Source organism: Cupressus sempervirens, chromosome 1 (assembly GCF_028749045.1).
Source record: "Cupressus sempervirens isolate cs-2001-9-10 chromosome 1, ASM2874904v1, whole genome shotgun sequence".
In the NCBI taxonomy this organism is placed as follows: Eukaryota; Viridiplantae; Streptophyta; class Pinopsida; order Cupressales; family Cupressaceae; genus Cupressus; species Cupressus sempervirens.
In genome coordinates, this window is record NC_143118.1 from 730540894 (window position 1) to 730685072 (window position 144179).

General features: G+C 35.9%; 1 protein-coding gene across 1 annotated transcript; it reads left to right on the forward strand.

Moving 5' to 3' along the window:
* The first annotated feature begins 1713 nt into the window (after positions 1 to 1713).
* On the forward strand, positions 1714 to 118627 carry LOC149580004 (tagatose-6-phosphate ketose/aldose isomerase, putative (Mog1/PsbP/DUF1795-like photosystem II reaction center PsbP family protein)). Its single transcript, XM_089788327.1, has 7 exons — positions 1714 to 2619; positions 16067 to 16146; positions 16559 to 16619; positions 56396 to 56453; positions 113186 to 113243; positions 117643 to 117715; positions 117850 to 118627. The coding sequence occupies exons 1-7, from the start codon at positions 2056 to 2058 to the stop codon at positions 117940 to 117942; spliced, it is 987 nt and encodes a 328-aa protein (XP_089644453.1). The 5' UTR covers positions 1714 to 2055; the 3' UTR covers positions 117943 to 118627.
* The last annotated feature ends 25552 nt before the right edge of the window (positions 118628 to 144179 follow it).

Sequence of the window (144179 nt, forward strand, 5' to 3'; positions counted from 1 at the left end):
AGTTGTACTCAATCATATCAAGTTCACTGTTGTTTTGTTACCATTATAGGATTGTAGACCTATCAATCTATTTGTAAATCTCTTGACCAATTGCATACTTTGTATTAGTGTTACAAAATCCTTGAGAAAGGTGAATCCTTATAGATTCTATTGTATTACTCCTAACAAAGTAAGTCATCAAAAGTGACTAGCATTTGTAGCCCTAACAAGGTAGCCTCTTGCTACAATAGTGAAGGATATGTGGGTGTCATCCCCACTGCAGGTTTCCCTCTAGCCAAGGGTTTGTCTTTGACCAAAATCTACGTGTCATGTGTGTTATGATGTTATAGTTCATGTTTACATGTTTATGATGAAGTAGATTAGTTATGTTTACTTTCATTTCAAGTATTAAAGTTATGAATATGCATGTCTATTGAGTTGATAAGTCATAAGGGAAAATTAGATTTGAATGAGTGCAAATGTTCAAAGGATACTAATTCACCCCCCCACTCTCAGCATCCTACCTTTCCTAAATATTCTAACAACTATTATTGCAGTAAGATTGGACATAATTCAAACGTATGTTGGCTCAAACAAGTATCACTTGATATTCAATGTACCTTTAATGTGTATTGTCACAATTGTCACTAGCACAAATACACAACACGAAATTGCCAATCTCACTCTAATGAGAAAAAGATTTATGGATATTGCTACTACTGTAACAAATATGAGCATAAGGCTAAGGATTGCATATCAAGAGCAAAATCAAACCAGTCATCCCCAAATTCGACAACCTTCACTAGAAGGAATAAGTTCCTCACATGAATGTGCTCAACATGTGGAAATCAAGGCCATCTTACATCCTACTACAAGATGAGGACAAGTCGAAGAGACAACATTGAACGTTGGAAATGTACTAGAGTGACATGCTTCAAGTGTCACAAGATTGGATATCTCGTAAGAGATTGGAGGAGAAGAGGAAGTCTAGACAACTATTTCCTTGATAGGAAAGGGAAGAGCAAGGTTGTAAACAAAGAAGAAGTAAAGGACTTTGCCAAAATTTGGACCAAGCAAAGTGAGGAGGCAGAGGAAGTCAAACTTGCAAAGGTTGTGAGCTCACCTATTAGTAGTGATACCTCTAAGATGAATTAAGCCAACTCTTAGCTTAAAAGGGGTTATGCTGAGTCTAAACTAGTAAAACCTACAATGTGATGCAAAAGGTTGCTGAGTGCTGGATGCATCGGTAAATGTGCACCACCTATAGCAGGTAAGAGAATGGGTGAGAAACATGATCATTGCTCAATGGACTGTAGGCATTAATAAAATAGGTTATGTGGTCAACGTATGATGACATCATGGCTCAATATGAAATTAGTTCAAGGGTGGACAACATGCACAACTTGTTCTGAGAGGTAAAATTAATGAAACTACTAGTTTAATCGTCAAGTTACATAGTAGGAGGTAAGACTTGGAAATAAAAATTAGAGTTAGTGCAAAGGCTGTAATCCTCTAATCCTGGAGTCCCTTAGAATGTTTGATTTCATAAATATCATTAAAATTCTTCATTTGTTCATTCTAAATATAAAAACAAAATAAAAATTAATTATAAAAATTATGAATGTTAATAATTGTGTAAATTTTACTTAATTAGAACAGCTACGTAATTTGTCCTTTCTAACACTTAAGCTTTTCACCAGCTACACTACGGTGAAGAAAATGATGGCTCGGATTGCTTGATTCTGGCAACGCTTAACAATGCCCCCGATGTTTCAAGCCTATCGGATAAATAATTAGCATTTGAAAAATATAAACCACAATCAGCACAATGATTATAACTTACAAAATTAAGCTCACAAATTTATTATCAGCACAAACAGAAAGAAAATACAGTTTCTTTGTTTTGCAATCCTCTCCCGTATCCAATATGTGACACTCGGGGCAAGGAAAAAGAGACGAACTATGATACTCTTGGCTATCGCAGCAGAATATGCAAATAATATTCAACAATAATTCTGGAGAAAAGAGTCGACTGCGTGCCCTTATCTCCTCCTTTTATTTGCAGAAGAAAACAAAATGGCGGCTGCATTAATTTTGAGCCCACCCACATTGACCCCGAGCTTAAATTCTCCTATTCCGTTTTTCAACAATCTTGTTGGGAAATACAGAAATGGGTTTTCAATTTGGGTGTACAACACCTCCAATTTAGGCGTAATGGGAAATACAAATCCAAAAAGGCCACGAACAGCCAAATACGCAATCATAAAAGCATTGCAAAACAGAGGTTGTATAGATGCATCGGAAGGAACATCAATACGGCAATCATTGCTAGCTAAATCCTCTGATCTTGAGGAGATGTGTAGTTTCTTGTGTTCAAAGAGACAGTTGCTAACATTAGCTGTGATTATTGCACTGTGTTTAAGAAGCAAACATTCAATTGCTGTTGAAACTGCAGAACAGAGCAATGCCAGTTTATCACATGAACCTGAGAACTCCAGTACTGTGGATTCTACAGACAAATCTGTGCCCAAGAAAAGCATTTTTTCTAGGCTTGTCAATACACAGTCATGGTATCGGTTCAGAGGAAATGGTTTTTCATTGCGCATTCCTCCTGATTTTGACGATATCATGGAGCCCGAGGTAGCAGCATCTTTACCGATCCTAAATTGCCATTTTTCCTTGTAGATTTTAATCTTAGGTGAAATTATGGGTTGCCTTAATGTGGTGAAATTATGGTTGTCCAATTGAGAATATGCCCTTTTACGGTTAACCACAATCCGTTGGATATAACTTGCCATGTTCTGAACTTTTGTGTTTACATTCCTTTAGCTTATAGCTCTGTGTGTGTTCTTATGTATCTCTTCTACCTACTTTTAGCTCCGTGTATGTTACTAGGTATCTATTCTTAAAGGTAGAATCTGAGATGCTCGTTTAATTAATACTTTTGAGAGTTTCAGAGCCAAAATGCAATGCCTCTCTGCTCAGTAATGTTTTTCACCTTTTTTTAATGTGAACTGTAATAGATCAAGGTTTTTTCTGGGTTGGATGACTTTTTGCTAACTGACAGGGTCTAAGTTTCTAACTCCTCCCCTCACACTCACAGACATGGGACTCTATGCCCGTTTAGGTTTGAACGCGGTCCCAACCACTATACCACAGCCCTGTTTTTTAACATATAAAAGACTGCACCTCGTTATATTTTTAATAATCTTCATCTTGGCATAGTTACTTCTCAGCTTAAGGATTCAATACAAGCCATATCCTCAGCCACATCAACCAAGCCACATTCACATAAAGATCACTTACCACCACGGGCACACCTCTTGATTTTTGAACCTTGGTTGTTGCTAATCAGTGCATCTTAACCAGAACCCCAATTACAGGTCCATTACACCATATTATATTGAGGTTATGCTGTAAATGGAAATGCATGTTGAATATTCTTAGTAAAAAACAGAGAAATTATGTAGTGTGTCACCTCTAAGCAATCCTGTTCCTACACTCATACCTTGAATTTTGTTTAATACTATAATGAAGTTTAATAGATAATGTTGTTGCTTCTCTTCCTAACAACATCAAAATCCAAAATAGATAATAGATAAAGTGCACTTGATCTGGTGGAAAACAAAATCTACCTATCTTATTGGGCATAGCCAATGTTCCATCTGCTTGGTGTCATTACAGATCCTTGTGCTACAGGTAGTGCATGCATTTATTTAGGGAAGCGGGACCTTATTACCAAGATGCACTATAGGACAACTTTATTATTCAATGAGTTTGGTAGCATGTATTTAAAATTAAATGACGTAAGTGCGTGTGCCATAAGTGCATTTTGCCCACATTATATAAAATGCAGGGTTAGAGCTTCAGGAGAGATTTTTTTTATAGGTAGTAGGCCTAAGCCAATTAAATTTAATTAATTTTTAATAATTTACAAATGCTGAAGTGCAGGCACTGTCGGAAAAAGAATGGGTTTGAAAAACCTCAGGGTAGCCCAGGATATATTGTCCTGCTACCAAGAAAAAATACATTTTCCCCATTTTCAAATGAGGGCTTGTCAAAGGCATACCTTCTAAATAGATGCAATCAATATCCCAAGGGGGTTTACATAGCGTACATTTGCCCCATTTTCGAATAAGGCTTGTAGAAGGTATACCTACTATTACACAAGTTCAAATAGATACAGCAGATTACCTGACTATAAAGTTTTACATTTGCCCTGTTTTCAATCCTAGGGACTAGAAGAAGGCATCCCTTCTATTACTAACTTTATAAAAGATTGAAGGCATGTCAGCCACATGCTGGCCCTATCTTCTAGGCTTATTACCTGTACTCAATAATTCATCACCTTTCATCTGAACCTGCAAAACTTAATCATATTTCTTCCATGATTGTTAAAGAAAATCAATCGAAACTAATCAAATGTTTAACTACCCTCACCATGTTTTTTAGGACTAATGAAGTACTCCCCTTTTAATTATACTTCTCCATGCTACTATTCTGTCAGCAATATCATAAGTAAATCAACATAAATAATAGAACAATCCCTACCCCTTTAGTTATGTTGCCCACCTTATTTACCAGAGAAAAGTCTATTAACAGAATTACAGAAATCAGAGTAATACTGACAAGCGTGCTGCCATCAGCAGATTACTACTGAAAATTGAGTGCACTACCTTCCTAAAGACATTTTTCAAAATAGAACAACCTAGGAAGAGATATTCAATTTGGAGTAAAACAGAAGCAGCCATAAATGGAATATCCTATATCTGATTTGCATGAATAAACTTAAGAAGAGTCGTTAATCCCTTCTACCCAAATGTCACGGTGAGCAAATAAAACCAAATAGACATATAAAGTAATGCATATGAATAGATGTGATGGCAAGTCCATAGGAAGCATCTGAGTAAAACATGAAAGCTCAAAGAAATCCCCTAGAGATATAAAATTATAAATATATATACATCTATGTTTATATACCTGAACGAGTCTATAAAAACAAGGATAAAAGAAACTCATACAGCAAAGGAAACCATAATGAAAATAAGCATATATATATATATATATATATATATATATATATATATATATATATATATATATATATATATATATATATATGCATCTCAATACATATACCAAGAGATGCATCTCTCTCTCTCTCTCTATATATATATATATGTATATATATATATATAAAAGAATATATATTGATTTATATATGGATAAATTGAAACCAGATAATACATGTTTGAGGTATAATCCTGTTTGAAAATTACACTTAACCTATAAGCACTCGACATTTTAAGATAATAGCTTCATCAAGGTTTCTTAAAATAGTTTAAGAGTAAGGAAGTTCAGAGTATTACGATATTCTTCTATAGGTCCACTTGACGACCTTAATGTTTAGAGTACAACCTTAATGTTTAGAGTACTGAGAAAACCTGTAGCTATCTACAAGATAACGTCTAATCATACTAGTAGCCATCTTAAACACCCAAAATTGATGAACTCTAAAACTTTATGCTAGCCAAAAAGATCTAGCTAGTATGTATTAATGGAGCCAAATGCCTACCCTAGACTTCCTCCTCCGACTCATCATCATTGTGGTCAACCTTATCTGCCTTTAGGAACCACTCTATTACTTTCCATGCTGGGCATACCCGGACATGCATGATACCAAGTAGGAAGTACTAGTTTTCCTTTATAGAGGGAAGCCTTTTAGCAAATCTTTGCAAATTGGGAATAACAAGAATGGGAAAAACATCGACCGCTTGGTTCCTAACACCATATTTAGTCTTTTTTGGAATACACAAGTTGTTCTCAATATTTTCCAAGACCAAATTTAATTCTGCTAGGAGTGACCTCTTAAAAAGGCTATAGAATAAATCCACTATCGCCTTCTTATCTCTGTCTACATGAAGAATTGTGGCTGCGAAGACCGCTCTGATAGCTGTATATGTCTTCGTCTTATCAATCAGCTGTGAGAATTATTCACCCACAATTTTCATCACCACCCTAACTATCAAGCTATGTTTCGCACTCAACATCATCTTCAACCTAGTTTTGAGATTTCTCCCTAGAATGACATCTACCTAGTGCCAGGTTTCATACAAATAGAGGTATCCATCGCAGGGCTAAAAAGAAGCAATTCACTAGGATGGCTGCTATGGAAAAACATGAAACAATACCGAAATTGGTAGCTGTGGAATGGCAGATTGAGCAAGGAAAGCTACATAGAAACTATTTATGCATAATCCGTGCAAGGAATCTAAATGATGATGCCTTCTGCTTTTTAGGTTTGAAATGGCTTATGGTACATGTAACATGCTAAAGTTTCAAACTAAATTAATGAATTGGAAACAACCAATTTAACAATGCTTTTCAAGGTAACATGAAAGACTGTTATAACCACCTTAGTATCATCTATGCATGATTATCATTTCATTTCAATGTAAACATATTCAAGTAAGGAAATAACTGATTTAATTTACTCCTTAATCCAATAAAAGAGAAACTAATCTTAACCTTATCATCCAAGTACAATATATAACTGAAAATGCAGAACATAAATATAAAGTACAGTACCTGAATTCTAGATGTCTTGCATATAGACTTTAAACTTGAGTTGTGCAAGCCTTGGCTACTGGAGGAGAGGAGAAGCATTGCCAAGGGCTTAACCTCCCAACCACGGACCCTTAAGTATCCCCACACAATCTTTGCTAAGAAAGGCCCTCCCTACCTTGGGAATAGGCTTGGGACAACATTGTTCAACCACTGAGCATTCTGGTGTTAGAGTGTTAGCCAAACAACAAGCTAGGTTTAGCATACCTTCCATGCACCTATCTACCAACTGTTAGCAACCCTGACCTCTAGCGATCACAACAACAAGCATGTCACTAACCTACCTTGGCCAAGGATTTGTGAGGGCACTATGTACTTGATCGCCGACCGCTCGATTTGACAACAAGACTATATCATGGACTATCATGAGTTGACATGGACTTTAATCATCTCTTATTACTTTCTTAAGTTACTAATTGTTCTTTTCTTTTATCATGCATGAATAAATCATGGTTCAATGATTGCCATTTCACACCCTTCATCTCAACCATGCTAGTATTCCTAGATGAATCACTGGGTGGATGATTAAGCATTTGTAATCACAGCCAATGCATCTGCCCGACTTGGGCCCTGGCATTATAAAAGATTATTAAATTCTAGAAAATCTATCCTTGATTCACAATGGTGCTGTCTCTTATCTCAGGGAATATATTTTAGATATCCCTGTATAAGCTTACACTCCAGGAAAGGAGAATCTCTTATATGGGAAATGCTATAGTTCTGATGCATGCTTACAATATTATACATAAAGAAAGAAGACATTGGATCATATCTTGATCGGTTCTAACAACATTATTATAACTTTCCAAAACAAGCTTGAGCTACACCTCACTATATCGTTTTAAAAGAAATAAAACATAAAGTTTAGCAATGGTGATTTCATGACATGACTAGAAGTCATCCTTTGCAAATCTCTGATAAAATACTAAACAAAAGATCAGAAGAGGAATTTAAAAAACCTTTCACTATAATTGGGGTTCATACTTCCAACATGAAATCATGATTTAAACTCCTCCAAAGCTCTTTGTTCCTCACACTGATCAATCTGTGTGCTTGAATAATGAAGAATGATTATATTTAATAAAATTTATCCTTCAATATTTCAATCTTCTTATGCATTCAATGTGTTAGGTTGCATTAATTAAAAAGGTGATAAATAACCGATAACCATAATTTTGGTGGAATTCAATGCTCCACAACACATCAAGATCTAAGATTAGAGACATCAAGAATCACAAACTTGAATTACTATTTACCTTTATCGCATTATATAACTCTATGGCTCGAATGATTCTTCAGCAATGCTGGAATGCACGATCACTGATTGCTATGAAAAAGAAGGATGGTATCAATCGGCTATTTCCGATTTGGTGCAGGAAGCTCGGCACCGAAATACTGAATATGGTCTTGGCCTAAGAAGGCAAAAGTATTATCTAAAAAATAGAATGGAGATAGCAGATGGTGTGCCTATTGGATAAGTGTATGGAACTTGCAGAGAAGAATGTGAAGCAAGAATGAGAAGACATAATTCTGATTGCAGGTGGTGGTATTACTCTGCTAGAGGTAAGAATGTTGCATTCTAAATGAACTATCACTCCATAATCTTTGCCTTCTTGATTGCATGCTTAGTTGCATGCAAGTTTGTGAAGGTGGCAAGGAGTTACAAGATAAAAGGCCATCAACTCAATGTGGCAAATTTATTTTAAAATGGCCACCGAAATATTATAAGGCCTAATGCAATGATATATGGCCGCTCAAGTTGAAATAATAAAACTATTGCGAAAGAATAAAATTAACTCATGCTAATATCTTAATATAATAATATCATGTTATACCTACAGATGCTCATGTATGTATGTACATACGTATATATATGCATCTATATTGTCTTAAAATGGAAGCACTTCATGTTAAGAACGTTTAGCCCTCCGAGTAAGTGGTCTGGGGTCATGTCAAGTGCCTTGATTAGGTCTTTGCATGAATTTAGCTAGTTCCCCCCTGTTCTGCTTTTCTCCCCCTGTTTCCTGCCTCTTTTCCACTTTCTTTTTGTATTTTTCTAGCATTCTGGACTGAGATCCTGAGATGTGTGACCTCAAGGTCAAGGTTGACCTCGACCCTGACCCAATGTCTAGATTTCAAGGTTCCATGATTTTTGGATATTGGGTTTTGGAAAGAATTGTTTTCCCACTTCCGGGTCAGTTGTTTTGGTCTCCGAAACGGTAAACTCTTAAATTGCATTTAATCTAGGTTCATTTCTAGGGGTTGAGGTTAATTGGGATTTAATTCTCCAGTGTCGGCCTCTCTAGAAGTTTGTGCCCTAGATCACTATATAAGGAAGCTTCCTCCTTTCATTTTCTCTAAGACACATTATGATATCAGGACAATCCATTATTTCCGCAATCAAGCAAGATCAAGCAAGCATTCCATCAAGCATTTTCAAGGAAGCATCCAAGCCATTGTCTCCATTAAAGTTCTCTATTGAAGATCAAGGATTCAAGCATTCAAGCCTTCAAAGGGATTTGGTTCAAGCATTCAAGATTCATCATTCAAAACCCTAGATCTAACCATCACAGTGGTGTGATCTTCCTTCAAGATTCTTTGTTCATTTTCAAGATCCATTCATTCATCCCTCAAGGTGGATTCCAAGCATACAATCATGGAGGTTTTGATTTCTATTTGCTAATGTTATGTTCAAGCTTTCATATCAACATACTTGTTTACATTTCACATATTATTGCATATCTATTGAATATCATAGTTTCGTTGCCAAATCTACTTCTACTACTTGCTAACATTCTCTATTTCAATTTCATTATTAAGGTTGATTCCAAACTGGGGTTTGATCAAGTTAAACCCCTCATCCAAACAACAAAACCATTTTTCTTACATGTATAGGTACAAGATAGCGAATTGAAGTTCAGATCTGGATACCCTTTTCGGTGAACTTTCGAAATCTTTGAACAAAATTTCTGTTAAGAGTAGTGCAGGTCAAGGTCGAAAATAAAGGGGTAAGATTGTGCCTCACTATCTGGGTCAAGGTCAACCTACCCTCAAAAAGACAAATTTTCTGGGTTTTCTCTGTCTCAGCATTTCCAATCCGGAGCAGGTTGTAGAATTTCTCGAGACTGTACACATGCATCAGAAAACAAGTATTTCTAGATTAATTCCATCATGAGGCATGTATCTTATCTTATCTAATTTCAAGCATTTCTAGATTTACATTACTTATTCAATTTCAACTCTAAATACAAATGAATAGTGGGAATGTTAGAGCAAAGTAACATGACTCGGACCCGGCTCAAACTCGACAAGGGTAACTTGAATCGTGACCTAGCTTGGACTTGCTAGTGACTTGACAAAGTGAAAAAATCTCAAAATTTTGAGATTTTTTAGGATTTAAAGAACATTCCATGCACCCATTATTGAATAAAGCTTAAATACACAACAACATCATGAAATAGAAGGTAATTTGATCACAATGCACGTGCTTAAAAGCTAAACATGCATTGATTACATAAGTACAAAGGTAAATTGCAAAATACTAAAATTTAAATAGTAGCTGAAGGAAATAAAAAAGTAAAACATAGAATCATAGATATATAAAATGATAAATCCACGAAACCTATCAAAATGTATATCAAATCCATTGAATCCAACACATCAATAGTCATCATCAAATGTTCCAAATTCCGATCATGTGTTAAGTTAAACAAAAAGTTAAAACAAGACTGTAGCTATGGCTCCTAGTCCTCACCCTCATCCTCGTTGTCATCCTCACCCTCACCCTCATCCTCATCCCCAACCTCAACCTCAGGCGCAGTATAATCTATAAAAAGCCTCTTAGTAAGGTGTCTAAGGTAGGTCCTCCATAGCATCAGCCTATGAGGTACCTCTAGGATCAACTGTAGTCTCTGCCAGTGCTTGTGAGGTGCCACTAGGAACAACTGCATCTCTCTGGTCCTCTGCTGCCATAGCCATGACCTCAGCCTCTCTGTCTGCCTCGTCAACCCACTCTAGGTCCTCATCATCAAAGACAGGGTGAATAGCCCCAGTGATCCACTCAGACTCTGGATCAACCTCCTCTAGAGTAATCGGAGTGGTGTCACTATCCAAAATCTCCACGGTCTTAGTGCGTAGGTTGTAATGCACAAAGACTAGTTTATTCATTTTCTCCACAAACAACTTGTTACGCCTCTTTGAGTGGATGTGCTCGAACATGCTCTAGTTGTGCTCACATCCAAAAGCGCTACTTAGCTGACTCATTATGCGGTTGGCGATTTGTTGAAGGTTTTTGGTTGAATGCCCAAATATTTGCCACCATCTATTTGAATTTTGAAAAAAAGGAAAAAAAAAAATATTAGTCTCATTTCAAAATTTGAACTTTAAAGCTAGAAATTTAGAAACTAGAATGTATAAGGCTTAAGCTACAAATTTTACCTGGCTGCAATTTTGTATGACCTTTGCAAATTTGACTTGAAAAAATGGGCCTTGTTGCATTATTATAGGCATCCATCTCAAGCAATATATTTGTGGCATTAGTGGCCATCTTCGATATCACAGTGTATAGGCCACTAAGAACCTCCTCATCTACCTTGAAATCTTCACGGAAACGGTATGCCGGATTGAGGTAATAGGCTGCTGCATGGATGAGTTTATGAAGCTGATTTTGCCATCTCTTATCAAGCCATACTTGTCCTCAACTCCTACATATTTGGCCTTAATAGCCTCCTTGGCCCCATCCATGTCCTCATATATGTAGCTCATAGCGGGCTTCTCCCCATTAGCAACTCGTAGGAGGGCTACAAGGGGCTCAGTGATCTACATAACAATTAAACAAAAAAATAATTTAGTGAATGATGAAACTTTGCAAAGTTGCACAATGAAAATAAAACAAAAATATGTATGAGATAAATTAATTTATAAAATTTTGAGACTTAAGCTTTTAAAATTTAAATTACCTCCACAATCTCCTTACATGGCTCCCAAAAACCTTCTTCATCATAAATGCATTTTGTTGCATCTATCCTTGCAGGGGTGGTGGCAAAGGAGGAGGAACTCCATTGTGGACCAACAAATATGCACCTCAAAGCTAACCTTGAACTCAACAAGGATTTTAGTGTGATAAAATTAGAGGCAAATCTTGTGATATTGGGACGAGCCAACTCGTTTCCCTTCGTGTATTCCCTCATAATGCTGAGGACTAAGGCATGATTATAGATGAACTTGCAAAGATTTTTGGCCTTAACAACACATGATTTCACCCATTCAAGCTTGCCAATATCTGCTAACATGAGGTCGAGGCAATGGGCCGCACATGGAGTCCAAAAGATTCTTGGGTGTCTCTCCATCTTAAGATTGTATTGTGTGTTCTCTATCCACAATCTTGCTCCTACTTATATATTAACCAAGGGTCTTGTCTTTTCATAAGACACAACCCCTTCTGGGTTGGTCCTCCATGAAACAACCTACTCTTCTACAAATCGGTGCCCTTGTCCCTTAACTAATAGTTAATTATTAATTAACTACAATAGTCCTCCCGTTCGCTGTTCGTGTCTCCGTATGCCTCTAATCCTTAGAATACCTTCTTTTGCCCCGCTGCTGTTCCACCCGTGTCCAAATGTCTCCAATAGAATATTGGAGGCTCTCTTGGTGCCAACTTTCCCCTCGTTGGAACCTCAAAATCATCAAGTGGTACCTAATTAATGGCTGCCTTCAGAAACAAGCCAATGGCATGGTGTGGCATAAAGAACGTCCGCTGCTAGAGTGTCATGAACTCCTCCATCCTGTCGGCGAAGATTGTAGCCCAATCATACACTGTGCCATTCATGAATACAATTTGTGACAAAGTTATATCTGAAGCTTGACTTGCCCTTGTCAACTTGCTTTTGATGACATCCATGATGCATCTCCAGTGGCCCTCCCGAATAAAATCTTGCCGAAGCCCTCTACATTTGGCACCCTTGACCACTGATTCCATTTCTTCTGGTGTAAAATTGCGGCCTACTAATTTCACCCAATATTCTTTTCGTTCTTGTGACAGCTTGTGATTCTTGATTTCCACTTTTTGTCCTCCTTGGCCAGGGATGCCAAAAACAATAGTGAAATCCTTTGGTTTGAAAGAAACTGTCATGCAGTGCTTCTTGTACAAAAATGTACTGGTTCTACTGTGCATATTGTATGATTCTATCATGGTTCGCAAAATCGATTCAAACAATCGAATGGAGAATACTCGAAGCTGTATGGCCCAATGCACTTGTACTCGTACTAGAATTTTTTTGATTACCTCTGTGTCCGGAGTTTCTTGCCACCATTTCCGACATTCGCTGCCATTGAGTCCTTCAAACTGAACCGTAGGTGTGAGAGTTCAGCCCTTACTTTTTGCTTCTTACTGGTGGATGCTGATGTACAGTTTCGTGCAAAATGGCCCCACAAATTGCATGCTCTGCATTGAACTATCAGTCGGCCATTCGCATCGTACTGAATTCTGTTGCGGCCCCCATTATTGTTGTTGGCATTGTTTTTTTGTCCTCTTCTATTATCTTTGTACCCTCCCAATGTGGCACCCTCATTGCTAGTGTTTCCGCTCCCTCCTGACGCGGAAGCCTCCTGTGTTAGAAGTACTTGCCGTGGTCCTCTTGTTTTCTATCTCACAGAACTGGTTTTTCGGACAGAATCCTTTCGTGTGTCCTTCTATCTTACATTCTGTGCACCATAGCTTGTTTCCCTTTGTCTCTTGTTGCATATTCTTGAATTCCTTCATCATTCTAATCATATCCTTCTGAAGAGCTTGGACCTTCTTGCTGCCTTTTTCTTCATCACTGCTATCCTCTTCGGAAGACACGTCGTCTGAGTCGGATGAGCTACTTTTCTTCTTTTTCGTTTTCTGTTCACTCTCTAAGTCCATCGCCCGATTGTATACTTAGGTGTATGATGATGGTGACACAATTTTCATTTTTTTCCTTAACTTCGGCTGTAGTCCTTCAATGAACCATCTCTTCTTTAGCCCATCTGCTGGCTTACTTTCCTTTTTATTTATTAATTCTTTTAACTTTTTGGCATATACACGAACGGTTTCATTTTTCCCTTGTTTTGTGGTGTAGATTTCTGTTACAATTTCATTGTCATCGCGCAACAATTGAAACTTGGTGATAAATTCCTTTTTAACATTCGCCCATGTAGTTAATTTCTGAGGGTCCGCGTCGGCAAACCAATCAACTGCTAGACCCCTTAGGGTTGCTGAAAATTGTCGCACCCATTCATTTGTGTCAGTTACACCATTTGCCGTCCAAATTGTTTCGCATGTCTTACAGTGTTTGATTGGATCGGCCGTTCCATCACCATCAAACTTTGCCAACTTCTCCTTTGGTCTTGCCATTATTACTTGATTTTGTGTACGGGTGCTGTTCGGTACTGCAACACTGGCGTTGTTTTGGACTCCGACCCCAGTGCTTTGCACTCCCACACTGGCGCTCTGCACTCCCACACTGGTGCTCTGTACTCCTACACTGTCGCTTTGCACTCCCACATTGACATTTCAGACAGTTGTCTTATTTCCACCAACTGTGTTCTTTGGTGAAGAAGGGTCTTTGTTAAGCGAAGTTGTTCGTTCCGGAAGTGTATCATAGACGAAGAGTTCACTCCACGCGCATGCTCTCTCGGCACTCCGAGCCGTGTGAGTTAATTCCCTTCCGTTTGGATTCTCTTCCCTCGGCGTGTATAGGTTCAGAAATTCCTCTCTTGCTTCTTCCACCAAATCTAACCGCAGCCGAGTCTCTTCTAACAATTCCTCAGTGCTTCGGTGTCCGTTGACAATCTGCTGAAACCTTCGTCTGCGCTCCGCCTGTTGTGCCAAAATTAAATTTTCTTGTGCAGTGCATATTCCATCTTTTCCCTTTGTCTTATTCCTATCCTTGTTAAGCTGATTTGGCATTAGACTTCATTCGTCTGCCTTCGTTCCAGGTCCATTAGGCAGCGGCGCCAAATATTTATCGTATGGGTAAATAGAGTAATGCACACAGACAATGAAACAAGAACATGTAATAGTAGTACTCCTTTTATTCGCATATATACCGAAGACATTACATTATGCTTATGATGATGATTACAATGATCTCGGATGGGGTACATATACTACCCGCTGAACCTTCCCGAAGGGGTCCATTGGCTACATGACAATGCTAATCTACCCGTCTGCTACACAGTATTTACCGACGACATCAATTTGTTGGCTACACATTATTTACCAACAACATCAACCCGTTGGCTACACAATATCTACCAACAACAAGACATAATGTCAACACTTGACTTGCAACAGAAAACCATGCTCACATACTCAATACTGCTAACATTGTCTGTACTGTACTGATCAATAGCCTGCAGCAAACAAAATTTGAGGCTGACATCAATGACAAAACCTGTCATCAATTCAACGTGTTTGGCACCTCGACAATCTCCCACATTGCTAACAATCTTCTCCAATCCTAACATCCTCGACTATCCGACTTAAAATCTTTACCATGTATTGCCATTGCCAGAGCCATCCATTCATCATTATCCCTAGATTGCTTAGATGTGGGATTGCTGTTTGGATGCCCTCGGAGGTGAACCTCCATTAATAGGGAACCATATTGCCTTTGATCCTCGCAAGAAGATCAAATGAATTTTTGCATATCAGGGTGGATGCCTTTGCGCATCTAGTCTTGCTGAAGAAATTCTTCTGCAGAATGAATTTTACCAAAGAGAAAATAGGGTTCGCATTGCCTGCTGTTGCCTGCCGAATTTGCGTATTGCTAAGCCATTTTTTTTTGATGTGTGCCTCAGGAGAGATTTTCATGAATCTTTTCAGCTTCATTTTTTATTTATTGGTAAAGGACACAATATTTTAACTGCAAAAGATATCAGATTCATTCTTTCTTGCTGTAAAGATATATTAATTTGTGAATAAGCTCTGCTAATCTTGTAATTACGTTTCATTCTAAATACAAGAAAATTCTTTGGCCGTCCTCTAGTTTTGACCAGATTTTGGTTTGCATTCAACTTTCTTGCAGTTGGATGAGATTATTTTGAATTTGATGGTTGGTCATTGCTCTCTCAAATTCACAGGAAATGTAAATTGTGCACAATTAGAACAAGTACAGAGTACATGCACTACTAGTTTACAACAAATCACCTCATATTGCTTACTGATTCAATTCCCAGGGTGTAACCATGCTAATTAATTATGTTGTCATAGTCCGCTTCTTCAGCAGTGTAGCTTGTGTGAAACCTTGATCTAGATTACAATCTAGTATATGGGATATATTTGGCTTTTCCTTAGTGATTGGTAATCCTTTGCATCTTTCAGTGGCATTGCCTTCAATGCAAGTGTAAGTAACAAATGATAGACCACTAATGCAGGATGTAGTTGAACACTTTTAGTAGTTTTAAAACAAGATGTGCTTATCTATGATTATGCTGCCAGGATTATACCACAGGTTCATCCTTATATGGTGAAAGGGCAAAGCCCAAGACTTTTGCTGCTCGTTTTGCATCGCCGGATAGGTAATCTAAATATTCTCTAGAATGATCATTACATAAAGTAAAATGTTTAACTCTTTCCAGTAATGAATCATTGATGGTTCAGTTACTATTTTTGGTATTTAATGGTTTTAATTTTTTTCTGTGATTGATGCATTTTAATTCATGCGAACAATGTGGAAAATTTATCGAATTTTTTTTAAGATCTCTAAATTATTTATTTGTCCTCTCTCAGCCATTGTTTTTGCCAAGTCCTGCATGGGCATCAAAAAGTTCTTTTCATTTCACAGAAATTTAAGAATAATATTAAGAACTGACAATACTTTTAAGTTTTAGCATAAAAAGGCAGGTTTTATATGCTTGATTCACGCTTATAGTATCTTATTTTGAAGACTATCTTATGATCACTTTCCTGTCATCTGCTGGTTGATTCCAGATCAGAAGTATTAAGTGTGGTGGTCAAACCAACAAATGAACTCAAGCTTTCTTTCTTGGAGGTTTGTAAAGATCTGTACTGTTTTTTTTTGAAACATCTATTTGTTTATAAAAAATAAATTCCAATATTGTTCAGTCTCAACCCAAATTTTGTAAATGTCAAAATCTGGCTTGCAGCATGGCTACATTAATCTCTGATTAACATTTTAAAATCTGGTATAACAGAAACAATTCATTGAGCCTCTATGATAATTTTATCCTACTGCAGGATTTACATGTGACTGACTGTATTTAATATCTGCAGAAGGATAAAAGAGCAATAATATATCCAAATGTTAATGTGGCAAATTATTACAGAAAAGGGCTAATTGATCTCAGCCGTCCTTGACTTACAATGGAACTGACATAAGATGGACACCTATCTTAATGGGGTTATTCAATTGAATGTTTTGTGTTTTAATATTTGTTGAATGATTTTAATGACTACTTAGCTTTGGTGAGAAGAGCATGCATCCCTGAATACAATGCTTAATCATTTCGTAGGACCAATTTTTCTGCCAGCCTTGAATTGTCCTTTGTGATTTGACCATGGATATTTTTATTTACAACTATCCTTGAACTTCTTGTATGGTTACTGAATTTCAGCTCCTAGTTGGAGACAACTGAAAATTTGAATACAGAAATTACCAAAGTTCATTTATGATTGTTGAGATGGCTGCTTTTGTTTTTTTAGAACCTGGGTTCATTGCAATGTACCATTAGAAGGCTTCAGTGTCAGGGAAAAGAATCAAGGCCATACTAGTCACCCTTTGATTTATTTATCAATGCACATTTTCTTTCCTTGTTCTAGGTACGCTGCAACTTGAATATAGTGCATATATGATTTTGAATCAAATCAAGCTTTTCCAATGTCATGAACGGCTAGAGCTGTGTATATTCATGGTGGACACACATATATACTATTTTGCTTGTGATGTATTCTACTTCAGCCTTAGGGTAAAATACATGAAGGTCTTATTAAACTACCAAGTCGAGAACTGGGTTATGATCATTAAGAAATGTATCATGGATAAACATCATTTGACTGACAATCAATGGAAATTTTGCACATTGATTCATCTCCCTAATCATATCCATCCTACTTGTATTATTTTCTAATTGAGGAAGCTTTTACACCAGTACGAAGTTAAAACCATAGGTTACACTCCTTGTACTATGTGGGTGCTGGGCAATTATCAAGGCTGGTGGACTCTTTGAAGGGCACATCACCAAGGTTTATAGCAAACACAAGTTTCTAGGGGGCACTAGACAGCTACCAAGACTACAAATGAACTCATTTAGGGGGCGCTTGACAGCCACCATGACTACAAATGAACTCATTTGAATGATACTTCTAGAAGTTTCATATGGGGGAATTGCTAATGTATGGTTACCCCAAATTTGTAGAATTATATATAGAGGCATTTCCAGCTTTGATATGGATGTACCATTTCAACTTCATGCCTTGTAGGGTTTGTATGGATAACATTCAAGATATACAGTTACATTCATTCATAACATTTTTTAATAATAACTTTATCCAGTAAATTTACTCATTTGCAATGGTCAGACTTTGAGATGAATTGAAGATCATCATCTTCCATACTTCTAGTTTTTAAATAAATTTTTAACAGATGTCAAATATTTTGATCAAATAGAGTAGAAAGTACAAGAGTTCTGATAGATACATGGTCAGACAGTTCCTATGGATGAGGAACTGAGGTGTCACCGGTATCTCCATATTGGCAGGTTTCTCTACTTGTTGATAAACAAAGTGAACACAATTAAGTGAGCCAATGCTATTCTGAATATTGTTAGTGCCAAAATTATCTTTGTGTTGGAATGTGTAATTTCCCCCTCAAATGAAATGTAAAAGCATAATAGAGGATTTTAGAAATTCCTGGATTGACGAATAGGGTTAGGTAAAGTTCTAGAAGTCATTTATGTTTAGATAGTTCTAGAATTGTCTATTTGTTCGATAATTTAGATGTTTCCTGAAATAATCTAAGACCTCTATAAATAGAGGCATCTTGTAATGTTATTGATATGGACAAAATGTAATTGATATGGGCAAAATGTAATTGATATGCGAAAGTTAATGAAATATATTAGTTCCACAGCACATTGAGTATTTCTCAGTTTTAGTTTATTTTGTCCATCCACCTTCCACAAGGTGTATTAGAGTTGTCATGGGTTTCTACAAGTGCTGTCAGAGCCAGCTTAGAAAATCCTGTCACCATCGGTGACAGACAAATCGGAAAAAAGTTAATTGGGTTATTTGGAAAACCCTGCCACCATTTGTGACAGATGAAGCTATCAAGGGGTAGCTGAAAAAAGACGTGAATTTGATCAAGGTTATTAGTGAATCCTGTCACCGGCATTTGTGACAGATGAGGCAAGATTATCAGTGGATCCTATAAAAAGAGGAAATCGTTGGTAAAAGATTCAGCCAATTGCTGACAAAATGTTTGTAGAAATTAAAGACTGCAGCCTTGGAAGACAAAAGGAGTCACACATCCTGGGACTGCAGTCATCTATTCACAAAGGCATTAACAGATATGAAGATTACATGGCACATTGGAATTTATATGCAACAACATTTGAGGTTGAAATTAGGGGGGAGTGTTGGAATGTGTAATTTCCCTCTCAAATGAAATGTAAAAGCATAATAGAGGATTTTAGAAATTCCTGGATTGACGAATAGAGTTAGGTAAAGTTCTAGATGTCATTTATGTTTAGATAGTTCTAGAATTGTCTATTTGTCCGATAATTTAGATGTTTCCAGAAATAATCTAATACCTCTATAGAGGCATCTTGTAATGCTATTGATATGGACAAAATGTAATATGGGCAAAATCTAATTGATATGCGAAAGTTAATGAAATATATTAGTGCTGCAACACATTGAGTATTTTTCAGTTTTAGTTTATTTTGTCCATCCACCTTCCACAAGGTGTATTAGAGCTGTCATGGGTTTCTACACACTGCTACAAAACTCTTCCTTTAGTGAAAATTGAGTCAATAATTACGTCATTTTCACCATCCTTCCCATCAAATTGCCAAGTTGTCAGTCTTGGTCTATTTGGTCAAGCTAATACTTATTGTGGATAGCTCAAGGGAGGGAAGATGATTAATAAAGGCGACCAAGCTCTTAAAGTGTTAGCATTTAAGGAAAATGGACAAAGAATGGTAAAACTTGATGAATCAAGCTTTTGGTGTTGAGTGTTCTACAATGAAATTGAAGATGATCAGTCGATGAAGGCTGTAAGGTGAGAACAAGGGGATGTGATAGTTTACAAAGTCTCTTCAAATCTCTATTCATGCAAAACAAATGAGAGTGGCAATGCTATAGGAGGCAAGATGGCAATGAGAAGAAAATTTGTTCTAAGGCTAAAGTTCCCATACTTTTCCAATGGCTTAGCCAGTCGAAAAGTGTGGTTTAAGTGGCTAAAAGAGGAAAAGTGCGACAAGCTGTAATTTCCTCATTTTTTAGCAGAAGCGATTTCTGAACAATTAGTCTATATCCAAGCTCTTTTGGAGACTAAATGGTGAACAAGTCCTAGGTATCTCCAAAGTTCTTGGAGAGCACAAGTTCAGTCTTGAAATTTTTTTTTTTGTCGACAGAAAACTTAGTAGGCCTTGGTAAACCTAGTGATGCTTCCGAAATCAATTTCCAACCTTCTGAGAGCTTTTAAACTTCTTGGAGAGCAATTTGTTTCTAATAAGTCTCAGTTGCCTTCAATCTGTATGATTACAATTTGATTTGTATGTCATTCCAATGCTTCCCACAAATTGGGCTAAGTCTTGATCTATTAATTATTTATTCCCTTAAAGTTGTCTAGATTTAAAAATAATGAAGGGACAACTTAGTGTAAGAGCTCATTAGAAAGGTGTTATGTTTTAAGTTGGATGCCCTTGACTTTGGGATTTTGCACATGAAAAATAACATTATTCTCTTAAAAGGTCATTGTGAAGAAAAAGCAAATTATATAAAAAATTGGTTATTTCCCTCCAAAAAAGTTATTAAAGGAGGTTGAGGGCTCAATTGAGAGTTTAGACTTGTGTATAATATTGTTATGCTGCTGGAATGAACCAGAGTTCTTCCAAAGCTTCTTGAAGACAAAAATCCTTTTAGAGTTTCTGGTGTTGGGGATGTAAATTGCCCTATTTAGTTGAATGATAACAGAGATTACCATTGTTCTTCAGTTTAAACTTTTTGATATTGGGTTGCTGAGATGAAATACTTTTGCAGTATTTTGAATTCCAAATTTATGTTTCAAATGGTTTTAATTTCTAGAGTTTTTATTAATTAGCTTCTAGGCATTTTGAAGTGGAGATTTTGCTGGCCATACAAATCCATTGCAGGTATATGGGTTTGTTTGAGTAATATTTACAGTTTATGTGAAGGCCTTAATGCTCCATGATGGGTACTGCTGAATGCCGAAGTGAAATACCCTAGAGATTCTGTCCAAACAACATATTACATGCTGTACAATGTTGTAGACAAGATGTAGGAAATGATAGGGTGGAGCACCTAGTTATTGGGCATTTTGTTTGCTGTTTGGGAAGGGCCAAGACCTCACTAATCTTATCCAAAATCTCAGGCACAGAATTTTGCTTTTTGGCAAGGTTATAATACTGTAATGGGATTGTACCTGCTGTATCAGCATCACTTTCAGATTTGTAATTGACTGAAAATAATTTTAAAGTTTGACAGTGATATATTCTCTTTTCACCATGATTCAACGAAGTTTGCATATGTTTTGAAAAGAAATTTCTCCCTATGTTCATATTGGGTGTGTTGGCAAGTTTCCTGGGGTGTTTGCGTGCTGTACCTGTTATAGTGTGCCAATATGGTGCAGTCACAGTCAGCCAGACCTCAGAGAGATCGGTCAAATCGGCAGCAAGAGTCGCACAATGGAAACAACAATGAACAACTGAGAGATATGCAAAATAATCCTTCGTATTATTAGAATTCATTTACAATGAGCCTGCAACATGCAGTTATACATTCCAGACAAACAGGGTTGATTACACTCCAAAATCGTACTGCTACCCTTTGGTCTGAGACCTACTTGATTGTCCAATAACCACTGCTACCTAGAGAGATCGATTACAAGCCTTATAAAGACTTTATCACATACAGGTCGGCCAAGAAACTATTGCATTCTCTAAGAATTAGGAAAATGTATTACAATATAGAGCAGGACTTAATCACATAGGTTTCATCACATAAGTTGTGAAATTCATACAAGTCCACACATGATCTAAGAACATTGAGATATGTGCCAACATGATTTATTAATCAGGAAATAACTTTGCAAGATAGGAAAACATGAACTAGTTGAGCAAATGTGAAGAACATCAATGACTGGTAAGAATCCATCATGTCTTGAATATGACACATCCAAATGCAGTGCAAACCTGGGAAATGATCCAAGACCATGTGCATAACACATTCCTAGCCATGCAACAATAACTCAAAGACTTAAAGGATCATTGCAAGAAATACTGCGACTGTACAAACAAAAACCTAAAGGAAAAACATAGTTTTGGTTGATGCAAGATTGTGAAGAACCTGAGATGCTCCAACATCAGACACCTGAGGTTACTGAAAAGTGAGTCTCTCACTTTGGTGCTAGAGGAAAATTAAAACGATTCACCTAAGCCTGAGAAATCCATGAAGAATCTTCGACTAGTATGTCTTTCCACTTCGCCAGATACTCCTTATATTGTTTACCTCTTTTCCTTTTACAAACTTTGCTAACCAAAATCTTTTCTATCCTTTAGGGTACTGCTCTTCAACATCTGATTCATCATTTGAACTCAAATCAGCTTTATGATACTCATATGAATCTGCAACATTTAATATGGGCGGTCTATCCATATTATCGGGAAACTCAAGTTCATAAGCATTCCTTGAATCAAACTTCTTCAAGATCCTACAAGGTCCAAACTTCCTCATCCTCAACTTGCCATAATTGCCAACAAGAATTCTCTCCTTCTTCAAATACACCATTACTTCATCTCCCACTTGATATTCCTTATGCCTCCTTTTCTTATATGCCTTCTCCTTGTAAAGTTTCTGCAAATTATGAAGTGAATCAAACTTAGATTGTACCTTTCTTGATCTGCTGTAGATAATCTTCAATAGACAGTCTTGTTGAATGAAGAAATATAATTTTGGGAATGCTTATAATTCCTGCAAGTTGTCTTAGGGCAGTATTGATTAAGGAGCAGACGTCTATGTGTTGTGTGTCCTTAAACTTCAATCACACCCACCTCTTATACCATAACCATAGGGCATGTCCCCTAAAGGGACATGACCCTCTCTAGGTCGGCCCACACTACTTTCTAGAAATCGGCGCTCAAAGGAGATGACTAATGGTTAACTAACATAACTAAATAGTTATAGTTAGTGCATAACAAAAATCATTGCCAAGGATCGTCGCTCTTTCTTTAGCCAAGTGTAATGTATTTAAATGCCTTTAGAATGGTATTCTAAGAGAGAAGATTAATGTGTGGTCTACACACTCAGACCAGTATGAGTATTGATCTTAGAAGTTTAACACTCCCTCTTAACTTGATAATCATACTAAGAGATAACATATCTAGCATCATCAATTACGATGAATAAGCATGGACTAATACTCTATATCTATCTGAAACCTCTGAGCAAGTGGTATCATGGAACAAAAGATACTACATCATATAACCATCTTGCGATATGACGTATCACTTATACTAGTGATGTCAATATTGCAACACAGAGGATAAAATCCAAAGAATGATTAAATTCTTCATTTATCCAGGTTGTGACTCATAGGTGCTGGCAATCCTATATCACAACTTGATCCTGAGTTAAGATCTACCAAAACACAGGATAAAGTCTGAAGAATAAATTCTTCCTTTATCCAAGTTGCGTGATTCATAGGTATAGAAATGTCTATGTCACAAATGATCTTGAACTCATCTAGATCTAACAGTAGTTCTCTACTGTTCAACACATTATCTAAGAGATCGTCATCTCTCATAATGTCTTTTATACAAGTATTCATTATCTCAAAGATCGTCACCTCTTAAATAATGAATACAGATGGTGAAGCCCATAACAATCAATAGCCTAACAATAAAGTCATTTTATTAATAATATAAAGAATACAAAATTTTATAATTCAATCATACCAAGCCTTTTCCTGAAGTGATCTATCTTCACTCAAGAGAGAGGTTTGGTAAGAATATTTGCTGTTTGATTTGCAGTACAAACGTATTCTAATTTCATAGTATTCTTGTCTACCATATCTTGTACATAATGGTAAGGAATTTGGACCTATCATGAAAAATTGGATTCACAGAAAGCTTGATGGAACTCTAATTATCACAATGAATAATCGTAGGATTCATCGCTTGACCAAATAGTCCCACAAGTAACTTCCCAAGCCAAACTGCTTCTCGAGAGGCCATCGCTACTACAATGTATTTGGCTTCTGCGGAACTTTGTGCGATTGAAGATTGTTTTTTGCATATCCATGATATCATTGTTGATCCTAAATCGAAACAACATCTGGAAGTACTTTTTCTATCCTTAACACTACATGTTACAGGACCATTGCAATTGAATTTTGATATTAAGAAGGCTGATTTTACATACCTCCTGATTGTTCGTTGTTGTTCCCATGGTGTGACTCTTGTTGTACAATTGGATAGATATCTTTGAGGTCTCTCTGACCACGACTGCACCAAACAGTATCAGAGATAGATTTTGTTCCTTGTGGAGGTTAAATCATTATTTTGGAGTTGCAAAACCCTAGTTTTGTTGTGGGGTGGTAGAGTTGAGATTTGGCCCACAATTGTAGAGGACTTGTAAAAAGACGGTTTGTGGTAGTAGAGATGCAAATGCAACCCTGATGGATTTGTTATGATAAATTGCAGTCAGAACTAAAGTTGTGGAAACTACCCAAAGGAGAGGTAGACATATTGATGATGTAACTAAAGACGAAGTCAAGGAAGTTGTTACCAAGGAAGAACCTATACTTGAACAACGAGATGAAAGATGTTGTCAGTAAAAACTATATTGTAGCTGATGGGTTGAGTTGGTATCTAGAAGGTCGCGTGACGGTTGAGTCATCCCTTCGAGAAGTATATGTACATTGTCTGAATGGATTTATTGATCATCATTGTATTTGGAATTGCATAAGTGCTTATATGAATAAAGTACTTGTTCTATGTTACGTTCTAATCTATTAATGCAATAAGTATTTGTTTACCCTATCTGATAAACATTTGGCATCGTTGGCAGTAGAACTTGGTATAAAAGAGGTGTTATGAAGATTAATGCCGAATTTTCTCAATAAGGATAGGAATAAAATAAAAGACAATGATGAGATACGCATAGCACGAAAAGCATTAATACTCACACAACAAGTAGAACGCAGGGAAAAGTTTCAGCAGCTCATTGACGGGCATCAAAGTGGTGTAGGAGCACAAACAGAGGGAGTGCATTCACCTAGCAGATAGAGGACTTGCTTGAAGAAACACATCAGAGATTGAATTTGGTAGAAGAGACAAGGGAGGAGTTCCTAAACTTGTATATGCCAAGGGTAGAGAATCTGAATAGAAGGGAAGGAACCCGCATGGCTTGAGGTGCCAAAGGAGCACAAGTGTGGGGTGAACTCTTTGTTCCCAATACACCTGACAAACAGATACAAGTAGAGAATCGAACAACTTCGTTTGAAGAAGATCTCTTCACACCGAATAACACAGTTGTCCAAAGTAAGGCAGTTGTCTGAAGTAGCGTGGTTGTGCATCGCAATGTAGGTACTTAGAACAATGTAGTTACGCAAAACAATGCAAGTGTGCAACAAGTACCACAGATTCAGGAGAAAAATTAACAATAAACCAAAGAAATTAAGTCGAGAAGTGAAGGCACAACTGGTAGAAATGGTGTGTGAAAAACGGCCTCAGGCAAAAAACAAAGCCAAAATGGATACTTCGAAGGGAAGAGGATTGAAGAAATCCAATTTACAAGGAAACTGGCAGTGCCTAATGGACCTCGTAAAAAGTAGACTCATTGGATCGAGTAGGGCATTCGATATTTCATTCCCACAGGTGAGCATGATGAACGACATCATGATTGGTAGAGTATATGATTGGGCATCTTTATTGGCTAAGCGCATGCATGAGTTCATGACACTACAACATAAAACATTCTATATGCCACACACGCCATCGACCTATTTCTCAACGCCACAGCATGGATGATACTTGCTGATAGACTGGAGATCAAGCTGGGTCTAATAGAACTAGGGGAGCCTCCGATCATGCAATGGAAGCACCTTGATACTTCAGGAGGGCAAAAGACCATCGGACAAAAGAGGATGCTATAGGAGGTAGAAAGCTCAGAGCACGAGAACATTGATAGTGTGAGACAGGACACATCCTTTGAAGACACTGACGACTTAAAGGAGGAAGTGGAGGACGAGGAGGATGATGAGGACATCGAGGTTATCACAGCACCAAACCTATTATTTCTGAGGTCTCTCACAGCTACATCTCACTCTCACTTAGTCCTTGCAGGGGTTCACATTCTTGGATTTGGATAGTTTAGGTAGCCTATGGTTATGATTCTGGTCATTGTAGTAGCCAGACTAGCAGTATGGCCAACACCTCGGCCATCATTTTGACCAACATTAGCACCTTCAGGGATTGCTGAACCTTCATTGAACTGAGAGGCTTTGCTAGCTAAAACCACAGTTCTACTAGAGATAGGGGTTCAGACACATGCATACACAATTATACCCGATGATGAGGTAGAGAAATAGGAAGGAGTGATGGAGGTACATATATAGGCAGAATAGGAGGAAGTGATGGAGGTACCTATACAGGTAGAAACAGGTGAGGGTTTGAGGACACCTAGTGTTCACTTAGATTTTAGTGGGCTCGGACGCAGTGGTCATGGTAGACGCAACGTTGTTAGCAACGCCAGTAGCAGAAGAGCCGAGCAGGACAAACAAATCTTAGAAATTGAGCACATACTTGAGTACGAGGTTTAATTGCACACCAACACCACGGGCATTAGGCATTCTTTCACCTGCACGAGAAGTAGCCCCGAAAGGAGACTCTACTGGCAGAGCAGATAATAAAAGTAGTGAAGATGGCTATGGGTACCCAACAACCTACAATGGGGCCGAAGACATCGATGGGAGAGGATGTTGAGACATTTCTGGTTGATGTGGTGACTCAGGCTCGCCAAGTGGTGATCTCTATGTAGAAACATGCTTTGTATTTAGTGGTACAGGAGCTAGAGCACGCCATATCCTTCATGAGAGTAGGGTGCTTAACTGCCTTTTCAATTTGCTTTGAGGAATGCGGGTGGTCTAGAGTAGAGACTTCGGATGCGCTAGGATTGGGCCACTGCCAAAGAGCCGGTTGTGGAGAGCCACATAGAGACTCTAATTCGCGAGGTAGTCCAGATATATTGTGATGCTTATTATGCTCTTTGAAGGAGCCAGGTTGACTAGGTAGCGGCAGAGAGGGCTCGGGAGGAGTTAGCTACCAGGTTAATAGTAGTGAAGGTTACCTAATTGGTAAGAATTTGGTATAGCTCTGATACCATGTAAGAATTTGCATTAGCCTAAGTAAACTTAAGTAAAGTGTAAATAGTAATTAATTATTTACACTAACACCCCCCCCTTAAGTGCAACTTAGGGGAATGCACTTATGCTCACAAAAGCTATGATGGGTCCTAGCTACTAGGCCATGTTGGGTACCCAAGTACAAATGCAATGCTGTACATACAATGCAATGTAATGAACGCAATGCAATCTCTCTGAAAACGGAGAAAGAGGGAAAACCACATGTGAAAACCCTCCCCCAAAAAGAGAGATAAGTACAATAAAAAAGATGCATGTATGGATGGAGTAATCAAGATCCCCATTATGACATACATCATGCATACACAATAGAGAATCCCTCCATGAAACCCCCCCCTTAGTGAAGGATCTCGTAATGATGAGTGCTTGAAGACAAAAGAGAATCCAATGCCAACAAACAAAATTTCTTTCTTTGGGAAGAAGATACACCAAGTATAGGTGCAAGTATGCTTCCCACTATGGATAGGAAGATGGAAGAGTGATCCATATGTAGTATGCTGTGGATGCTGCCTTTGAAGTCTGCTCATATGTTGACAAGTCCTTGATGAATGTAGATGCCACGAACCAATCTGGTGGATGCCCAAAAGAAGGTGGCAAACAAGGTAACATGTCCATGCATGAAACTGAATCAACCTCCAAGGACAAGGAATCATCCATATAGGAAGATATGAGAAGAGAAGCAATGCAGCCTCCCCTCAATGATGAATTCACACCCATGAAAGAAGCTCCTTGATGACTGAAGAAGCTGCACCATGAAAGCTGAATGAAGTTCCTTCTTGTAGGAATAAGTGTTGCGATAGGTGTAGTAGAGAATGCTCCCCAACTAGTAGGAAGAATCCTCAAAAGATATGATGTCTGAGGAAACTAGAATACAGTCTCCAAAGACTGATATGTCTCCTCTGAAGTAAAAGAGTCCTTCTCCAACTGCTGTAAAGAGGTGTCCAGAATCATGTCAGTCTCGAAAGAAAGCTCAAGTGGTTGAGGGTCAAAGTGTTCCCTCGCAACAAGTGAAGAAGAAGTCTCCTCAACAAAGAGAAGATGGATGTCATCTATAATGTCTCCCACATCTTCAATGTAAGACTCCACAAACAACACTGCAATGTCTGGAAGGAAGTCATCCCATGAAGCTAAAATAGGAAGACATTGTGTTTCCTGTTGCACTGAATTAGGAGCATCTGTGGGTGGAATTGGATCAATAGAAGCAATAGGAGCATCAGGAGGTAGGATCTCAACTGGAGATGGAATAACTGGAGTGACTGGAGGTAGAATGTCCTCTGGGAATGGAGGGACTGTTGGATCTCCATATGCTTTCCAAAGGGCCATCCAAAGATCATAAGGTTCACTAATCTTTCCAAGGACATAAAAGCAATCATAATTGATATTGAAAAAAATGACTGGCACAATTATTCTAATAGGTGACGGATCAGTATAAGAGGGCAGTTCTTTGGAACATAGAAAAGGAGATACTTCCTTATGCTCTCTTAGATGATCAATCATCAAAGCACTCCAGTTGTGATAGTTCCATTTTGTCAACTTCAATTTTAAACCAAACTAACATTTGTGACAAGACTCTATGAGATCAATGAATGTATGCACCCCCAAAATGCAAAAAAGAAATCAAAGAACCCCCCCCTAATGTATGATTTGGCACTTTATATTTAGTGCGATTACAATGGACCACTTGTCCAAATGAACCAAAGTGGACTTCTGATTTTGATGATTACAACAGACTCAACAAGATAAGACACAGAACCTCTCAAGGATCTAATTAATTACAAGTGCCAATAAGCCAAAATGATACCAAAATTTGAAAGGACTATGTCTACTCAAAATTACTCCAAACTGATACAAGATTTGGAAAGTAGATAAAAAATCATGCACTTTCAAAAATAAAAATAGCACCTGAATATGTGTCTAGATGAGCCCAAACTAAGCCTTTGAAGTTGCAAAAATTGGAATTTGCGATTTGCAGAAAAATTTAGGACCAGAGTTCTCAAACATCCTACACCAATGTGTAGATCACGAAATTCTACTTCAAAACAAAAAAAATTGCTTTAAAAAAGGAGTCTGTATGAGGATCACCTCTGTAATTATTTTTCCTGAATCGCCGCTGTCGCACCTCCAAAAATCAAATGACTCTAGATTTCACCTCAGAAGTCCGATTTTGATGAAACAAAAGTCGATTTGGGGTTTTTTTGACCTTTTGAATGTGATGCCAATATCTGATTTGCACCAGCAAGCTCCAATCTTCACCTACAAAAAATCTCTCCTACTGGCCTAAAAGGTCAATTTTTTTTTTCAGAATTTCGGAAATAAACAATTTCGCAAATCGAGCCTTCGAGTTTTGGTTTGCAAAAATTTTTTGCCTCAGATTTGACTATGGTCTAGGTTAGGCAAATTTATAGTCAAAATTCACCGAATTGATGCTCCAGACATAGTGGTGAGGTCCACTTTGGCTCTAGATGCTCCCAATAATTGCAGATACTCCGGATCTGAATCGTGGTCCTCGGAGAGGTGAAGCAAAAAATGGTCTCCAATGGTTATGAAATGACGCTCCTATGGCTCTGATACCGTGTAAGAATTTGGTATAGCTCTGATACCATGTAAGAATTTGCATTAACCTAAGTGAACTTAAGTAAAGTGTAAATAGTAATTAATTATTTACACTAACACTAACTGCATAGAGAGCAACTCAGGAGTTAGAAAGAGCAGCTTGGGAGTTTGAGAGTATAGCATTTATTGCTCAGCTAGATGAGGCTAGGTAGGAGAAGAGTTAGCTATAGCAGGAGTAATCAGAAAAGGAGACAGAGCTTGGAGAGATTGCCAAGATGATGCAATCAGCCTTGGAAATTCAGATGTAGGTCGAGGCAGACTTGAAGATACAGATCAAGCAAGTGCGTGAGCTATGAGCACAATTGAACAAGCTTAGAGCACAGGGGACGTCTACCACACTAGGGATGCGTCCCTCTTCTTCTTAGTTGTTTGAATCTTTATGTAATTAGTGGTTGAGTCATATTTTGAGTTTTGATGTATAAGTTGTCTCTATTTTGTCGTTTGGAGACAACTTTACTTTTGTGGGGGGGGGGGGGGGGGGATGATGTTGTTGGTAAAAAGTATATTGTAGTTGACGGGTTGAGTTGGTATCCGAAAGGTTGCGTGACGGTTGAGGCACCCTTTCGGGAAGTATATTTACATCGTCTGAATGGATTTATGGATCATCATTGTATTTGGAATTGCATATGTGCTTATATGAATAAAGTATCTGTTTTGTGTTACATTCTAATCTATTTATGCGATAAGTATCCCTTTACCCTGTACAGTAAACAAAAGATTTCTCTGAGCCCTAACCAGAGTAAATGCAAAACCTCATTTTAAGCCATCTGATTATGATGGAAAGATTTAGATGAATTGCTTGATTGATCATGGAGATGGAGAAGTATTTCGAGTGTGAAAGCACCAATGCAAATAAGAAAGTGAAGTATGCCATTACCAAGTTGAAAGGTCGTGCCTCCTTATAGTGGAAACATTTGTAGATGGATAGACAAAGGAGGGGAAAGGAGAAGATTAAGTCACACGATCAGATGGTGAGAAAATTGAAGGCTAAGTTCTTTCTAGGAGATTATCAAGTTAATTTGTTGAGAAAGTTGCAAAACCTAAGGCAAAAGGAATCAAGTGTGAAGGAGTACATCGAGGAATTCTATAAGTCGGACATTAGATCAGGTCATGCCAATGATGATGTTGAAAGAATTGCAAGGTACCTAACGATTTGAGGATCTCAATTCAAGATGGGATTGCTTTGGTTAAAATAAAGAGTAATAAGGAAGCTTATCAGTATGCCCTAAAGGCAGAAGAAAAGTTAAACAAAAGACAAGAACACTGATGGAGAGGAAGAGATGTAATATTTCAAAGAGGAATGCCATTTGCTAGAGGAGGAAGATCTTATCTAGATCCAAACAAAGGCAAGGAAAAATACAAAGAAGAGAGTTCATACCAAAGGAACTCAAGAAGTTACTCTAGAGGTAGTGGATCAAGTAACTATCAAAGGGATGATAGAAGATTGTTTACAGGAACAAGTGTGGAGGACACTGAGCCTTTGAATGCACCGAAGGAATGAAAAATATTAATGTCAATGGAAATGCCTATGTGGAAGAAGAGCCAACTTAGCCTATGAATCAGCCAGAGAAGCCCTAATGGTTAGGAGAGTCCTATGTCATGACAAACTAGATTAGGAATCTGTGACCAAGAAGAGTCTGTTCAAAACAAAATGCAAAGTTGAAGGTAAATGTTGCAAATTAATCATTGACATTGGTAGTTCAGACAACCTACCCTCTAAGAGTTGGTGAACAAGTTGCAGTTACTAAGGTTGAAGCCCCCAAAGCCCTATCAGATTGCATGCATCAAGGATGATCATAAGGTTTTGGTATGTGAACAATGTATTGTGAAATTAAAGATTGGATCTTGTCATGATGAAGTTCTTTGTGATATTATGCCAATGAATGTATGTCATATCTTGTTAGATAGACCGTGGAAGTATGATAGGAAAGCATTACATGATGGTAGAAGGAATAGGTATACCATATTGGCAAATGGGATGAGATAAGTATTGTTACTTGTGGTAGAAAATCCTAGGAATGGGAACTGTATTATTGCTAGAATATGTCTGATTGAAGATAGGAAGTTTTTGGATGGTTTGAAAAGTGAAAGTATGTTTTATGCTTTGTGGTGTAGGGGCACAAAGTAAATCTCAAGCAGATAAAATAGTTATAAGTTTAAATTTGTGTATGTGTGTGTCTCCAAGTTTTCAATAAAAGTCCTTTTCCATGTGGTGGCAATGCCATTGTGGCATCCCATATAAGCCTATTGGACATTAGCCACTTAGGACTTAGGCATTTCTTTTTAATATGTTTTGAGTGTCTAAAGTTTAGTTTTCTTTCCAAAGTGTGTGTAAGGAAAAATCAGAAAGTTTCCAGCTAACTATTAGGTAGGGAAAAAGATGCCAAAGAACATATTCCTATAGTATCATGAGTAATCTATAGTAATAGCTGGTATTCAAAATGTAACTACTAAAAGAAGGTTTTGATGGCTTCTTGGAAGTTACAAAACTGTGATTCTTCACAAAGAAGAATGGATTCATCCTGTAGGACACCGAAGGAAAGAATAGATTAAGTTTTATCTGTTTTTCCTAACATTTTCTGAGTTTTTACATCTTGTATGGCATTGCATGGTTGTTTTTGTGTAGGGTTTTACATGCATGTTCCTGTTTATGTTAAGTTTTCCTTCGACAGTAATTTGAGATTCTAAATCTCTGTAGTTTAGAAGTTGTCTTCAATCTACTCTTCCACAGACCAAAAACTCTTTGTCTTAATAATAATAATAATAATAATAATAATAATAGAATTTAATAATAAGTTATAAAAAAATAATAATAATAATGAATGAATATCATTCAATTTAAAACACTAATTAATATAATATAATATAATATAGTGAACAATATTATAAATGATATAATATGATATTTTTGTTATATGATATCATTTCATGATAACAGTAACAATGTATGGAACAAAGGTTTAATAAATAGATAAAAATTTATCTAATAAATATAATAGATTTTTCTATTTGATTCTTTATCTAATTCATATAAATCAAATATTAAATATTTTGTAAATAATGAATATAATATTAAAATATTATATAATGTCAAACATTAATATTAAGATTGACATATCATAATAAATATTATTATAATATCAAAGAGTGAAAATCATAATAATCATAATTAATCAACTAAATGTCATAGTTGCGATCTTTGGAGAAACCCATCCTTGTCCCTCCCATGCAGATATAAAAGATGATAGTTTTGAGGCATAAAAAAGGGGGATTGGATTGGAAACCATAACCAGAGGTGTGCAAATGTTATACGACAGATCAAAGGACATGTATTGGTTATTCTGTGTAGACAGGGATCTTCAGCACCGAAACTGGACACCAACACATCTGAAATAAACACATTTATGCACATACATCAATTCATATGGGAGTGGTGTTTAAGGAACGGGAATCATTGAAGGAATACTCGAGAGAGGTGTCAACAATATCGACATAAACTGGAGAGTAATAAACATCACTGGTATTGTGGAAATAGAAAATATAATATTGGCAGTCTTGCATTTTATACGTAGAAGTTGACATTTCATACGCATCCATATAAGAAGTATTATTCTATATCGAGCATTCACAGGACATATGCATATGGAACACACATCATAGACAAGCTCAGTCAGCATTGAACGAAGTTGTAAGATATGCAACAAGGCACCCATTTGTGCTTTACGTCAGGAACTTGGAAAATTAGGTCTTAGCATTAATAAGGAAGGATAGGACATGAGACACAGAGAAAAGTAAGTCAGTGATTAAACAGATAACTAGCGCCATTGTACAGATAATTTCAGTCATTGATAAGATCAGAGGAGCATTTGACTCAGCACGAAGACATACATACAGAGTGCCGACCAGAATAGAGCCTCAATGAAAAGAAGGTATTCATCTGAAATAACTTTCATCTATTTGTTAATACTTGAGAATATTAAGAGATGAAGGGACGACAGAGTATCAATTTGGAGAAGAGGAATCTAGTGAACAGGAGTATTAGTTATCATGCACTTTATAACCAAAGTCCAACTTGGTATTGAGTACAAACACATCACATAGAAAGAGACATTGACTTTCATGAGGTCTGTACTATCTGAGATGAGATGTACAGGGCTTCCGCATACCAAAGATCACACATATAGCAGCAGTCAGCAACTAAACCCCAATCATATACAAGATATATGATAGTTGTGCAAGTTACATTATGGATCAAGGCTATATGTGATACAAGCATACAGGGAATAGAGGTTACAGCTAACGTACTACACACAGCCAACAGTGATGTTAAAAAATAAAATCAGAACTAAGGGACAGATCAGGCAGCATACTTGAACATCAAATTAGTTATGAATATATGTCATTTCAGCAAATTTTGTCATCAACATATAATACGAGAATCATTATTTATGAACATTTAATAGACGAAGGAGTTGCTAAAAATCAGTTGACCATTTGCAGACGTAGTATCTCAAAAATGACATACTTATGTCAGTATAGTATACATAATGATTGTCAAGCAGGATCAATTTTATGACTTGAAGGGTTGCATTGGAGACAATGAGTTCAGTTACAATAGGTAGTTTAAAAATCAAATCAAAGCATATTCCCCATTCTTAAATCAGAGAAAGTTATTGGATCATCTTAACCAAGTCATATTAGATATACTAATGATTATATCAGATACAGTAATGGTATTGATAAGAATCCTTATCCTCTAAGAGATCAAAGAAACATCTATTGTCTCTATCTATATTCTATAAATTGCATAAGTGATATCAAAGTTTGTAATTCATAAAGAATCAAGAAGTTAAAGGAATTGTTCCTAATCTCTAAGCCATCTCAAAGGGGGATATTACAGTGTGGTCTTTGCATGGATGTCTTTTGAAGGTCCTCCAATGGTCTCTGTTGGCCATGGAGGACCCTTATTAGAATTAGGTTCTTTCATTCTGTATTGTGTTGGCCAGTTTAGTATGCAGATGTAGAAGGGTGACATCTCTCTGTGTCGACCCACTTTCATTTACACTACTACACATTTGTGTTAGGCAAACCATGTTTTTAAAACAAAGTAGGGCCGAAATCTATACACATGTTTGTAAGACCAAATAATAGGGAGTTGAATCAGCTATTGACTGATTTGGATCATTTATTTGTGTTAGTGTTGTAGCTTCAGTCGGATTGAATTGATCAAGAGTTAATTCCCTATAGTTGTTGGTTTTTGATTAATCATCAATTGGACACACACACACACACACACACACATTATTGTTAATAATGTCTAATGAAATTAAGTTACCATAACTGATATTGTTTAAAACAGAGACATGTCTCTTCCATTCCTATTTATATGCATTCAGGTCTGCACTTGGAAAACACTTAACATATATTAGTGCCATTACATTTGCAGTGATCCTGAAATCAACATGGTATCAGAGCCAGACTACAAATGTATCTCACACATAATAATCTGCTATTCTGACTTTATGCTTTGCAGAGCTTTATGTTGCCACGTGGGCTCTGTGTTCTCCAGATACTACAGCGAGGACTTCCATTTCTGATTACAGTGGATGAGTTTAAATGGCTCTATGTGCTACTGTGTGGTGGGCGACACCCACAATTTATGGGTCCTTGTTTCATATGCACTCAATGCAAATTTAAGTTGCAAACTCACTGCATGGTGGATGTTGTGAATTCACTGCTCTCTGATTTCGAGGCACCAAGATCAGGAACTTGGGCTCACAATAACTGACAACAGATAGAACAGTGATAATCAACAATGATATGAAGTAGATGGCAACATGTCCATATTAATAAAGCGACAAGTATCTAAATTATAAAGCAATGTTAGAATCAAATATGTTAATTGGTACAAAAGATGGTAGCTTCAGTTTCTGATTTTCTTGTATTGCAAACTTTATGTGTCGTGTCTGAAGCATTTGAGAACCTGTGTGCAAATGTATACTACAAAACCATAAGCAAAGGATTTTTCAAGAGTTATACGAACAAGAATTCAAATGGCAGAATAGATTAAGAAGAAAAAGAGAAATAAGAGATAAATGCCTTCATAATTTGTTGTCTTCAGTTTGATGTTCATATAAAGTTCTTTTAACTTTATTATCCAGATATATTTGTCTTCATTAATCACAAGTCAAAGAGAACAGTAATAGTTTCACACCGAGATCGTAATCAGAGCATGAAAAAGAGGATAGATAAATCTTTCTGAATGTGGCGGAGACCAAGAAAATAAAATAAAACAGTGATAATATGGTGTGCATTGCCGGTCTCATATATTTGTCGTGTCTGAAGAGGTTGAAGAACTCAAGTTTCATATACCACAGGTATCAGGCTTTATGAAAGTAGAGACAGCGAAGGAAGTTTTTTTTTTAAATTATTGATGGCAGCTGGAATATATGCCAGATAAGATCAGAGGAAGATATTATGCGACACAAGCATCTCCGAACACAGCCACACAAAGAGTGACATTAATAGAATGTTGAATGTGTTTAATAATATGTCGTGACCTGCCATCTGGTAATTTAAGTGATGAATGGAAGAAGAGTTTTTTTTTTTTTTTAAATGATAGTAACATACGATCACAATAGATAAATTATATATGATAGCCACTGAAATTTTCTGGAGATAATTTTTTTAGTGTATGAGTGAAGAAAACCGTTACGAAGTATAAACAACCTCCTACAAGTATGAATCCTCATCTCCATACATGAACAGATGGCATTATATTAATAATGATTATGATATGAACGTTGGAAGATGGCAAAGACAAATCACATCTGTACACAACTTATCATTATGTCAAAACCACAATCAATGGTGGCTAGGATATTATCGACTAGATGATATAACTGTCTTAGTTAAAGGATTATGTCAGGTAACAAGGAGATATTGTTTCTAGAATTCTTTTCTAAGTGACTAAGGCATGAATGAAACTATTGAGTCACGAAGACTACTGATGTTGAGACTATTGACACCGTATCGTGCCTAGATCATTTGTCCGGAAGCGGATATTAGCGAGTGAGTCATCAATATCATTGCTGACCAAGACTAGACTTGGAGGAGATTAGTCAAACGATGAATAAGAATATTGATACGATCATAGATTGGCATTGATATTCTTGTAAATTGATAAAAGACTTCTTAATAAGCGGCCAATGTCTATGTCTTCAAGAGATACAATACTATGGATGGAGTATTGCTACATTTCAAGATGGACTAAGAGTTGATAAGGGCAAGATATCGCTAACCAATGTACAGGATGATATTAAATAAATATTATAATTACCTGTGTCGATTAAGGATGGTGAAAGCAATAATTACCATGACCATAATTTAGGAGAGTTATCATTGATATGATCCAGAAAGGGTTGATTAACAAATAGATATGATTAGAAGACCAATTACTATCATCAATTAACAACATATGCACATTGGTTACTCTTAAGGAGAGATGCGATCTTTGGCAGATGTATATAAAGTAATGAGTCGTAACGGTAATTGGGAGGGATCTATAATGGATACCGTAGCGGTAATTGGGAGGGATCTGTAATGGATATCGTAGTGGTCATTGGACCCCTGTGGCTACTAGGTCTCTACCCTATTTATATGACATCATCCCAGAAGCACAATCATTTACAGATATATCACAGATGTCTTAATTGTTAGTGTATAGAGATAAAGTTTGATCAGACACAGCCTGTGCAATATCCAATTATTATTATAGTAAATGATCTCTGCATTAGAGGCAGCTGCCATTATATCAGACAACCTGTACATCAGCATGAATAAATTGCATATATCAAAGACAGCATTTGAGGTTACCAAGCATATATTTCATTGCAATATAAGATACAGCTCATCTGTGATTATTGTAATGTGATCATTCTAATTGATTGAAAGTGTATGCAGAATGTTAATCATTAGACAACACATGGAAAGTACTTAATAAAATGCCAAAATAATAAAGAGAGATAGTCATGATCAAGAAAGAGATATCATGTTGGTTGTTTGACACAAAATCTCAAGGTTGACTTCCATCATTTCCCATTACACATTGGAGACAAAGTTTATAACTTTGCCTTGGGTACTGACAAAGAGCATGATGAAAACTATTTTATATGAGAAATTGAAGATAGAATGCTTGGAAGCCAAGCTAACTGCCATTTATTACTCACATCCCTTGTGTTTAAACAATAACAGGCTTGTTAAATATAGAATCATAGGTAGAGCATATGAATTAATCAACAAATTTATTCAAAGATGAATGCTGATTGGGAAGCTTTCAAAATGATTTTGAATGCAACGGAAGATAGAATTCACAAGACAAACCTACTAAAGGAGTTTCAAAACCTACTACATAGTGTGACAAAATAGTGATGTGTTTGTTGGTCAGAGTTGAAAGCTCAGCCTGATTGCTTCTATTGCATCCTCCCATAATACAAAGGTTCTGAGATCTATTATACAAAAAGAATTTTCCATATTTGATGTGATGCAAAAGTATTCAACGATATAAGAGCGGGAATTTTACATTGTTAGGGGAATAATAACCAATGTTCCATTCCACTGTTTGACAAATGCTTATATAGAGGCATTTTCTAATTTGATGCATATGGATGTTGATGTGCAGATAAGTATTTATTCTTTTTGAGTATTATATTTACTTGTTTATTGTAGTCCCTTACTTATTTGATTAATAAGAGTCATTTTCCTTGATATACTATTGTTCCATTCCTTGATGTGTAGGGATATTCTTCCAGGAAAAGAACAATAGTGCATTAGGAATGGTGCTGAGGCATTTTTTGGGGGTGAAAACATTTGGGACTATGAAATAGAGTAAAGACAAGGGACTATTCAATTGAGAGGGAGCATACTGTGATGAAATTTTGTTCAAATATTCTTGATGATTGGGATTGAGTATTCTTCCATTAAGAGGGAGTTTGGCAATTCTTCAAAGGCAATGTAGGAGCTCAAAAGATTAATATTTAGAGGGAGACTAAAAATACATGTGTGTGACTGCATGATTTTGATGGGCCTACCCATGTATACATCATGAGGAAGAAACGACTTGTCACTAAAAAGTCGAAAAATTGATATTCAATTCAGAGGGAGTCTTACAGTTTATCACAGGCATCCTTGAACGAAGAGAGCCTCTAAGGGAGTAGCTAGAGGATTTGAATTCCAAAGATCTTTCTTTAGAGAGAAAATTTTTAGGTGGAATTCCTTGTTAATGAGTTCTTCTCTATGAAAGAAAAGTTTTAAGTGAAATTCCTTGTAATACATTCTTCTCTGTGAGAGAGAAGTTGAGTTAAAAGCCCTTGTTCCACCCTCTGACTTGGTTCATGGTGGATACTATTTTGCATATGTGGATTATGTCATGAAAGGTGACGATCTTTCATTGATGTATTTGTGAGGTCACTATTGTAAGGTGATGATTTTGACAATAGCTTGACCTGTTATCATGATTGACTACATTAAGTTGCTGTCCCGGAGTGTCGGATATCATGATAACAAATGTATAGTGATAGACTACATTAAGTTGTCCAGAATGTGTTGGAAATCATGATACTAAATTTTTTGTTCTTGAGTTCTTGATCTATTATTATGATAGACTTCATTAACTTGTTGTCCCGGAATGTGCTAGAGATCATGATAACTAATGTATTACGATAGACTACATTAAGCTGATGTCCCAGGGTTTGTCGGAGGTTGTAATACTTGTCATAATGGGAACTACTTTGTTGTCCTTGAGATCAAGGTTGTTATGTGATAGACTACATTCAATATTGTCCTGGAGAATGCCGGAAATCAGATAACTCATATCTTTCTAGTATATGATATTCTTGTTCATAGGCATCTTCACTTTGATGCTAGTTCTCATATCACAAGAATGTCAGATTGATAAGATTCTTCAAAATCGGATTACCATTTTGTGAGATGGTTATGTTGTTTAAATTCTCCCTTGTTAAGAGGGAGAGTTGATGAAATAGCATTAGTCGGATTATATCTGATTTGATGGATATATGTTGATATCCTTAAATATGTCATTCCAAGAATATCATATTGAGATGATATCTTTCTATAAGCTTGAGAGCATAATGTGTTTCTATAACAATCCTCCCTAGCTAAGAGGAAGTGTTAATGTTGTAGCATCAGTCCAATTGAATTAATCTAGAGTTAATTCCATATAGTTATTGGTTTTTGATTAATCATCAATTAGACACACACACAAATATATATATATATATATATATATATATATATATATATATATATATATATATATATATATATATATATATATATATATATATATATATATATATATATATATATATAATTATTGTTAACAACGTCTAATGAAATTAACTTACCATAACCAAGATTAATTAAAATAGAGACATGTCTCTTCTACTCCTATTTATATGCATCCAGGTCTGCACTTGGAAAACACGTAACATATAGATAGTACCATTACATTTGTACTGATCTTGAATAATCAACAATTTAGACAAACCAAATGATATATATAGGTCGTTGTTATTGATATTGGAATTCGACTTGAACCCATATTGGGAGTAAGAAAAGAGGTTGATGCACGCATGTTGTCAAACTTGGAATTAAAATCGATTTCCAAACTGTTGAAATCCCTCCCTTTCATTTGTTCTTGGCGTCAGGTTTTGACTATTTTCTTCATTGGGATGTTGAAAAGATGGGTATCAAGTTGGAACTTACATATAGATTCTTGTCCATGGGAATTAAGATAACTATGTATGTTTCGAATGTGGTCTGCTTTATGTTGGAGCCAATTCATCTGATAACAATTTTAACTGATTTTATATCATTTCCTTAGTTTGATGATTCTGCAAGTTAATTAAGAGTTTAGCCTATTGGGCTGAGTAGAGGGTAAATTCGTCATTCTTGGGTCTGATCACACCTTTTTAATCAAGAGATGAGTGTTTTTCATAATTCCTGTCTCTGTGAAGACTATAAGTGGAAGAGCACGACTATAGATTTGTGAGAAGAATATTTCCCCTTTTAATGTTTTATGTTCCTGTAATAGATAATGTTACTATAGCATAGAGTAGTCAGGAAAGATAGGTTGTAAAGTCCCCCAAATTGATGAATGTGAACCTTTGATGAGACCATTCGAGTTGAATCTGTCCATGAAAGGTTTTCCAAAGAGCACCTTTGCATCACTTTGATTCCTAGAAAGCCTGATTTAGGATTGCTAGAGGAGCAACCACGGGATGTAAGATAATTATTGATAGAGTATGAAGACAATATTTGATAATGTACATGGTGGATTACCACCTATAAATAGTATTAGTCATTGCATGGATCTAATTCCAAGAGCAAGTTTACCAAATAAATAAGCACACCATATGACACGTGTAGAGAATGAAGAATTGAATAGACAAGTGCATGATTTTTTTAGGAGTCTAATCAGAGAGTGTTTGAGTCCTTATGTAGTGTTAGCACCTAAGAAGGATGGAGAATGAAGAATGTGTATTGATTCTAGATCAATCAACAAGATCATGGTGAAGTATAGATTTCTTTTACAAAAGATGGATGATATTATGGATTGTTGAAGTAGAGCTAAGCGTTTTACCGAAATTTATTTGAAGAGTGTGTATCGTCAAATCAGAATTAGAGAAGGTGATGAATGGAAAATTGCAGTGAAGACAAGTGAAGGTTTGTATGAGTGGTTAGTGATATCATTTGGTTTGATCGATGCACCAAGTACTTTCATGAGGTTAATAAATGATGTATTGAAGTTCTTAGGCAAGTATGTGATTGTGTACCCAGATGACATTCTGATTTTCAATAAGGTAAGAGAGGATCATTTGTTGCATTTGAGACAAGTGTTTCAGAGATTAAGGGAGGAGTTGTTGATCAATATCAAGAAATGTTCCTTCATGAAAGAAGAGATAGTGTACTTAGAATTTGTGATTTCACTTGAAGGTTTGAATATGCATCTTGAGAAGGCAAAAACAATTGTTGAGTGGCCTACACTAGAGAATGTTGGAGTGGTTATATCATTTCATGCATTGGCTAGTTTCTATAGGAAGTTTACCTAGAATTTCAATTCAATTAGTAGTCCTATGATAGCAACCATTAGAGGTAATAGAAAGGAGTTCAAGTGGGCAAATGGAGCACAAAGGAGTAGTTAAAGCAAAAGGTGACAGAACAACCATTGTTAGCCCTACCTAATTTCGGAAAAGAATTTCAAGTGGATTGTGACGCAAGTGGAACTGCAATTGGAGCAGTATTGAGTCAAGGTAGACTCGTTGCTTATTTCAGTGAGAACTTGAATGATGTAAAGAAAAGGTGTTCAATTTATGGTCAACAGTTCTATGTCATAGTTCAAGCTTTGAAGAAATGGAGACATTACTTGTTACCTAAGGAATTTGTGTTGTACACCGATCAAAAAGCCTTAGAATATTTGAGTGATCAAGGGAAGTTGAATTAGAGATTTATGAGATGGGTTGAGTTCTTGCAGAGTTACATATTTGTGTTAAAGGATAGGTGTGGTCAATCAAATAAGATGGTTGATGCATTGAGTAGAAGGAATTTGTTGACAAAGATGAGAGTGGAAGTGCTTGGACTTGATAACTTAAAGACTTTTTATGAGGATGACACTAATTTTGCAAGACCAAGGAAAGCTTGCAAAGAGCCTATTGTAACTGATTTGAGTAGATGGTTAGATTGTTTCATTCAAGATGATATATTGTTCATGTTGAATAATATGGATCATTTTCTGCAAATGTACTATCATGGCCATTGTAATTGATGATGTCCAAATGCAGATTTGGTTCTCATATAAATATGAGAGGAGACATGTCTCTATGGTGTAATCATCATTTAAATAATATTATATTAACATGAATAATAATAATATGTATAACAATATATAATATAATATATATGTTAAATACTATGATATATAAATTATATACAATAATATATATGTATTATATAATATATTATATATTATTAACGTGGATAAGTATATATAGTAAATGATGATTGCCAATAAAAATAATGTATATCAAACTAAATCAATCCGGCTGAAGCTACAACTTTAACACTCCCTCTTAGTCAGAGAGAACTGATATAGAACACATTATGCTCTCTAGTATATGAAGAGATATCATCTCACCTTTTATAACACACAATTCAAATAAATTCCATAACTTTAATATAAGCTTAAACACCACCTTAGTTGTGGTCTATAATAGTAACTATGTCGTGGTGTCTGACAAGATCCGGCCCAAAGAACCATAACAAGTTGGTTATCATGGTGTCTGGCAAAATCCAACCCAAAGAACCATGATGAGTTAGTTATCATAGTGTCTGGAAAAATCTGGTCCAAAGAACCATGATAATAGGTCTACCATTTATAAGATAGCCACCTTACAATGGTTATTTTTGTCTGTACGTTATCACGACTTTCAACACTTTGGGACAACAATTTAATGAAGTCTGTCATGATAACAAGCTTGCCATTTATAAGATCGTCACCTTACAATGGTTACCTTTTGTTTATATATGTCAATGAAAGATCGTCACCTTTGATTACATATCATATGTGAAATAGTAACCACCATGAACATAGTTAGAGGGTGGTACAAAGGCGTTCACCTTAATTTTCTCTCACAAAGAAGAATGCATAGGCATTCACCTTAATTTTCTCTCGCAGAGAAGAATGCATTATAAGGAGTTTCACTTAGAACTTCTCCTTAGGTCCCGATCTGGAGAATGAATTGCTTCTGTTGAATCCATATCCGCTATTGACTAACTCTGCTGCTAGTGGTGCTGGCGGATAAAGGGCTGAGATAGGAAAGGAAGGTACACTTGCAAGGTGAGCTGATGGGTCTCGATGTCACCAAGGTGATGGTTAAATAGGTGGTGGGGTCGACTATCTCCACCCTAGGGACGCCCTCCCCCTCTCCCATTGGTCGAGAGGGCTCACAAAAGAAAGGTAGGATAGGGGCAAGGCAAGAAAGAAATGAGAGCAGATGGGTCAATGAACTAAGGAGGAACAGTAGAAAACGACCCTTGTTTTGGATTTATAGCAAACCCAACTAGAGTTTATGAATGTACACTTCCATTATGCCTACCTAAAATTTTATGGGCTATGGAGCATAGGGTGGCCCCATGTGAATGCATAGGGTGGGCCCCTATAGAATATTATGGCCCTATCAAATTGTGGGGACGAATAGAATCACCCCTTCTTGGCCCCTATTATAGCAGTTGAGTCAGCAAGAAAACTTGGTTTTTGATTTAGCCGATGCATGCAGAGGGCGAATGGCTATGTAATTTGAGGGGCTCGGCCCTACTATTCTAGTATCGCCTATAGAATGGTAGGGGGACCTAACTCACTAGCATGCCATTTTCTTACCCAAGGCTTGACCCTGGCGCCCCACTCATTTGCCTAAAAATTATAGGGCCGTTGTACCTTTTGATTATGGTATTGTATTGTCAGATCTGAACATAGGTATACTTCATCCATCTGCAATATCTTTGCTAGGTGTTTATGGAATTATCATAGCAGGTTGCTCTAGTAATTAGTGGGTGGTTGTTCGGTCGCCTATGATACTAGGGCTGATGGGTTCCTATAGAGTCCTTCCCCTTCCCCTTAAAATATAGGGTAGGGTAGGTAGGGATAGGGATAGGGACATCTTCGCTTCTCTCTATATGTAATTTAGTGAAATGGTGGTGGTGATGCAGGATGCTTGCTGGGTCACCTGGGTAAAAACTACTAGGGGTGCTTTGTAGGGTCATTTGCTGATTTTGGCACGGGTGGAGAACGAACTCGATCACCCAATTCTCAGATTGTGGTTAGACACCAATAGTTGGATGCTAGTGCCAATAGTGATAATCCTGCCTTGTAGCCCATACAATTGTAGGTAGGGGACTATAGAATGGTAGGGGCCAACACCTCATAGCCCATAAAATTATAGGGATCTACATTAGAATGGTAGGGCCCATACCAATTCATACCTACCTAAAAAGATAGTGGTGGAGATGCAAGCTAGGACGGGAAGGGATTCAGGGGCTATGGGACTGGTATCATTCCTGTTCAGTTAATTTGGAAGTTAACGAATTCAAATCCCTAACTCTACCCTTGCATCGACACTGCTCCTTTGCACCAATTAATTTCTTTCAAATTATTAATAAACTAACAAATACATATGATGGAATCAATAATTATGTGGTAATATATTTTTAATAAGATAGTGAACAAGCTCTATTATATATGTGACATTAAATGATTATATATAACGAAATCAATAATCAAAATTATTAAATAAAGAATAAGAATAATATCTTGATCCAAACTATGTTTGGTGGAGGGCAGTCATTTCGAATGTCATAATACGATCCAAACTATGTTTGGTGGAGGGCATTCATTTCAAATGTCATAATACAATCCAAGGTATGCTTGGTGGAGAATATTCATTATGAATGTTAAACTAGATATTTTATAAATGATATATGTTTGCATGCCATTAAGGGTGAAACATTTAGTTAGATTTATGTTGATCTTACCAATTCTCTTACAATTATTACTATCCCAATTTAATCCTAATGGCGGGGACATTACATTGTAACTTTTCGCCCCATAGACCCTTTTGGTGGTGTCTAGTTGGACATTAATAAATCATCTTATCTTATATATGTATGGATTTATATATTTGTATGAACATGCCCAACTCCTCCAAAACAATTCCGTCGTAGTAGCATTTTGTACCCACATACCTATACTTGTACTCGTTCCCGATTCAGCAATTTAGTTTATTTGTGTTGTGACTAGGTAGACATGAAATAGCAGTCTATGTTGCTCTGCGTAGGTTGATGCAATTTCAATGATAATATTAGTGTCATCTTACAATATGCCTTTGCAATTGTGACTATTGAAGCATGCTCTGCCTAATATTGTAATCCAAACTACTTTTAGAGCTTGCATCCTTTTCTGTTTGGTGTCGTGCTTCTTGTTGGTCCTTGAGGGTGACATCTCAAAAGACATCTAGTAAGGTATTCACAATAGATCAGAAAAACATTGTTGTAGCAGGGTTTTTCTTCCACTATAGGTGCCTCTCAGGTCATCTAAGAGAGTGATTTGCATTCGTTTAGTGCAGGGAATAAATCCCAAATGCACGATGCTCCAAAAGCATATAGAATATCAATTGAGGTCAACTTTGTGCTAAAATCAGCCAAAATTTAAAATATGTCGGCCTAATATGAAGTGCAACTTCCAATAATATTTATTTATGAATTATTATCATTATATGATAATCTTCAACGTCGGGCCCAAGTAAATCTATTTGTTTCTCATTTATGAAATTAGTATTGGCTGACCTTGCAAAATCAGAGACATCACAATAAATGGGTTCTTATGCAAGTAACTGATCTGCAGTGGCAATAAATTATGAGACATTGGTTGTTTATGCTCCCACAAGAAAGATGTCGATCTAAACAAAGAATTGCTTGTATAAATGAAATCTTGTAGATCGCAAGACATGACATCTTGACAATTTTTGAAAATTTGTCAATCCAATATGGTTTCAAAGAGACTTCACCAAATTGGGATAGATGGTAGAATGAGGGGGATATCTCAGCTCTGAAATTGCAATATCCCAGTGAATTCCAATATGGAATTATAAGACAAATGGATTCAAAAGTTGATCAATCTTGATGTTGCTCTATTAATGTAGATATATGTATGATGTTTAAGCTAATCAAGACAAACTAGTTAGCTAGCTTAGAATAGCATTTTAAAGGATTAATTAAAAACAAGACTTTATCCAGGAAGGGTGGCACCACAAGTTTGCCACCCAAAATGGTCCCCCCATTGCAAGGCTAACAAGCTCACGAGGGACTGTATGAACTAATATTGAAACTTGTGAATAGGTCTAGCTTAAGGAGGAGACATGACAGTCTCCCCTTCCCATAACTGCTTGCCCACAAGCTATGTCAGAGTAGGATGTTGTCATGTCCCCATTTAAAAATATAATTTAAATAATAATTAAATAAATGATGATAAGAAAATCATATTCAAATATAGAAATAAGAAATAAAAATTACAGCCAATAGTGGCATGTTCTGATGGTTAAGTTGTTGAGTTGTTATCCTTGCCATCAAGGTTCAAATCTAATGGGGATGAGGTCCCTTGCTTGTGCCCTCACTGGTTCATAGCTCCAGGTCAAAGTGTTTACCCCTCTTAAAAAAGAAAAAAAATTACAGATATAATATTATCAGTAAAATAATATTTAGTATAATATTTAAAACAATTAAATAATAATAAATTTAACATGAATAAATAAATAAATAAAATTAAATAGAAGAGAATATTGTAGAAAGTATGTTATCTTTGTAAATAAGATTTTAATAGTAAATACAAAATTGATAAATAAGAAATAATATAATATAAATTAACTAAATCTAATAAAAAGTCAAGAGATGTAATAAAAAGATGCGACTCTTTAAAATTAAGGTATAAAAAGGAAGAGAGTTCATTTTAAAGAGTAAGGAAGAAGAGAAGAAGAGAGGAGTTAAAGAAGGATTATTAGAAGAGGAGTGAGAAGAAAACAAGTGAACTTTTCAAATATTTTCAATTATGAAAGGATGTGAATCTTAGAAAGGGTTGTGATTATGAGTGGTTGTGACTCTTCTAAAATCCTTGGCCTTGGCCGCTCTCATGTCTCCTAAATTGCTAGATCCACAAATGAAGTGGCCTCATAGTTGTTGAGTGCCTTAAAGAGTGACATCACAATGGACATGTGATAGGTGTTGTTGTAGTATTACTTCGAAGATGTAATTAATGAATCCATGTCTTTTACTTCATTACCTCGTAGTATCCCTCCAACCACTTGTTCAAAACCTTAATTTGTCCATTCATCTAGGGGTAGTAACTCGTACTTGGAGTTAGCCCAATACTTGACAATCCGTGATGTCCCCTTCTAGTTGACATCAGTTAGAAGAATAGATTGGCCTATCATAGACCCTCGTAGGCCAATTAGGTTGGATAGAGGGCCCCTTTGAGGGATGCAGCTTCTTTAGTGGTTAGCATTTTGCAGGATGGGTGTTCGTTTGAGGGATGGGACTTCTTATGCAATAATTGCTATTTATAGTAAGTTTTGAGATGCTTAGAGAGGGACACCTACTATTTTTACAAATTGGGGATGGTCATATGCAGCTTGATCAGGTCAGCTCCCAATCTAGATCACATTCATAATTGTTGTGTATTCATGGAGATATTAATGTTTATTTGACTTATATAAACATTATTGTTTAAAGCTTATATCTTAAAGCTATAATATAACTTTATAATTTCACTCAACTTTGAGGGTCTATTCATCATTGGAAGGGAGCCAATTGAGCAATTGGTTATAAATGAAAAACTTAATGAATTATTAAAGGATTTCCTAAGTTTGAAATAAAATAACATTTTAAATGTTATTTAAAATGCTTTTAGGGGAAATTGTACTTCTTGAGGAAATATAAGTATTTGCAAGAGAAATCAAACTTCATCATGTGGATTGTTTGGTTTGATATGTCTTTTCTAGAGCATTGGAGTTTGTGAGAAACCAAGGGTTTCTGTAGGTTCTGAGCTTATCAACATTGGAGAGCATTGCTTCTTCTCTATAGCAGCAGTTAGAGGGTGTGAAATATTCGCCCGATATTGCTTATTGGTTGGCTTCATACAAAGGTCATGATTGTGCTGATTGGAGGAATAAATTGTAGAATTATCTGTCAGATTGAGGGCAGTTGATTGAGCAGGTTGGGTGCAACTGTTGAAGGAGTTATTGGCTGGTTATTGAGGGTTGTGTGACCCGCTGTTTGGTGCACATGTGACAGCCCCAGCAAGGTACAATTTTGATGAAGGGTCCCCAAAATTCTATTAAATTATAAGGATGCTTAGGTCTAAAGAAGGATTTGGCATCATCTCTTGTAGATTCTGTTACTGATTGGTGGGGATATTTTTTAGCATTCTTGTCTTGCTTTTTCAACCAGCACTTATCGAAAGGGTTTCTTTCAATATGCTGCGTATGCTATTTGATTGTAATGAATTTTCCTTCTGAAATAATGAAGAAAAACTTTTGAAATCCTCTATTACATTCCTTAGTTGTTTATTTTTCAATTTCCAGAAGTTTATTTTAGCATATGTATTGCTTTTTATTAAAACCCCTCTCAAAGCACACAAAAAAAATTGCAAACAAAACACCAGAAACAGTTCAGCAGTTAGAACCTTGAAGGGTTCTTACACAAGGTTGAAAGATCCATCTAAAAAACGTTGAGGAACCTACTATCTCTATCATTGAATATATCTCTTGCAAAGTGATGCATCCTGAAAATTTCTCGAAAGAACTCCACAACCTAAGCTGCTTGAAACTATTGAAATGGCCAAGAAGCAAGCATACTTGGTCAAACAATCAGCTTCCATGTAAATGCAATCCTTGCCCTGCACCTTGGGAAATCCTGTGATGAAAGTATCATGAAACTCACCAAGATGCACTCCCACTCCTTATTTGAAATGGGTAAAGGTTGAAGGAATCCCATTGGAAAGGAATGCTCAAACTTGTTCTACTAGCATGTAACATACTCCTTGAAAAATAACAGAACAACATCCTTGAGGCCCTTCTGTGACAACCTTGCACGATTCTGCCCATATTCCTTGAGGTATTTAGGATGCCCTTCTATTGGTGACTTATGAACCTCCCTCAAGATGTTCTCTTTCAATTTTGACTTTGGAAACAAGAAAATCTTATCCTTGTAGTAGATGACATAATCCACTACTTTTTAACAGGCATCATTAATTTTCCTATCTATTATTTGGCAAGCGAAGGTATCATTGAAGTACTCTAACAAATAAGCCCTCCATTCACTTGAAACTTGGGACAAAGAGCACATGGCAGGTCTCTTAGAATATGCATCAATAACCACATGCTTCTTCCCCTTTATATTCTTGGTGTTGAATTCATAGGCTTGAATCTTGGTCACCCACTTCTGCTGGCTCTCATTTAAATCCTTCTACTCCAAGATGTATCAAAAGGCTATTGTGGTCAGTCCTCATCACAACTTTTACTCCAATACCTTGTCCTGGTCGTAGATGAAGTGCAATCTCTCTATTTGCTTGAGTTTTTGGCTCTCAAATGTAATGGGGTGATACTCTAATGTCTTCCCTTGATGCATCACACTCGAGGAAAAATGGTTGAGAGAAGTAAAGAAATGCCAAAATCAGGCATGTCCTCATAGTTCCCTTTAACTTGTTGAAAGCCCATTGTGCCTCTTGTATCCAACAGAAAGCACCCCTCTTTGTGGGGTCGATCAATGGGGCTCCAAGCTATGAGAATCCCCTCATGAATCTCTTGTAGTAGCTGCGTGGATCAAAATATCCACACAACTTCATGAGTGTCCTCAAGGGTGACCAATCAAGAATCAACTGTATTTTCTCCTAGTGCACTTGTACTCCACGTGCATTGACGATGTGGCCCAAGTATAAAATCTTTGTCATGCTGGACGCACACTTGGATTTCTTTGCAAACAACTGTGACTCCATGATTCCCAAAGCTTTGCCCAAGTGCCTCAAATATTCTTCCCAGGTCTTATTGTATATGAGTTTGCCATCAAAGTATACCAATAGAACCCTGTACAATTGCTTGTTGAAGATGTGGTTCATGGAAGACTAGAAAGTAGCAAGGACATTGGTCAATCCAAAAGGCATGACCGAAAAACTCATAATGACCATAGTGGCATTAGAAAGCTATCTTGTGAACATATTGCTTTCCCTCACTTAAATCTTGTGGTAGCTGCAACGAAGATCAATTTTTGAGTGGTAGATTACCCCACGAAGCTTGTCCAACAACTCATCTATCTGTGGATGGGATACTAGTTCTTGATTGTCTTTTTGTTTGGCTAGATAGTCGCACATCTTGAGAATTTCATCCTTCTTCACCAACACCACTAAAGGTTTAAAAGGGCTCAACCTAGGCCTAATGTGGCCTATAGTAAGAAGCCCCTGAAGTGCCTTCTTGTAACAAACAAATATTCTAGTCTAGAAAAGAAGAACTATATTCTGAAATAAAGTAGATATGAAAGCAATACTTGAAACCAAAGTATTGAAGTGAACATCTTTAATCCATTTCATTTGAAATTAACTGAAAAAAAAAACCAACTAAATAACTGATTTTTATAGCAATTACAAAAGAACTTAAATCATTACCATCAGTTCTATGATATTTAACAATTACAAGACAAAGTAATGCATAGTAAAGAATTGAAGAGGAACATACATAATCTAATCTGAGGGGTCTCATAATGTTGTGCAAGCCTCAGATTTCGGATAAGAGGAGAAGCATTAGCTTAGGCTTAACCTCCCAACCACGGACCTTATCAATCTTCACACAATCTTTTAACAAGAAAGGCCCTCCCTACTCTGGGGCTAGGCTTGGGGCACTACTAGTCCAGGCATCCGAGCAATACTGGTGTTTAGAATGTACACTTAGTAATAGACGGGCATGCCTGATTAATTGGTGCCACTGACATCATGCAATCTATAGAAGGAAAACATGCCTTTAATGACCTTGGCCAAGGTTTTAGATGGGTTTATGATACCCGATCACCACCGCTTGACTTGACAATAGGGTATATGAATTGGACAAACATGAGCTTACTAGGAAGTTCATTATTTTTAAGTAAATAAGTTATCATGATAGTTCTGATTTTTGTTCTTTCTTTTTGCAAGAATCCCTTTCACCTCTTCACTGCTTTTCATTGGCCATCTAGCCTGGGCAAGTCCTTGGTATTTGATCATTAATGGAATCCATCCATTAGCAGTTCATTGCTGATACTCAGCTGATGCAAAGATGATAATTCATTATTGGCGTTAAGTCATCTTTGACTCAAAGACCTCACTCTTGTTTAATCGAAAATTTGTATCATCAGAAGTAAAGGACAAACTATTCAAAGATAAGAGACAAACATTGCATATTTGTCCGATTCTGATATGAAATAATTCGCCATAGATATTGAATAAAATAAGAAAGTTTGGTTGTAATGAATTGAACATTATTAATTGATTTGTATCATAGATTTAAACCAATACTTGCATCAATTTCTGACATATATATATATATATATATATATATATATATATATATATAAAAGATAAGAGCAGAGGTATCTACGTAACCCGATCAATGATAATATGATTCAGGTAGTCCCAACTGGTCGGCACACAATGTTCTGAACAACAGAAGGCGAAAGCGAATGTCTGATACAGAGAACCCGTACAAAAATAATGCTCGGCTTCACATGCAGTGATGGGAGCCGAGTGAAAAGAATAAAAACGAATAGAAAGGATTCGGATGGAAAGAAGGAATGGAGTTGTATATATTTCTTGGCAAAGAGATACAACTTAAACTTAAGCCATGGCCCAAGGTGGCAGTTAAAACAAGATCATTGGTTTCTTGGTTTACCGATTAAAAAATATGAAAAGGGGCGCCAATTGTACTCAACGTCTCTCATAGAGACTTATAATTTAAAAACAAATATCAAAGGGCTCCTTAGAAGAGTTATTAAAAAGAAGAAATCTATATATATATATATATATATAATTTTCAAAATGATGTCACCTTACTTTTATTATGTCCAAGGTCATACCTATTAAAATACACATATCTATATATGTATATAATTCGGAGAATTATGATTTATCGTCACTTCATATCCTCCTGATGTGTATCTATATGCATGTATATATTTATACATATGTTAATAGAGACGAGCTTGGAGATTTAATGTCATGGTGGCATCATACCTTTATACATATGTGCATATATATAAAAATGTAAATGATGAAGATGCCAACATAGAACAATAAAGATATGAATTTTGATTAAGTTTAAATATATAAAAGGTTTATATGTTGCCCAAGTAGCTCATGTGTGTCCAATGTAGGTAATCTGTTATAAAGTCGCTAGGTCCTTACCAAGGTAGTTAAGAGGCCATACCTGTCGATCAGATCAATGGACTAAAGTAGTGCCCCATTCCATATATCCCGTTTAGCAATGCTTTCTCTCCTTTGTTTGCTCGTGCAACCACCTGTGCAACATTTCCACAATAATAAGTTCTCCGATAATAAATTAGTACCAGAATATAACACAGATAGTTGTAACAATAGTTAACTACCATCATCCAGTAAACAAGCAACTGATAACTCCATCATCAAACATATGACAAGTAACGGCTAACTACCATCATAAAACATATGACAAGTAACTGCTAACTACCATCATCATTAAGCAATTATGCCTAATAATTGTTAACAACCAAGTTGATATGAAACAACGGTTATTATAACTACCCTTTTCACATGATCAAGGAAAACAATAGTTTTTAACTAATCATCTCAACGACTATAATTTATTTTTAATTAGGTCAAAATTTTGGGATGTAACACTTCTCTACCTTGTCCTTGAACTTGTTGTGATGATAGTAAGGAGTCGTGATAACTAGTTTGGATCCCTCTCGTTGATGTGCGTTTTATTGCCTACCAACAACAGAATAAAATATTGAAATATCCTATCCTCTCTTGATCAAAATTCTGTGTATGATAAGATTGCAAGTAAGATCACACAGGTAATTTTCAAGGGTCCTTCTAGGTTGGATAGGCTCAATGGTGAATGTGATATGCTAGTATCACGAGGGGCCTTATCTTATGTTCCTCACGTTAAACAATACTAGTAACCGGAGCTTTCAAATGATACTTCAATAAGAGTACTTTTTATGGGTTTTTCACGAATGTGCATAAAATAAATGAGACTAGGGTCTATACTAATCCTTAGAACTTGTAAGATGAATATTGCTACAATGAAATCTACCAAAATTTTCTTCTCCAAATTCAAAACCTATACAAAATTGGTGTAATCTTCAAGGGTTGTGAAAATAGTTTTCATATCCCAGTGAAGCACCATCAGAACAAACAATGTGCATTAAAGATATAAGTAAAGCATGCACATAATGGCTCATTGCCAACCTTGCACCACTCTCAGGAATCACTTAAGAACAAAATGTATGAGAAAGATAATTCCATTATAACACTATTATGAATCACATTCATCTAAGTACTTGAAAACAAATCTACTCTAAGTGAGGGAACAAAGAGAACATGCAAGGACTAAGATACATTAAGAAATCACCAAATTTCAATTACAACTTTATTATCTTAGTAGCTCAAAAGCAATAATCTCTGAATTCCGTCCTTACAGATGAAAGGTGAGGTCTTTATATAGGTCTCCAATTACAGTGAGTGGTTTGGACTATAACAAAACTGATGGCCTAGATTGTGCCACCTCATCCATAATTAGCGTTAGGGCAAAGAAAGAGAATCTACATTGAATGCAGATGTCCACACAAACCAATCAAGAGAAAACCACTTCCTTAATGAGGTAATGAATGCCCACTACACTAGCCCATTTAATAGGAGAGTGGGGTGAATGATAGCCCACTATACATTAAATCCTCCTTTGCCAAGAATAGCATATGCTTGATCTTATTCCTTGAATGCATGAAATCTTGACAACACTGTCTCCAACTTATCTCCACTGACAATTGGCTTTGGTTCCCGCTTGAACTCTAGGATGGTCAAATGGTACAACCTTCTTATAGGGTACAAAAAGCTCCAATAAAGTACAACCCAACCAAGAAAGATTTCAACCCAACCCATGAACATCAACAACATTACACTCCCTTTGAAATCTCCTTCAATCACCCCTCCAAAACGAAATACGCAATGGTAAAGTCCAACATGTTTGAACTTTGAAACTCCAAAGAGCCTAGTTGTGTTTCCTATATGGAAACACCATGAAATTCTCTAGATTATGTCTCTCAATAACATGGAGAATGTTGCCTACAAGGGGTTTCATCCTCACAAACTAGAGAATTACAATCTCCTCCAAAAATAATGACTATTGAAAATATCAAACTCAACATATCAAATGATCTACACAAAATTGCTCTTAGAGATCTCCCAAAAAGTTCAACTTTTTTCACTTTTCCGTTTTTAATTTTGTAAAAGTCAATTTTATTTTCCCACTGTTGCATCCAAGTGCAAAAAGGCTTCGTACTTTTAATATAAAACATTATCACTTTATAATTGGTGCCATATAGTCCTGTTTATTTAGCGAATTTCAACAATGATAAAGTTAAATATTTAATATAAATTTATAAAATAATAACTTATCATTGTTTTATTTAAAATCATTGGACTCTATAAAATTGTGAGATAACATAAAATTGAATCTGTTGACAATACTAAAAATGGTATTACTACTAGCCAGTTTAGTCAATGTCTGCAACCGACTTACTAAGAAATAGTAAGTATTGGAAACGTTTCTCAAAATCATTCCAAAAAGAGCAGCATGCTCAAAATAATGGTTGAAGCTCAATGAAACATCAAATGTTGCCAAATGGCTGGACAAATCACCTCCAAAGTTTCCTAACCTTAACTCATTAGCCTACGAGAACCAGATTGAATAGGATAATAATCCACCATACCAACTAGTTACGAAGGGGACATTGCACATACATTGTAGGTAGTGGTGTGGTCAAAGCTTTGTATGCTCTCACCTTGATCACTCTAGGATTTAGATGATCATAAAGTGTGGAGGCATTGCACATGCATTTGTTATTCAGAAAATTCAAAATTTCACAAGAATAAAAATGTAGAGTGGTTTATGACAGGAAACTTGCTGCTTTCCCCTCCAATTTAATCTTCTTCTTTGTCTTTCTCACCTTCTTTGCTTCTAAGTGCAGCCTCTCTCACTCTACTATTATTTTTACCTTTTTGCTAATCCCAACATTTTTGCCATTTGTTCCAGATCCCTTTCATGATAATATAGATTTAATGATATAATGTTATAATCTATTAATGATATATTTTATTAAATATTTAAATAGATAAATATAATTTTATAATAAATTATAAATTATACAACGTAGATGTAATAATATACAAATAGCGACTGTTAGTATTTGCGGCCGTCTGTTGCAGCAATTCGTATCACATATCTGGTTCAAACAGGACTTGTATCAGGCTACATAAGCTACATATCTGGTAACATTGCTTATAATGCATGAGTATGCCTATTATTCTTTGACACGTTTTCCAGGTTGCTCAAACACTTTTGTTTCCTATTCTATGGTCCTTTCATGCTTCATGTGGAATGCACACCTTTTTACCACTATTTGTTGTTCAAGCTCACCCTTTTATCTAAATCCCAGATATAACAAAACAACACTGAGAAGACACAAAAAGGAGAAAATAGTAACTTTGAGTTGTACTTAATTGATGATTTGGAGGGACAACGCTGCTTTAGGAATCACATTAGTATCAAAGAAACAATAAGCCTACTGGGAAATTATTAAAAAATGTCAATTTCTTCCTGGTTTCTTATGGCCTTTTTTAATTCAAACAGGCAAAGGATATCTCAGATTTGGGTTCTTTGAGAGAGGCTGCTAGTCTGTTTGTTCCAGGTACTTCTAATTCTCATGTAAATATATTACAAATGGTAAGATTATAATTTATGGTTCTTAGGGTTGTGTGTAAATGCTTGTCCTCCTCTGCAATGATTTTTATAGTAGTCGATTGCATATTAGTCTTTATTTGTCAATGAATTTTTTGTATGCATGACTAGAAATGCACATGATGGAGGACTTCATACATTAAATGTATAAAAGTGTAACCTTTTGGGCAGGACAAAGAATTCTACAAAACCTTAGTTTTAGCCAAAGTGGAGCTAGTGGATGTGTAGGATATTAAACATTGAAATGCTTATGTGCATACCATTCTTCTCATACTCAAAGCAGAAAATGATCATTAGGATTTCAATCATGAAAATCAGCTTGCACGGGTGTAGAATCATCTATTTGAACCTACTTAAGTTATTATCTGTTTTTTGTAATGCTATCTCTATCTTCAATGAAACAAGAGCAAGATTATTTCCAATGTTTTTAAACTGGTACTAACTGTGCTTTTCGTAGATCAAGATTGATGCTAACCAATCAAAATGTGATTTATTGCTAAAAGAAGTTGATGATGGACATGTATCCATGTATCCATAAAAGGAGATAAAGTTAGACCCTTGAAAGGATACACATCATAGGAGAATACATGAGACAATCAGCATCTATCTTCTGAGAGAGTGCTGACTTGGCTAGATCAGAATTGCACTGGGTAGTGGTAGATTTCAGTAATTTATTAAGGAAGAGGTCTGTGTGGACATAGAGGAAGCAGGATAATTTTGAACGGCTTAATATGATTGTAGGAGAGACACAATTTTTAACTCTTTCAGATGATTCAAAATGCTTTTCTGTCTATTATAAGTTTTATAAAGCTAGCAGTATATGGTACCTAGTAGTGTTGTATGAACACAAAAAGGAAGAGCAATGACCCATGAGAGTTGTAAATAGAACCATAAAATAAAGATTTTGTTATGATTGCATACAATTGAATAAATGAATGATTAAAACATTAGTCTATTTCCTTAGTTGGACTTTTTGGATTCGGTGAAAATAATTGCCAGGTCCACAAAACATGGCTTGGAAAATATTCAGCAAAGCCTTCACAAAGAACTCTGCAAAATTTATGCATAGAACTTGACCAATTAAAAAGTTGCTTTTTATTAGAAACACATTTCCTTTTATTTTTTGTGAAATTCAATGAGAAGATGTATACAACGAGACCATAAATGAGTACAAAAGTGTTTTCTATTATATCTGATTGATTCAAATGCAAATTGAAAACAAAATGACATTCTCATGCAGATCGTTGATGGCTGATAGATTGTTCAAAATAAAAATAGTAAACTGTTAATTGTAAATCTAAAGGTAAATACAACATCTAATATCTTCCTATATCCCAATCTGCTGAAAACCTAAGTTGTTGATTTTGTTTTTGGTTCAGGTTTTGTTGATGCGTGTGTTTTGACCCACCAAACAACAGAGAAAAATACTGAAGTATCTTATCCTCTCTTGAACAAAATCTTGTGTATGCTAAGGTTGTGATATGATCATACAATGACTCCAAGGTTTCTTCTTGACTGTGGATAAGCTCAGTGCTTGATGTGATTTGCTGATGATCACAAGGGGCCTTACATGTATTTACTAAGATTCATTTCAAGTCATTGGATGTAGGAGATGTCAAAAGGTTTTGCAATGAAGTATTTTTTGGGATTTTCAAAAAATATGCGGAAATGAAAGGGGATAAGGTTCAAGAATTCTATTTTAATTCTAAGGGCAGTGATAACAACAGATGGTACTCTAGTGGAAAACTTCCTCAATTACCAATCTCCGCTTTGCCAAGTTATACCACAACTGGATGTGAACTGGTGCAATCTTCAAGGGTTATGTGAAAGATTTTCATATCATCACAGACACCATCATAAAGAACAACACATATGAATGACAAAATTTAAGCATATGCATGAAAGGGGTTTAGGCTAACTTTGCACAATAATTTATAATCATTGAGACGTCAAAATTATGTACCAAAGGAATTCGTCAATACACCATCATTTTCTCCATTACAATCTCAACACTCTAAATAAACTAAACTTAATCTAAATGAGGGAATTTAAGAGAATGAGCAAGCACTAAAACACATCAAGTATTCACCAAACTTCAATTAAAACTTTATTTTCTTAGTGGCTCATTGCAACAATCTTAGAAAATCCTGCCCTTACAAATGAGAAGTGGGGCCTTTGTATAGGTCCTCGATTACAATAGGTGGCCCGGATGGAAACAATAACCGATGGCCCAAATCGTGCCACATCAGCCCTAATTAGGGTTAGGGAAAAGTAAACGAATCTATATTAATGCAATAAAGAATTCACTACTGTAATGGGTAATTAATGACCACTACGCATGCTTGCTTGGGAAGAGAGTGGGATGCAATAAGTGACCATTAAGCACATACCCACTATGCATTAAATGCACCTATCCTTGACTCCACCGCCTGAAGGCATGGAATCGATTAAATATCATCTCCGATTCTTTTGTGTTGATGCTTGTGCTGATTCTTGCTTGAACTCCAGACCTGCTACTTCTCTTTTCGCCTTTCCTAAATTTTTTTCCCAAGCCGGTAACAAGTCCTGAGTGGTGTGCATGGTATTCTTTAAGATGGAGAGGTTCTTGAAATCATCTCTCTTGAAAACATTCAGGTGAAAGAACTCCTCCAACTTGCCTTTCATGTTGTCCACCGTTTTTTCATCTTCCACCATTCTTTGTGACAGCAAGGATGCAATTGTATTAGAGACCCCTTGTTTGATGTTGTTGATTGTCTTTCTCCATCGAGTAGATTCCTTGGTGAAGCTCTCAAACGTTTCCTTGGCTGTGATCACTACATTGTACCATCAAAGGAAGTCATAAACATCCTAGTCACCGATAACTCCACCATCGATTAGTGCCTTCTTTAGGGTTTCCATCAGATTCTGAATATCAGCGATCACTTCTTAGTAAATGTGTTCATCTTCCCACAATTCCTCCATGTATTGGATCCTGGAGAGTGCAACCAATGCCCTACTATGAACTTGCACCAATTCTTTTACATGCTTGAAGGCTTCTTCTTGAATTCTTCCAAATCTTCACACCTTGATTAATGTCGTTGATCTTGTGAATATTATCTACTGCTTCAGTTGAAACACGCGTTGTAGGGATAAAGGTTGTACCTTTTTCTCTCACTATATGAGGCAAGTTATTTGTGAATGGACATAAGGCCTTGACTTTTCTTTTCTTTTTCTAGCATCCCTCTTTCAACTTCTTTATCCTTTCTTTCGAAAGCTTGGGTGGAATCATCAAATTCCTCTATGATTTGCTTATGGGAAGCATGGCCAAGATTGATTGCCATGACATGGTACTCATTTGGACTAAATTGATCCTTAGTCTTATCAACTATATGAGTTGCAATTTGTAGAATCGTAGACCCTGATTCTCTTTCCTCTTTTCCTGAGATTGGTTAGCTCGATCCAAAATTCCTTCTAATTCAACTATCGGGTCAACCTCCTTTTCTTGACTTTTTTGAATCTGCCGCATTAACTATTCTAGAATAGGTATACTCTGATCTCTTTGTATCACCAATTGTTCTTTTCCTTGGATTGCTTGAATATGATCTCTTTACCTCCTGGACTATCTACTATTATGTCAGGAGCTACAATCCCTATCATTAGAATATCTGTCGTCGCTGTAGGAACTTCTTCCTTTCCTGGATCAACCTCGAGATCCATCATTTCTCGCTCCAAGATCGCAACAAGACTTTTCTTTGTAGCCATATCTTGATCTTTACCTTTCTCTTGTGCAGATTTCTCATAGGCATTTATACTCAATCTATCATGTGTTGGTCTTGCCAAGTTTTCCTCTCACTCAAATCTCCTTATGGTTGTCTCCACTTCCTGCTTGTTGAAAGTTTCTATCTCTTGAACATTGGGAGTGTCACTTGGCGAAGAGGGAACATTTTCAATTTTCTGCTTCTTCGTTTGAGGCTCTTGGATGGCTGGCCTATTCTTGGGCAGCCTTTCTTGAGCTACCTCTTTCCCTTTCTTGTTTTCTGCTATTTTTGATGAAGTTTCCCTTTCTTCAACACTCCCTTCAGATATTTTCCTTGGTCGTTCATCCCTAAGTAGTCCATGGCCAATCAATCGATATGTGAATCCATTTTCTAGCACAACTAGTTTGCTGAGTTTACATTCAATTCACCACTTTGTAAAATCCAAGACTGGCTTTGATAGTATGTTAAGATCTGTGACCTTCCTTTTCCTTTCGCATGGATGAATTGCCTTCTCCAGATGGAACCCCTTTTGCACCACATTTGGGTCCTCCATTTGACCAGGGACTTGGAATATGTTGCATGCTCTAATCATGTTTAACGGTAGTCTTGAGTGCGTCCTTTGTTCTGACTTTGTTCTCATCTACAACATTTGCCCAAAAATCCTCAAGGTGAACTTTATGTTGGTACTTTGATCCCACTATTGATTTTATCTTGCTATGCAGATCAAAGTCAAACAATTTCAGATAGAGTGGAAGATGAAAGAAGTAGAGCTCATCCGATGATCTCTCTGTTGTCTTGAGACATGGGCACATCTCAGTGTTTCCTTCTCCTATGGAAATTGGGAGATGCAATCCCAACTTTTCTTCCCTTTCCAAATCTTGTCATAAACTGTGAGTTGTCGAGTAAGCTCCAACTAAACCATCTTACTTGTTGGGTACTCTGGAAGCTTGTATGCTTCCAAAGAAAGTACTTGAACTTGGATTTATGAAAATGTCAGGAGTTGAATGAACCAGGCTCTAGAATCTTCTATCAACTTCGTCGCTCCAACCAACAATCTCATATGCAACCTCTTTTGTACGATCCTAACAATATGCATGAAAAAAACATCATTAACCCTAACATAGTTATCTGTAAAATACAAATGCAACTGTGGGTAGCATTCATGAACTTGATAGTGTTGGGTTCTACTCCGGATTGACCCTTTGCATCTTAGTCCATCATACTTCATCTTTTGAGCTAGCATATAGATGACATATGAGCTCATATAAAACGTTCTTGTGTGCTCCAAATTTATTGGTTATTCATTAAGGTTATCACTGACGAGTCCAATCCAATCTATCCTCTTGACTTCTCCTGTCACTTGCTTGATGAAGTACCACATCCGAGATTCAAATTTATAGGAATAGGGCATCCCAAAAATACAACTGAGCATCATGACCATGTCACTATACTTTCACTGCAAGTCAAGCCATACTAACTCCTTGGGAATCTTGGAATGAGAGAATCTATTCTTTTTCAACTATTTGTTATTAATGATTTTCTCACAAAATTGAATCCCAACAATGTAGGCTCTGAGTGCCTGCTCTTGTGTTGTTGTCACTATACTCGAGGGTGAAGGAATTCCAAATGCTTCAGATATGGATTTTGGAGAAAAGATTGCGAGAATGTTTCCATCTGGATCCTTGATTGTTTTGTGTAAGGGGCTATAATGTTTGGCACATTCCATGACCAGTTTCGAGTTCCTACATGAAATTTACAGTCTTATCAAAGACTATCTTGCTAAAGGGTTTAAGACACCTTATAGAAAACTGATTAGGGATTCTTACAAGATAACTTGATTTGATATTGCTTCTTTCTAATCTTAATAGATCCGTTCAATCGCTTTGCTGCTCTCCTCAATCCTAGGCTTGATTTCTCCTCCTTTTTTGTTCTTTTCTCCTCGTCTCTCTCTTTTAATCATAATCCTTTATCTTGTTGATCCTTCTTGCAATCTAGACCTTTGATTCTAAGGTTCATCACTTTACTTTCTCATATTGTCAGATGATATGCAAAAATTCCTCTATCTGATACCTGAATCCAATATTCAGATGATTTTCATATAATGCCGATAGTTCCAACTGTATTCTGATTGTAATTCGATGACACTTGCTTTTGACTGATAGTTCCTCTTGTATACTGATAGTGCTTTGCCTTGTATGTTCCTTGTTTATTTGACATTGCAAAAGCAACAAGTACAAAATTGTAATTCTATGAGCTCGAAACATACAATTCTAGAACATGTTTTGATCCTTTTCATAAGATCCCCATAGTTGAAGGAAAAAGGTACAAGCATAGAATTGATACAGAGGACTACGGGGAAAACCTTATTGATGAATTTGGACTTAGAAGGAAGATATGGTCAAGAATGTCCCTAGACTTCATGAGAAAGTGCAATCTTTGTTCAATCCTTGGTCAAGTTAAAGACAATGGGAACCACATACAACCTCAATATGAGCAAGAGAAAAATACCTGTTCCAACACCAAGTTGGTCATAACTTGAAATGACAAAATTAAACATATTGATGAGAGAAGTGATTGATTATTTAAGGGAATGGGTGGACCAGCAAATTAACAAGTTGAAGAAGCAAGGTATGAAGATTAAGATGATGAAATGATGAAAAGTAATGAAGAAGTGAATAGTGATGGGGAAGTGCAATTTTCTAGGAAGAGGAAGGATATGTTTAGAGGTTCACAAAAAAGAGATATGAAGGATAAGAAGGTTGCTAGTATGGAATCAAGGCATATAAAACAGAATTTTATTACTAGGCATTCTACCATGAGCACCTCATCTATTAGAGAAATTGATATGCATGATACATCAGATACGGAGAATGAATTGGGATGAGGATCTGATTCAGAACTTATACCCGCAGGAGTCCATGATGAACGTACATCAACACAATTAGCATGACATGAGGACTAGGATCAAAATTCGGCATTGCCAACCATACATCAAAGTGGAAAAGTAATTGTAGGAGAGGATTAAGGGGGATCCAATGTCCGCAATCCTAATGAGGAAGTAGATAATGATATCATTTCAGCCTTAAGGGGAATTATGATGATGGTCAGCTTGAGGATGGAATTGAACTATCCACTGTGCTTGATTGGTTAAAGAACAACGTGGAGAAGAAGTCAGTAGAGAAAGATCAACCAATTGAGGAATTAGATGATTCTCTAGCATGGATTGGTAAAACTAAAGAGAAAAAGAAGGCTAAGAAATTATCTCAAAACACTACACACAATTTAGGATTACGCATCTTGTATGTAGCAGTTCCAATGGTTTACAAGTCTATAGAGGAAATTGCTCTAATAAAATATGAAATTATAATACTCAATCTTGGTTCATCAATAAAGAAGCAAGAATTTTAGGAGCTTAATGATACAACAAAAGAAGTTGAAATAAGGGTAGACCGAGCTGAAGAGGACAGCTAGAATTGGAAAACATGAGGTTGAAGGAGTACATACAAAGATTGATGAATCCAATAAGGAAGGAGAATGATACATTTTCCTTACCAATTCGCATTCCTATAGAATTGTTCTATAGTTATGAAGAAATGAAGAGTATGAATTAGGAAGTAAATGATAAGCACACACTTATACTGAGAGGGGCGTGAATCATTATAATAACAACTTTTGCAATTTAAACCTTTATCCATAGAAAACTTTTATCCACACAATAGCTTCAAATATTGAAATAAACAATTATGCACATGAACACAATGACAATGATTTACATAGCAACCCAAAGCGGGGAAAACCACGAAAAATAAATGCTTTCTTATATAAATTGTTCTTTTTGCAATGTTTTGTAGGCTATAGCCTACTAGAGGTTCCAACCTCTATGTTTATGAGCACCGACTCACTAGAAGCTCCAACTCTCACACTTCGCAGGCACTGACCTACTAGAAGCACCAACCCCATTGCTTGTCTTTGTGAGCACCGACCCACTGCACATGAACTATTTTCCACCTTCACTATGTTGCTTGCTTTAATTGATGATGGATAATTTGATTGCACACTTTTTCTCTTCTTATGTGCTCTTCTCCCATGATGTCAGCTTCTAATGGAAGTACATATATATAATTTTTATTCTCACCACATACTCATATACATGTATATAAATCAGATTTTCAATTTGACCATATATATATTCGTTTTACCCTTTTTATTACTTTCTATGTAAAATTCCTTATTTTATGCGTTTTACATCCTTATACAATTTTAATATTTATGTATATTAATCAGATTTAAAGTTCTGATTAAATATATATCCTCTGTCCATATCTTACTTATGCTTCTTTCTTGCCGCTGACTTCGTTTCTTTTATTTTTCACTTATTGTCACCTTTTTTAATATCACATATGCTTCATTCTCTTATAAATCTTTAATCAATGATTCATAAGTCTTTTCATTGAATAGTCATAACTTTTCCTAAATACCCGATGACTCTTCATAGATAATCTTCATATTTATTATTCAGATTTCTTTTAATAGTTGCAGCCCTTCCACATATTATGCCTCCTGAGATACTGATTATTAGTTTAAACAAAACATACAAGTATTATCATTTTGGCTACCACTTCTTTCTTTAATAGGGAAATATATATTAATTACTGCCGAGTAATTTGATTGTTTTGCTGCCCAACTCCATCGTTCCTTAACACACGGGCTTACTCATCGTTATTTTTATCTTCCTTGATTAGACATTCATCTGCATAGAATCAAACTTACTGAAGTTATTGTTTCCCAAATAATATTTTATTGAATTTGTCTGTTCAACATATAATAGTGACGAGACATAGGAATTTCGCATGTCTTGTGATTTATCTACATCGCTGCTCATTACTGGTATTTTCTCCTTTTGTTTATCTCCCTAAAATTCCTGGTGACTCCTTTTGTCAATCTCAACTTGACTAATTATCCCTGCCTGCCTTGAATGTTTTGTTGTTCGCACATACTATAGATTCTATTCATTCCTGGCAGCATACACACGATATACTTTTCTCAAATAGAACTTATTTCTCTAACCTGATGGCTCCACTAGTATATCAAAGATGCACCATTTGCTGTAGATTATTAGTCTTCCATATGGTTGATAAGGTCTGTTAAATATGTCCCTAATGAAGTCACTGAAAGTACTGCTAATCTTACCATCACATCATTGAATGCTAAGTCACTATTTCTTTTTTGTGAATATCCAAACATCCTCCATGTCACTTTATCTATCAATCACTGAATATATATTATATATAGCGCATGACTCTCTTTTCACACTCTGCATCTGTGTATGATAGTGTCCAAACTCACAGCGTTTGCCGCTATTGTATATCTGATGTGTCTCATATATTAATATATTCTGCATAGAACTCATGTATAACATCATTTGTTTCATGGCTTGTCCATAATATTTGTTTTTATCTTTTAATAATATATAATGTCCCTGCCAATCATCAGTCATCATTTTACTATAAGTTTGATCCATTTGAAGATGCTGTCCATATGTGAATGATATTATTCACATATTATTTACTTTTTGACTCGGTTATAATTTCTCAATTCATCAATGTTTAAATCTTAGTCTAAATATATCTTCCTTTTTGGCAATCTCTTTTAATGATTTTCTTCTTTATATCAAATATCACTTCTACTATATGTTTACTGTCTAAACTTTTCTGCAAAGTCCTGATGCTTTTTATTCAAATTTTCTTTGTATTTGATGTTTCTTTTCATATTACTAATGCCAAGTCCTTAATTTGGTGAACTTTCAACACAATAAAGTCATGGTGTATATGTGTGCAATCTAATTATATTTTCAACTCCAGTCAGCGCTATTATTGGGACAACAACCATGTCTCAACAATGATTATTATCTCTTTATGAATTGCTCACTAAGTCTTTATTGTGGGATTTTCACACCATCGCCCCATTGCAAATGGGGACTCCTCTTTTTGTCTTGGTCTTGTCTTTTTGGCTTTAGTTCTTGGTAGTTTTGGGCTTGGTCCTCTGAGGTTCCCCTCTTTTGAATGAGAATTGGTAAATTTGACCAAGTATGGAAATTGCTGTCCATGTGGCTCCTAGAATGGAAACTGTTTGTTTGTTTGAGAATTGAATGTCTTGACATTCTTACTATTTTTAGCTTATCTATTTTTAGTAAGTCTATTTATAGTAAATTTCACTGCCTCCTAGATTTACCTTATTTTGATTTTGGAACAACTTACTATTTATAGAAAGTCTATTTCTAGTAAAGTTCACTACCTCCTAGATTGACCTTATTTTGACTTCTAGAAAACTTACTATTTATAGAAAGTCTTTTTTGGTAGGTCTATTTTGGCAACAAGCGAGCTCTAGTTGCTAAAGAGACAAAACGGTATATATTTCTATATCAAAGAACAAGCAAAAAAGGCAGTCAATTAGAAAATGGTTAAGTCTGGAATCACCCTTGAAATATCCAAAAGTGGAAAGGCATGAAAACATTAGGAAAAAATTGTTGACGTAGAGTTCTTCCATCATGGACAAAATCCATGACCACTCAAAAAATCTTGCCTTGGAAAAAATTTGTTGTCGCAGAATTCTTCCATCATGGACAAAATCCAGGACCGCTCAAAAAAATCTCACCTTGGAAAGAAATGGTTGTTTTGGAACTCTTCCATTATGGAAAAAATCCATGACCACTCAAAAATCCTCACCTTGAAGAAAAATGGTTGTCACAGAATTCTTTCATCACGGACACAATCCATGATCACTCAAAAAATATCGCCTTGGAGAAAAATGGTTGTTGCTAAACTCTTCCACAATGGAAAAAATCCATGATCATTCAAAAAATCCTGCTTTAAAGATAAATGGTTGCTGCAGAATTCTTCCGTCATGGACAAAATCTATGACTACTCAAAATATCCCACTTTGGAGCAAAATGGTTGTTGTGGAATTCTTATATTATGGACAAAATCGATGACCACTTAAAAAATCTTGTCTTGGAGAAAAATGGTTGTCGTAGAATTCTCCCATCATGGACAAAATCCATGACCACTCAAAATTCCCGCCGACAAGAAAACTAGAAATCTTGGAAAAAATGGCTGTGTTGGAAATTTGTCCATCATGGGAGAAAAAAAAATTAAGTGTTGGAAAATTTCTCCTTCATGGAAGCAAAAATGACCAAGTGTTGGAAATTTTCTCCTTTATGGAAGAGGAATTGTCTAAGTGTTGGAAAATTTCTCCTCCATATCTCAAATTTCACCCCCTTCAAGTGTGCACCCACAACTAGAGAAATGATTGATGATGATAATCAAAGAAAGGGGAATTCTTCAAAAACATAAAAAATGGGAATTCATTAAAGAGAGAGAAAGAGAGAATATTTGGAGAAAGAAAATATCTTTCTAGGGAGAGAGAATATGTAACATGTCTGTATGTTTCATTTTGAATTTATTGCACGATTCTTATATTGGCTATTTCTATTTTGAAGGAGGAGAAAGCTCCAGTTCTAGAAATTCAAGAAAGATGCTTTAGTCCCAAGTTCTAGTACCAACATCAAAGACATCCGAGTACTGAGTGATCCAGTCCTAGGCATTCAATGTTCAAAGATCAAAAAGTTCAAATACAATCCAAAAATCCAAGAGCATGGCCAAGGAAGTTCTATATGAGGAAATTCTAAACTGACATACTCATCAACAAGGAATTCCAGTCCATTTCAGGGAGATAAAGTTCCAAGTAGATACATGGAACATGAGAATGCTTGAGGAGAGATTTTCAAAAAAGTCAATCAAAGTTGGATCTTAGTTACAAGATGACATTGTTGGAAAGGATTCGAGCTTATGTGGCCTTTGTCATTGATTTTGTGGCACCTAGTTATCTTTACTGATGAGTCTCAGGTCTCCAAGTCAAAGTTCTCTACATTCAAGGAATGGAATCAAGAATAATCTATTCAAGGAAGAGTGAACATTTATCGAGTAATGGGCATGCATAGTGGATATTTATTGCACCCCATTCTCTTCCTTTGCAAGCATGCATAGTGGGCATTTATTACCCACTATAGTAGTGAATTCCTTATTGCATTAATGTAGATTCCTTTTCTTTTCCCTAACCCTTATTAGCTTTGATGTGGCACGTTCTGCACTATTGGTTATTGTGATCATCTGGGCCAGCCGTTGTAATCGAGGACCTATATAAAGGTCTCACTTCTTATTTGTAAATTGTAATGTCCCTACTAATAGGGTTAGCTTGGAATAAGTAATACCTGAAAAAAAAATGTTAGAATTTAACAATAATAAGTTTAATCATATTATTCTACTCTCTAGCTTAACCCTACCCTTAAAGGCGTCTCTATATTGGGTTTCCTAAACCTTAGTTATACCTTTTAAGAATATTAGCATTTATAGTATTGAAACATATGCTCAGTATTTTGTAATATATATATATATATAATGAAATCACTGTTGGTTTAATATTACCACTTCTCATTTTAAATACATTGTCATTATGTACCAATTACTTCAGTACTATCTACTGGCGATTAACATTATATCAAGATAATGATAGGCAGTGATAAACCATATGGATCACACCGCTTGGATTATTTGGTGACATCCCGTATTCATCTTTAGTTTGGTTTGTATTCAGGCCTCCCATCCCGTGAATTATATTAGTTTGTTTTCAACTAACGAATCATGATAAACTGGCGCTAGTTCATATGTATATTGAGGCATGACCATGTAGGGTCATGCCCCTCCTTGTTGATGATTCAATATGTATATATCAACTTATATCTCATATCTGAAGATCATATCAATAATATGGCATACTGATCTCAGATAAGGATAGTATATTATCACAACAAAATATAGAAAGTCTGACATTGCATAAGGGAGTTACCAGTCTGCTATAACCTAGAATATAGACCAAAACACTTTGATAAGTTTACGCCAACCACAATCTATTAAAACTTACAATACCATCGTCTTATCTAAGAGTGCACCCCTTATGGTTTTTCTTGGACAAGACATCCTCTATCCAAGGCCAATCACATATGCATATGTTGCTATGTTACCCCAAGTTTTTGGGACGGGGATGGCGGGACGGGTTTCTGGGATAACAATGTTTTTTTGGTGATTTTGAGGATTGGGGGGGGTACGACTATATATATATCGGAAAATTTTAAAATATACCTTGAAATTTGCAAATATACATGTCATTCATGTGAAACTAAGCACAAAGCATGTCATTTAAACATTATAAAACCTTAACATACAACATTGGAATGCCATCTAGGAAATAATAACCGATTTCAGTACTCAATAGTCAATATACAAATCAATATGTGAACAAAAATATTTAAATATAAGTTTAGCAGTGAACAATATCATAAAAAATTGAAAATCTAAATATGCCCAAAGGCTAGAGGGCTGCCATAAAGTATCAATGTATCATCATCATGTTCAAGTTCAACATAGAACTAAGAAAACAAAGCATAGAAAAATGAAGAAGACTGCTGCTTCTATTCTGCCTCTATCACCATGGCATCAAAATCAGAGTCCTCACTATCATCCTCCACAGGAAGCGTAGTCTCATCTAATGGAACCCCAACCAATCATGGTGCTTTGTCATCCTCATCTATCTAACCCACATCCTCAGGCTCAACATCCTACCGCAAAGCTGTTGTTTGCCTATACTCTAGAGTCTGTCGATCTGCAAGTCGAAGAGCATGATGCACTGTCACTAGCTTCTCCGCTTTTTTAGAGGTAAGTTTGTTCCTTTTGATGGAGTGGATAAATGAATGTGGACCAATTCCGCTCTGCATCTGAGGAACTAGCAACCTGTGCAAGGAGGTGAGTGGCAATTGTTTTTAACTTAGGTGTATCTTTCCCATGACAGGTCCACCATCCAATAGGATCTCTCTATGCCAAAATCACTCTATCCATCCTTGCTTTTGGCTTACCCAAGTTTGGGCCACGGAGGTTGGTGAATGAAGGTTAGTGAAGTCAAGGAATTGTACACGAAGAGTAAAGGCCTCTTGAGCTTAATGCATCTTATCAATAGCTCTTGTGAAGTCATCCAATACCTCGGGATCATCACATGAGAGACCCATTCCACCCAACTGTGCATACCATTTGGGATTTAAAGCAAAGACTGCCATATGAAGTGGGGTATTCATCATGTTCCGCCTCCGCATAACAATAGACCTAATATGCTCCTCATAAAACACCAATGTAGGATCCTTTGGTGCAACAATTCTCTTCATCTTCCCCAACATGCTGTCAATAGTCTCATATATCTCTCCCAAACTAGGAGCTTTAGTATCAACATATCTAATGACATCTACAATGGGTTCTATGACAAAACAAATATATTTGCAAGATGCAAACAAAAATTAGAATTTTAAATTTTTTAAGATTGTAGTATGAAAATCAGCAAGCAAAAGAATAACAATAAATTTAGAAGTTAGCAATAATACCTCATTGTGGACCACCAGCTCTCATCAAGGATCCTTTGCTTCGACGTTTTTCCTTTAGAGGACTTAGAATTGGACCATTGTCCCCAGTCTGGATTCACCACCATCAATTGAAGGGCCTCATACACCTCAATCATCCTCTCCATCAAGATGAAATATGTGCAATACCTATAGTGACAATTATAAATTAAAGTAAAGTTAAACATTAATGATTAAAAACATCACATGTAAGTTTGTAACAATTATAAATAAAAATAAACTTAAAGAAAACTATAATTAAAATTGACATACCTTGTCCCGGTTGGTTTGAGGAACTCCTTCTTAGAGGACTAGAATAGAGCAAGTGAAGTGTGGTGGTTGCATATAAACATTTGCACTTCTCTAGCTTCTATACTACCTGTTTCACCCATTCAATCTTCCCTATGTCCTTCGATGCATTGTTCAAGGCACGAACACAACAAAGGGTCCAAAAGATGTGCCTATAAGCACCGTCTATCATCAAACCGACTGATATGCACATAGGTGCAAAATTTGTGATAACTTGTACTACACTAGCCGACCCAACCTTCTTTATGGCATCTCTCAAAATGATGGGTTGGAATTCTACATCCTTCTTTCTTGAGCAATCTATGGCTTTCAAAAAATAAGAGTCAACAGGGGATGTGACAATGATATTGATGAGTGACCAATGTTTAACATTGGTCCACCCATCCATCATAATAGAGCAGCCTGTCCTTACCCAAGTGCATTTCATATCCTCAAACAACAAAGCAACCCTTGAGTACTTTTCATCTAGGATGGTGGTTTGTAGCTTATGCTCACTAGGGGGTACAAATGAGGGATTCATATTAAATATATCTTTCACCATTTGTTTAAAATAAGTGGAACGGGCTGTATGATATGGGATACCATTAGCAACAAAAATCTACCAATAGATGCCTCACACTTTTCTTTTGCCTGTGCATTAAACATACTTTCCACCGAACCTTTCTCACTAGTACTCGTCTTTCTTTTCCCTCTAGACTTAGTAAGGCTGCCACTAGTACCATTGGCAGATGACATATGCCTAGATGATTGTAACAGAATAGATGGTAATGTTACTGTCAAAATTTTCCTCTCCATTTCAACCTCAAAGTGCAATCTTTGTTCATCAGTCATGTTAGGACAAACTTTGACTCCATGGCATGCAACACCTAGAAAGTGCGACTTCACCTTTGCATAGCTGCCCCTAAAATCATCAAAACAAACATGGCAATCCCACACCCTAGTCCCTCCTGAATTCTTTTTATCTTCTGGCCTAGGTGTGACATATTGGAGAATAAGTTTTTTCCTATTGAAATGACCCTTTGCAGAAAAGTTCATGATGGTGGAAGGGCTTTTAAAAAAATTAGATTTAGGATCAACCCTTTTCCTAGTCCCGCTACTAGCAACATCACCCCCAACCACATTTTCTTTCTCATCACCGCTACTACTTGTATTCCCACTTCTACTCATTGTGTTTTATTTTGAGATTTAAATATGCAATGGAGTTATGAGCTGAAACAATGAATTTAACAAAAAAAAACCCAGACTTTTCAAGTTGCAAATCTATTTAAAAATTGGAAAATGGAAGCATTAAGAGTTTCACACTTGGTGCACAAAATGGAAGCTCAAACCCTTGCTCAAGCTCTTGGAAGCATAAAAATCACCTCCTCTTCTTGCAAAATGAAAACCCTAGCCAACTGCAACACACTCCAACTTCACTAGCAAAACCAAGCAAAAGACAAAACAATCAAAATGTGGTCTCTTTTAACCTTTTAGGGCATTTGGAGGGTTGGGGCCCACTTGGGCAACCAAATAGGAAACATTATTTTTATGTTTTTTGTTGACTTTTTAAGTTTTTTGTATGAAACAAAGAGATGACTGATCGTCCTCGGTACGTTCGAGGGATGTCTGGATGTTCCCTTTTTGTACCGAGGATGACTAGCCGTCCCCCTGTTTTTTCCTGGGAGTCCCTACGTACCGGAAACATCCCTTGGTTTTCATGGCAATTTGGGGACAGTGGGGGGACGTCCCATACCCGTCCCCCCGTCCCAGGAACAAATCCATACATGAATGAAATAAGGAAACTTGGGTTATGTTATTGAAGTTATGTTCCTAAGTTTCAAAGCGGATGAAGATAATGAACACAAGGATCTAGTGCGATTGATGAGGAGTTTTTGAGAATTTACAACATACGTAAAAAGAAAATCAAATACTGCCAGTTATATAGAAGCCATTTGGAAGAAGTCACAAAATCATGAAACATAGGTATTAGCTGGGCACAAGTATCATCTCTGAGTTACCTGATTTGTGAAAGGAATGTCACGTTGAAAGTAAGAAAGGTAAGAGGGCCATGGAAATTGGGAGAATAGCTGGGTGGCCATATTCTGAAATGGATGACAGTCTAGGTAAAGTGTCATGGCTTAAAGGAAAGACAGAAAGTCTCCATCTGCTATGCAGGGCCAGTAGCATTGAAAGCATGGTAAGCATTGATCTTCAGGATGCATATTCAAGATGAGGCTCGCCCATATCTAGCAAGGAGGAGCCAATGGAAAAGACTATTGTTCATTTGCAAAACATTTTGACATATGAAGATTATCGTGTGACAACAAAGGCACGAGTGCAATCACATACATATGCGTGGGTAATCACTGGGTACAAGAGATGAAAGGAATTTGTAAATGGAGGATAGAGAATACTAACGACGGTCATGTTTGTTTGACTGTTGAAATTGTTGAAAATATAATCAAATGAGAAAGCAACAAAAATACCAATGAACATGGCATCAAGTGCAGTGTCTAAAGAAAGAAGACCGGAATAAGAAAGATATCGTGACAAGTTATTCAAAGACAATTATGAATAAATAGAGATGGCAGTCATCAAAGTTCGATGAAGGAAAGACATGATCCTGGAGATGACATATTCTTGTCTAGTGATGAAAGTTAAATAATATGTATGTTTTTTGAAGCCTGCCTAAGTCCGCATATTAGAGACACATCAGTGTTTAAAGTAAAAGAACAACTTCAGTATAAACAGTAGGTTGAAAGAGCCACATAAGACTCAAAGCAGCAGACGAACCATGTGCTGTCAGGCTCGAAAAAAGGAAATGCATTGAACACTAAGTCGCTGAGAGTTTCCAAGTCAGTGTTTGAGAGTCAAGACAGAAGTCAAGGGTTCGATATCATTGCAGGTAATAATTATAATAAGCAATACGAACAAAGGGACCTGTGTGCGTGTGTTAGTCTGTTAGAGATTCAATGGCAGGGAGACATTTAACAAAAGTGGTCACATACCCTTTGGTAAGTAGCAACTGATTCGTGACAATATACAAACAAGAGTGATAAGAATCAATAGCAGATTTTTTTAAAGGGAGCCTGATAAATATAAAGTTTGAATGGCAAAACATTATACACGCTATGACGGCAAGAATGAATTCAGATAAGTTTTAAGCAGCTATAACAAGTATTGATTGGTCTTAATCATAATACACCGATATAGTGGAACATAATACAGGGAAGTGTGTAAATTAAATATTTAGAGGAGCTGGATAACTATAATCTCATCAAATAGTAAAACAATTAATAACCTGAGTTTTGGTGTGATTTCAATTAAGAGAAAGTGTAATCTATTTCTGAAGGGGTATGACTTTGTATTTGAAAAGGCACATTGTTTAATTGATAAGATATAAATAAGATTTGTGTCATTTGTGAGAAAAGAAGTTAGCGGTGGAGAGTGAGAAGAGAGAAAGAAATGAAAATATAAAATAAATAAAAGAATTAGAGTGAAGTGTCTATGAAGAAAAGAATTATGAAATACAAGGGAGAGAGGATTAAAATAATATATTCAAATATATTTGAAGATTAATTTGAAGAAAAGAAAACTATGTGATAAAAAGTGTACTAGTAAAGATTAAAATATCAAATTGAAGAAGGGAAGTTGTGCATTTGAAATGTCCATTAGTAGTTGAAGACAAACAACATTGCAAAGGTGGAAGAAGTTTGTGTGTAGTGGGTTGGTGCTTACAAAGACACTAGTGGGGGTTGGTGCTTCCAATAGGTTGACGCCTACGAAGTGTGGGAGTTGGAGCTTCCAATGAGTTGGTGCTCAAAAACATAGGGGTTGGAGCCTTTAGTAGGTCATAGCCTACAAAACATTGTAAAAGAACAATTTATATAAGAAAACATATAATTGCCGCACTTTTCTCCCGCATTGGGTTTCCGTGTAAAATATTGTGTTATTGTGATCATGTGCATAATTGTTTATTTCACTATTTGAACTTATTGTTTGGATAAAAGTTTTAAATTGACAAAGTTGTTAGTATACTGATTCACCTCCCTTCTTAGCATAATTGTGTGCCCTTCAACTTGTTCTCCTAAATTACCTCATTTAGATTAATTTTAGTTTAGTTAAAGTGTTGTGACTGCAATAGAGAATATGATGGTGTATTGATGGATTCCTTTGGCTCATACTTTTGACATTTTAGTGATTTTAAATCGTTTTGCAAAGTTAGCATGAACGCCTTTTCATGCATATGTTTTTGTTATTCATATACATTGTTCTTTATGATGGTGTATGTGGTGGTATGAAAATATTTCGCATAACCCTTGAAGATTGCACTAGTTCACGTGTAGTTGTAGTATAACTTGGCAAAGTAGAGCTCGGTAAATTATGGAATTTGTCCACCAGAGTACCATCTGTTGTCAATACTTCCCTGAGGAGTAGAATATAACCTCTAAACCCTATCCCATTTCATTTCCAGATATTTCGTGAATATCCAAAAAATTACATCATTGCAAAACCTTTAGATAGCTCCCATATCCAGCATGGCTTGAAGTTTATATGAATAAATAAATGTAAGGCCCCTTGTGATCATCAACAAATCACATCAAACACTGAGCTTATCCATGTTAAATAAAGATCTTTTCTAGAGATAATCGAACCTATATTTGATCAGACCTGAATACTGACTATTGAACTATGCTTTTGATACTTATCAAAATCTCTCAATGTGTAATTCTGAATTGATCGATTTCTCTAAATATATCAATTCTGAATTGTGATGATTGCTGTATCAACTCAATGCCTTGGTTATTGATTCTATTAATGAAACAACCATCGGTCTTAATAAATATGACATCTAAGGGTCATGATCATGAAAGGTTGTGACTTTCCCCGTGGCAAAGGCCACGGCAAGTCACAACCTTTCATGATCGTGACTCTCCTTAGAGTATCGGGCTCATGAATAGTAATTGCCAATTTATACTAATCTGCCAATACCTTATATTCCTTTTTGTATATATAAGAATATATATAAATACTTTGTGACTAATAATAATATATTCAATTATATATATATGAACATATATATATGTAACAATACAGTATATATTTCTATTATCACAAACATATATATATATATATATACATACATATACATATATACATATATGTATATATATATATATGTATGTATATATACATACATACATACATACATACATATATATATATATATATGTATGTATGTATATATATATATACATACATACATACATATATATACATACATTCAACAATATATTAAATCCATAACAAATATAAGAATACTTCAATCTGAATGAAGATATACCCTTAGCACTCCCTCTTAGAAGAAAAGAGGATTGAGAGCATACTACTAGGATGAATTTGTCTAAACCATTATCACTATTTCTGTCTAAATCGGAACCGAATCCAGTGATAAACACCGTATCAAGAAATCAAAACATTCCGGATTATTAATCCAATGTAGTCAATCTTGCTACATTCGTCATCATGTATTTCAACAATTTTAGAGATACATGACAAGTCAAACCCGCATGAAAGATTGTCACCTTACAATAATGACCTCATCCGCATGAAAGATCATCACCTTTCTTGCCACAACATATCGACAATATTGCAATATTAATTTTGTTAGATATTCTATAACAATTTTACATGATATTGAATGACAATTTGGTTATACCAAGTTTGTTCCTGAAGTATTCAAGTTTCAACCTTGCTAGAGGTTTGGTGAAGATGCTTGCATTTTGTTCTTCAGTGCTAATGTACTTTAGTTTGATAACATTTTGTCTACAATATCCCTTATATAGTAGTAAGGAATCTCTATATGTTTAGACCTGTTATGAAAAACTGGATTAACTGAAAGTTTAATACAACTTTGATTGTCATAGTGAATTATGGTGGATTCTAGTGGTTTTCCAAATAATCTGTGTAAAAGTTTCCTTAGCCATATTGCTCCGTGTGCTCCAATTGAAGCTGCCATATATTCTGCTTCCATAGAGCTCTAAGCAACTGCTGACTGTTTTCTATTGAACCAAAATATCATATCTGATCCAAGACTAAAACAACACCCTGTTGTGCAACTTGCCCAGTCAGAATCAGAATACCCTTGAAGTTGTAGCTCAATATCATCATACTTTAATCCAAGTCCAATAGTTCCTCTTAAATATCTTAAAAAATGTTTGGCAGCCATTAGATGAATCTTCTTAGGCTCACACATGAAGTGACTTAATACATTTGTAGCATAGTAGATATCTGGTCGAGTGTTGACTAAGTATGTAAGGGATCCAACAATTTGTCGATAGTGAGTAGGATGTACTGATTCTAATTTAGCTGCTTCACTCTTAAGTTTATGAAGATTAGTTTCCATTGGAGTGAATGGTGGCTTGCAATCCATCATCCCAAATCTAGTCAATATATCTATAGTGTACTTTTCTTGATTTAGGAAGATGCAATTTCTCTTCTGTTGTATTTCTAGACCCAAAAAATAATGTAGAATGCCTAGATCCTTCATGTCAAATTTAGCTATGAGATCCTGTTTACATGTGGCTATAAGATGATGTGCACTTGTTATCAACGAGTCATCAACATAAATAACGAGAATCAACATGTCATTATTAGATATTTTGAAGTATATATTTGGATCAGCTTCATTCTTGGAGTATCCCAATTTGAGAAGATAGTAGTCTATTCTCTCATACCAAGCCTTGGGAGCTTGCTTCAGCCCATAAAGGACTTTCTTTAGTTTACATATGTATAGCTTCTAATCATGTGTAGTGAATCTAGTGAATCCTTCTAGTTGTTCTATATATACTTCTTCTTTAATGACGCTGTTCAAGAAACATGTCTTTACCTCTAGTTGATGTATTTTCCATCCTTTGGATGCAACAATGACATTATCATTCTTACTTAAGTATAACATGCAATTGGAGTGAAAGTTTCTTCATAATCATTTCCGGCCTTTTGAGAAAAACCCCTTGCAACAAATTTGGCTTTGTATTTTTCAATGCTTCCATTAGGTACTTATTTGATTTTAAACAACCATTTTGAGGATACAACTAATTTCTCTTTAGGTCTAGGAACAATATCCCAAACATCATTTTTTAGAATGGACTGATATTCCTCTACCATTGCATCTTTCCATTCTTGACATTTTAAGGCCTCCTCTACATTAGTTGGTTCTATTTTTGTGAGTTCTATCAATAAAACAACATAGCATTTTTATTTCTTGTTTTCTTATTTTCTCTAGAAACCTCATCTGGTTCCACATTGTTCTCGTCAATCATTTTCCTTGCCCATAGTGGTCTTTTCTGGTGATTTAAAACTTAATCATTCTCAACATTATATGTAGGTGTGTCTCTGTCTTTTGAAAGGCTCTCCCTCAGAATTCCAGTTGAATTATCTTCTATAGTGTTCTCCCTTTGATTCTCAGTATTATAATCATCTTCTATGATGAACTCCCTTTGGTTCTCAACTTCCTCATTTCTTTGTTTAAAGATGTTTTGAAATCAATATCTTTGTCAAACTTAACATCCCTACTGATTTCAACAAACTTTTGTCCTGGAACACATACTCTGTATCTCTTAGTTGTTTCATTGTGGCCAAAGAATATGCCTTTCTTTTTGGAAGGTTCTGATTTAAACCTCTTCTCTTTGGGAATGTGAGTGTAGACTGGACAACCGAAAATTCTTAGATGACTAAGATGTGGTTTGTTCCCTGTGAAGGCTTTTTCAGGAGTTATATTTTCTAATGTTACATGTGGGCTTTTGTTTTGAATGTATACTGCTGTACTTGCTGCTTCGGCCCAAAAAGGCAGGGAGATTTTGATCATGAATCATGGCTTTTGCTGCTTGTATAATAGTTTTATTTTTTATTTTTGCAACCCCATTATATTGAGGATTATAAGGTACTATAGTCTCTCTCTTAATCCCTACATAAATACAAAATTCTTTGAAGATGTCAGATGTGCATTAACCTCCATTATCTAATCTTAATGTTTTTGTTTTCTTTCCAGTGTGATTTTCCACTAGGGCTTTAAATTCTTTGAATTCTTGTAAGACTTCATTAGATTCTTTAAGTTTTAGAAAGTGTATCCAAGTTTTCCTAGAGTAATCATCAATGAATGTTACATAGTACAACCACCCCCCTAGTGAACGTGTTGACATGGGTCCACACAAATCAGTGTGGACAAGTTCTAGTACAATTTTTGACTTGTGTTTACTTAAATGAAAGTATCCTTTCTTATTTTTTCCTAGGGCACAACCTTTACAAATACTAATGTGATCAAATCTGAGATTAGGTATGCCTGTAATGATTTTCCTTATATTAGCAAGAGCACTAAAGCCTAGGTGTCCTAATCTTCTATGCCAAAGTTCATTACAATTATGGACTTCATGATTTAGTGCTTGTTATTTTGCTTTAAGATTTAATTTGTACAAGCTTCCCTCTCTTGATCCTGTACTAAAGACATTCTTAATGTTGGAGTTTTTAGTTTATTGAAGGTGACACGGTAGCCTTGGTTGGGTAGGCCTGAAATGGAAATTAGGTTTCTTTTTATGCTTGATACAAAACAACACATCTTTTAGTTGAAGAGTTTCTCTTGTTTTTATTTGTAAGGAGTAGGTCCCAATTCCTTTTACTGAATAACTAGAATTATCTCCAATTGTGACTTCTTCTGTGCAATACTCTTTGAATGTTTCAAACTGATTTCTTAATCCAGTTATATGTCTTGAAGCTTCACTATCTATTATCCAAGTATTATTACTTGTATTTAATTCACTTGACAAAGCTAAATAAAATAGAGGATTTTCCACTTCATGAGATTCAAATATGGTAGCTTGAATTTTCTTCCTTTTAGGACAAAATTTTTGGATGTGACCAAATTTATCACATTGATAGCATTGAACTTTGGATAGATCCTTTCTTTGTGATATAGAGAATTATTTCCTCTCTTTGGTTTGAACTTCCTCTTCTTCCCTTTGTTATTGGTATGTAGGGCTTGAATCTCCCCTTCTTGGTTTGTGCAGATTCCTCTTGAGATTAACTGGGATTCCTCTTGAATGCACTCATTCTTGAGTTGATCAAATTTTGGAAGTGAGGAACGACTTACACATTGAATTAAGGGTTCCCATTATATAGGTAAGCCTCTTAGAGCAATTAGTGTAAGTTCCTCATGATCTGCATTGTTTCCAATGGTGGCAAGTTGGTCTCTTAGCTCCGAGATTCTTAAGAAGTAAGTTGTCATTGACTCTTCTTTGTTTATTTTTATATTCAGGAGTTGATGTTTTATTGTCAGTATTCTTCTTGCATTGTTTATTTCAAATGTATCTTTTATAGTTTTAAATACTTCATAGGTTGTTTTCAATCTTGCTATGGAGGGAAGTATGTGATCCCTTACGACATCAATTATAATCTTCTTAGCTTTACTGTTACGTCTTTTCCAAGTTTTTTTAAATTCTTCTTCAGGCATCTTAATATCTTTTTCTACAAAGGAATCTAGTTCGAGTTCTTCAAGTAAGGTTATAATTCAAATTTTTCATGAAGAGAAGTTTACAACCCGTTCCAATCTGTCTTCTACTTTGATTCCGTTCACCATTTTGATTGCGATTGAGTTTGACTTCTATAAGGAGAGGAATGAATCTGCTTTATGATTTTTCTCTAGTTAGGCTCTGATACCATGTTAAATAAAGATATTTTCTAGAGAATAATCTAACCTGTATTTGATCAGACCTGAATACTGACTATTGAAGTATGCTATTAATGTTTATCAAAATCTTTGAATGTGTAATTCTGAATTTGATCTACTTCTCTGAATATATTAATTCTTAATTGTGATGACTGCTGTATCAACTCAATGTCTTGGTTATTGATCAGATTAATGCAACAGCTATTGGTCTTAATAAATATGACATTCGAGGGTCATGATCATAAAAGGTTTTGACGTTCCCCATGGCAAATGCCACGGGGAGTCACAACCTTTTATGATCGTGACTCTCCTTAGAGTATTGGGCTCATGAATAGTAATTGCCAATTTAGACTAATCTGTCGATACCTTATATTCCTTTTTGTATATATAAGAATATATTTAAATACTTTGTGACTAATAATAATATACACAATTATATATATATATATATATTTGTATTATCACAAACACACACACACACACACACACACACACATATATATATATATATATACATTCACCAATATATTAAATCCATAACAAATATAAGAGTGCTTCAACCCGAATGAAGCTATATTACAATCCGCAGTCAAGACTTGATGTTGAAGCAACCTTGGAGTCATTGTATGATCTTCTTGCAATCTTAGCATTCACAAAACTTTATTCAAGAGAGGATAAGATTTTTCGGTATTTTGTTGTACTGTTTGGTGGGTCATAAAACATGCATCATAAGTCTTCATATATCTTCTCAAGAATGTTTCAACATAATTATCATCCATGGGAACCTTGTCTTAACTCAAAACATCAATGACAAATTTTCTTAAACAGTTTCTACCTTTGACATCAATGACAATACTTTCATTAGTGAAGAGATGGATTGCAAATATTTCAGAGCAAGCATAAGAGTTACTAACAAAATTCGTTGAAATTTATGACAAAGCAATATTAGTTATGAACAAAATTCAAGAGTTTAGAGGAAATGTGGGAAGATCTCCAAACAGCTCAAGAAAAGATGATTTCTCATCTTACTGCATTGAACACAATTCCTATGCCACCTTTGATCCAAAAAGGGGTGATTGAAGGAGACATACAATTTCAATCATTGGTATTGTTTCTTAGTAAGGATGAAATCGACATTTCACTAGGAAAAGAAGGATTGCTTGGAAATGAAGCATTAATCAAAGAAATACAACTTAAGATCTTAATTTCAGTTGAGGAACTATTGGGCCAAGAGGTTGTCTATCTAGTGGTTTAAATTTGGAAGAGTTGAAGAAGTTAAAAGTTACTTATTTTATTTTCCTTACGGTCTTTATGAGGAATCTCCCGAAACATGAAGTTGATTGGGAAAACATCTTTGATGCATGTGCATAAAGTTTGGATGTGATAGAACTTCACCATGATGTCTTGCCAAGTATTACAACTGAGGAGCTTGAGTTAGTGATGACTAGATTCATTAAATACACCATTAGAGAAAGAGATAAGGGAAATTGGATTCTAGAGGTTAGTTTGTTAGATGATTAGGTGTCATTTAATTTTCTCATTGGTTCTATCTCCTCATAATAAGGAGAATATTCCATTGTTTTGCATTATGCTTAGAAAACCCTAATTTTAAAATTTTCTCAATTTGGACCATTGCTTATAATGTGACTCCTATATAAGCCACCCCCTTTTCATTTTGCAAGAGAGATTTTTGGAGAAATTATTGCAAAGATATTGCTCAAGTAATAAACAAAACTCATTGAAGTTTGGTGGATACTTGTTTGCTTTTGCCAGTTAGCATGTATCTTGTTTGAATAGATTTATTTCACAGATTGTTAGTAGATGAATGAAGGATTGATATTATTGCTTATGGTGAATTTGTCAAGTTCATACCTTTTAGGAACTGATGATTTTCAATTGTAGTGTAAGGTTAGCTTAAACTCTTGAATGATAAAATCAACTTTTATTACTTTGTTCGTGTTCAAAATGTCGGTCAACATGAGTAATGTGAAAATCTATTAGGTACCTTAGAAGATTGTGCCGTCTTTGTGAAGTTGTTGAAATTGGGAAAACAAAGATAGGTTTTGTTTCACCTTTGAAATATTGATCTCTTGAATTAATAGGATTAGTTTACGGTTAGAATTATCTTCCTAAAACCATTCAAATTAAACGTGCTATGGAAGTTAAAATTTGGAATTGAGTAAATATCCTATGACAATTACATAAGTTCCCCTCGGGTTACTGACATATATCAAATGTAATGTCCCTGTGAGTTTTCTAATCGATGTCACCTATTATTGGCTAAGTTGTTCTATTAATTCACATACGTATTAGGCACTTGTGTTTATTGTATAATGAACTTGATTGAGATATTCAAGTAAGTTCAAATAGATGTAGATATAATAACTTTTTAAATGTATACAAGAGTGTCAATTCCAATTATATCATTTATTAAAGTATAAATCAGTTCAAGCTTATTATGCCACAAATGCTGTAATTCTAATTAATATCGATTGGTCTGAGTTTTCTGATTTTTATGAACTATTTCCTTATAATCATGTGAACTAATTAAGCTCGTTATATTTACGTGTGCCACTATTCTGCTAAAATATGCAAAATTGTAATGAACAGATCCAAATCTGGATATGGAAGAGCTAAAAGCATTTTTTTTTAATATCTTTCATGAGGTAAGATTGTCTTCTTATATCTAAAAAATAAAGATGTAAATCCTACTGGTATTTGACCCAAAATTTCTTACAACAATTTTCAGAAAACAACATGTATCTTTTGCAAACAAAACCCAGCAATATAAACCAGCAAATGCTCATCAAAATACTCAGTTCAAAACAACTTCAGATTCACTATTGTATTAGAATAACCAGCAATACAATAACATGACCAGATATCCAATCTTAATACAGCAGCAACAGTCAGATTGGAAACTAAGAAAGAACTTGTTAGCTCATCTTGAACTCCGTCTCAAATCTACTGCAATGATGAATTGGGTCTGCCTCCAATCCACCAGAAATGGGCTGCAGGTTTCTGCCCTTGGGTTTGAGTAGAAAGTCGTAAGCTCTCCCAATGTTTCTCCAAGAGAAACTCAAAAACTAGACTTAAAATAATAAACCAATCATGTCCAAAATGAATTAGCTTCCTTCTTTTTATGCTGCGGCGACCCTTCAACTTCCTTCTTCTGTCCTTTTGTCTTTTCTTTTTTTGTCACCTTTTAACCCACTTTATAATATTAAGTTGATCCATTTTATAAATTTGCATTTAGCTCCCATAAGACGAATTTAATATTTTATAGAGTTGACTTTAGAGTTCTAATGTCCCAAAAAGGGGACATTACAATCCTCCCTTCTTGAGATTGCTTGCCTTCAAGCGATTAATACTAGGATCCCATATCAATCTACAAGCTACTCTATATCTCATACTCGTAACTCTAATGTCGGGATATGCTGTATGGTGGAACCAAAAATAAGGATGCAACTCATCCATTAGTAAGATCCCCGGATCCCATGTTAGTCTATGAAACATTGTTGCATTTGTAGGACATCTAACTCTGATCATAACTACATCAAATGTCTAAGTAGTAATTCCTCATAATCCACAAGGTACAAAGCATTCACATTGACAACTACTAGATCCCAAACCAAACTATCAACACGATCGTCAGAATAGTAATAGTGGTCTATCGATTCACTATCCACCTCTATCATTCCACTGCACAAGTGTATTACTGTATCCATACAAACAATTTCTCCAATATGCATGAAAACCAACTTAACGGGTCTCCATATGTCACTGCCATAACTGGGATCGGCAATAAGAATGTAAATAATGTTGTCACTATGCCATTGAACTGGAAAGGTAGACATCTTAGATGAGATACTCCTCGAGTAAATATGACTCCACTGATCTGCATACAACTAAATGCTCCTTGCCGACCGAGCCAAATCTGAAAATGCAACATGTACCAAGAAGGGCAGCTTCAAATTAGTAAAAAAGGGGTAAAGGTAAAATCACCCATCAATAAATTGATAGCCGATAAATCTCTAGGCAAGCTGTAAAAACCAGTGTTACAAGCCTCAAACTCTGCTCAGACTGGGCAAATTATAAAATCCATGAAATTCAAAGATTTTGAAGGATTTTTAATTTTTTTCGTGCATCATTTAGCCAATTAACATCAAATACACAATAATTGAGATAAATAGAAGCTACTTTGCACATATACACAACTTTTCATAGACCACATAAGTGTAAATGCAAAAATTTGAAAGAAATGACTTGCAAAAGTTCAAAACATATATCAAAAAAAAGGTTCATAGTAGCTTGTGTACTCTTATGAGTATGCTTAAGGTAGATCATGGAAGACTGTAGAGCCATCCTCTCTCCCTGTGTCTGAGGTTGAACCTCAGTGACATGATCATCCTCCTCATACTCATACTCATCATCATAATCCCCATCATCAGAGTCAAATCCATCACTCTCGGCCTCAGGGTCCTGCACTGGGTCTCCTCATGCTCTAGCCTCCTCCACTGCCATTGCCATTGCAATTACTTCTCGTTACACCTGATCAACCCACTCCAAGTTATCATCATTGAAGACATGATCATCAACCTCTATGTTCCACCCTGCTTGTATATCAACCTTTTCTAATACAATAGGAGATTGTTAGGATTAAACAATGGACAAAAATAACAATTACATGCAAATATAACCAATATCAAAAAATAATAGATCACACAGAAAAGAACACAAGACACCAAGATTTAACGTGGTTCACCTAATTCTTGGGCTACGTTCACCAAATAGCAAGTCCGATATTATTACAATCTAGTGATTACAACCTAATTACAATCCGTAATCCTTTACAACTCAATATCGCCGCAAGAAGCAATTTTGCATCACAACTATAAAACAATCCCTAACCCTAAGCCCTTTTATAGAAGTATTTTTACCGCTTTAGGGTTACAATCAATAATTACATGTCAGTCCAAAATTTTGATAAAATAGGACCCAATTTTATTTTTTTGGGGCGATGCTCCGAGCCCCAAAGAATTTCTGAAGTATGTACAGTACTTTCCTGATTAGTCACCACAAAGTACCCTGGACTCTGTTGTTCTTTTATTCATGTTTAGTCTAAAAGACCAACCGAAGCTGAAGAGGAGTTCAGCTTCTCCCTTGTTACTACCTTTGTCAACATATTTGCTAGATCGTCATCTGTATGTATCTTGTCCAGCTTTAATTGTCCATCCTCCAAAACTGAGCGAATGAAATGGCATCGCAACTATATGTGTTTGGTCTTGGAATGCAGAGCTGAATTCTTGGCAAGATGAATGACACTCTGACTATCTGTAAACAAATAATTATCCTTCTGAGGGTGTCCCAATTCTTCCAAGAAGATCTGTAGCCATATCATCTCCTTGGCTGCCTCTGTAGTGGATAAAACATTAACCTTTTGTAACCTAGAAATCCAGCTCATGGCTGCCCCACCAATAGTAAAGACATAACATGTAGTACTCCGCCTGGTATCAATATCCCTTGCCAAATATGAGTCAACATAGCCCTGTAAATTAGTAGTAGAGCCCCCAAAGTGTAAACACTTATTGAAAGTTCCTCTCAAATATTTGAGAATCCATTTAACTGCATTCCAATGCTCAATTCCTAGATGACTCATATAGCTGTTAACAACTCCCACTACATGTGCAATATCTGGCCTGATACATACCATAGCATACATCAAACTTCCTACAACTGAAGCATAGGGTACCTTGGACATCTTATCCTCCTCTTCTTGTGTCTTGGGACACATCTTCTTGGTTAACTTCAGATGACCAGGTAAAGGTGTGCTGACAGCTTTAGCATTCTCCATAGAGAAACATTGCAACACCTTCACCACATAATCAGCCTGAGATAGCGTCAATTTTCTGTTCTTCCTATCTTTGCAAATCTTCATACCAACGATTTGTTTTGCTGCCCCCAAATCCTTCATAGCAAATGCATGTGCTATCTGGCATTTTAACCCCTTAATATGATCCATGTCAGATTCAACTACAAGCATATCATCAATATATAAACATAAAATAATGTAGCTGTCATCATCCAACCTCTTAAAATAAACACAATGATCTGAATGACACCTATTGTATCCATGCTCATGCATAAAATTGTCAAATTTCAGATATCATTGCTGAGGTGTTTGTTTCAAGCCATATAAACTTTTCTTCAACTTGCACACTAAGTTCTCCTTACCTTTGACCTCAAAACCCTGTGGCTGAGCCATAAATATCTGTTCATCCAAATCACCATGAAGGAAAGCTGTTTTAATATCAAGTTGCTCTAAATGCAAATCTTTAGTAGCCACAAGACTTAAAACAGTATAGATAGAAGTCATCTTAACAACAGGAGAAAATATCTCATCAAAATCAATGCTCTTTTTCTGTGCAAATCCCTTCACAACTAACCTGGCTTTAAATCTTTTCTTACCTCCATCCTTTTCTTTTAGCCCGTAAACCCACTTATTCTATAAAACTCTTTTACTTGTAGGCAACTTGCATAAATCCCATGTTTTATTCTTCAGCAAAGAGTCCATTCCATCTTTCATTGTAGACTCCCATTGAATCTTACTATCCACTTGCACAACTTCATAATAACATTCAGGTTCACCAGTATCGGTAAGTAAAATTGAATACAAAGAGGGAGAAAATCTTTCTGGAGGTCTAATTTGCCTTGTTGACCGTCTAACATTCATTGGTGTGTGTGGTATTTGTTGTTGCAGTTGTTTCACATCATGAGGAATGACTAGAACATCATCTTTTGGAGTATCATCCAACACTACATAATCATCTTCTTTCTTCTCATATTGCTGCAACAGATCTTTGCACAACACTTTCTTATTGAATATGACATCTCTACTTCTTATAATTTTATGATTTTCAAAATCCCAAAGCCTATAACCAAATTTATTAATGCCATATCCAACAAATACACATTTCTTTGACTTAGTTTCCAGCTTGGTTCTATTTTCAAAATTTATATGAGCAAAAGCTTCACAACTGAAAGTCTTGAGAAAATAATAACTCACCTTCTTACCAGTCCATGCTTCCTCCGAAATACCACAACCCAAAGGAGTAGAGGGACCTTTATTAATCAAATATACAACAGTATTGACAGCCTCTGCCCACATGTGTAAGGGCAACCCAGCATGCAACCTCATGCTCCTTGTACGCTCCATTATAGTTTTGTTCCTGCGTTCAGCCACTCCATTTTCCTGTAGAGTTCTTGGAACAGTTTTTTGTCTATTAATACTATTACTGGAACAATAATCTTCAAATTCATGATTGCAATACTCACCACCATTATCAGATCTAAGACATTTTAATTTCTTACTAGTCTCATTTTCAACCAAGCATTTTCATTTCTTAAAAGTTTGAAATACATCAGATTTCTGTCTAAGGAAATAAACCCATACTTTTCTAGTTGCAGCATCAATAAATGTAACATAATAATGAGAGCCATCAAGGGAAGATACCTGAGCCGGTCCCCATACATCGGTATGCATAAGCTCTAATTTCTCCTTTTTGTTTTCCTTCCTAGTCTTCACAAAACTCACTGTCTTCTGTTTTCCATACAACTTTCATAGAAATCCATATTAACACATTTCAGGCCTGCTAAAACATTCTTTGAATGAAGTACTTTCAGACCTTTCTCACTCATTTGCCCAAGTTTGTTGTGCCACAATGCTGTATCAAAATTTACAACAACTATTTGTTTTCCCTGCTCAACTGCAACAATTGTTCCTAAACATTCATTTTTCTCTGAAACAATTAAAGTATAATGAATAATATGACCTGTACAAAGATATAAGGTGCCTACTTTCATGCCTTTTGCTACTACAAGGGAACCTTTTGAAACCTCCAATTTTTATCATTAAAAGTAATTATACAACCCTCATCACCGAGTTGCCTTGCTGAAATTAATTTCCTACTCAACCTTGGAACATGTCTTATCTCATGTAGTAGCCAATGATTCTCATTCTGCAACTTAATCTTAACTTTTCCCTTTCCAACGATCTGATAGGGTTCATTATCCCCCAAATAAACAAGTCGAAAATCCCCTTGGACATAATCAATGAAATAACCTCTATGAGGTGTAGCATTAAATGAAGCACTAAAATCTAAAACCCATGAATTATCAACACTTTTTAAATACAAAAGCAAAGCATCCTCTTCAGATTTGTTACTTACCACATTTGCGTCCTTGTCTCCATCTGGTTTATCACCTTCATTTTTCTTTCGATTCCAACAATCTTTCTTTTTGTGCCCTGGTTTCCCACAGTACCAACAGTCGTTCGGTCCTCTTGATTGAGACCTCCTCCCCTTTGACTTTCCTCTTGATTTCTCACGATTTTCGGAATTACTTCCTCTCTCAGTCGTTTTGCCCCTACTTTGTGCATTCAAAGCACTTCCTGATGTAGATCCACCTGAGGTTTTCCTACGAGTTTCTTCACTCAAAATAACACCAATCACATCATCATATTTTAGGGTACTAGATCCAAGAACAGAATTACTCACAGTCATTACCGAGCCATTCCAGCTTTTAGGCAAAGAACACAAAATCAAGAGATCCCTAATTTCTTCATCAAAATTGATACCCATAGAAGATAACTGACTAGTAATAGTATTAAACTTATTTAAAAGATCTGCAACAGATCCACCTTCTGCCATTTTCATATTAAATAAATGCTTCATGAGAAATGCCTTGTTTGAAGCGGAGGGCTTTTTATACAGTTTTGCTAAGGTTTGCATCAATTCTTTTGTTGTCTTCGCTTTTGTAATATTAAATGCCACCGATGGTGCTAGGCATAATTGAATGCTTCCAAGTGCCTTTCTGTTCAATAGATCCCATTCATTATTTGACATAGATCCCTGATTCTTGGCTTTGCCTTCTAACGACTTCCAAAAATCCTTTTGATAAAGATAGTTTTCCATTTGCATCTTCCATAACTGGAAGTTCTGCTCATTAAACCTCTCGACCCTCAGCTTACCCTCGTCTGCTATCGCTCCCACTCAACCGTGAGACTTTCCTACAGAGGATAACTGAAAAACAACCTCGCTTTGATACTACTTGTTAGGATTGAATCACGGACAGAAATAACAATTACATGCAAATATAACCAATAGCAAAAAATAATAGATCACACAAAAAAGAACACAAGACACCAAGATTTAATGTGGTTCACCCAATCCCTGGGCTACGTCCACCAAACAAGTAGTTCGATATTATTACAATCTAGTGATTACAACTTGATTACAATCTGTAATCCCTTACAGCTCAATACCACCGCAAGAAGCAATTTTGCATCACAACTATAAAACAATCCCTAACCCTAAGCCCTTTTATACAAGTTATTTTACCGTTTTAGGGTTACAATTAATAATTAAATATCAGCCCAAAATCTGGATAGAATAGGACCCAAATTTTTTTTTTCGGGGCACTGCTTCGAGCCCCAAAGAATTTTTGAAGTATGTACAGTACTTTACTGATTAGTCACCACAAACTACCTTGGACTCTGCTGTTCTTTTATTCATGTTCAGTCTAAAAGACCAACCGAAGTTGAAGAGGAGTTCAGCTTCTCCTTTGTTACTACCTTTGTCAACATATCTGCTGGATTTTCATTTGTATGTATCTTGTCTAACTTTAATTGTCCATCCTCCAAAACTGACCAAATGAAATGGTACCGCAACTGTATGTGTTTGGTCTTGGAATGCAGAGCTAAATTCTTGGCAAGATGAATGACACCCTGACTATCTGTAAACAAATAATTATCCTTTTGAGGGTGTCCCAATTCTTTCAAGAAAAACTATAGCCATATTATCTCCTTGGCTGCCTCTGTAGCATCTACATACTCTGCCTCTGTAGTGGATAAAGCATTAACCTTTTGTAACCTAGAAACCCAACTCATGGCTGCTCCACCAATAGTATGTACAGTACTTTACTGATTAGTCACCACAAACTAACAATCTCCCACTTGGGGATTGATCAGGCTCCACACTAAACAACAGGGATGTGTCGGCGCCCAAAATATGTTTGTGATGAAAGCAAAGGTTGTAGTGAACAAATGCATGATTGTTCGATTTTTTTGCTTCCAACTTGTTGCGCTTCTTCGAGTGTATATGCTCGAACATACTCCAATTATGTTCGCATCTTGAAGCACTAGATGGATGACTCAAGATACGAACTGCAATCGTCTGTATATTTGTCACCTTAGTGTCAAACATCTCCCAACATACATCTAAAACAAGAGAATTTTAAATCGGTTCTATAGCTTTGACTTTATCAAACTAGATTCTAGATGCTAAAGTGGTAATAAAATTAGAAATTTGAATTTGGAATCATAGATTTTTACTAGGCATTAGATCTGTCGAATCTTTCTTACATGTCTCATGCAAATAGGTCTCCTTGTGCTTTCTTGTACATACATATCTGACGAACTATAACTGCTCCAACAGTTTCATCGGGTGGCATCCTCTCTATAACTTCATAGAGGCCACTCCACACCTTGTCATCAGGCTTAAAATTTGGGTTGAATTGGTATGCCGGATTAAGAAAGTGGGTAGCTGCATGTATAGGGCTGTGAAGTAGATTGTGCCATCGCCTATCAATGACATCCCATATGGGACCATATTTATCACAATTCCCCACATAAGAAGCTGAAATGGCCTCTTTCGCCCTATCCATGCCCTCATAAATGGAACCATTGAAGGCTTCTCTCGATCAACAATCCATAGGAAGACAATAAGAGGCTCTATGAACTGCAATTGTTGTGAAAATAAAAATATTAAGCTTTTAGTTTTCCTTTTAAAAATGAACAATGTGAATGTCAATGAACATGAACAAGTGTTTAAAACTTTAACAAAAATGGTGAAATGAAATGGAAATGAGGATAAATTGGAAAATTACCTCCACAATCTCCTTGGTGGGTTGCCAAAAGCCACTCTCATAAAAAACCTGATCAACCACCTTAGCCGCTGCATTGATCTTTGCATATGATGAACTAGTCCAATCGTCACATACAAATATGCCTTTTAAACAAGCCTTTGATTTTAGCAAAGATTGCAACGTGAGAAAATTTATTGCAAATCTAGTGACCCTTGGACGAGAGAACTCTTTTTTATTTGTATGTTGCCTCATAAGGTTGAGAACCAAGCATGATAATATAAATTTAAAAATATTTCTTGCTTTCTCTTCACATTTTTTTATCCAAGGAATTTTACCTAGATCCTCCAACATGAGGTCAATGCAGTGGGTAGCACAAGGGGTTCAAAACAAGTGGCTTTGCCTCTCCATAAGAAGTTTACTAGCAGCCACATAAATTTCTGCATTATCTATCACAACCTACATCACATTCTCCTCGCCCAATTCTTTCAACACTTCATTAGCTCACAAAGACATTGCATTTTTGGTCTTCCTTGGGGCATCAACTGATTTCAAAAATACTGTGGAACTTGAGAAAAGATAAAGAAATTTAGTGCAATCAGAATGATCAATCAATTTACTACTAATTTACTAACTTCTAAGTACAATATTGAATTACCTGACGAGGAGACAAGAAAGTTCAACAATGTTCTATTTCTTTTATTATTCCAACCATCGGTCATGATGGTGTGACCCTTCGCAGCCCATACTTTATGCTGCTCCTCAATTTCAACTTTTACATCAGCCACTCGCGGGCTAAAGTAGGACCTTTTAGCTCCTCATCATTAGGGGCTTTGAACCCTAGACAACAAATAGTAACAACATATATGGCAATTTGCCAATAAAGAGACCTTAAACAAATTAAATAAACAAATAAGTATACTTACTTTATTATTAGTATTAGAAGAAAGACATACAAATTCTTGAGTCTTGGAAGTAAGAGAAGACATACAAATTAAAAATTAAAATAATAAGTACCTTGTTGCATTATGGACGGTTGTTATAGAAGAAAAAATCTCCAAGTGCCAACTTTGCTTGCTCATGCTTCTCCTTATTCCAAGCCACATGCCCTCAATTGATGGTTGTGCACTTGGAGTTGTGTGTGGAACAAAGATGGAATCAAGTGAGGATCTTTTCTTACGAACCCGAGGTCAAATGCTCACACTCATAGATCCAATAGTACTAGGTGGTAGAACTAGAGAGTGACCTTGATAACTTGAATAGCCTTCTACACTTCTAGTTCTAGCTAAGTGTGTCATTTTTTCTTGTTACTTCTTTTTTAATTCTTTCTTCTCTTGAGATGCCTCTAAAAGAGTTTGCATATCGTGCATGACATCTTGGGGTAGTGTCTTGCATGGTTGGGTGTCATGCTTTGATAAATGTACAAGGTGATATCTCAATCTATTAATGCCTCCCCCATTATGTGCTACCATACAAAGCCATCATGTAACAAGTCCTTTTTACAGCCAAGAATGACATGTTTACAAGCCCTATTGCTTGATACTACAATAGGGTCAGCCCCAGGGTTAGTTTTAGGCCTAGTTCCACTACTCTCTGGTTGAGGTTGCTGCAATATATATACCATAAATAAATAAATAAGCATCCAGAACATAGAAAATCAAATTTACAAACATTAGGGCTGCTTAGTTTTCAAGTTTTTTATTAGTGTAAAATGGAACAAATCTAAAGAGTCTAAAATGTCAAACAAATACAAATAAGAAAAAGATTCATGAATGTAAAAAAAATTACAAAATAACACAAAGAACGCGTCTTACCTCTTCAAATTTTCTCTAGAAATAGAAATGCAACTCAAGTTTGAAGAAGCCTCCTCAAAACACTTCTTTTAACTCCTTTTAATGCTTAAATGCAAGCTACAAAGTGGCACAAACAATTGGCAACCGATCAATGAGAGCCAACCGGTTTGCTAATATATCTCCCCACCCCAATACTCTTCTCTCAAGTCTTCTTTCTCTATTGTTTGTGTTTGAAAGTAATAGAATGATCTTTTTAGGTCTTAGACATGCATTATAAACCAAAAAAAGAAAGCATAAGTCATAAAAATTATGATTTTTTTCCACTTTATGAGCATTGACTGATAGCTAAGTCAGACTGACGAGACTTGGTGAGTCTAGAAAGTTAGTTGACTCAGTGAGTCAAGCCAAACTTGGCTAGGACTCGGTCGAGTCCAAGACCAAAGTCACCCAGTCTTGGCTAGACAGTCTTGCCTCAGAACTGGCCGAGTCCTAGGCAGACTTGCCGAGTCTTGTAAGGCTGGTAAAAAACCTTAGGGCACATTAAGAACACCTCTGAACTCTCTACTTGACCATAAGTGTTACCCTTCAAATCTACACCTCTGCCAAGGAAATGATCATCATAGGAAACTTTTAAACTGATATCACTTGAATCAACATTGTCCTCATGATGTTTTGATGGTGTGTAAAAACTGATATAAAAATCAAAATTCATGTGGTTGACATTTTGTTGGTCTTTAAGATCTTCAGCATGGAGTGCCTTACTTGAATAGGCGAAAGTGGAAATACCATGTCCACCTTCATTCTCGCCAAGGGCGCGGATCCCTTCTATCATTGGTATGACCTCCTTGGCCATGGGACTTAGATCTTCTTTGTGAGTGGCTGTCATCGAAGACTGATTTTTAGCCTAATATAAAGAGTAAAGCGTCATACTAAGCTGAAGACAAAGCTCGTCTGCCTCCTTCCCCTTATCTTCCGCAGACTTGACAGTGAGATCCTTATCGAAGAATAACTGTAAATAATATGTCTTCAACCCTTCAAAAGCTTCTTTGATTGTGTCTAATTGAGTACTAGTGATCCCACATGGATTCCCCCTTTGCTGTAATGTCCCCATTTTTAGCAAGTTCGTGCAGTGGGCCAGGTCAGTTTACCAACGTGACCCTCGTGAGCTGACAATAGGATTTGAGGGTCTTAGTTGTGTGGTTATAGGCTTTATAGTAGCCTATGGTGTGTTTTGGCTCCGTTTGAGGGACTTACTATTTATAGTAAGTCAATTTGTTGGTTCCAATGAGTTGAGTTGAGTCAGAGGAGAGGATGCTCTCAGTTTTTATTTCGGGCTTTCGGTTTGGGCTCCAAGAATCTTGGAGGGAGTGTCTATTTATAGTAAGTCACCTCGTCAGGTTCATTCATTGTCTTTCATCATCAAGATCACTTTGGTGTTGCCAGATTTTGATTCTGATGCTTTTTCAACTATTTTCGCAAGATGGGTGAATTATTATTATTATTCATCTAAATAGGCTGAGGTTGCTATTATTGTTAGTGTTGTTGGTTGGTCACCTCAGTATCATAGCTCGTTGGAACCGGGACTAAAAATTTTAAATCATGGGAACAAGAAATAGTGGCCTTACATGTCAAAATTTGAAGTTATGGTGGAAAAGGTCTTTTCCGGAGCTAAAAGCAATTAATAAATTAGTTTATAATGACACTTTATTATGTTTTAATGTTGTGTGGGAAGCTTCTTAAGTGAAGTTTATTTGGGAAACTTTGTGCCATTTGGAGATTATAAATATGAGCCCATTTGATGAGTAAAGCATCCGATTATTTGATTATCTTATATTTCTTTGTCGTCTTTGTGACGTTTTTGAAGTCTGATTTTTCTGTGTCCTTGCTGAAGTATAAAGGTTTGTTCTTAAGAAGTTCATTGTAATTCACACTTGAGGTATTGCGAATTGGTTTTTTGAGAATTGGTCTTTATCTCCATTGTTGTATACACTATGGCATTGAGAATTTGGTATCTGGTATTTTCTTACACTATTATTACTGTTGCTGAGAAGCGGTTGGGTGCTGATTAATTTGGAGTTGGTTGAACACTCATTTATATTTGCTGCTAGGTGTTATTTTCTATTTGCATTTTGGGAGCAGCGTTTTACATATCTGTAGTCGTGTTTGTTTGTTGGAGAATTCTTTTGCTGCTGCTAGACTTCATTTCAAAGGGTTTCAAGGCATGTCTTACCTATAAGTTCATGGATTGTAACTTCTAATTTTTCTGGGTATTGTTTATTTAGATAAGAGGAGATATTTTATCAACTGGGTTGTTGGTATTTTGTGAAAATACTCAGTATCTAAATTGATATTAAAATTTGGAATTTTCAGCCATATATTCCCAATGTAATATCCAAAATTTGAGCTGAAATAATTATTGTAATATCTTCTATTTTTCTGCTATATTGTTGTATCATAAATTGCAAAACCTAAAAAACAAAAAAAAAGAAATCATTTCTTTGGCATAGATTGTTTGAGAGCTAGCAGGGCTCATTATAGTGGTATTAAAGTTTGTTTGCAAAGTGTTTGACGAAATGTCTAACAACTTAATTATAAAAGAATTTGGTGTTTGGTGAAGTTATAACCAATTGGGATTATTACAGTAGTATCAGAACGGTTTCCTGCGAATCTGCAGGAATTGGGCTCAGTTTTTATTTTGTTCGGTATTGACTTTGAAGATTTTCAGATCCTATTTCCCTTGTGACCAACACTTTATTTTCTCCAACTATGGATAGTGTTGGTGTAAATAAGTATTTACTTATTACACTTACTTAAGTTTACTTAGGTTAATGCATTATTTATTTATTTTGCATTATTTTATTTGTGAGACACTTAGGAGTTTGTGCACTCTTGTGAGTTGTCTTGATGACATCACCAGGGTCCACACCTCTTTTAAGCACATGTTGTCTACAACACAGAAATCTTCTACACACATATGACACTTTGTCATTCTTATCTATTCATATAGAATGTTGGATAAGGTGCTTAGTTGTCTTATCTCCTGGTTGTTTCTAGAGACATTCTAGGTGCTTCCTAAGAGGCCTTTATATACAGGCACTCCTAGTGTGTTGAACATCACATTCTAAACAGAGCAATGTATTTGGACATACTCTGATTAATTGATCATATCCATTTTTGGTCTACTGTGTGCTTGTGTTTGAGTTCTTAGTTCCTGGGTGAATTTTGCCCTTAGGCAAATTCTTACATGGTATCAGAGCAACTTGAAGATTTTCTCATCACAAGTCGTTCGAGACCTCTTGCTTGCTTCATCACCTTAGCTCGAATCTGGAGTGCTGCAGAAATTGGGAGTGTCTAGAGTCAAATCTGACCTCGCCATTGCGTCCGGAATGTTGAATCGGTGAAAATCGGCTACAAAGCTACCTACCCTAAGCCAAAGTCAATTGTGAGGCAAATTTTTTTTGCAAACTAGCACTTGAAGGACCGATTTGCAAAATTGGTATGATCATTTCAGATCTGTACATTTAATTTTCAGATCTACACTTTTTTTATCTGCATCTCTGCTATTTTTTCGGATCTGTATCATTTTTCGGAAATTTTTTGGCCATAGGGCCATAGGAGAGATTTTTTGTAAGTGAAGATTGAAGCTTGTAGGTGCAAATCTGATATTTGCATCACATTCAGAAGGTCCAAAAACCCCCAAATCAGATTTTGTTTCATCCAAATCGGACATCTGAGGCAAAATCTAGAGCCATTTGTTTTTTGGAGGTGCGGCGGCGATTCAGAAAAAATAACAGCAGTAGTGATTTTCAAACAGCGATATCTTTCTCATACGGACTCCTTTTTGCGAGCAATTTTTTTTGTTTTGGGGAAGGATTTCGTGATCTACACATTGGTGCAGGTGGTTTGAGATCTCCGTTTCTGAATTTTTCTACAACTCCAAAATTTTGAATTTTGCCACTTAAAATGCTTGGTACGGGCTCATCTGGACTCCAAATCAGGTTCCATTTTTTTTGAAAGTGCATTTTTTTGTCTACTTTACAGATATGTAATCAAATTATAGATTTTGTAGATAGAAATACTACTTTTAGAAATAGGCCCTAAATTGGCAAGTGGCTACCAAGTGCTCAAATCATATATTAGGGGGGGTTCTTTGATTTGTTTTTGGAGGTTTTTTTGATTGATCTCATGGAGTCTTGTCAGATTTGTCAGTTTGGTATTAGACCACAATTGACAACAAGGAACTATTACAAATGGAGGACTTTGATAATTGACCGTCTAAGAGAACATCTAGGATTGCTTCCTTATCTCTATTCAATGCCATATTTTGATTGGACATATATTATCAAGCTTAATCAATTTCTGCGTAAAAGTATGAGTAGCGAATCTTTTGGTCCTCTTAGATTGGCACATTTTCCTTGTGATATTTGGTGGTCTATTTGGGACACATATGGGGATCCATGTGATCCTCCATCTCCAGTGGACTTTCTACATCCAGTCACTCCAGCTATGGTTTCTTCAACCTCAGATGAGATGACACCTCCAGCTCCTGTTGCTCCTACTGATCCTATTTCAGCCACAGATGCTTTGGAATCAGTGCAACAGGATACTTTATGTCTTCCTACTCTACCTTCATGTGAAGACTTCCTTTCGGATATTGCACAGTTGTTTGTGGAGTTTCACATTGAAGATGTGGGAGATATTTTTGATGACATTCATCTTCTTTTTGAGGCGGATACTTCATCCTTTGGCGCAGTGACAGATTCATGTACTTCAGCACTGCAGGGTACTCATGGTCTTCTAGGTGATGATTTCTTGCCAGACATTTCAGTTCTATTCTTGGAGTCACACACAGTAGATATGGGAGACTTTTATGATGATTTCTCGCTTCTCTTTGCTGAGGAGTCTTCTACAGTTGTTGCAAGGGCCCACTCTGACCCTCAACTCCATGCTCTACATGATCAATCCTTCCAGCTTGGCGTGATTGTGGATTCTTCTTTACAGCATCTGCAAGAGGTCTCTTCATCAGTTGAGAAGACTGTTGGTTTCCTGAGACAGGTTCTATCTCCTTCCTTGTTTGATCTACACTTCTCTTCAGCAGTTTTGGAGGAAGCCATCATCAGTATCGACACAGGGACTTTTGAACAAGTTTCAGAGATACCAGTCATCATAGAGATTCCTCCATCTAGGGGGCACATCTCACATGTACCCTTGCCTTTGTTTCTTCCAAAGGGGAGGAACACTATTCTGCATTCATGGACCGGCTTCTTCATTGGAGCAGCTTTCACTTGTTGGCATTCTTCTTTTGGGGGGGGAGCCTATTCTGTCTTTCTTCCTTCTTTTATTCTCTTATGTATATACTGGATGTATGTCGTAATAGGGGGGGTCCTGATTACTCCATCCATCGATGCATCCATATTTATCTCTCTTTTTGGGGGAGGGTTTTTCCCATGAGGTTTTCCCTCTTTCCCCGCTTTATGGGAGATTGCATTTTCGTTATGTACATGGGTACCTAACATGGCTTACAAGCTGGGACCCATTATGCATTTCATCCTTGTTTTGTAAGCTTAAGGGCATTCCCCTAAGTTGCACTTAAGGGGGGGTGTTCGTGTAAATAAGTATTTACTTATTACACTTAAGTTTACTTAGGTTAATGCATTATTTATTTATTTTGCATTATTTTATTTGTGAGACACTTAAGAGTTTGTGCACTCTTGTGAGTTGTCTTGATGACATCACCGGGGTCCACACCTCTTTTAAGCACATGTTGTCTACAACACAGGAATCTTCTACACACATATGACACTTTGTCATTCTTATCCATTCATATAGAATGTTGGATAAGGTGCTTAGTTGTCTTATCTCCTGGTTGTTTCTAGAGACATTCTAGGTGCTTCCTAAGAGGCTTTTATATACAGGCACTCCTAGTGTGTTGAACATCACATTCTGAACAGAGCAATGTATTCAGACATATTCTGATTAATTGATCATATCCATTTTTGGTCTACTATGTGCTTGTGTTTGAGTTCTTAGTTCCTGGGTGAATTTTGCCCTTAGGCAAATTTTTACAGACAGACATAAGATTGGCAGTTCTAGAAGTCAGTGGAGTAATGAGGAAGTTAGCGTAAAAATGAATGCTTTGCAGGATAGTATGGAGAAATTGAAGCTTCATCAACAGAGGTTGGTAGAGAGCTTGTCGGATCCTATGACAGTAGATAGGGCAGCGAAGTATATGGTTTCTGCTTTTAGAAGGCCAATATCGAGGTTGCAGGGAAGGAAGCTTGAGTTTTCCCCGACAGGTGTCCATGATGTTGATATACCTATATTTAGTACGACACCTGCTAGCCCCATCATCATCAACTTCACAGAGTAGTAGATATGTCAATACCTTTGGTGGATAGCGACATTGAGCTTCAGTAGGTTGAGGCTCCCAAAGTTATTGCAGCTAGTGCAAAGACAGTTGATGTAGTTGTTACTATTGACGCTTCTGGCTCTCTCGAGGAGTGGATTATTATTGGAGATTTGTATGTGAGTTATCATAGTGTTACTCCAGTATAGGAGACAGCTGCTTCCTTAGGTGGGACCAATGCATGTATCGAGTCACCTAGCTGTGATGTTGGTGATTTGTATGTTACAGCGGAGTCACTAGATGTGGGTTCATGCTCTACTGTTATTGATTAACAACTTGACCTTGAGTCATGTGTGCAGTATTAGGGGTCAGCAGTTGAGGCTTTATTAGGAAATGTGGATTCAGATAGTATGGACACATCTGATGATACATTTGATGATGCTATGAGTTGCATTGGGTACGATATACCTTGCCAGGTATCAGCTAATGACTCCGAGGAGGTTTTGGATGGGTCCCAGGATCAATGTTTATAGGATCTATCCTTTAAGGTGAAAGTTGAGACATGTGGGGATATTGATATTGTGAGGGTTTCCATTTCTTTAGATGAGGAGTTGATTGAGGTACATAGTAGTTGTATTTCGGATGCAAAGTTGTGCAAGGTTGATAGCACACATGCAATGAGTGATTTTGTGGTGGGTAGTTCTGATTTGGTTTCCTATCACATTGCAATTAGTGAGACAGAGAGCTTGCATAGGAGGCAGGGGTTATAGAGGCATCATGTGACTTGTTAGCTGAAGGTGAGTGATAGTGACATTTCTTCAGCTCTTGAGCATTATGATGCTATTTGTCAGATGCTAGCTACATCTGGTTGGGGTGCTCCTATGTTAGATGAGCACGGTGATAGTAGTATTTCCCTAGCAGAGGTTCATATGCTTTGAGAGGCTGTTAGGATCCTGAAGCATAACTACTCTCAGTTAGTTGTTGATAGGGATTACCTTCTGGAGTGGGGTAGCACCTGTTATGAGATGTTGTTAGGGAAAGAGGAGGAGCTTGAGGTGATTGTGGACTCTCTTCAATATACTCAGTTGGCTCTTCAAGAGTCACAATCACAGTTGGATGAGGTTACCGTGGAGTTAGAGTGGGTACAGTCAACATCAATCCCATACCCTATTTAGTTACATATTGTGGTTGGTGGTGAGTTTGCTTCCACGGTTGGGGATGAGGGACATGATGATGTGGCCGACACATTTGTCCAACATATGGGTGCAGTAGGAACAGAGGAAGCGAGAGCATCAGGGGAGGCACGCTCTCATGGTGATTTGCTTCTTTCTACCGGAAGCAGATCTATTTCTTCATTTCATATGGTTGGTACCATTGAATAGATGGTAGTGCCACATTTTCTAAGGGATCAGTTGTGGGTCGCAGGGGAGAAGGTTGATGCTTCCACATATAATTTCTACTGCACAGAGTACTTCATTGAGTATCTATTGGAGAGTTTAGATGTGAGGGAGGATTCATATAGAGTGTCTGAGGGTACTCTCGTCTAGGGCTCTCGTGCTATTCAGAGGTTGGTGGGAAAGATTGTAGAGACTCTGTCTACTATGCTTCCCCACACGGATTTTGAGGTTGGGTTTGCTGAGAGGGTTGCCCAGGATCCTACCTGACCAATAGTTTAGAGTCAAAGGTTGGAGCCATCTTGTGATTCCCAGTTTGATGATGATGAGCCCTTGACAAAGATTGAGAGTTTTTATCGGCATTACACTGTGAGGAGTGCTTATCATTTTTCTTTTGACCCACAAGTAGAGGATTTGGTTTCACGTCGGTGTGGGTTGGCTCCAATTTCATGCCATCCATTATGGGATGGGTTAGCACCATCTTTTGCAGATGGGATTGATAACTGCAAATTAGACCCCTTGTAGTATCTACACACCCAGGAAAATTTGGCAGAGGTTGGAGTTGGTGGTAGTGTTTCAAGTACCTATGGTTGTTACCATCTCCATAGTGCAGTTGGGTATGAGTATCAGTTTGATGGGGACTCAGGTGTGGACAGAGTTGGTATTTTGGTTGGGTTGAGTTTCGATGATTTGTTGCCTTCATCAGCGCCTTGGGTCAGTTTTTAGATGATTTTGATGTTGATGTCCTTTTTTATGGGTGTTGGTGCTACAGGAGTTGTTTGTACACAGCAGGGATAGTACGCAATTCTACCTTTGGAATTCAGGTGGATTGTAATGTCCATTTTTCTCCAAGATTGCTTGGGGACAAGTGATCTTAGGGAGGGAGGACTGTAATGTCTCCATTTTTAGCAGGTTCCTACAGTTGGTCAGGTCAGTTCACCATCACGACCCTTGTGAGCTGACAGTAGGATTTGAGAGTCTTAGTTGTGTGGTTATAGGCTTTCCAGCAACCTATGGTGTGCTTTGGCTCAGTTTGAGGGACTTACTATTTATAGTAAGTCAATCTGTTGGTTCCGATGAGTTGAGTTGAGTTAGAGGAGTTGGAGGATGCTCTTAGTTTTTATTTTGGGCTCCAAGAATCTTGGAGGGAGCGTCTATTTATAGTAAGTCACCCCGTCAGAATCATTCATCGTCTTTCATCATCAGGATCACTTTGGTGTTGTCAGATTTTGATTTTGATGCTTTTTCATCTATTTTTGGAAGACGGGTGAATTATTATTATTCATCTAAATAGGCCGAGGTTGCTATTTTTGTTAGTGTTGTTGGTTGGTCACCTCAGTATCATAGCTCGTTGGAACTGGTACTAAAAGTTTTAAATCATGGGAACAATAAACAGTGGCCTTACATGTCAGAATTTGAAGTTATGGTGGAAAAAGGTCATTTTCGGAGCTAAAGCAATTAATAACTTAGTTTATAATGACACTTTATTATGTTTTAATATTGTGTGCAAGAAGCTTCTTAATTGAAGTTCATTTGGGAAACTTTGTGCCATTTGGAGATTATAAATATGAGCCCATTTGATGAGTAAAGAATCTGATTATTTGATTATCTTATTTTGCTTTGTCGTCTTTGTGACGTTTCTAAAGTCTGATTTTTCTATGCCCATGCTGAAGTATAAGGGTTTGTTCTTGAGAAGTTCATTGTAATTCACAGTTGAGGTATTGTGAATTGGTTTTCTGAGAATTGGTCTTTATCTCCATTGTTGTATACACTGTGGCATTGGGAATTTGGAATTTGGCATCTTCTTACGCTATTATTACTGTTGCTGAGAAGCGGTTGGGTGTTGGTTAATTTGGAGTTGGTTGAACACTCATTTATATTTGCTACTAGGTGTTATTTTCTATCTGCACATTGGGAGCAGCATTTTACCTATCTGCACTTGTGTTTGTTTGTTGGAGAATTCTTTTGCTGCTGCTAGACTTCATTTCAAAGGATTTCAAGGCATGTCTTACCTGTAAGTTCATGGATTAAAACTTCTAATTTTTCTGATTGTAACTTCTAATTTTTTTGGGTATTGTTGATTTAGATAAGTGGGGATATTTTATCAACTGGGTTGATGGTATTTTGTGAAAATACTCAGTATCTAAGTTGATATTAAAATTTGGAATTTTCAGTTGTATATTCGAAATATCCAAACATTTGAGCTGAAATAATTATTGTAATATCTTCTATTTTTTTGCCATATTGTTGTATCATTAATTGCAAAACCTCAAAAACAAAAAAACAAAAATCATTTATTTGGCACAGATTGTTTGAGAGCCAACAGGGCTCATTATAGTGGTATCAAAGTTTGCTTGCAAAGTGTTTGACAAAATGTCAAACAGGTGAATTATAAAAGAAGTTGGTGTTTGATGAAGTTATAACCAATTGGGGTTATTACATTTGCCTCGCATCCAATTTAGTTTCCCACATAAGGTCTTCAATGTATTTGTGAGACTCATCTGCCCTCGTTGAAACTTGTACGACTCTCTCCTCTGTGAGCAACAATTTGTCCTTCAAATCTTGCAATGATAATGGCTTTAGTTCAAATTCATCTACGGGGAAGGGCTGTCACAAATCAAAATTTTGTTTTGTTTAAATTGCTAAAGCAATATCATTATCATGCTTAATTACTTCTATGGCTAGTGCCTTGCACTTTTCATATTAACAAATGGGAGAACATCATGATTGTCTATGGAATCTTTAAAGGAGTTTCTCTCCTTGCCAATATGGATCTACAAATCACCAATAAAAAGTTTTGAATACTCCTTGCCTTTGCTGATTCATTCTTCCTCCACATTATCCCCCATGGCTAATTGGAAACCATTAACCATTGTGCTTTCATCATGCCTGGTAAGAGATATATTTAGAGTTGTATCTTTAACCTGCTCCTCATAAGTCATGGCACTAACTTCATCTGCAACTTTCTTTTCATTACCCCTCAGCTGGAATTTATCCTCTTTTTAACGATATCACAAATATGTTCAAGTGGTCAGGCCTTTTGACATGAGAAGCAAATCTATCACTGGTATAAAATGATAACCCTCTAGTAGCACAATGCGGAAGTATCAGTTGTCGACAATGCTTACAAATCTATCGATGCCTGCAAATTAGATTTGTTGAAATTGGTAAAGGTCAATGATGCAGATAACAACAAGAAGAAAAGTTTTTTATCATCCAAGTAGCGACATGGATGGCACATATATGGCCCTTCTTAATGGATGTTGTAGTGGTGTAAATTAAGGAAACCTACAGAGATACGGTGATGAGATAGACAAGTTCAGGAGCATGAAGGCATACGTGAGGTATGTTCACTCTGCCACCCGTATTATAAACCCAAACCATTAATGCATTTATCATCTATGCATTGATCTTGAGCTTGGTTACATTTGTGCTACTTATGACCTGTCAAAATTCGGTGAAGTTGAAGAAACTACCACTAGGATAATAACTGTTATAGAACACTTGTCTACATGAAGATGTTTTTAGTCTAGTTAATTGTAATACATGCTAACTAGACCTAGAGTGACTTCGTACCAAAGGTCACCGAGGACAAAGGAGGTACGAAGCGTTACATTGGGGAATACGTGGCACTACATTTGAGGGTAAGGTACAATATCCCATGTAAGTTGCCCATCAATAATTAGTGGATAACAATAAAAAAAGCGATTCTACATCACACGACTGGAGATATCATCCATGAATTAGCAGGTTGAGCAAGGAGCTTTTACCACCTTGAAGGACACATGGCGCAAGTACTTAAGTATGATCGTCTGTAGATTCCTGAACCCAAAGAGGAAGCATGGAACTGCACAAAGCAGTTCATCCTCACCAAAGTTAGGAAATGGCCTAAGTGCAGAGTCAAGACATACAAAGATTTTGATTCAATTAAATGGCTTAGATCATCTTCCGCAGCTTACGGTTATGTTGGCAAGAAAGGAGAAAATGAAAATTATCTTAGAGCCAAACAAACAACCGTCACACTCATTGAAAGGTTAGTGCACGACCCTGGCTATGACCTCGAAGCTATAGAAAACTCTACACCGGATGTTGCTTTCTCTCGAACGCAATTTAGCCAAATTAAGGTGAAGAGTAAAGTACAGAACGTTTGGGGTGAAATATTTCTCTACAATCTCATTGAAGGATTGTTCGTTGATCCCTTGATAGAATATTTTATTAGGCAGGACTCTTTCTATTATATAGGAAAAGATCCCTTGTTATCCGTCCCAACCTTGATTTAAGATGTATTGAGTAAGAAGAAATACACCTATACTTTAGACTGGTCCTCCTTTTATAGCTTAGTGTAGAAGTAGGACTCAAGATTATCTTCCCCACTTATCTTTAAGGTGTATTTTTACTAAATGAGAAAACACAACATAGCCTATGGTTTATTGTGGGTGAAAAGGTTGGAGATACAATAAGAAACACATACCTTATATTCAATCAGCGGATAGTAGAGTCAAAGCGATAAATATTCATGAAGGATGAAAATTGATTCATGTGTTATATTTCCTATATGGGCTCACCTTATGAGAGTAAATATTTGAAACACAAGGACGAAAGCATTTGGAATTGAGATTCAGAGGTAGTCTGGCATCTTCAAAGAGGTCAAATGTCGATGAACTCGAGTTTCAGAGGGAGCAAATGGGTTCAGTCAACTTGTGACAATCTCAATCATAGTGATTGAGAGGGAGTTTCACTATTGAAGGTGAAACACTTATGAGATAAACTTGATTTGATTGATTTTTATACTAATGATATCATTTAAATGCCTTATGGGCCCTGTTAAAATCATGAGGAAGTAATGACTTCCAATTGATTATCGCTTGTATTTGTTGATGTTATTGGAAGATGACAATCTTACAAATAACTTAATCCCCTATCATGATAGACATTGTGTGATGACTAAAAAAAATCAGGATAGATGATTTCTAGCATGGTGGATTCAGTTCCCTAAATAGACCATGACTTTCTAGATTGTGATAGACATCGTGTGATAACTAAAACCAATCACAATAGATTATGAATGTTCCTATGGTAAGTTCACATTACCTTTGAACAATTTTGAGTGATGGTGAATATCATGTGACTTGACGTTCTTGATGAGACCAAATCTCTGATATCATATTGAGATGATATCTAAAACTAGGTATCACATGTTAGGGGATTCTTTATATCACGTGTTAGGTGGTATGTTAAACTAGGTATCACGTGTTAGGTGATATGTAAAACAAGGTTTTATATGTTAGATGATACTTAATATCATGTGTCATATGATCACAAGATATGTAATATGATTATACCATTTATCTTCCCTATCTAAGAGGGAGTGTTGATGTATGTAGCATCGATCAGATGTCAAATGAGTTGACATTCAAATATCAAATGAGTTTATATTCAAGAAAATAGAAAGTCAAATGAGTCGACTTTCAAAAGTCAAATGAGTTGACATTCGCCAAATGAGTTGGCATTGAATAAAACTAGGAAGTCAAATGAGTTGAAATTGTAGAAACCATTATTTATGTTGAGGTAATATGTTATTCATATTGTGTATGAATCTTGTTTATCCTCTCTAAGCTTAAGAGGGAGTGTTAATAATTGGTAGCTTTAGTTGAATAAACTATAGTGCAAATATATATATAGTATTAATATATTAAATATATGTGATATTTATTTGTCATTATATTAATTACATTCTAATGAATAGACATGTCCTGTGAAGAGACATGTCTATCCATACTTTATCCTATATTAGAGAGACGGCTTCCATTTGGAAAGTACATATCAAATACGATGGCAGTACTATTACATTTGCAGCAGATCCGAAAAATGCAACAATGCCCTACATTTATCACCCCCCACCCCCCCCCCCCCCCCCCCCCCCCCACCAACCACCCCAAAAAAGAAAGAAAAACAAATCGTCTTCCAGACGACTACCCAACAAAAAACAAAAGAAAACTATACTACAAGATATAGGGTGGGAGGATGTCCCTGGATTGAATGCTTGTTTGCGGATATGCCATAGATCTCACTCAACAACCATCTGCTTAGCTCAAACTCCTTGGAGCAGTCACAAGGCTTCCATCCTGTTCTTTTCTATTGCTGCCAATTTCTCTCCCAGAGCTTCTTTCTCCACCTTCCATTCTTCTTGTTAACTCCTTTTCTTCTTCCATTTTCTTGTCAACTCCTTTTCTATTGAAGTGTTAGGAATGTTCCTTTAAATGCTTCCTCCATCTGAGCAAGTGACTGCATGAGGGGTGGCTTCTCTAGCACCATGGGTATGGTATGTCCGACCTTCTATATCTCAACTGCCTTTTCATGTTCCACTCTACATAAGTAAACTCCAATCTTTATGACAGTCTCTCTTTTTAAATGCTACTAGTGACTCTATTGCTTTGACTATGGCTTCCAAGTTCTTCCCCCTGAGCCTCTTTTATGGTCTCCTTAGTGCTCTGTTCCATCCCCTATAACTCTTTGAGGAATTTTTAGCTTTTTCCTCAAATGAGAGTGTTTTCATTCCTATCTCTAATGATTCCAAGTGCTCACGTTGTGCTTCCATTCTATCTTCCATCTCCATCTCCAAGAGGGTTGGTGAAGGTGGAGGTATCATTACAAACTCTTCCAACAATCTATCTGCCTCCTCCAACACTGTGCCCTCAACTTGTGTTTCCTCTTTAATTGTACTCATGCCTTCCATGTGCTTCCCACTCCATACTTCCTTCTTTCCTGTGGATTGAACCAACAAGGCAATTAGGTGAGCCACTTCTAAAATTATCTTCTCCTTTGCACTTAAAGAAGCTTGGAGACTGTTTCTTGTATCCAGTTCTTCTCTTCCTTTATCCTTAGTGTTAAGTGCCTGAAATTGGGATCACAATTGCTCCTAATTTCTTGCAAACTATCAAAGTTCCCAATTTGTATATTTCAAATAAGTGACCACAACTCTTTTTTTGGGTGAGCTATGGCTGAATGAAAGCCTGAACACCAAAATTGCTCAAATTAATGCTCACGATAACTATAGCACCCTCGTGCAATGGCATTCACAACTAGGAGAATAACACAACACACCCCCTATTTTGCTTCCACTATCATGCAATATGAAGCCAACTTAGATGCTCTACTTCAAACGAAATCCACAACTATTAAGAGGTATTCTTGTGCCAAGCTGTCAACCTTTAAATTGTGGCTCTATCCCAGACGCCTCACTATATTTGATTGGCGGTAGTTGATTCCTCTTAACACCACTCGGGGTCTTTTTTTTGGTTAATAACATGCTCCTATTCACACCTGTGCCATTCATCTACAGTCCTTCAATTAATGGTCCTTTGCAGTGAATCCTCAAGTACTCTTGCCACTATAGAAACTGCTGGAAATGATCCTTTCAAAAATTAATATGGCTCTTACTCAATTCCCAAATAATTGAAATTTCCAGCAATAGTGGCGGCTTCATAATATATTTGCAAGAGGTAAAAGATAAGTGAAGTTCTTATGCTGCAATAAATGCCAGGACAAACTTCACTGATTTTCACAAAATGTTACAAGAGTCTCAAGCCAAAATGTTTTTTGTTACCAAAAATCTACAGGGACACTGCAAATGGAACAAGTCAATTTTTAAGAGGATTTTGACAAGAGCGTTATCCCCTGACATGGTAATTCCAACCTTATTATTGTCACACTCAAAGAAACTCCATATGCAGCAATTAAATTTTCATCTACGCTCAACAAATACTTTGTTGTCAAGATGCAAAATGTCACTGGGCAGCAGGAATCAATAACTCTTTAATTGCTAAAACTCTTAAGAAATACTGCCACAAAAAATTATTGTTTGACGCCACATAAGCCTATTGGTGTTCATTGGAATAAACTAATTTATATCTGCCATCAAATAAGATATTTCACCACTACTATAGTCCAACAATTAATAAATTAAAATGAGCCCGATATTGATCTTTACGACAAATGGAAACCCTGACCAATAAGGAGGTATTAAATTAGGACTTATTAAACATTGCCAAAACTTGTCAATGAAAAGTTATATCGCCCTGTCTTCTTTAGAATTTTCGAATATGTCAGGCGTACAATACTTAGGCATCGCACCTTCTTGTCTTCCAACCTCCTCAATGTCTGAGATCCTTCATGACATAGTGTAACTCCATACATGACGACGATAAATGCTTTCCCAACTTACAAATAATTAAAATCTTTGTTAACAACAACCCATTTTGATGGTTACCAACATTTCCAAACACAGTGTATCATCCCTAGGAACAATATATTTAATCAAAAATGTCTTCGAAAACATTCACAGCTTTAGTTAATTATATAACTTGTTTGTTCTTTCTGCGTTAACTATAGCCTTCAAAAATTAAAGAACAACTTTGCTTTCGTGGCGAATATTATTTCAAACTTCGAGTGCTGGTAAAAATAAGGCCGGATCATTTCCAGTCAAGTATGGTTTTAGCAAACTATAACACTTCCAATATTTAATTGTTAGGGACCCGTGCAGTAGGAAAAATGGCAGACATATATAAATTTCCATTAACCAGAAATGCTCTATCAATATTCCAACTCCATTTCCAGGGATACACATTTACCTATTATTCCTCATTGTTCCAGCCAATGTATTTAATCACCCAATTTGCAAATTTTTGAGATGAAGTTCTTTTGCAATATTAAAATGTTCACAACTTCTAGCAGAGATACTATTTTTCACCAATAGCCATTAAAAATGTTAAGAAACATTATTCACAATATTAGGAACAATTATTTATTCCCTTATAACCTTCGACCATTTTTTTGATATTAAATTAATATCAAATATCAGATTAAAATTTTGATTTGTTTTCTCTAATTCTGATTAGCAATTTCAAAACTACAAATATGCCATTACTCCATTTGTATATCTGCAACTATGCTCTGATTGAACCTCTGACTATACCCAATATCTGGCAATATAAACCAGCAAATGTTCATCAAAATATTTAGTTCAAACAACTGCAGATTTTTTGTTGTATTATATAACCAGCAATACAATAACATGACCAGATATCCAATTTTATTATAGTGACACCAGTCAGATTGGAAACTAAGAAAGAACTTGTAAGCTCAATGTGAACTCTATCTCAAATCCACTGCAATGTTAAATTGGGTCTGCGTCCAATCCACAAGAAATGCCCTGAAGGTTTCCGTCCTCAGGTCTGAGTAGATAGGTATAAGACATAAGCTCTCCCAATGTTTCTCCAATAGAAACCTTAGTTATCGATTCGTGAAAAGAATCTGAGTCTGACATGTGAATCAGATCCGTGGATTCATGATTTGTTTTTTCCCATTTATGATTCGTGGAGGATTCATTATATACACACACACACTAAAAAATAAGAGAAATATACATAATTCTAAAACTAAATCATTTCATAGTATGAATCTATGATTTCGGTATGAATTTATGAATCAAAGCCATTATGATTATAAGAAAAAAATCGGAAAAAAAACTGGAAGAATACAGACGAATCCGGGCATGAATCCAGATCCGGCCTCTAGGGCATGAATCTGATAACTAGGAGAGAAACTCAAAAACTAGATCCAAACTAATAAACCAGGCACGACCAAAATGAGTTAGCTTCCTTATTATGCTCAAAGTGGTGACTCTTCAGCTTCCTTCTCTTGTCCTTTTGTCTTTTCCTTCTTTGTCACCTTTTAACCTACTTTATAATATTAAGTTGACCCATTTTATAAATTATGTTAAGCTTCCATAAGCCAAATTTAATATTTTATGAAGTTGACTATAGAATTTCTAATGTCCCAGAGGGTGACATTACAAGTGATAAGTCATGTTTCAAGAGATGTCTTGTTTTTACTCGCCACGTTCCCTTCACTAATCACATCATTTCATGATTAGCACTTCACTAATTGTTGCCTTAGTACAGAATTGGTGTTTGATTCATCATTGATAATTTAATTGTCATCGTGCCTTCGTAACCTTGTTATGAACATTGACCATAACATTGTTTTATTATTCATTGATTTGACTATATATCGGCTGCTACCATTTATTGTTTCTTTATCTATTATTGTGCTGCACCATGTATTCTAATGACAATCTTAATGTTCCTATCAGTGTAGATATTGACATTCGTCAAGGTTTCCTTTCTTGAACTCTTTAATATGTTAAAGTGAAGCTCAACATCGTTATTTAGTTCACTTTGACTTATGACCAGTTCTTGCAGTGTGCTACTTATGGCCCTTTGCAACCATTTTACTCTTGGAGTTCACTTAATATGTTCTCTATATATAGTGGTCCCTCCATGTGATACAATTGATTATGGTGAGACATTTTATCGACGCGTGTCTTAGCTATGGTTGTATATGAAGCACTTGATGGAGCCCTTGCATGAGTTTTCAATTTAATTTAATACCAATCATACAAATATCAACAATGAATAATTGATTATCATTAAGTGATGCTAGTTATTGTTTCCTTGTTCTTAGCTCAGGTCATCGCCTTCTTGAAATATGTAATTCAGAGGAAGACACCCGATGCAGAATACGTGGTTATCTCTTTAGTCTAGATGGATTGTGCAAGCGTCTTGCCATAATTAGTTGACATTTATAGCTTTGCTTAGATTTTCCATGAGCCTTATTATATGTACTGATTCTTGTATTTAGTATTTTTTGGTGGAGACTATCTTCGTCGACGAAAGGCCTTCTCATATATTTCTATTCTTTATTCATTTATATATATTCTAATATTATTATTATATTATAATATCATTAAAATGTTGTATTATAATGATTTAAATATTTAATTTTGTTTAATATTATTATATTTAATAATGGATTTTACATTATATTATTATATTACTGTCTTTGTATTATATTATATTGATTATGTTTTTCCAATATATTTTTAATAATAAATAGTATTGATTTATTTTTATTATTTTTTATTAAATTCTATTTTAGTAAGGTCACATTACATCAAACCAATTGACTCTATCCCAAACAACACAATTTCCTACATTTGGAACCTAGGAGTCAACTTAGTGATCACATAATTTAGGACATTGGGGATTTTGTTCAAGAGAGGATAGAGTAACTTTGGTATTTTATTCTATGTTGAATGTGCACAAAAACCACCCCGACACTACTCCTTACTTCCCTATAGCTTTGCAATTCATTGACAAAGCAGTCTGTCACCTCAACCTGGGGTCTCATCTTCTGAATGCATGTAGTGAGGCCCTCCATAACTTCTCCATTGGGATTTTAGTAGAAAAAACAGGGGTTGAGGAAGTACCTTGCTGTTGGTGGAGTTAATCAGGAAAAAGTAATATAATTTTTTTGTGTTTAGAATAATTGCAAAGGATTTTAAAATACTCAGTATACATGCATTTCTTTGTGAAATCATTGCTTGGTAGTATTCTCATTTTCTTCAATCAACCTTTGACAATAAACAATCAGTAGTCATTTTCAGAGTTGCATTGGAACACTATTTTTACCTATAGTGGGTGCTTTGTTGTGCTGCAGTTTTGGGGGTTTGAAGATTGATCTTGTAATAAATTAATAATAATCATGCTTATTTATTTGGGTACGCACAATATATGTTTATGATTATCGCTTGTATGCATCTGACTCATGAGATGTGGAATGTTGAACTTAAGTCTCTCAATTAAATAATATGAACTCTTCTGCTTAGATTTCAAGCAAATTTGCTGGAAAAGGCACTGTGGTAGGTAAGGACAGCATCACATTGCAGAATCCATGTGGCTTGTGATAAAAACATGCTTATGGATTTGCTTTTGTTTGTTCTATTTCCAGAATTCTGAACTGAGATCTAGTATGAAAATAAGTTCAAAGCTTGCTGTTTCAAGTTTACTATGTCAGAATATCTTTGTTTAGGAATAACAATTATGGTTTGTAGTTATTCTAATTTTTGAAATGGAATATCTGCAGGGGGGGCAACATTGTATGCTGCTCGCACAATAAAATTTAAGGCATCTGATGTTCCGAGGTATTCTATCTAAATTTATTTTGTTTGCAAGTTTTTTCACTTTGAAGGAACTTGGAAGTTAGAACTTTACAATAATTGAAGGAGAAGCAATTTATCTAGTGAAATATTAGAAGCAAGAGTTTTATTTGATGGTGTACTAATGAAAATGAAAATGAATAATACGGTTGTAAACTTAGGAAGGAAGGATGAAGATAGAAAATATTTATGATTGCTAAAAAAATGAATTTTGTATAGGCAGATTAAGAATGGAATAAAGTTATAAACAGTGTTTCTAAATCATTCTATACAAACTCTTGGATAAAGTTGTTGACAAATTTGGGATCTTATTCATCCAAGCAACTAAAGGAAACAATATTACCGTATCATCCACATACTGCAATGAGAAACATGAACTGAGTTTGACTGATCTGTTAGTGGATAGGACCTGCCCACAAATGTTAGACACAGTTTCATGGCAAACAGTGATTCAATTCATATTCACAAGTTTGGCTCTATCGCCAGTGGGTAGGACCTGTCTACAAATGTTAGACACAGTTTCATAACAAGGAGTGATTCAATTCGTATTCACAAGTTTGGCTCTAATACCAGTTGGACAAGAAATTCAGCCTCTGCCAGCTTTGGAAGCACTTGGCAATAATTATTGCCTTTTTCCAATACATTAAAAAAATATTTATTCAAGACTAACTTCAAATAAAAAACATGAATTCATAGTTTGCAAACTCTTTGAGTACTCTCCAAGTTGCTGAGCACTCTCTAATTTTTTTCTAGGCAAGTACTAGCATTTTTATAGACAAAAAATATGGATAAAGATATCGATGAAGGTAAAGTGTTGGTTTAAATTAGTGTTCCACGAGGTCACATCCCCCCCAAATCCTAGAGTTTCCGAGACAATGGGATGCCTCGAAAGTGTCACTTCGCCTCACCCCTAGCTCTGCTACGTTTCTTTGCCTTGGGGATGTTTCTCTTGATTTTTCGCCAATAAGAGACGTCTCTTTAGAGGTGATGTTGTTGGGGGGTGGCAGGATATCTTCAAGATGCCCATAAGTCCCTATACACCAAAGAAACTTCTAGGGGTTTCCTCATGCATTTCTTATGAAAAGGCCAAAAAACATTAAAAAGAAAAAAAAAAGAAAAAATCGTGGCTGCTAATGTAACACTAAGTAGTAAGTTATTTTAACATTTAAAGATTATAAAATATTAAAAGAGACTTCTAAAGAAGTCAAACAAGAGGATTCTACCCCCCCAACTCTCGAGCTTCTGGTACATGGATATCTCAAGGACATGGTACCCCTCGTCTTTGCCTTTGCGTCACCCAGGTGTCGCTGAGATGCGAAGATGGGCAAAAGTCCCCTCGACAGTTGGGGGTCGCCTAGGCATCCCTTGATTCTGCAAGGCTCTTCAACACTAAAAAATGATAATGTTATGATGCAGGAGCATCCTAGGTGTAAGGGCAATCTTGCACAACCCAAAAAAAAATATGTTTTGTTTTTTCAGTAAGGGCTATCTCAGTGCTGAGTTTCTATTTTTGGAAGCATATTGTTTTCAGTAAGTTGGTCGTTTGAGCTCAGGATGTTCTGATTTCTTTCCTTGAGGTTCATTTTAGATATATCAGCTTGTTAGTAAAGTTTCATTGCAAGATTAATTCTATTTGTGAAGTTATTGAAAATTGTTGGTATTGGCAGTAGGGTATTAAAACTTTGAACTCAGTTTTGAAGGCTACAAAGGCTCTAAAAAGGGCTCAAACCTCGGCCAATTGGAGTTTGCACAAGTCAAGCTCCATAGAACAAATTGTGGCATTTTCGAAATGAGGTCATATAGCCAATTAGAGCAACTGAGGATGAGTTATGGTCTCCGGAAGTTGTGCTACTTGAAATCAAAGAAAATAAAATTCCTTCAAAATTCCTTCTAAGTTTCAAAAGTTGTTGGGGGCCTACTCTAATGTAATAAAATATGAGTAATAATATCTTAGGGTGGGTCGGCCTTAAAGTTTAGGGCTGAAATTTCTAGAACCCTCTTGGGTGGTGGAAAATTACCTATATAAAGAAGGCTTGTAGGGTTGTCTAGGATAGTTCTTGATATGTATATGGTAGCTCTAGCCTACAAAATATTGTAAGGAAAATGCCCATATGGCTTTGCATGTTCTATTTCTAAATATTGTAATTCCATTTTGTTGGATACAATAAGAAACCCATTTTTTGTTCTTGCAAATTGTTGATATTTCTCTATTCTATTGTGCGCATTGTGTAAATAAGTGGAGTACCCTTCATCAAGTGGTATTAGAGAGGGGGTTCTTGGGTCTGTAGATAGATTGCCGATGTTAGGCAGTTTGCATTAGGTTTGGACTTGTGGGTTTGAGTGATAAGTGCAAAAAATATCTTTGCGAAGAAACCATGGGGAAAGAGTCGGAGGTGTGATAGAAGAGGGTTTCAGAGCATGCCAAAGACAACTTGAGGCATTGCAAGAGAATATTAGTAGATGAATGGATATTGTGGCAAAAGACAAAGGTGAGGAGGAATTTGAAGAAGGGCATATAGAAAAAGAAGCACCAAAAGTAAATCTAGAAGAGGCTAGGATTTTAAGGGCCATTTCTAGGATTGGAAAGAGACCTAAGATTGAAGTCCCCATACTTTCAAGAAATCTTAACCCAAAGGAATTGATTGACTAGATCAATGATTGAGAAGAATACGTTGAGTATGAAGATATCGAAGATCTTGAGAGGGTCAAATTTGCGAAGGCCAAATTGAAGGATCATGCAAAATTTTGGTGTTAGAAGTTTCAATTGAAGTGAAATAGAAGAGAAAAGGAGAAAATCACATGATGGGATTGGATGGTGGAAAAATTGAAGAGACAATTCATTCCTATTGATTATGAGCTTGATTTGCTGAAGAGAATGCAAGGTTTGAAACAAGTGGGAAGATCTGTTCAGGAATATACAAAAGAGTTCTATTGAGTTATCATCAATAGGTCATGCACTAGTAGGTATACAAAGAGGGGAGAGAGAGAGCCATATGTTGGAGGCCCCTTGAGAATTGGAAAATCCTTTGGGGAGATCCATTTATGAGCACTAAGGGCTTAGGAGAATCCAAACCTGTCCAAAACAAGGTCCAATGAGTCACAATTGACTTTGTTGAACGCCTTTGCTATATCCAATTTTCATAATTAACTGTTATTTGAATTTCCACTAGCAAGGTTTGAGTGAAGGAAGTCATGACTGACTATCTTGTCTAGGATCTGACTTCCTTGAACAAAACCTCCTTGTTCTTGGGAGACAATTTATAGTGTAACAGGTTTAACCCAATTGATGAGAAATTTGGAGATGAGTTTGTATGTGTTAGAAAGAGTAAATTGGGCTCCAGTATCTTCTTAAAGAACCAATGTGATTGTATAAGGTTGACTATAGAAATTGAAGGATCCAGTTGCCTTCCAGTTCTTATTTCCTTGTCATTAGTTTCAATGGATTCCTTCCAGACAGTTTACTGAAAGAAAATATGGTCAGATAAGTATCTCCCTGTTCATTTCCCTTATTTTCCATCTCAAAAAGGAGTCTGAAATGAACTCCTGCGTCATGTTAAGGATCAATTTGGTTGTATAAAATTGATCATGGATTCCTTCCATACAGTTTATGAAAAGAAAATACATACTTATAAAACCTCTCAAAAAAGAATCTATCTTAAACACCCCAATGATCAGGACCTTTAGCATTATTGGCAAAGGACATCTGCAAGCTGAGTAGCCCCATCTACTGAAATTCTTCCAAAATAATATTGTGTTCTGCTGCATAAATTAAGGAAACTTATAAGAAAAAACCTAAATTTGAAGATTACCTTTACTTCTAGTAAGAAGCATTCTGCCAAATTCTCTATATCAGATGCACTATTGAAAAAAATAACGGTACTTGTTAATGTGCTTCCACTCCATCTGGTTTTTTTGAGGATACTCTGTTCACTTCCTTTGATTTATATAATTTATCCTCTTGATCCACTATAGCTATTCTGAAAGTATTCTTGATCCACTATAAGTTACTTGATCCTTCTGATCCACTATAAGTAGATTTTATCTGACAAAGACTCCACTAACATAAATAACTATTCTAAACTCACCAAATTATCAGAGAAAATTCATACATTTTCTACAGGCCTCTGCTATTGAGAAATTACAATTTGAAATGCCAGGACTATTGATAGACTACACACACGTTACAAAATCTCTACAACAAAATGTCAACTGTACAAGCCTGATGACAACAAGAAAAATTTTAGTCAAGAAAAAGTCAGCGACAACTACAAGAAAAGTTTAAATAGATTCACAGGATAGCTTCTTCTAGATTTTTTAAGATTATATTGTATGGACTGGAGGCTTTTGTCATGTTATTCTTATCAATATGCACTCCTGGATGTAGGACATACTATTTTTATGAATTTTCTGCACAAGACAGACATGTTGCATTGGAAGCTTCTGTTTCTCAGGGGAAGGTGAGCTTGTATATTCATTATTTAATGCTTTTTAGTTTTTATTGAATTGTCTGCACGCCCCAAATACCGCTCATTATCAAGGAGCAAGTTTTTAAGCTACTTGGCTAAAATTTATTGTTCTCTGCACTTAACAGGTATTTGTTGTAGGGGCAACAGCTCCTCGATCTCAGTGGGAGGATGCTGGTGATAAGCTGCGTTCAGCTACAGTATCATTCACCCTTGTATAACTAGCTTTTGGATCATTGCATGGTACATTACATTACAGAAGCTACAAAGCATGGAGAGAAGGTAAACTGTAAAACATCAAGAGGTATGCACATATCATTTCTGTTGGGCAGAATAGTGCCTTAATTCTTTCCTTGTTTGTTGCTTTGGTCCAAGGCAAAAGTGTGATACACTTGAGAGATATATGGCTGTTGAGATTAGTAAAGGACTGTCTTTCCAGATGTGACTTCCCCTGTAACTGTAAGTGAGGCCTTGGAGAACATTTAATCTCGACCAAGTGATGAAATCATACCCATTGAGAAAAACAAAAATTCACACTATACTATTTTGTGAAGGAAAGTTCCTTGATGTCATTTGAATGTTTGCACTAAATGTACAAATATGAATAACGGTGAAACACCATACCAAGAGAAGAGTGATTATGTTGTTTTAACAATCTCTATTATTTGGCTACATTGTGATTCTGACGAATTTTATGGATTACCAAAGATACACTTTGTTGAAGCAGACTTGCTACTGTGAACCTACATAAGTGATGCATTTTATCTGAAGCCAGCAAGAGGTGTCCATATTCTGGTACAGCAAGTGTCAGTGTTTTGCTAATAGACTTGTCACCTTAAATAACAAAACCCATGAGGTAGAATTAATTATTGGCAGTATGATCTAATAGAGCAAGATTTTGAAGCATTGGAAGTTTTGGTGAATCCATTGAAATTTATTTAATTTATTTGCTTGCAAAAAGCTTGTTATAGGATAATTTTGGGTTAGCCCATAGCTTTAGTCAATAACTTAAAATTCATTCCATTTGCCAAAGATGCATATGCTTAATTCATATTGCATTAATTGACTTGAAAGGCTGTAACAAGAGAACTTTCTGAAATGCTAGTAGATTTTCTGGTACAGTTACAAGTCAAGTGGATGAAGGCTTTAACAGTATTAAATATGTTCATTTTTATCTAGTTTCTATTGGATGGATATGTTAATATATTATGGTTCTGCCTAGAGAGTTTGTGAACCTTATATTAATTCAAAAAGAAATATAAGCTATACTGGGTTTATGGCCCTCTGCCATCATATAACGTAATGGATATAGTGTGTCATTATCGTTTGAGAATTGCATATACTTTAACATTCCAATAAACTAGGGCCAATGGCAATTATAGGAATGTCAAATTGTGACATCACTGCCTGTAAATTCCTTGATGTAAAATTGTGCAAGATGGCTTGTAAATTTTTTGCATAAGGCCAATGACATGCTCAGCATGCTGAAAATATATGTAGAAACTTTCTTCTTATCCATTAAGAGATATAAAGTACCAACAATATCTAACTATTACAATGAATTGACCAAAAATAATACTACACCAGTTTCAAAGGGCCATGCAAATGCTTTATTTGAGTTGCTAAGGTAAGTCATGTCGATTGTAAGCAAGGTGTAATGCCCCGCCAAGGGATCCAAAAGAATTAACCTAAAATTTTACCAAGTTTGCCAAACTTTTTTTTTTTTGAAATAAGAAAGAATAACATACACATCAAACACATAATAGCAGAAGCAATAGTATACAATCAACTAAAAGCATACATGACAGGTTACATTCTTTAAGGATCCCAAGATGTTGAGTCACATTTAAATTTAATTAATTCTAAGTCTAACAACTACCACATCCACATGAAAGAATAATCAGAAAGTCCAATGTCCATAATATACATTTGTTTTGAATGCCTCTTGGCAAATTAATTCGGAATGCTCAATCATCCACTATACATTTCATAGGGTATGAAAGGCTAAAAAAATATACATATGAAGAAATATAAATACAACATCCTCCTTGGATCCATGATACAAGTACAATAAAATAAATGAAAGCATCCACCATACATGATACATTCATACATCATAAAAGATATAACATCCAATATGAAATACAACTATCCATCATAAAACACATCTAACTAAGTGCGCGGTTCCTCCCAACCGTCAATAGCATCATAAGACCATTATGGGCCCTAGCCATCCCCCACGTGCAACATCCCAAGTCACTGATAAGATTGTCGGTACTATAGTAATAGGAACATTACTACTAAACATACTACAGCATAATCATACAGAAATCTAACATACAAGAATACAACATAAGATGATCCTACAAGCAGATAACATCACCTAACACATGCTAATCATCAATATGAAGGAATGCATCAGTAAATAACATCACCTAAACATGATAAACAAGCATCCTAAGAAGCTCCAGCCACGATGACTACGGACGGATCTCAATGGTAAGAGTGTAAAAAGCACTACCACCCGACCGTGTGGAACTTAAATGACCCACTCCCATTGCGCTAAGGAGATAGTCTCAAGTCTCAAACAGGAAATCAGATCACATATCACAAGTACTCTCTAAGTCCAGGAAATCCTAAAAGTATACTAACTCAAAAGTTTCAACATAGATCGACATCTAGACTCAGAGGCACACAAAGACACTTAGGAAGCCTACTATGTAAGTGGGCAAGTGTCATCGCACGAATTATGTAGGAGTTACCCTGGCAGTTAGCTTAGGACTCTAGGGTCCCTAGTGATCCCTATGCGGCCAACAATATCCTCTCTTACTGAAGAGGCATACTACAGAATGCAAGGTCATAACCAAGCATTCTCTCTACTCCCATCCTAGTCTATACTAGCACTCAAGGCATGGGCGAGAATATACAATTAATCTTATTAGGTTCATTTAAGTTAGTATTTAGTGTAATCTTATCACTTATTAAAACAACTTACAATGGGTTATTTCCATAGCCACTTAGGGCCGCAAGCCACTTCCCGACACTACATATAGATAACCTAATCTAGGCTCATGAAATCAAAAATCAATAATCACCTCAGTCCTATACAAGCGACTAAAAAGCATCAAAAGATAATCCACAATATTCACATCAGTTCTCCACGAGCAACTGGAAAGCACCAAAGATGATCATAATAATCACAATAGTTCTTAACGAGCAACTGAAAAGCATCAAAGATAAATCACAATATCCATCAGTTCTCAACAAGCAACTGCAAAGTATCCCAAAGTAAATCACAATATCCATTGGTTCTCGACAAGCAACCAGAAAGCATCCCAAAATAATACTGATCGAAGACTTCAAAATGGTCAAGTCAAACATGTCACAATATGACATCATCAAGAACAAATCATTAAAACACCTCAGTCCTCTCAAAGCGACTGGAAAGCAAATCAAATATAACTAATCGATGACTCAAAAATGGTTAAGTCAGGTATCTCATATACATACACCTCAGCTTCACACAAGAAGACTAGAAAGCAATAACAATCAGTAAATACATCTATCGTAGAGCATACTAAACACATCACCATGGTTGGGTTTAAAAGATCAAGATCAAAACAACATAACATCACATTCACAAAACCCCCAAGCCTCTAGTAACAACCTAGGATTGGTCAATGCTAGGACAACCCGAGACCCCAAAGCATAGACATCACATAGAAGATAGAATAATCCTATAGTTTGGTTTGAGTTTGAAAACATGCAGTTGAGATAAACAGTAAGGATTAAGTTTCCAGTTTTCGTTTCAGTGTAAGTTTTCGAGTAGATAGCTTTCACAGTTTCATCCTTACAATTAACCCACTCTTGTTTTTAAATAACCTACAAAGTTATCCCTATTTGGTTTTAGGTCGGTTTCCTAAATAATCCCAAGATAAATATTTATTTAAATTAATAAAATAATGCTTGTTGATTTCCAAAGAAAATATCTACGATCTTAATTAAATTCGTATTATAGTGATTTAATAAATTTAAAACTTAAGTTAAACAACTTCCCATATTAATTAATCCTAATTAAATTACATTTAATTAAATTAATTAATAAGATATATAATTCGCATCTACTATTCCAAAACATTCAAAGGTAATAATTTATTTAATTTATTAAATAACAATTAAATAAATTAAAAACTTCATTCTACAACATTCGTTATTAATTAACCTAATTAAACTAAATTTAATTAAGTTAATTATTAAATATAAAACTATATCGATATTAATTAATTAATTATTAATATGTATTAATAAAACTTATTAACAATATTAATAATTTAAATTCATTATAACTTAAATTTAATAACATTAATAATGAATTATTTAAATTAAATACAATTTAAATAGTATTAACATTTAACAAATTATATTAAATATAAATTATTTTTAATAAATTAATAATTAAAAATCAAAATAAAATATTAATTAAATTTTAAAAAATGCATTATATCATAAGCGTTTAAGCCTTGCACAGCCGACCCCAAGGGCTGCTGCCACGACAGCGCAACTGTTGCAGTAGCAGCAACGTACTGCCATAAAAGCAGTGCCTGCTGCTACGGTAGCAGACGTGGCTGCCATGCAACACTATTAAAAGCGCCACAGGGAAGAATGAGGTAAGGGGGTAGGGAGTGGGTAAAACCCGCCCCTCCCCAATTAATTTTATATATTTTAAATTTTTTTTTTTTTAAATTAAAAATTTCACAACGAACTCCCCCCCTCCAATATTATTAATTAATTTTAAAAATATTTATTTATTATTATATTATATATATATATATATATATATATATATATATATATATATATATTGCAAATATAGTCTGATAGAAGAATTTCTATCAACCATATTTTTTTAAATTTAGAATGTCCAATTTCAATTTCAAATCTTTCCCAAATCATCTGATAAAAAGGTTCGTTTAACACTCAAATTTCTAAATAAAATTTTCTTTTAAATCTCAAACCCTCCCTATTTTAAAACTAATTTCTTTCAAACTTAGCATACAGATGAGATCAATACGAATATCATAAGATTTAGACAAGAGAACGAAAGAATCATACCATGAAATCCAGAGAATTCGATCTCAACAATCACAGGCACGAAGAAGATAGGAAAGGAAAATTGCGTAATTAATCAGTGATAAAAACACAAGGCCCTACCTAAACCTGATGCTAATATGCAACCACCTGAAGATTGTGAGGGAATTTGCTTCTATCCAAAATTTCTCTCTGAAACTTTCCCAAAATTTCTTCCCAAAATTTGCTTTCAAAACTCGCATCCAAAATTCCTCTCTCAAAAATGAACCCTCTAATTGTGATAAAGAGCCCTCTCCTTAAATCGGGGCACTGATTGTGCATTTACCCAGGAGAACTCCTTGCTCACAACCCTTAACTCCATATTAACTTTTATTAATCTTCCTATATCTCTTCTCATGCACATTAAAATGGATTATTAAATAACTTTATTTAATTTTCTACTTGACTCCTTTAAAATAATTTATTAATTTTAATCCCATGCACACTTTATGCAATTAAAATAACATTATTAAATTCACATGTTTAATCTTTTTAATTAATTTCTTCTATTTTAATCTCATGCACAAATCATGCAAACTTAAAACTTTTAATAATTAATACTTTTTCACTTTTTATTTTTATTTTCGAATGTTAAATTTGATAAATATTTATTAATTTAAATAACAATAATATTTAGCATTTATTTAAAAATAAACTCTAAATATATTATTATTAAATTAAATAAATGTTATCACGTTCTAAATTTATTCTTATAACTTTTATATCCAAATTTAATTCTTCTCATTTAATTAATTTCTCAATTAATTAAATACAATTAAATATTAAAGTGTCATAATAATTTCCATTAAATTAAATCATTAATTTAATCTTTTAATTAAACTTAATTAATAGAAAATTCACTAAAGACTCATAAAATAAAATACGAAAACCCATCATAGAAAAATATATACTAAATCAAACTAAAGGGTTATAATCACGAATTAACGTTATTTGACGCATTCAGAGGGTACTCAACTCGGATACTTGTCTTAATTGAAATTAGGACAAATGGCTCAAAAGTTTAGAATTTGGACTTAAGAATTTATCTCCTCTCTCTTACCATTGAGATGATGCAATAGGGTATGCTCATCCTGGCAATTCAAGGAAGTCGATACTCGATATCTGCAACCTACATAAAATTCACACATGTACAAAAACAATATTCTAAGCTAAATAGGCAATGACAGGAAGTGGTGCATCGTGTAGATCTCGACTAGCAGGTGACTTCAACTCCCTTCCTTAACCACATCAAAAATGCCATAGATAAAGAAAACAAACACACACACACCATACACATGCAATATGAGGTAAGTATTCATAAGAAAACACATATGATAATAAACCATCTAACTAATCATCATCAATAATTGAAATCACTGAATAATCATCATACATATATGAAATATAGAGTACCAAGTAATCTCATCATATAATAAATTGAATGTGAAATAATATCTGATAATCTCAAAACAATAATACTAATCATCAAACATAAAATTGACCCAAAAGAGTTCGGCAATGATAGCAAAAATGCAAACTAGGGTAGGCACTACACAAGGAGGAGGCGTATTTTGATGAAAAGTTGAGGCTTGGGAATGTTTGAAACTGAGTATTTCTTCCAAATCTAAGTGCTGAATCATAATGTCACTCTTAATGGTTTTGAATTATAAAGATTATGGATAAGAATAGACATGTTTGTTGGGGCGAAAGAATCAGAGAATGAATTTGCATAGTTGAAAACCGTCTAAAATGATTGCTTTTCTGTCAGGAAAGATGAATTAGATCGAAAGTATATAAATAATTATAAAGGCCTAGGTGCAAAGATATAGAGCAGAGGAATGGATCAGTTTCATGTATATATTAATGAGATTGGTGGAACAATGAAAGGTGAAGCACTCATACCAATTGATGTCTTGCAGTACATGTTGCAAAATAATAGTTCAAGGCAGTTTATTTACTTTGAGATCAAATTGGTAGGAGGCCTTGATGTGATACAAGTGGATGAATAAATTTGTAATTAAAACACAGACTTATAAAGCATTGATTAGAAGGTGAATAGCCAATTTGATTAAAGGTAATAGCAATTCTTATTATGGTATATGTGCTAATCTGAAGTACTCGACATTAAAATCTCACTTAGAAAGATCTTTGTGTTGATGCATGGACATGTTGATGGGTGCTTTGACACACTTTTCAACCTGGGTGAAAATCCAAGATGAACCTCTACCTCTCCCAAAAGGAACCAATTCCTTAATGGAAGTTGACTATCCCCAAGGTCTTTGTAACCCAGTTATGGCCATTTGCATGATAATTTAGTGATCCATGTACTTGCCAAAAATTTAAAGCATTAAACTGGACAAAAACTATCATTTTTAAGACTTGACAATGCATATACAAAATGATCCAAACATGTATTGCCATAACATGTAACTTTTCAGCTTAGAACCAACATTTTATAACCTTGCATTTACAAAATCTTGACCTTACAACAACAACATTGAAGTTCAAAAATCCTAAACTATGTAGATCAGAAAATAAAAGTAAATGGTAGGGAAGAAAGTGGTGCTGGAGCATCTCAAATTTGCATTGAAGGCCCAAACCAATTTGGGTCCCTAGTAGAGTAAATTGAGTGTAATAAGGTGACATGAGTCATCTGGACCAATGTTGTAACAAACAAAAGTTATTGCAAGCCAAAGTTGGCATAGAATTGTAATAGGACTTAGAAATCAAACTGTTGTAATAAGGTTCACTTGTAAGGCCATTTACTTGGGCAACAAACCTGTAAGCCTCTAAGTCAAACTTAGTCAAAGAACCACTAAACTTCCATAGAATGGGTCTAGAGTCCATTTGGGGTAATCTAATGTGGTTTGAAGCCCCAATGTGAACGATTTTGCTATTTCGCTAGCACTTCAAATTGTTTATGTGATATAGTGATAACTATTTTGTCTATTTCGTTGTGGAATAGCAATAAAAGTTACCCAACAGTCAGATCATTAAAAAATTAGTTGTTAGTAGTTGAGAACACACTATATAACCTTTGTAATGGCTCGTACATGGGTGGAGTTGATGAGTTTGGCAAGTTTTGGAATGAATTAGTGAGGATTTGCAACAATTTTTGTGTTCTTTATATGTGTTATATATGCAATTGGATTAGTTGGTTGAAATGATTTGCAGATCTGATTCAGATAATTTCATCTTCCTTTTGCATCAAGTTTAAATGTTTGAAGTGATAGGATAGGAGAGAAAACTTTGTTTTTATATCGCTTGTTGTAAAACCCTCAACCCTAGGATCTGGACACAAACAATGGGATTTAAGCCTGCATAAATAGTTGGAAAAAAATGAGACTTGGGGGATTGTAGGGCTGATGTATGTACTATAATACCCTAAAGGTACTTTGGTTGCCACTTCTCATGGTCAATTTTGAGAGAAGGCCCTAGCAACCTGGCATCTTAATGTGACAAGCAAAAAAGCATAACAAAGTAAGGTAATTAGGTTGGAGAATGAGATCAAGGGGTTTGATCATGTTGAGAAGTTTTTTTGGGTTGTATTTGACCTAGTTGAAGTGTTAGCAATGTTAGATTAACTAGTTGAATGGTCAAGAACAAAGGCCTATTAGCAAACCTATGTAACAAGCCTAATTAACCTAATAGGTACCATGTAAAAGAAAACCTAATCAAATGGTGTCATCTTGACTTAAAAATTGGAAGTTTGATAGAGAAGCCAAAAGGGTGTCAGAATCTGTTGTTAGTTTTGAGAGATCCCAAGTTGTGTTAGAGCTGTGGGTCAAAAATTAAACTAGGAGAGCTAATTGGGGGCTCATAGACCTAATAGCAAAATTGATGAGAGTGGGTGTTTGGGAGAAGTTGGGGTCCTACAACCTATGCAATGTGTGACCTTTTGGCCATTGGAGACTAAACCTAATGATAATTTTGTTACAGAATGGGTGTAGGTGGTCAAATCCCTAAGGCGCCTCTATTTACATCTTTATATTCTTGTATCCAAGAAGGGTTCAACAATGAGTTTTGTAGACTTACTCATTGAATGGGTTGTGAATACATCTTGACATGTTAAGGCAATAGTTTGGAAGGGTGAGAATACTTCTAGGGCTTGTAATTGACATTTTTGGAAAGAATAGGAAATTAGGCCTATTATAAGGTGAAAGACCATCCTTGCAACTTGCCCCCTCATCAAATTGGTACTAGAGCAAGTTGATTTATGGGAGTGGGAATAAGAGGAGTTTATGTCATTCCAAGAATCAAAAGGAGAGATATTCATGATGGTGACTAATACATAACATGTGAAGAAGTTGCAAGAGCAAGAAGTAGACAATAAATGGCTAATAGAAGAGTTGGAGAAATTGAAGGACTAGATGAAGGCGATGGAGAAGAACTTTAATAGAGAAGAGGGGAATGAAGATGATGAGGAAACCCCTAGTTAGGACAAGGAAGAAGAAGTTCGTACAAAGAAAAGATCGCTCCTTAATGTCCTAAAATCCATGGGAGTTAGGGCCATGGAAGGAAAAGCTAATGTAGCCACTTTTAGTGGAATAATGGATGTTGACGTTGTGATGGACCGGTTGGAAGTATTTGAATGGGAAGGAACGTTTGGAGGACAAAAGGTGAAGATTGCCAAGTCAAAGCTAAGGGGAGAAAACCTTACATGGTGGAACTTTGTTCAAATAGAAAGAATAAATTTGGGGAAGAATGCAATCACTTCTTGGAAAGGGATGTTTGTTAAGAAAAAGAAACATATCTACTTGAGGATTATGAAGTGCAACTTCATAGAAAATTATAGAACCTAAGAGAATTGGAGATGGATGTGAATGCATACATGAAGAGTTTTAGAAGTTGTGTATGAGATCCAAGACTACAGAAGAGGAATGTGTGAAGGTAGCTAGATACCTAAATGCTCTTAGGTTGAATATTCAAGAGAAACACAATCTTCTATGCCTTGCAACAATGCACAACTGTTATCAGTTGGCCTTGGAGGGGGAAGAGAAAACAAAAGGAAGGCAATAGGAGAGTGGAAGTGGAAAAGGAAAGAATAACATAGACAACTTTTAAGGTAGAACAAGCCAAAGATCTTTTGAGGAGTCTAGCCAACTTGAGTAGATAGGGGACTCTAATAGCATTGGTGGTTTTAGACGAAGAAGATCTAATGGAAGAGGCAACACTAATAGATAAGGCATGGGATCTAGATTTACAAATATGAAATGCTTTACTTGTAATTAGTTAGGGCATCCTTTATATCAATTTCCTAAAAGGCCAAATCTTCCCATGGTGGAGAAAGGACTACATTGGTCCAGGAAGATGCAAGGAGTGTGACATCTCATGAATTGAACTTGAACTCAGAAGTAGGAGATACTTTAATGATAAGGAGCTAGTTGTTGTAGAGAAGATTGATTTACCTCAAAGGAGAGCATTGTTTAGGATCAACTACAAAATTCAAGGTAATTTTTGCTAGGTGATTATTGATTCTCATTCTATTGGTAATATAATATCTAAAGAAGTTGGTAATAAGTTGAAATTAGACATTATACATCATAGTAGCCCTTATAAAGTTTCTTGGTTAAATAGGGAGCAACATGTACTAGGGAATAAGCAAGCTTGGTAGAGTTCATTATATGGGGATACAAGGATAAGATTCTTTGTCATATCTTACCTACAGATGCTTTCTGATGAGGGCACAACTCAAGAGAAAATCAACACAACAGGAAAAGGGAAATATTATTATTAGAAGAGATCTACTATTACATTTAGTACAATGAAAATAGACCCAAAGACATGCCCTATGGGTTTACAATGTTGTCCAATCCTGGAGAAAAACCCTCCTCCAGTACCTTCTCCCAAACTCCACCAAAAATTGCCTTTACAATGCCATAAATCTCCTTAAGTACCCAAATTAGGTTTTAGGGTTAGGAATACATTTTAGAATATGCCATTTAGCATACACTGCCAAAACAGAAGGTTCTAGAAAACACGTCAGAAGTCAGTGTAAAATTAGAAGAATCCAGAAATGGTAGTCCAACTTTCGGGAGGCATAACTTTTGATTCGGGACTCCAATTGACAAACCATGTACATTTTCAGAAAGCTCTCCAGGTGCTGTATAGCCCTATGGACAACTTTGCTTGTCCCCCATTTTTAAGGCCCATACGAGGCCGTTTAGTGCCTCAAATCTGACTTTGAAGTGCTCTTAGGAGGTCTCCGGGCAACTTAAAACTGCAATAACTTTCAAATCGTAAAGCCTTTTGACTTGATTCTTTTTCTGGAGTGCTTTAAATTACAAGTACAATCATCCCTCCAACTTACACCCTCTAACTCATTATAATTATGGCTCAATTACAAAATAACCTTTTTTCTACATTGGCATGTATCCCAAGGTGCTCAAAAACTCTAACCTAGAAAACCAATAGTGGAACTATGAGAGTTGGAATCTTTATTTGACCCAAATGGGTATCCAGAAATGAAAACACATTATACAAAAACTAACACTAAGCATATTTTTGGGTGATACAGGATTGCCCTTACACCATTGGATGCTCTTGCATCACTTTCCATCTCCTCCTTAGCAAACCATGACAATTTGATAGGAAGGCACATCTGGATGGGGAAAACAATGCCTACTCTTTTCAAAAGTATGGTACATTGTACAAGATTCAATCTTTGATTGAAGAAGAAACTACTAAGCAGTTAGGTGGGATCGTGATGGTTTTAGCTGAGAGAGTTTGCAAAAACTAACTGATCATGAAACAAATATCTTGTCCAACATTAGCAAGGTTAGGGACCTCTTCAACAACAACCACAAGTTACTATGTAGGATTTGCATTAGACTCCTCAAAATGATCAACAAAACCAACTTCCACCTCAACCTTGCCATGCCCTCTTCTCTCTCAAACAAGTATTCTAACTGGTTAGACAACTTATTTCTGGATCCGTAGACTCTAGCTCTACAAATCTCTGTGAAACTCAACTATCCCTTAACTCGATGAGTAAAACTAGTTTCCAACTAAGTAGATGTCTCTGAAATAATCTTGTCCATTGCATCACAAATATTTGCAATCATCCTAGGATCCAATATTCTCACAGACATTTTCCAAGATCTTTGCAAACCCTCTGCAACAAATCTCCAACTAGATCCAACCTTCACTTAACAAGATCAACATGCCATCTCTACAACCATCTCTCCATATCAAGATCCATCTAATAGAAAACCACAAGACAAATCTAAACTTGTGCTCCCAAGACATTGAGCAACCTTCTTGTTTCCCAAGCCGCAGCTACTAGCTATGCTCACAAACTTCACTTTTCTCAACTTCTCCTCTCTCTGTCTGACTTCCTTCATGCTAAAATAATGAATAATGAGAAGACAAGACCCTCTACTTATACCAAACCAAGCCACAAGTCAGCCTAACAAGTTACATTAAATAAACCCTCACATTAACTAAATCCTCAAGCCAAAAGTTACATTTATTATTTAAATTTATTATTATTATTATTTTCTTCCAATTTTTGTCACTTTCTCTTTCCTCCAATTTTTTTCCTCATATATATATATATATATATATATATATATATATATATATATGTCATGCCCCCTTTTATTTTCGGATGCAAGATTCTCTTGCATAATCTCTATGTTGGAAATGTAATGACAAACAAGTGACTAAGGGCAATGGGGTGGGGTGAATTAGGAAACTTTTCACATTTATAATACTTATGCTTTACTTCATTAGATTATCTAATCTATTGTCATGCATGAACATAAAGCAATAAAGAAATCAACATCATAACACTTTGACACAATATTTGGTAACCTAGAAACCCTCCAAGGAGAAGGTAAAACTAGGTTGGGATGATACCCACAATGCTTGACTACTATAGTAATAAAGTTGGTTTGTTAGGGCTTACAATTGATCACTTATGGTGATCTACTCTATTAGGAGTATGAAGGACTGTTAGGTCCACCTTGTGAAAGGATTTTGCAATATAATGAAGGATGTACTCTTTTAAGAGTTTCCACAAAGGATGGTTAGGTCCACCTGGTTATAGGACTTGATTGATGCACCTATTAGGATGAATCAGAAGGTTTATCCTTTCTTTGGAACTCTGTTTGTTGAAATAGATCCTTTGAAGATTGTAATCACCTTGTTGTGATAGATAAGTCTTTGTTGTGCCCTTTATACTATTTTGTATCCTACTTACTTAACCTTCTTTATCTCCCTTTTATATTCCAAATTTGCTTTCTTACTTCATTAGACAAATAATTTTCCTTCCTTAAATATCCATTAAAACAATATCTTCATTCCAAGTCGGCTTAAACAAAGGAATTTCTTTACAATAGAAAAATTATACCTTTAAGTCAGCCAAATGTTGATGCTCAGGCCATACCGTGTATTTTTTTGATGCTCAGGAAACATTGTGCACTTTGTTGATGCTCGGGTAACACAATGAGCTTAGGTGACACTCCGACACTTGAGTAACATTGGATGCTTGGGTAACATTGTGACACTTAGGTGACATTGTAACACACTAACTTGAACCAGTAGCTCAGTTCATACTAAGAACTCAACGAGTACTATAATCTCAGTTCACATTGAAAACTTGGTGGTTTATACTGTGAACTTGGTTCATATGGTAGAGCTTGGTTTATACTGGATATGCTCAATATGCTCGGGCTACATTGAAACATGTTGTCTTATGAAAATCTTTGTTGCAGTATTAACCGACCTTCCTAGATGACTTAAGTATTTTGTCACTAATTGAAGATGTATCTTGCCATAGGGTCAAAAATCTTCCCCTTTGGCATTAGTGACAAAAGCACTTACCTTGTGTTGTTCTATCAACAATCCACAATTTCTTAGTCAAATTTTTTATGTCAAACTCCCCCTTTCCATGTGCTTGGTTCTGCAACTTGCTTTTAACTAAAAAACTCTGTGGCTCGATGACAACTGAATGGATTTTGATTTTTCAAATTTTTTTGTTTGTTTGTTGACTTTATACATATTCTTTTATACATTTCCTCTACTCTATACAATTCTCCTTTATACATATTTTCCTTATTCACATATTCCTCTATATTTTTCCCTTTATGTATTATCCACTATATTTTCCCCCTTGATTTTGTTACAAATTCCATAAACATATCTTTACAAGGTTATACCAAAATAATTGAGGAAATCATGATGCACCTTCAAAATTAAAGACATAGTTTTATCCCAATTTTCTTGCAGTACCTTCAAAATATGCAATTCGATTTGAAGTTTAGCTGATAACTCCATTAGGAGATCTACAACTGAAAAGCTTGTGTCATGAACTAGTGTCTTTGCATGTGCAAGATGTTTCTTCATCACATCCATGTGAGGAAGTATCATACTTTGAATATATGATACTAATGCAGTAATCCCAGCTTCCTCCCTTGGTAACTTTGGTTGTAAATTTGTCAAAAATTTGATTGTCACAAAATGATTGGAGCTGGAACTCATGTCAAGTGCTAACTAACTAGCACTATTCTTCAAGTCTTTATCAATCTTTGTTAGTATATCCTCTATTTCCTTGGTGAAAATTGAACTATCACATCATTTTGTAAATAAGGTGACAACATTATTTACAGGTTCCTCTAATGTAGCAATGAGAGTGGACAACTCCACTTCATCAATAACAATCGTCTTTGCTACATTCTCCAAAACTTCCTTTTCAAAATTTCTTTCTTCCCTTGGTAGAATTTTTTCTTGATCATTTAAACCTTTATTGAATTTATGTACAATATCAATTAATTTCTCAATAATAGGGGCCTTATCATTTACCTCAACTTGCATGACATTAAAAATAATGTCCTTGATGTCTTCACGAACCTTTTCTCTATTTCTTTCTTCCTTCAACTTCCTGTGTTGAGCCATTTTTCTCCATAATTCACTCAAGATTTCCATCTGTTTAGCATAGATATTGGATTGATCCCAATTTGGAATCACAATCTTTGTTTCAAGATCAATCTCTTCATAAAACTTTTCATTTTGCTTTCCCTTGGCACTTGGAGAAATTATGATTTCTTTTCCTTTATCTTCATCCTTCTTCTCTTCTCGACTTTGGTGACTCTTGGTTTCTTCTTTTCTTTCTTTGTCAACCATGTCCTCATCCTTTTCTGATTTCTACTCAGTTAAGGTTGGCCCAGAGGTAGTTAGAGACTGATGCTCAGTTGCTACTTGGGTGGATGCAGGACTTTATTTCTCCTTCTCCATCTTCTCTACACTTGATGAAGCAATGGCTTGGCTCAGAGTGGTGGGTAGAGAGTTCATTGTAGTTGTCATCATTTATGCATAAGATTATTCTATAGTCTGTACATCAGGTTCTTTTCTACCTTATTATCTTCCTCAAAAATGGTTTTCCACAAATTTGTTGTGGAATGAACAACCTCTTCTATGTTATTGGAGAAAATTTGAAATACTTCAAATCTAGGAGTCTACCTATTTTCATGCTTTGTCATGGCCTCCTTGATTTCTTCTTTAGTGAAGTGTGGCATGACACTCTTCAGTGTTTTCATAGTGATGTCCCTCTTTGTTTTTACACCATTGGTCCATCTTTGTGTCACTGCCTTAAGTAAGACATCAGGAGCTTGGCTTTTCAACTCATTTGGATCATACTTCCATCTATCCATATTCTCAACCAAAGCGTCCTCTATTTTCTCCTCCTCCTTGCTTTTAGATTCATATTTGATATATTTGAAACCATCCTTTCCATTTTTTTCCTTCAGTCTCTTCAATTGTTTCTCAAAGGTTAGTGGGGGCTTCTTCAATTGGATGTTAAGAGTATTTCCTTCCTCTTCATCATCCTCTAAACCTTCAATTTTCTCCTTGATTTTCTTGCAATGGTGATTAATGGGGTAGCTACCTTCTTCAATGTAGCTTTCTTTGGTGCAAAATTTATCACTTTCCCCTTCTTCTTTGGAGGTTCTTCTTCCTCTTCTTCTTTTTCTTCATCTTCTCCATTTCCCTCTATGAGCATAAGAGTGTCATTCGTCTTGTCTAATTTCTTCTTGATGATTTTCATTCTCTTCTTTCCTCTCTTTAAAACTTGAGGAATCTCTATTTGTAGAGACATCCTTGTCTTTGTCTCTTCATATGTACCAAAATATGTAGCGTTAGGATCAGCTAGATCATTCAATAGAGCCTCAATGATATCCTTAGTTTCATCAATCATTACGTCATATCCAAAGGGTTTTACCCATGTCCTAGCTATGATTGCTTGAATGTGAGTGTTATCACAGTGAACTAGGAAGCAAATGTCTTGCACATACTACTCAACTAGTTGTTGAGGAATCCTAAACCTAATCTATATCTTTTCCTTAAAATTTTCAATGTATGAATCCATGATGCTATCAAACATTTCTCCCAACTCATTGCTGAAATCATTGATTTGGTATATTATTGGTCTATCCTTACTCCAAACTACACTACCCTTAGATGGAAATAATTTTTGCACATGGAAAATAAAAAACATACAAGAAGAGAGCCAAGCTTACACACATTCTACTTCGTTGCCCAAATGCTCTCCATGTTTTATCCTAGTTGGATCAGCTGCAACTTGGAAAGGTCTTTGAATCATAAGCTCGACATGTATTATTCATTGAAGAGATCGGTTAGAATTGATTTCCTAATCTAAATTTTCTCAGAGATTATTGATAACTCAGTTAAAGCATAGTTTCCTTGCTTGATCTTGTGCATATGAATATATAGGTTTGGACTGATCTTTCTTTCATACCTGGAACTAATGTAGAATCTTCCTTGAATTCTTAGTTCTAGCCATCAATATGATTGCTTATTGGATTTGGATGCCTCACCCAACTCATTGGTTTGGATGATAATAGCTTCATTGTCCTGCCTTGTGTTTTCCTCTAATTTCCTTACCCATTTTTGAGTCATTTGAGTTTTGATCTCTTCAATCTTTAATTTCCCTCTATTAACTTCATCAGAATTTCTTTAGGCTCTGTTCATACAATTTCTTTCCAAATGACCTATCTTTTTGCATACATAACATCTTACATTAGTATGTCTTTTCTTCAAGTGATTTTTTACACAATATACTCCAATGTGACCATATTCTCCACATAGATGATGCCTTCCCCATGTGTTGCAATCCCTACCAATAAATGCTCTTTGTATGGTTCCATTGTGTTAATTCCATTGATTTGATCTGCACTTAGAAGATTTGTGACCATGCTTGTGACATGTGAAACAATTCCCTTCAAACTTTGATCTGAATTTACATTTATTAGCCTTGTGTCCATACTTGTTACAATTATAACATTGACCTTCCAATTTGGGTTGGATAGTATTACTACAACAAAGATTAGATGTGCAAGCTATTTTTTCCATAGTTGTTACATGTAGGCCTTTTGTTGTTTTGTGCTCCTCATTGTGATGATTCTCCTTACCTTGTATATCTTAAGCTAGTAGCCTTTAGGTCTATTTAGAGTTTGTTCATACAATTTATTCACACTTTCTTGTGACCTCAATCTTCTTTCATTGAGTTCCTTTTCAACTCTTAGCCCATTTTGGAGTCTGTCACTCTCTACTCTTAGATTGGTGATTCCATGATTTGCATCATCTAGTTGATTTGCCATGTTTGTCTAATGTTGAGATAGTGGACTTCATTGGTCTTATCTTCTAATATTTTTGCAAGTAATATTTTGTCTTCATCTGTCATTTCTTTTTCATTCGCTGCTTTGTTCCTTTGTTCTATGACTTCACATAGCCTAAGTGACTTTCCTATTCTCTTCTCAAATTTCTTACTTGTTCTTGTAGAGTAGCATTCCTTACTAGTAGATCTTTTATGCTTGTGTCTACTTATCTTAACCTCTTTCTCTGTAGAGGTCTTTTATTCTTTCTTCTATGTATAGATTGTTGTTCATCTGTTATTTTCTTCTTTCTAGACAGTGAGTGAGTTTCTCCTTGAGTTTCTTGACTTGCTCCATAGCCATATGTAAATCAAGTTTTTCATTCTCAATAGCTTTTTGTAACTTATACACTTCCATTTCCTTATATCTTTTCTCTCAAGTTGTTAAACTTTTGATAAGAGAAGCTTGCTATGTTACCAATTGTTGGAAATGTAATGACAAACAAGTGACTGAGAGGCATGCTTATACTTTACTTCATTAGATTATCTAATCTACTATCATGCATGAACACAAAGCAATCGAGAAATCAACACCATAACACTTAGACACAATATTTAGTAACCCAAAAATTGTCGAAGGACAAGGTAAAACTAGGGTGGGGATGACACCCACAATGCTTCACTACTACAGTAATAAAGTTGGTTTGTTAGGGCTTACAATTGATCACCTCTGGTGATCTACTCTATTAGGAGTATGAAGGACTGTTAGGTCCACCTTGTGAAATGATTTTACAATACAATGAAGTATGTACTCTTTTAAGAGTTTCAGTAAAGGACTATTAGGTCCACTTGGCTAGAGGATTTGACTAATGCACCTATTAGGATGAATTAGAAGGTTGATTATTCCTTTGCAACTTTGTTTGCTAAAAGGGATCTTTAAAGATTATAATCATCTGATTGTGATAGATAAGTCTCTTCTCTGCTCTTTCTACTTCTTTGTAGCTTGCTTAATCTTCTTAATCTCCCTTTTTATATTCCATATTCACTTGTATACTTCTTTAGGCAAATGATTTGCATTCCTTATATTATATCCGTTAAGAAAATATCTTCATTCCAAGTCGGCTCAAACAAAGAAATTTCTTTACAATAACCAAATTATACCTTTAAGTCGGCCAAATTTTGATGCTTGGGCCATATTATGCATTTTGTTGATGCTCGGGGAACATTATGCATTTTGATGATGCTCAGTTAACACAATGAGCTCAGGTGTTACTCTGGCACTCGGTTAACACTGGATGCTCAGGTAACACTATGGCACTGAGGTGATATTGGAGAGCATATTGATTTGAATTGGTAGCTCAGTTCATACTAAGAACTCGACAAGTACTATGAACTTGGTTCACGTTGAAAACTTAGTTGTTTATACTATGAACTTGGTTCATATGGTAGAGCTTGGTTTACACTAGACATGCTCAATCTTCTCAGGCTACACTGAAACTTGTTGTCTTATGAAAAGCTTGGTTGTAGTATTAATCAACCTTCTTGGATGACTTAAGTGTTTTGTCACTAATTGACAATATGTCTTTCCATAGGGTCAACACCCTAGTGAAGGAACAAGGGAAAGCAACCTATTGAGAGATTCCTAATGCTCATTATGTAGGATAATGGGGAATCCACTCCAATAGGTGAGAAGAAAGTCTAAGTAAAATTATGAAAAAATCGTAACACCTCATATGTATAAGGTAGAATTCCTAAAGAAGCTTTCTCCTTTATATAAAAATGAAAAATGATACAATCAACAAGCATGTAAGAATCATCATAGTGAAAAGTACATGAAAATTTGAAAAGAGTCTCTTTTAGAGGACTTCTATTTCTTTTTTTAGGTTCAACAACAACTACATCTTGATGACTTTATGAATAATCAAGATCAACAGTAGGTAATAGAAGATGAAGATGAACTCACATGGGAGGATTTACTACTTCTTTGGAAGAAAATGGATTATACCATGTTTATTTTCCTAAGGATGGATATAAATAGGGGTTTTAATACCGTGTTCATTAATTCCAAGTCCCAAGCCTTTGTAACCTTGTTTAGTAATCATGTAATATCCTCTAGTATAATTATTTTTGAAATCATCAATAGGAGGAGATTTTTGAGTCGAATCATGAGAAAAGGTAGTATAAGAGATAATAATAGGATGAGAAATTAAACTAGCTTTCTATTTCCCCTTAATATCATCATCAGTAGGAAATGGAGGAGAAGGTTCATCAAATAACTCTTTAACATCTTCATCATGAAGGTTTGAGCTTTAACATATGTTTGAGATGTTCTTAGAGATGAAGGAGTTTTAGGAAAAGGATTAGAAGTGTTAGGAGGATGATTAGGAGGATTATCAACTAAGATTCTCACATAATCTAGAGAAGAAATAAGACAACCACATAAAATCCTAACCATAAACTTGAAAGAAGGAAAAGATGTATTCCTTAATCTCATATTAGAATAAGAAAGGAAATTATAAAGAGCCATAAACACCATGAAATGAATGAAACTCTAATATACATCATAAGTACTATAAAGATGTGCAACAAAAATAATGAGGAAAGATATCCGTACACCAAAGGATCTTCATAATGCATGATGTAAGCTACAATCTAATGTGGAAGAAGAAATTAACCGAATAAAAATGAACACACAATGAAATGTAGTAGTCTAACTCCAAACAAGAGATGCAAGGGTGTTAGGTTCACCAAAATGTGTAATGAAGGTGAGCACACGATAAAATACAATGGAGGGATCCGACGCCACAAAAGAAAGAGCTGACACAATTAGGTTCACCAAGATGTGTAGGGGAAAATGGAATCAACAAACCTAAGAACTAATGAAAGGGAAAAATCAAGATGCACCTCTTAAGATAAGTTTGGTTATCACAAAAGCACATTTCAATTTATAACCAATACAAAAGGATGACTTACTCAGATTTACTTTCCTCTTGCCTCCACCTCAAGAGGGTTTTAGGTAAATAGATATATAGTTGTGATGTGAATATCAAGATTTAACTGTGTGATTTTGAGTCAAACTCGATGACCCGTGTTTCATGAGTAGTGATTCAACATGAATCCATCTCTCATGAGAATAAATGGAACATTTAGTACTCATTGGATCTAGGTGATGCTCACAAGGGTGAAAGCACTGAGACTTCCCGGGAGGTCACCCATCCCAGTACTACTCCAGCCTGAGCGCGCTTAACTATAGAGTTTCCTCCATAGTTAAACCCAAAGCTTGCAACCCCATTTGCAAAACCTTCACCAAGTGTTGTGCCTTATGAACCATTCATTAGAAAGCCCCTTAAGCTCATCAATTGATAAGTAGGAGATAATTTCCACAGCAAGTCAAATTGTGATGTGAATATCAGGATTTAACTGTGTGATTTTGAGTCAAACTTAATGACCCATGTTTCATGAGTAGTGATTCAACATGAATCCATCTCTCATGAGAATAAATGGAACATTTAGCACTCATTGGATCTAGGTGATGCTCACAAGGGTGAAGCACCGGGACTTCCCAGGAGGTCACCCATCCCAGTACTACTCCAGCCTGAGCGCGCTTAACTACAGAGTTTCCTCCATAGTTAAACCCAAAGCTTGCAACCCCATTTGCAAAACCTTCACCAAGTGTTGTGCCTTATGAACCATTCATTAGAAAGCCCCTTAAGCTCATCAATTGATAAGTAGGAGATAATTTCCACAGCAAGTCAAATTGTGATGTGAATATCAGGATTTAACTGTGTGATTTTGAGTCAAACTCGATGACCCGTGTTTCATGAGTAGTGATTCAACATGAATCCATCTCTCATGAGAATAAATGGAACATTTAGCACTCATTGGATCTAGGTGATGCTCACAAGGGCAAAGCACCAGGACTTCTCGGGAGGTCACCCATCCCAGTACTACTCCAGCCTGAGTGCGCTTAACTACAAAGTTTCCTCCATAGTTAAACCCTTGTGAGATCTACAAAACCTAAAAATCATTCGATTATCTGGCAGAGTCAACTTTCCTTAAAGAAGGGATGAAGTTTTCTTGAGCAGAGAACTATGACCCTAATCAACAATGTCTGAATCTTCTAATTTTGTAGTTCAAAAGTTTAGTGTAACAGCTGTCCAACTACCAATAATTAATAGAATAAAATACAAGTTTTCAAGTATTCATTAACCCAACGCCCCCCCCCCCCCCCCCAATGCTTAAATCATATTAGATCTAAATGCTCTAGAGTTTAAAAACTTGAGAGTAGATCTAGGATGATGAGTAAGTTATAGCTATCAAAAGCAAATGGAAGAATCCTTAGAAGATGCAAATGATCAAATACAAGATTTGAAAAACAATCTAAAGACCTCATTTGCTAAAAATAAAGGAACTACTAGCATAGCTAAAGATAATTTTGGACAATGTTGAACAACTATTTGAAGGAATCATTAACTCTAAGGAAGATGATGCTACCATTCCAGGAGTTCTAGGCTCTTGTGAAGAATTCAATAGGAAGGAAGATAAAGGTTCTTTGGTCAAACAATGGAGGTGAGTACAAAAGGAATGTCTTCCAGGAGTTATGTACTAGAGAAGGAATCAAGAGAGAGTGGACTATTCCTTACAATCCACAATAGAATGGAGTTGCTGAGAGGAAGAACCATTCTATATCGGAGGCTGCAAGTGCTATGCTACATGACCAAGACATGCCCTATTACTTATGGGCAGAGGCATTTAGTACAACAGTCTACATTCAGAATAGAGTTCCACACAAGGTGCTAGGGAAGGTGACACTAGAGGAGGCTTTCACAGGGAAGAAGCTAGATGTTGGTCACCTTAGGATATTTGGAAGTTTGGCATATTTCATATTCCTAGAGATACACGTATGAAGTTAGATCAAACTGTAGAGAGGGGGTAATTTGTTGGGTACAGTGAGACCTCAACGACATATAGAATTTTCATTCCAGGGACAAAAAGAATTATTGTCAGACGTGATATCAAGTTCATGGAGGACAAGACATTAAGGAAATCTAGAGATTTTCTTGTAGATGATCAGAGTGAGTAGCCAACAGAAGCTTCGTGGCCAAGACAAGGGCAACAAAGCTCAAGTACAATTACCAATACAAGTGTAGGCTTAGAATGTGAAGATTCATAGAGTATGGAGCAACATGTGCAACATGAAATGCATCTAGAGGATTTAAAGGTTGAAATTTCATCCTCAATAGTTGGTAGCAGGAACCATGAGGTTCTAGATACACAAAGGGATACTCAGGAGATTGTGGGAGCTCCTAGGAAGGGTACTAGACATTGGAGACAAACAACCAAGTTCAATGACTATGTGGCATTAGTTAGTCAATTGGTAGATAGTGAGCCTTCTAGCTATTAGGAGGTTGTAGAGCATCAGGTATGGCAAGATGCTATGGTTAAGGTGTATTCCTCAATAATGCAAAATGATGTGTGGGAGGTAGTTCTTAGACCAACAAATAGAGCAGTAGTTGGATCAAGGTGGATCTATAAAATAAAGCATAGTGCAGATGGTAGCATTGAGAAATACAAAGTGAGGTTCGTGGCCAAGGGGTTCTCTCAGAAGGAGGGAATAGACTACAAGGAGACATTTGCTCCAATGGCCAAGTATACTTCTATAAGAGCTATGATCTCATTTGTAGCATAGATGGGATGGCAGATCCATCAAATGGATGTCAAGACAACATTCCTTAACGGTGAGTTAAAGGAGGAGGTATACGTAGAGCAACCAGAAGACTTTATAGCACACAACAAAGAGACCCATGTGTGCAGATTAAAGAAAGCCTTGTATGGACTCAAGCAGGCTCCTAGAGCGTGGTATGAGCACATTGATACATGTAGGAAATGGGCTTTGTGAAGAGTGAATCTTATGCTAATCTCTGCTACTTGGTGGTTGGGGGTGAAGTTCTCATTCTTGTTCTTTATGAGGATGACCTATTTCTTACAGGTTCACTAGGGCTCATAGAGGATTGCAAGAGGGACCTTGCTGAAGAGTTTGAGATGAAGGATTTGGGACTTATGCACTACTTTATAGGCACGAAGGTGTGGCAGACTGATGGAGAGATTTTCCTTGGTCAAGGGAAATATTGCATTGAAATCTTGAAGAGATTCAGGATGGAGGATTGCAAAGGCATGTCTACACCCATGATCACGAATTGGAGGAAGGTAGATACATCTAAGGAGAAGGATGTAGATCCCACCTTATATAGACAGTTGATTGGTTTGCTTATGTTTTTGGTCAACACTAGGCTAGATATAGCAGTTGTAGTAAACTCTCTTAGTTAGTTCATGGTTGAACCAAAGAGAATGCATTGGATAATGACCAAGCATGTATTGTGTTACTTGTGTGGTATAGTTGAGTATGGGATCAGATATGTCTGAGGTGAAGGTATCGGGTTGATAGGCTATATTGATGTAGATTGGCTAGGAAGAACAATAAACAAAAGGAGCACTTCAAGGCGTTGTTTTAGTTTGGGATCAGGAGTCATATCTTGGTTCAACAGGAAGCAAAAGTCTATGACTTTGAGTTCAACAGAAGTAGAGTACATAGCAGCTAGCATGGTGACATGTGAAGCTATTTGGCTTCGAAAGTGTTTAGTAGCCTTGTTTGGTTGGAAGTTTGAGACTACTGTGATACATTGTGACAATTAGAGTTGCATCAAGTTGTTTGAGAATCTAGTGTTTCATCAGGGATTGGGTACAATGAGGTATTGTTTAGCTACAATACATACCTACAAAAGAGTAGGTAGCAGCCATTTTGACAAAGGCCTCGGGGAAGGCCAAATTTATCTTCTTCAAAGATAAGATGGGTGTCATGCAGAACAAATTCCTCACTAAGAGGGAGTGTTAATTATTGGTAGTTGGACAACTATTATTTCTGACCCGAAAATAGCAGTAGTATTTATGGGTAGCTTGGACATGTGTTCGTCCTTACCTAAAAATAGTAGCATTAGTTATGGGTAGTTTGGACAACTGTTTGTCCACTTGCCAAGAATTAGTAAATGGTTGTTATGCAAGGATAATTATTTACTAATTTAGTGATTTCCTTTTTGGACACCTTGCAACCACTTCTATTATTGGTTGTTGAGTAGTCTTAATCTTAGTCATTGGTTTGATTTAATCTCGGTCGTTGGTTTTCCAACATAGTAGTATAAAAAGGGGTCATTGGGTCATATTGAAAGGTAAGTTTTGTAGAAGCATTTGTAGTGATAGCAAATTGTCTTGCAGTGTTAGCAATGGCACAATGTTAGCGTGGGAATAGGAGTGAGGAATATCAGCAGGAGAAATTAGGAGATTGTCGGAGTTCTGCCAGTGAGAGGCAAGGAATTTTGTATCTCTTGATTTGTTGAAGTTTAATATAATTCCTCATCTGTAGAATTGGTTTTCCCTTAGGGTTCTTTCGAGGACAATTTGTCCAAAAATATTGTGTTCATTATGTCATGAATTTCTTTCTGTATTTTTATTGGTGAAGTTGCAGTTGTATTATTTTTCGATATTAGTTGGGAATTTATTTCCAACAGTTTAATAATAATATATTATAGGAGATTAATAATTAGTGACTGCAATAGTGTTAAATTTCACAAATTGAACCTTTATACCATGCAAACCCTTAAACTCATTAACTTGCTAATATAGAATGACCACTAACTTATTTCTCAAATATAAAGGTTTCATATTAATAAACATCAACATACATAAATCATAACACAATATTTTGGTCTCATAGAAAACCCTTGGTTAGAGGGAAAAATTATAGTGGGTATTGTTGTGGTCTCATAATGGACGCACCATTTCTCTTAGAAATGGGGACCCCCTAGTAATTTTTTGTCTACCAGACTCCTAGTTTGGAATTTGGGTCACTTTTGGAGCTTCTAAATGTTTTTTTTCAATTAACAAGTTGACCTTGATTTATTTTCCCCTTCCATGCCTCAACTAATTGAAACCTGTTGTCACCATCTCTTGTACTCGTATCAATATTACGAAGTCCAAAAAATTTGTGATCTTGGAAAAATTGAGGATGTTTTATCTCTTTGTCCTCAAACTATACTTTCTCCTATACCTTCTATATATTCTTGTTTTCCACTTACTATAGCTTATAATCATTCTCTTGATGTCATCTCTCAACCTAGTGTGATTCCTTTTGTCTTTCTCTCAAGAAGAAAAGCATCCAATGTTAATTAATTATGAGTCAAACTAAAATTCTTATAAAACCAAATGTAATTATCATGCTCGTGACCTCCATCATAAATGTCATGTTAGAGCCCATCAACATGCTTCCCAAAATATTTCTTCACCTCATACACCTATTGCCTCTTTGATTCCCTTTTACCAACCCATGTTTGATCCAAAGGAGGAAGGTAATTTAACAAAGTTAAAATTGAAAACAAATGATAATTCTATTTTTATCTTGGATTCTATCACAATTAATATAGATTAATAATATGTACTTGATGATGATGGTTTTCATGCTAATAGTGATATTCATGCTAGTGATTTTGATGACATGTTTAAGCTTATTGATGCCAATCATGATTTTCTAGCTATATTTTACAAAAGCTATCTATCATTAATAGTGACAAACACATTGACCTATCTTCACATCGTGGTCTTTTTTTTGGAGTTGGCTATTTTTTAATTTTTCATGCTTGATGTTTCTCCTCTTGTGAGTCTCTCACCTTC

Coding starts and splice junctions, on each gene's coding strand:
- LOC149580004 (XM_089788327.1), top strand. CDS start 2,056: ATGGCGGCTGCATTAATTTTGAGCCCACCCACATTGACCCCGAGCTTA. Junction 56,454..113,185: donor TGCTAGTCTGTTTGTTCCAG/GTACTTCTAATT, acceptor GAATATCTGCAG/GGGGGGCAACATTGTATGCT. Junction 117,716..117,849: donor CTTCTGTTTCTCAGGGGAAG/GTGAGCTTGTAT, acceptor TGCACTTAACAG/GTATTTGTTGTAGGGGCAAC.